Source organism: Castor canadensis, chromosome 10, assembly GCF_047511655.1.
Source record: "Castor canadensis chromosome 10, mCasCan1.hap1v2, whole genome shotgun sequence".
In the NCBI taxonomy this organism is placed as follows: Eukaryota; Metazoa; Chordata; class Mammalia; order Rodentia; family Castoridae; genus Castor; species Castor canadensis.
The window spans coordinates 84,052,865-84,197,043 of record NC_133395.1 but is presented as its reverse complement, the minus strand read 5'-3'; the positions used below and the strand labels follow the sequence as shown (position 1 = coordinate 84,197,043).

At 44.3% G+C, this 144,179-nt stretch overlaps 1 protein-coding gene and 2 non-coding genes across 5 annotated transcripts; all 3 read right to left on the bottom strand.

The window, feature by feature from the left end:
* Window positions 1-44,471: 44,471 nt before the first annotated feature.
* On the bottom strand, window positions 44,472-128,240 carry Tnfrsf19 (TNF receptor superfamily member 19). Of its 3 annotated transcripts, none has more exons than XM_074043728.1 (11): window positions 127,749-128,240; window positions 111,165-111,263; window positions 108,628-108,738; window positions 90,164-90,342; window positions 81,906-81,991; window positions 54,676-54,840; window positions 53,802-53,927; window positions 50,048-50,150; window positions 49,676-49,765; window positions 49,152-49,554; window positions 44,472-44,610 (listed from the first exon to the last, which is right to left on the bottom strand). In XM_074043728.1, the coding sequence occupies exons 2-11, from the start codon at window positions 111,240-111,242 to the stop codon at window positions 44,602-44,604; spliced, it is 1,350 nt and encodes a 449-aa protein (XP_073899829.1). In that variant the 5' UTR covers window positions 111,243-111,263; window positions 127,749-128,240; the 3' UTR covers window positions 44,472-44,601. The 3 variants fall into 3 exon arrangements, with proteins under 3 accessions (XP_073899829.1, XP_073899830.1, XP_073899831.1); XM_074043729.1 differs by lacking the exon at window positions 127,749-128,240 and adding an exon at window positions 120,162-120,239; XM_074043730.1 differs by lacking the exon at window positions 49,676-49,765 and having other exon boundaries at window positions 127,749-128,232.
* On the bottom strand, window positions 100,725-100,831 carry LOC141413119 (U6 spliceosomal RNA). The gene has a single exon (XR_012437943.1). It is a non-coding gene; the product is annotated as a U6 spliceosomal RNA (small nuclear RNA).
* Window positions 128,241-137,199: 8,959 nt separating the features above from the next.
* Trnad-guc (transfer RNA aspartic acid (anticodon GUC)) lies at window positions 137,200-137,269 on the bottom strand. Its single transcript has one exon. It is a non-coding gene; the product is annotated as a tRNA-Asp (tRNA).
* Window positions 137,270-144,179: the final 6,910 nt, after the last annotated feature.

Genomic DNA, 144,179 nt, shown 5'->3' with positions numbered 1-144,179 from the left:
CCGCTGTGCACGTCAGCAAACCTACAGTCACAAGGTTTGGGTCCTTCCATACCATTTGTGGATCACACAAATCTCGGGTCCTTGCATGCAGGACCCAAGATTTCCCAAATATATTTGATTATGGTACTCCCCCCTCTTCTGGAGTACCTATTGACAATTTTCAAAACACTGAGAAATAATTGCTAGTAACATTCACTAGAAATCATAGACTTGCCTATACAGAAAGAAAAATTAAGGTCATCCCAGAATGCAATCAGTAATCCCCATCAAAAGCCAAGGGATAGTGAAAAAAGGTTTGAAAGATAAAGACTAAGATACAAAATGACATTCTCAGATGACTAGGAGGGTAGAGGAAACATCTCTACTGTGAATTCTTTTAAAATTGCTAAAATGAGTCATTTTGACCAATAATAAGGGCAAAGGAAATCTCTAAGGAATTCCTAAGAAAGTGGAGGAGTCATTGGTTCTTCACAATAGCTGATGTCATAATAGCAAATAATTTTATTATGAGTGTTTTCCCTCATGATGAGAATAAAGATATAAGCACATAGCAATTCCTGTGGCAAAAATTCTGTCCCATGTTTCAGTTTACCAGTATCTTCCCAAAATCCAATTTAAACTTTGTATGAATATGTAAACACCAAAAATAACCTAGAAAAAGAAAATGATGACTAAACCTCAATATTGTGTTTCATGTTGGGATTTCAGTCTCTTGTTCTCCTGTCTTCTTTTTCAAAATTTTTTGAAGGTAGGTGATATGTTCATTTATATCATAATTTAAAACTTACAATGTGTTTAATAATTGTGACAGCTAAATTTAAAGCATTATTCCAATTCTGAATAATGTAAGCAAATTCACAAAATCCCTCTGGGTCATTCAGGAAGCAATTTTTACAATCAAAACTTTACTAATACCCAAAGTTTAGCATGATTTGGTGAAAGAAGTTGAGATAAAATATTGGTGCCCAGTGCTTGACAGCATTTTCAGTTCACAAAAAAACTTTCTCATCAGTTCTCTCCATGAGGCTTATCACCTGGTGAGAGGACAGAGTATCAACTACGTCCCTAGCGAGGCAGAGCCACCACCAGAACTAACTCTTGGCTCCTTGTCCCCTGTCCTTTTTACTTCACATGTGTCTGTCCGTGCTTTTGTGGGCTTGCAAAGCTCAGACAGGGTGCAGGGTACCCAGCGGCCACGTGGCCACATGCAGTGCACCATCTTTCTGCTTGAGGAGGTCAGTGCCCTTGGACAGACAGAAGATGAAATAAAATGCATGAGGGTCCCACATCAGACTAAGAGACAAACTTGAATCAGAGCAAGGATAGGGTGAGGGGGTGAATAGGAGAGGCAGAGACCTTCTGGAACGTTGGTTGTGAAGTTGGTATCAGACAGTAGGGTGGTGAAGTGTGAATGGATAATGTGGCAACTGCCTGTTATCTAAATCATGACTCAAACTTGATGTAGGGGATGTTTGGGCAAATGAAACCAGGCACAAGTCACGGTGGGCCTTCAGGTTGTGTATTTCTTGATCTGTGTCCTTGAGCGTACCATCTAGCAGTTATGATCTGTTCCCTAGGTATATTTCTCTACCTCATCTACAAAAAACTCACCAAGAACTCTGGTGCCTTGCTGAAATTTAGCTATGTTAGGCCCCAGCACTCCCTGAGCCTAGGTTAATTGGTATCAACAAGGCTTGTCAAATAGTGTATTTGTGTATTTTAGGCTTTCAAATGTTGCATCCTCAGGCAATCCTTCAGGTGTGTGAAGGAATCACCATTAGCATGACTGTTGGAGAGAGCCTGTGAAAGTGCCAGGTGTGCTGGCACTCATCTGTAGTCTCAGCTTCTTGGGTGGCTGAGGTGGGAGGATTGCTTGAGCCCAGGAAAAACAAAACACAGCTCTTGAGTGCATGCTGTCACCCCTGCAGGTTGCGGGTTAGGGGTAGAACTTGAAGTAAATGACAGGTGTGAGGTGAGAAACTTACTCAAAATAGAGCTCATGATGTTGGTGCAGTTAGTTCACCTTGACAACATATGAATCTCTAACTTGCGCGTATATGAAAGAAGAAGTCAGAGTCTTTATAATACAAACAAAGGGCTCAAGAACACAAACACATCATTGCATCAATTTAGAATGCACTTGACCTTGGCAAGCTCCAGAGTACCAAGCAGAACGCGATCTCATTTTCCCTGGCAGCAAACAGAAGTCATGCTCTTTTAAGGATGCCATGCAGAATATCAAATGGCGTGCTGTTTGTAGCACCGCTGTCCTGTGTGTCTTGAGGACACATCAGATTCAATATCCAGAATTGAACTCATCTTTTATCCCAGTTGCTCTTCCTAGGCCCTCTCTTGATTAATGGTGTCAGTCTTCCAGCTGCTCAAGTTGAGACCCGATAAAGGGGTGAGTTGCTCCTCATCCTTGTGCTTAATGTATTCATCTGTCAGAGAGGCAGAGTGCATATCTTCCTCATTGTAGTTTCCTTTTTGCCAAGCTCAGTTGCCAGAGACATATGTATCAGAAAATTAGAAAAGCCCTCCAGCGTAGGCTGGATGTCATAAGGGTACAGGGAATGAGAGGAGGGGCAGGCACAGGAAGTACTGTGTGGCAGGCTGGCCATAGAAGGAAGGAAGCACTGGGGCCCAGTTTTGGAAACTTAAAACTCCATTAGATGCCTGATACATGCAAGGCCCTAGGCTCAATCCCCAGCAGCACAGAGAGACTCCAATATACTTATCGTTAAAAGTAATTGAGAAGTGTGACTTTTTTTTTCCCTTTTGCTCCTATCCCTGTTTTCAGAAGAATTTACAAGAGCAGACCTATATGAGGATTAATTCTGTGTGTCAACTTGACTGAGTCATAGGGTGCCCAGATTAAACATTGTTTCTGGGTGTGTCCTGAGGATATTTCAGCGGAAAATTATTAGCATTGGAACCAGTGGACTCTGCAGGTGGAAGGCCCTTCCCAGGCTGGGTAGGCCTCATCTGATTCCTGAAACCTCACTAGAGCAAGAAGTAAAGTTTGCCTCCCTCCTGCACCTGCTGTGAACTGTGTTCAGCTCCATTGACTCCCCTGGGCCCAGGCCTTTGGACTCAGACCGGAATTCCATCAGCACTTCCCTGGTTCTGCAGCTTGAAGATGGCAGATGTAGGACATCTCGGTCCCCAGATCATGTGAGCTGACTCCCATAATAACCTCCTCCTAGTTATATAAACCCTGTTGGTCTAGAAAACCCTGACAGATACAAGCAACCCATGAAGAAATGTGGTGCTGTTTGAAATTGACAGAGAACAAATCAAACATCAAGGAAAGAGAACCAAACTGGCCTCAGCAAAAAATCCTCAGCCCAGCATATGCTTGCATCAGGATTTGCCGAGATGCTGCTTCTAGAGCTGTTTCTGTGGAGAAGAGACACTGCCCACCACACGGGAGCTCTGCCACACAGTGCAGCTCTCCAACTCAAGCACAGGTCCCCTGCTGATTTATGTGACACGGGAGCGAAGCCTCCTAGGGACAGACACTGTGGACAAATGTTGCGGGAAATGTTCCATAGCTCTTTACCTTGACTCTGCATCAAGTGCAAAGTTAATTTTGCTTTTACCTAAATCATGCTCCTCTTACAAAGGACCATGTACTGTCAAATCCTCAGCCTGTGCTTTCAGGCCAACCTGTTTTGAAGATCCCAGTTTGAGCTTTTCCAAGTTTTAAAAAACTGTTGCCAGGTGAATTAATTAAAATTCACTAAACTCAGCAGAAGTACCAAATTGTATTTCTATTTCTTCAGATGTTTCCAAATTCAGTCTTCAGAAAATGCTCTACATAGCTGGTAGAAGAATTTCCCATTTTTTGCAAAAAGAAAAACTAAGCTGTGAACTGGTGGGAAACCCTGAGGGGGTCAGGCACCACACATGTCACAGAAGAGTCACAGAGGCCACCATGGCAGGTTAAGCAGAGCCATTTTCCAGCAAGAGCATCCGGTTGAAGAAACAGACTTGAGCAGGAAGGAAGCTCAGGAGTTAGTGCTAGCTCAATCTAAAGGGCGCTGTCTGCCATGCTAGCTCTGCCCTGCGTGTTCCAGGCTTTCTCATGCTCACCCCTGCGGGGACCACCACGTTATCTGCAGTGCACCCCAGGAGAGGCAAGCCGACTTCCCAGTCTGCTGCACCTGTGCACAAAGCAAGGCCTGCTGAGGCCTGAGATCAGATGGACAGGGTCGTCACCTCAGCACAGCAAGCATACTTCTCAGAGTGCTAAGATGCCAGCTCCATGCCACAGGTGGCTCTCGAGGGCTCACCCTGTGTCCTTCAATCTCCTTTTGCTTATTAGTTTGGAAAGAAGAAAGAAAAAGAGCCAGAACATCAGGTGACAGATAACCCCCAGCTTCCAGAGCAATGCTCACACCATGCAAAGTCACCTAGAGCAGGCTCTGGAAAGGGGGGAATCCCCTGATCCCCACTGGCCAGCGAGGAATCCTTTGGCTTGATCCTCAAACATTGGGTTAGATACACAGGAGGCCTGTCACTCAGCACTATGGTGACCAGAGTGCCCATGTAAGCAGCCTCAGCCCACAGGGACAGCGGCCCTGCAGTCCTGAGAGGATGGTCAGGCACATGCTTGACACACCTGCAGCGTACTTGCTCACACCTCTCTATTGTGGACCCTCAGTGTTTCTTCAGAGACTGAATTACTGCTCCCTTCCTGACTATATAACTCCAAAACTGAAAGCAGGAACTCAAGTATTTATACATCAGTGTTCGATGCAGGTTTATTCAAAATACCCAAAAGGTAGAACCAACCCGTGTCCATCAACTGATGAATGGATAAACAAAATGTGCTACATCCATGCCGTGGAATATTACTCAACCATAAAAAGGAATGAAGTTCTGACATGTTTCAACATGGGTAAACCTTGAAAATATTATGCTAATGAAATAAACAAAACTCAAAGCAGTATTTTGTGATTTTGCTTATATGAAATATCCAGAATACACAAATTTGTAGGGATAATTAGAAGTTCCCAGGGACTGACAATGGAGCAATGTAATGAGGCAGTTATTGATGGTTGTTTCCTCTAGCACTCACTCATTCATGCCTGTTTATCTGTCACTATGCATTGGAGACTATATTGGCAGAATCAATGGTCACAGAGTTTCTGTCTCAGGTGATGAGTTTTTGGAAACAGTGGTGGCAGTTGTACAGCAGTGTAAACTCATTTAATGTCACTGAATCGAACACTTAAAATGGTTAAAGTGGCAAATCTTGTTACAATTTACTTACCACTATTTAAAAAATGTAATATACTAAAAGCCATTGAATTATGCCCTTTAAATAGGTGAATTTTATGATATGTGAACTATATCTCAATTTTCTGGTTTTTATAAAGGAACCTTGCAGTTACACATTATCAATGTTTACCTCCCCCTTCAGCGCGAACAGACGTGTCCTTTCATCTTTATTTACCCAGTAGCCTTTGGGTGGCTTGGCATATGGCAGCCCAGCTGGCCGAATCTCCGTGATAATTAGGTAGCTGGCTCTTGCTAAATGAGCTCTTGCCACAAGCTTCCTTCTTGACTCTGTGAGGTTCGTTTTCCTTCCTCACTAGGTGGGCTTCAAAAGGAAGGTTCTGTGGAGGTGCCCTGGTTTCTGTATGCATTTTCAACTGATGGAACCCTTGCATATTGGTTGCCTTTTCTCTTGTTATGCAAAGCAACTCCTTGAGTGTGTTGTCTTTCTCCAGGATTTTTAGACACGTGTTCAGTCTCTTCTTTGCAAATGACAGAACACAAACTAGAAACGGCTTGCACACAGCAGTGGTTTCCTTACAAGGATTCTCTTAGTGTGACTTTGAGCATCCAAGGACTGCCAACGGTGGTGAGGGTGCTTTGGGTGCAAAGAAGCTAAGTCTAGAGTCAAACTGTGTTAAATTACAAGAAAGAAGTTGTCATGTCACGTGGTATGGTCAACGAAGTGACAAGCAGCCCTGAAGAAAATGAGAAACTGGGCACTCTACAGCGGGGACTTTCAAAGCTACACCTACCTGCTGGGCTCATAAGGAGGATCCCGGGCTTCTAAGTCTTTACAAAAAGGACTAAAAATTGTCTACTAGTTGAAATTTCCCTTCCTTCATTGATTGATATATCACTAAGCCTATCAAAAGAGTTTGAGTGGGATTTAGAAAATTCAAGCTTAGGAAACTGAGTCAGTTCTTTGAGGAGTAACCATGGAGACATGATTAGATGTACAAGAGATCTACAGTGGGGGCAAGGCCTGTGAAGGATAAACAAGAGGAATCAGAAGTGGGCAGACAGGGCCTTGCTCCTAGTGAAAGGAGGGGATAAGAAGGAAAATCAGGCAAAAAGAGTCCTGGCCTCAGCACAGCACTGAGCAAGCATTGGGGAGGCCATGGGAGTGCCAAGTCAACACTGCTCGTCAGAGGACCCCATGTCCACAGGCACTGGCCAGCACTCACATGGAGTCCCAAAGAACTCTGGTCACCTGAACAGTCCTGACGACAGTGAATGACGTGGGAGGACTTATACTTCCCGGTTTCAAGATGTACTACACATCAAGAGAAAGACAACCCAACTTTCAAATGGGCAAAGGATCTGAGTAGATAGTTCTCCAAAGAAGATATGGAAACAGCTGCTGAGCACATGAAAAGATTTTCTACATGACTCACCATCCATAAAGAAAGCATCGAAATCACAGCAAGATGCTATTAACTCACTAGGGTGACGAATAAAAACGACAATAGCCAGTGCTGGCGAGAACGTGAGGAAATTAGAGTCCCATGTATTACTGGTGATGTGAAATGGTACGGTTCCTTCGAAAATCAGTTCAGTGATTATTCAAAAAATTAAACAGCATTATTGCATGACTCAGGAAAATGAAATATGCATGCATATGTATATAACTCGTTGTTTGTGTGTATATATGAAACGTGTAAGGGAAACCCCACACCCATTAGCGCGTTCTCCCCAGTTACCCTTACCCTTAGCCCTAGGCAACCACTAATCTCCCTGTCTCTATGGATTTGCCTCTTGTGGGTGTTTCATGTAATTACGGTCACGTGATTTGTGGTCTTTCACTTGGCAATGTTTTCTGAGGTACATCTACAAAGTAGATATCTCAACACTTCATTTCTTTTCATTGTGGAATAATTCCATTGTATGTATACCATATTTTGTTTATTCACTTATTAGTCGATGGACTATGCATTGTTTCTAGCTTTTGGCTATTAAAAATAAAGTTTCTACGAATATCCACGTGATCAGGTGAGGCCTGGATCACGTGCTCCACATGCTGGAGGCTCACGTAGTGTGAGCAGGACCCAGGCAGTTGCCCAAAGCCAAGGTTACAGTGTGCCCTCTATTGGCAAGAGGTGTGGGGGGGCAGATGGAAACCGTGGATGGCTGCCATCGGTGCAGCAGGTGTGGGGAGCAGGACTAGGCTGCCCAGTTGCCAGCGGGAGGCTGGAGCTGTGGAGTGAATGCTGCTGTAAGTGCTGGTGTGGTGCCCAGGAGCTGGAGCAAAGAGTCAGGCTGCAGGACTCCAGGGAGGCCTGAGCAGAGGCTTGTGCAGGCTAGGGCAAGGGGCCCACTTATGGAGCAGCAGCAAGGCCTTGCTTGTGTAACCTGGGCTGGCAAGGCCTCCCCCGGATTACCAAGGCCACCTCTTATCTTAAGACAGCGACACACCTATTTGCCCCTGGATGCTGGCTTCAGGCTTTCGGATCCTCTAGGCCTCTGAGAAGGGTTTATTTCACTCTTGAACTTCAGTCCACCTCCCCTTCTTTAGTGTGAAAGCAGAACTGCTCGCCATTGCCAATGTCACCAGCCTTAGGCTCTGGGAGCCTCAGGAAAGTGTGGTTTACCCTTGTGCTCACCTATAGACGGGACAAACACGAACTCAACACCAACCAGGTGCAGGTGGTTGTAGTCCCAGAGCGGATAAGACAGGTCCGTGCCCCAGGGCACTGGCAACTTAGTGGAAAAGACATTTAAACAGACAATTACGTGGGCAGAGAGAGGGTGCAGAGGAAGCCAAGGACTTCGGGGGACATTTCCTTTCGATAGACTAGTGTGCTAAAGAGAGATTTTTATTTTTAACAGTAGCACAAATTTATGTGAAGAATTTAGAGAATAAAGAATGCACAAGAAGATCATCCCATATACTGTTGTAGTAAGGATACTTACTACATATTGATTTGTAAATTGCTTCCCTCTCCCCTTAAAGATGCTACAAAGGGGGTGGGAGAGAGGCTCTATGCCTGTAATCCCAGCATTTGGGGGGGAAAAATCCTAATAAATAAATAAATAGATGATATAATGCTAGTAAGTATGCCACTCAATGTTTTTAAGAGTATGAGAGGATTCCATAACTAACACCCATCTTCCTTGCCAAACCAATTAAGAAACAGCAGGTAGACAGCCAAAATATCACTGTTATATCACATTTATTCCTACTTAAGGAAAACCTGGAAGGCATAACTCAGAACAGGAAACAACGAGAGCTTTCTGACTGTTCCCTGGAAGTTAGGGGAGACCTTGGAAGAAGTCACCCAGGACACTTAAGTCTGTGGAGTCCATGGCTCTTCACCTGCTCCATCTTGACCCTGGCTAGAAGGATGAAAGGAGCAATTTTTTCAAACAGAGAGGCTGTGATCACTTTCACCCAACGCCTGCAACCAGTAACCACTACAAAGCCTACCCCTGAAGAAGGGATGGGGAAAGAGACCAGGGGGACCATGGAAAAGCCCCTAGAACCCAGGCAAGAGGCATCTCCAGAGCAGGCGAAGGTCCAGTTACCCACCTGTGAACTCCTCTACTGTGCACATAGGCCGTTTCCAAACAACACTGGACTTAAACATCTTTGAGCACACTTATGGTAACTTCTGTAAGGTAAATCTCTAGAAGTGGATTCCTCGGCTGAAGAATATGCGCTTAAAGCTTTCGACACACGTGGCCACATTTCCAGCTACACCACTGCTGGCAGTATATGAGAACAACCTCCCACAACGCACACGCACTCAGGTCTAGTCCTGTCTCTGATCTTTGTGAACTTGGTGGGCAAAACATCTGTGAGCACTCTTAATGGAAGAGTTCTTCTAGAAGACAACAAAGTAGAACTGTTAGAGTCAACAGTAATGGCAGCCCCCTCACAGGTGGCTTGCTGGAAACTCCCCACCCGATCCCAGAGACTGACAAAGGGACAGTTGTTAACCTTTATCTTCAGGTGGGCACAAAGGACAGTCAAGCAGATGAGTGACCTAACCACAACTTACTTTCCTTGGTTACCCAGCAACAACGTTTCTTGGTGATGCACAATGAAATTTTCCCGCCCAGTGACCTTCCTGGTACTTTTCCACCAGCTCCCACTGTTGGAATTGATAACCCTCCGGTGCTGAAAACAGACACACAAGAGACAGAAAATCCTGACAAGGCAGTTTCTCTTGATCAAGAGCGTGCAAGCATGTGCCCATTCCAGCTAAGCAAGCATGCAAGCACAAAATGGCTGACAGTGGCTCCTCCTTACATCCCTGATGCAGTCGTACCTGCCCCTCACCTGGGATTTGTCCAGGTCAAAGGTTCACAGTCTTTCCTGCTTGGCTGAAAGGCTTGGGGGATGGGTTAGGACATGCAGTTTGGCGGGCAATGGAGTTGTACAGGAATCCAGAAGAAGCAAGGGCCCTTTAAACATGCAAGTCACCTAAGATGGCGACCTGAGGAATCTTTAAGTAATCTAAAAGGGTAACAAATACTTTGACAGAAAATATCATTTTTCTTATACCACTATATCTGCCCCAAACCTGTTTGTGGCAGTGGGCTCTAGCTGTCTTGCTGGAGACCCCCTCCGCAGTTTCTTTCTCAAATAGAGCCTGTACTGTGTCTATCCTTCCATGCTTCTCTTCCGTCTAAGAAGAACATGTAAGAGGAACTTGTTTTGGTTTTTTTTTTTGGCAGTACTGGGGTTTGAACTCAGGGCCTCGTGCTTGCTAGGCAGACACTCTACCACTTGAGCCACTCCACCAGCCTGAGAGAAACTCCTTGAAGAAGCTTAGCTGTGTTTTCCAAGGCTTAGAGGCCTGAAGTCATCTGTTTTCCTCCCACTTTTGTATATATATTTTCTTTGTTGTTGTTCTTGTTCGTCTGAGCCAGTGTCTCACTATGTAGCTCAAGCTAACCTTGAACTCAAGATCCTCTTGGTTCAGCCTTACAAGAGCTTGGATTACAGGCCTGTAACCCCATGCACAGAGCATAGATTTTATTTCCTGACCATGGAGGTATCATGGTGGATTTGGAAAAGATGATTCTGGAAAGATACATTAGTTAATAGTTCTGTGGCCTGAAGCAAGACGAATCTCAATGTCCACATCATAAAATGGGGCTAAATCACTCAATAAGAACGAGTCCCTAGGGCAGTGCTTGGCCACAGTGGGCAAGGAATACATTGCAACCATTCTGGAATCATTTTTAAGTCTCTGGAGCCACAGGTGAGGAAGTTTGGTCCTCTTTCTCCCTCCCATCTGTGTGTGTTTACTTGTCTCCCCAGACTGCACAGGGAAGAGGGGTGGCTGAAAGTAGTTTGGGCACTTCCTGATTTTCTGACATAGCACTGCTTAGTAACTCTCTGGGCCCCAAGATTTCTAAACCTGGTAATCAGATCAACCCACCCCTGTGCCCCTCATAGCTGAGAACAGATGGTGAGGTTCAGGATCTATTAGTCAGATCCATCCCACAACCATGTGGAGTCTTTGCCAAGTGTTCTCTTCCCATCCCCTCCACACTTGAATCAATAAAAGGCCAACTCAGGGAAAGGGCAGGCATGCCAGGTCTGGCTGCCTTTTTGTTTGACTCTGGTTCCCTCCTATGACTTGCCTTTGTCCTCAGACAAGGACCTAGGCAAGGACTTGGATCCCCTCCAGTGGTGTAGCATCCCGCAGCGGGAGGCAGCCCAGCCCCAGGCTCCAGCTCCTCACTCATTGTTCTCAACATACCTCTCCTAGGGAACTGCTGGACTCAGAGTTTTTAAATCCCTTTCGTTCCTTTCTGGAAGTCAGAGAGGAAAAGAAGGTAAGAAACCTCCCTACAACTGGCCCTCCTGAAGACCTGTAGTAACCTAAAGGGAGGCTGGATATCAAAGCAGCTCAGGGCACCCTCTGAACAGACAGGTACAGAAGGTGGAGGACTGGCCAGGTTGGTTGTGGGGTGTGGGCTCATTGACTGTTTTGATGTCCTTTGGTGTCATCAGTGCGCAGGCTGTGTGCTCATATGGACGTCACACGCGTGGCATGTGTGTGAGGGTGCAGGGGCTGGCCACAGGTGGGGTCTTCATGAGTGCCGTGGGCCACATTTTCATCTCCCACTGAAGGAAATTTCTGCCACAAAGAACACCAGCAGTTTATTTACTTACACGGTTCATTATTTACATGGTTAATAATTTGGCTTGTAAAATTCACCACCTGGCACAAGGGCGTGTTTCAAACATTTGTATACCACAACTGTAAAGAAACCACCTCCTCCACAGGTCCTCCAGGTGTCCCTGTCTTCCCGAGGCTGCCCTGGGGCTGGTCAGACACCAGTCCAACACCAACACAGCCGAGGGATGGCCCCCAAGGTCAAGGCTGCTTCCTTTCAACAGATATTTTCAGGGAGCTGAGCTTTGGCACGTCCCTGGAAACTTGCAGCTCTGGGACCCAGCCGCTGTCCTCCGGGAGAAAAAGTGTGGAAGAGAAAGGGCCACATCCAGGTAAAGTCAGCACAGGAGAACAAGGCTGCAGGGTGGGGCAGGGCCGGGGGTGGGGTGGGGAGCCGTAGATCGAGGAGGCACCGACCTTCCCCAGGTTGGCCGTGAACTTGTCACAGCTACACCCTGACACATACCTTCAGCCAGGACTAAGGCCCTCCCCCTTCCCCATCGACTCCACATTGGCTTTCTTCTCCTCCTCTTCATAAGCACTTTCCTCCTGCCCAGCCCATAGGGAGTCCTTCTCATCCTGAGGTCTCTGACCCCGTGCCATCAGCTCAGGGAGGTCTGTCCACCACGATAGCCCCCAGGGTCTCATTCATCAGGACTGCCAGGGATGGACCACTTTCTCCCTGCCTCATTTATTCCCTTCTGCACCCTGAGCATTGATGGAGTCTGCAGGCATCACAGGACTTCTTGCAATATGTATCTACCATCGGCTCCCCGCTAAAGGGTACACTCTAGCAGGCCTCGCCCACCTGTAGAGGAGAGCCTGACTCACCGTGCTACCTGAAAACCGTGATTCAGCAAGGGAACACTTCTGCTATGCCTTGCCTTGGTCTGAAATGAGCACTGCTCCATATTGGTGACCAGTTCAACTGCACAGAGGGCTTCAGGGCACATCTCCTTTTACATGCAAAACTTTGCCTGCTCGTGCATTTCCCCAGGATGGAGTCCACCTGATTCTCCAGCCTCTGATTCTCAGAGGGATCTGTGACCCCGTGCCTCCCCCAAGCCAGGGAGCCTCTGGTGGGCTCTGGTCATCCTGGAGCTATGGGATAAAAAACAGGTACCAGCCTGTGAATTTCCTGGGACCTTCTGGATTTCAGAATATCAGATGGAGCCCAAGATTCCTGCAAGTTGCAACAAGGCCCGGGGGTACTGTGTGTGTGAGTGTGTGTGTGTGTGTGTGTGTGTGTGTGTGTGTGTAGTGGGGTTCTTACAAGTACAGATACTCTCTGGACATTCCAACAAATCTTTGCAAGTTGAAAATGTATTTAATACTTAATTTTCTGAACACCATAGTTTAGCTGGTCTACCTCAGCATGCCCAGAACACTTCCATTCTACCCTTGGGCAAAATCATCAAACACAAAACCTGCTTTATAATAGAGTGTTGAGTATCTCTTATAATTCACTGAACATCTGTACCCAAAAAACACCGGCAACACCACACACTGTAGAGTGTCAGTAGTTTCCCCTCATGGTCCTGGGCTGACTGGGAGCCACACTTGCTGTCACTGCCTAGTCCCCAGAGGTGACTGGAGCTTCATAGCAAGCTCAGGAAAAACATCCAAACTTAAAATTCCAAGCGCAGGTTCTACCAAGCGTGAGTTGCTTTTGCACAGTTGTAAAGTTGAATTATCTTCAGTAGAACCATTGCAAGCCAGGGGCAATGCACTTAAAAATCTCAGCTCAGCTTATGGAGAGAAATTTTTTAAGAGTCTGTTTCCCTAAGTATGTCATCTCAGCTATTCCAGAGTCTGAGGGTGTCCCTGTGATGCAAAAACCAGTGTCTATCTGCTCATAAGGGGTGCTGGAAGACCGTCTGAGAAATGCTGTATCTCCAACAAAGTCTACCCAGGCCCCCTCCTCTCTGCCCCAAGGATGTGCTGTGACAGGAAGCCTTCCATGACCGACAGTCCTGGCTTCCCAAGCCCTGGCTCTGGATGGAGAGGGATGAACTCATGTGGAAGGGCCACCCTCAGTAGTCACAATCATCACACACAAACTCTCTCTCTCTCTCTCTCTCTCTCTCATGCTTAAATCCTTGCTGTCATTCACCTGAGCAGAGACTGGTGTTAAACAAGGGTGTCAGTGAAGAGCCAGACCCCACTGCTCTCTCTGTTTGCCACAGTCCCTGACAGGAGGTTAGCATCGTTTCACAGGGAGTCCCAAACCAGGGCCTTTACTGCCACTCTCCTGCTAACCCAAGGCAAGAAGACTGAGATCTGAGAAAATGAGCCAATCAAAATAGCTCATAAATGATATGAAAATGTTTTGAAAGCTTCCTCATGTTTTATATTTTACATTTAGTTTTCCCCAAACTATAAACAAAAGGTCATATTTAAAAAAAAAAAATCCTAGAAAGATGGCTTTGTATTCACTGTTATACTCTGTTTTTTGAGGTAGGGTCTCACCGTGTAGCCCAGGTTGACCTTGAACTCATGATCCTCCTGCCTCAGTCTCCTGAGTACTAGGATTACAGGTGAGAACCACCATGCCTGGCTCTGTTATACGCTTAGATCACACTATCCATCTTATAAAAATCATACAGACTCCTTCAGATACTGAAATTCATAGAAATGGACCAGTCTTAATTTGAAGCAGTGTTGTTTCCCAACACGTAACAAGCCCTCAGGCATGTTTTCCTTCCAAGAGAAGTAATCTTGTGTCAAAGAGAATTTGGAAACAACTCTTTTTTTCTAAAGTGATAACATTCTGACTGGATTATGACTTCACTGTTTTAGAAAGGAAGTTGCTGGTGGTCAGTAAAACTCAAGCACTCAGTATACACTAGAGTGAACTTTCCTACCTGAGAGTTGGTTGTCAAACACAACCAGTGCTTCAGAAGCTGACTTATGGCTGGGGATGTGTGATTGAAAAATTGCCACACATGGACATTTTCAGTACTTTCCAAGTTGTTACCTGGGTAGAAAGTTCTGTAAGACCCAGCATCCCTTCCTGGTTGCCCACTGTACCCTTGCATGAGTCCATGGTCTGAGCTGGAGGAGGTGGGCCGTCCCCCAGCTCAGAAGGAAGCCAGCCAGCCTCCTTCCTCTCCCCAGCAGAAGAGGTGAGACTCAGGGCAGGCTGTCATCCTGAATGGTGGAAGGAAGACTGGGAGACATGAATGGAGGGGCAGCTGATGGGTAAGAAGGCTAAGCAAGACTGTGCAGCACTATCACCATGGAAACATTGAGCTCTGAGCCACTGCTGCTCAGGGCGGAAGCTGCCTAATCACGGCTTGTGACTGGGCTTCGAGCCCACCACCCAGGTTGGAAGGACTGAGAAGCTGGTGGGGAAAGACAGCAGAGGCCATCCAGGGCCCAAGGCGGTGAGAGGCTGAGAAGGCCAAATCTAGGAGGACCAATGGGGTCGTTAGGTTCTTTAGTAGAGCCCAGATTCAAAGTTTTCTGAAGAGTATTAACTATTCTTCCAGCTCTGAACGTGGCTGCATCGTTTCAGGCCAGGATGTCTTTGTAAAGCATTATTTGAGTCATGCTGAGCCCTGCTCTGGTGCAGTTCTTCCTGGGTCCCTTCTAATTTTGCCACACTCGGCTTGCCCACATCAAGAACGTGCTTTTCACAATTAAGGCCTGTGGGGGGAGTGGCTCCTGTCCTGTTTAGCCCAGCTTGGCAGAAGTGTTGACAGTGCCTATTGGATATTCTGGTGGGAGGATGAGGGAAGAGGAAAGGGAAGGTCTGACCCCAAAGCCTTTCCTGCTTTGGTGTTTCAGTGATCACCCAGCCATGTGCCAGGGAGTCTTGAAATTCTTGGATTCTTGGAAACTTTGAGGTTATGTGATCTGCCTCTCTGTAGATGACTAGTTGGCATTAGATCCAGTTGTCTCCGATGGGGACTTAGGGATAAGTCTAAAAATGTAACCAGCAGTTATAATTTCCATGCAGGCCACAGTTTTCAATTAACTATCACATTATGTTATGCCAATATTTCAAAAACTTTCTGAAATGCACCATGGGTTGTGTTGGTCAGCCTTTCCCAGGCATTACAGGTGAGTTAAATGACTATGAATTAGTCATGGGCTGCGCACAGTGGCAGGTGCCATAAAGATTGCATGTGGGGACCCAGAGTGAGGTCAGAATCAAATCCAAACTCGTGACTTTGCTTCCATAGCACCCCAGGAGAGCCTCCTTCCAGCCACCACTGGGCACCATCTTTCCCTGGGATGTGGTACACCACGTCTTAGGGAGTTTAACTGTTTTCCCCTGTGCCTGAAAGCTTCCCCCAAGGTCTCCCTGGGGGTGTTTCCTTCTGCAAAGGGTCAACTCAAAGCCAAGGCCTCCTGCTCTCAGCCCCACTATTACTGTAAGATGCTCCTCGTCTTGCTGGGAAGACCTGTCCCCTCAAAACCACCATAAACTGAAAATAGCCTAAGTGGAAAAGTATTCACTCCACCTAACCTACCAAACATCCTAGCTTAGCCAGGTCTACCTTAAACATGCTCAGAACATTACCATTGAAGCCTACTTTATACTAAAGTGTGGAATGTCTCTTTCAGTATAGTTCATTGAATTCTCTACTGAAAGTGCAAAACAGAATTGACTGTATTGGTGCACTTTTGCACCACAAGTTGGGCCATTGTGAGTCAAACCATGGTAAGCTGGGCACTGTCTGTACACACATGGCCACTCGCTTTCCCAGGCACCCATTTCCTTCACAGCACTCATTGGCATCAGAAATCATTTAACGTATTCCTAGATGACAAAGCGCCACTATGCTCCATCACATCACATGGAAGCGTCAGGCAGGACTGATGGTCACACACTGAGTCCTCAGCACACACAGCCACACTGTGTGTGGGACACAAGGATCAGTCTCTGCACTTACTGGTGGGGCTGCTAGCCACAGGTACAGTGGACCTGTGTCAGGCTCTGTGGAAAAGAGTCCCGGGCCCTGCGCTGTATCCAGGCTGGAGGAGGGGGGAGGCGACATGTCTATCACGGTTATCAAAGGCTTTCATTGTACCGACTTGCAGTGCAAGAGTGTACCACTCTTTCAAGACGCATCTGGTGAGGCCTGAGCCCGTCCCTGGGTGATACTGGGGCTGTGTGGGCAGATGGAAGGCTGCTGCTGACCTCAGAGCAGCTTTTAACTCTCTACTTCCCAGCAGCTGCAGTGAGAAGAGGGAGGCCTCCTTCTTACTCGCCCACCTCCTTTGAGAGCATCAGGACAGGCAGCATTTGTCTCACCTGACAATTAGTCATTTCAAGGCTTCCTGTCCTTCTGAGGTCCCTTTCTCAGACCTCAGCCTTTCCAGGGGCTTCAAGCATTCCCAAAGACCCGTAGATAAAGTGACATGATTTATGAAGCCTGCACAGAGTGGGATAGAAGTAGGAAAGCCATGATGCTCCTGCAAGAGTCCACGTGGGCATCCGTGGGACCCAATTCCACCACTTCTCTATTGACCTCCTGGATCTCAGCCCTGGGCCTGCAGAGGGGCTCTTTCCCTAGTACTTGATGTCTGTTGTGTCCCTCTGTGTTCACAACCCCTTGTTCACCTTCCTCATAGTTGCTGCCCTGTGAAAAGTGCTTGCGCCTCACCTTCCAGGTGGCAAATCACCCAGTGGATGGAATGCCATCAAATAGCAGGACAGTTTTCTGGGTGGCTTGGGAGGTATTTGGTTTGCCGAGCCAAACCCAGTGAGAGTTGGAATGGGGCCTGGTCATGGTGGAGTTCATTCTCTGGGCAGTTGTGTGTCCTTCTGACACCCCCATTGCGGGCACCGTCCAGGGCTGTGATGATCAGCTGGGATCAAAGACCCATGTGCTTGATCCTCACTAGTTCTGATGGTGCAAGAGGCTACTGTGGCCATTGACATGGGCCTATCAGATCTTGACTTGATCCACAGAGATTGGGCAGGGACTCCAGGAAGGAGACCACCCTCTGCCCCCAAAACCACATCCATGTAGCCCAGAGTGGTGTCTTGCTATTCTCTGGGCTCAGTTAGAAGCGTGAGGCTGAGACCTGAGGCCTGATGGGGTTTCTTTCCCAACCCTAGCCCCAAATCTTCTGCCAGCTGCATGAACAGAGGGATGAGGCCCATGTGACAGAGTGGACTAGAGGGCCTGCCAGGCCCACCTAGGGTCACTGCCCAGAGCAGGACATTGGAGGAAATGAACAACAAGAGCGTTGCCCACCAGGAACCCAGTGGAACCCCAGGTGGTGCACTGCCCTTCAAGGAGGATCCCAGGAGAGAGCGACCGGCCCCATTCACAGAGTGCACAGCACTGCCCCCTTCAAGTGTGATTATAAACAGTGGAGACTTTAGGAAAGGATGTATGTATTTTTAAGAAGTGTGGGTGAGTGTGTTGTACACTGGTTTAAGCAGCAGTCACTTCTGCACGATTATTTAACAGGTATAGCATTCCCTTTCATAGAATGAAGAGTTCTGCACATGGGTAGTACTGCCAGTGACAGCACCAGGAAAGTGTTTGCTAGCCCTGAGCTGCACGCTTACCTGGCAAGGTGAACTTTCATGCTACATGTACTTGACCTCAATAAAAGAACAGGAAAAAGTCAGGAGCTTCTTCCTTATGGAAGAGATTTGCCCAGACTTTGTGGCCAGAGCGTGGGAATGGCGTCTTCCCGACCTCGGCCGCTACCACTGGGCCAAGAGCCTGAAAGAATGGCTGGGCTGCTGGGCACTTGGCTCATGCGCTTTCAATGTCAATGTCAGGGGGCTGGAGTGCAGCTAAGGGGGAGGGCTTGCCTGGCACGTAGGGGCCTGGGCTCCCCTAGCACTGCACACAAACAATAAAGCGGCAGCTGTTTTGCTTGGATTTCTGATTTTACTATTTAGGGTGACCTTTTTTTTTTTTTGTCCCTAAGCTGCCCTACCATTCTGCATTTTATGAACCAAATAATTAAACTGTGACATTTGTTTTTTGGTTGTTCTTTTGGTCACAAGTAAGCACAGGTTTAAGCAATAGCTTCCTACAGCCATTGAATTGTGCAGTCTCAAAAATACCAGTGTTTTAATTTTAGTTTTGTAGGTTATGTAATGGGAATATAATTTCACATATAATAAAAAAGTGTAATCTGTTCTAATGGTAAAATGACACGCAGAAAGTTTCTCCTTTCGCCCAGCAAAAACATGGCCCGAGGGCCTCTCAGGCACTCAGGTGGCTTCCATCCTGTGCTGCTGCCCCTGGTCCCTCCCAGTCTTTCTCAGTTCTCCCAGTTCCCCGGGAGCACATAACAAAATACAACACTCATATTAATGAGCACAACTACCCCAAGACATCCAGAGGGAGTGGTCCCAGGGCCCGGTGACACCAAAATCTGCGAAAGCTCTGTCCCTTTGTAATATGGCGTAGGCTTTGCATAGGGCCTATACACGTCTCCTTCATGCTGTATCGTCCCCAGCTGACGGCTGCAATGCCACTGCCATATGGTGCTGTACTGCACTGAGTGGGAACTGAGAAGGGTCAGTGTCCACGTATGCTCTGTACAGAAGTCACTGGGTTTGTTTTTTTTGGGAGGGGCATGTGTTTTTTCCTAATAAGTGTTTTTTATTTTTATTATATTATTATTGTACTGAGGGTACATTGTGTCCTTTACAAAAGTTCTTACAATGTATCATGGTTGAATTCACCCCCTCCATCACTCTCCTTTACCCCCCACCCTTTCCTGGAATAGTTTCAACAGGTCTCAATTTTCCATTTTCATACATGAGTACATAAGATTTCCAGCACATTCACCCTCCTGCACCCTTTCCTTATCTCCTCCATCCTCCCTCAGGACCTGATTTACCTTCCTGTTCTCCACTTTTGTTTAAGATCGCTATACAGGGTGACATCTGTGACATTTCCATGTATATATGTACTGTAACCAGAATTGGTTCATCCATTCTATTTTTCTCCTTTCTACCATAGTCCACTTCTTATGGTGATTTTAACAGGTTTATAAATTCTGTATTTGAGGAAGTGACTGCTTTCTGCCTGCAGTGGGTTGATTCTGCAGGTGTGGAATCTGTCGAGAGAGAGGGCTGGTTGTACTTTTTTTGTGCATACCGGTTCTAAGGGACTTGTGTGTGTTAACGTGTAACACACAGCCACAGGGGAGCCAGGTTCTAGTTCTGATCCTTGTTTTATGCAAGAGGAAGCTGACGCTTGCTGGGGCACAGTGTCAAATCCAGTGCTTTCCTGCGTCTGCGCATTTCATGCCAACGCTGTGCCCACATCTTGAAGGACTGCCCCCTTTGTCTCGGGGACCCTCATCCCATCCTCTGCCGGGATGGCGCCTACATCCCTCCTCCATTCACACCTGGGAGTTGACAGCTCTCGCTTCCAGGTTGGTCCCCTGCCACTTCTGCCTCCTACCCAGCCCAGGGTCCACACGAAGGAAGTCTCCTGCCCTTCGTTGTTTGCATCACGAGCGTCTGGCCTGCGCTGGGCATGGAGGGCTCAATCAAGATGTCCTGTCCCCACCGAGGGCTGGGCTTCTCTGCATGCCTCACGCAGCTGCTGAGTCCAAGCTGACATGGGCCCAGTCAGGTGATGGTCACCTGCCTTCAGACACCTTGGAGACCAGGAGGCCAGTGGCTTTTTTTGCCCCAGCCCTGGACCCAGTGCCCCATCAGGCCTGCCTGTGCTTGTCAACCTCTCTGCCCTCTGGGTCAGGTCAGGTTCTGCTTTCGGCTCCTCGGGACTTTTTGTGACATTGCAGGCAGCACGTGGCTGGGAGTTACAGGAAGGGCAGGCACAGGCAGGGAGGGTGACTGGGAGGATGGACCAGTAGGGATCACTGAGCACCTCTCAGGATTAGGATTCTGGTGAGCAGGGTTGCAAGAGACAGCTCGGCCCCTGAGAACTGGAACCTGTGCATTTGCAGATGGTCTCACGAGAGTGACAGATGGTGAAGACCTGTCTCCTTCCTGCCAAGCACGCCTGAGACTCCCAGGGGACCGACTACACCCTGCAGGTCTACAGAGGTTTGCCCTGCTGCAATACTGGCCTCCAGGTGTTTCCCCTCTGGGAAGGCCATCTGGAAAGGCCATCTCATGGCCCTGAGGCTTCCTAGTGTCCCCAGGGCCAGTCATTTCCTACATCCTGAGGCCACCTGGCTTAGCTGTCTTCCTGTCCAGTTCTGCAGGCCTCCTCATCAAGGTGGCCACTGGGGCCTTGCTTGCCTGAGCTCTACCCTCCTCTGTCACCACTTGCACAACCTCTGCTGGCTGTGTCCAGAGCCCGTCTGCCCACAGCCAGCCCTCTGCGGTCACCTTCTTTCCAACTCCTTCCATGTCATCTAAAACCCCCTGGAATGAGGACCCTGGCTATCGTCCCTGGGGACTCGTGGGGAGCTCTCTCACTTCCTCAGTCAGTGACTCGATCTCTCAACTACGCACCTCAGAATTATTTGTGTTTTGTGTGGCCACTTTGGCCGTATGGGGTTACAAGCTCTCATATAATTTGTTAGCTTTTCTCATTCCCCCGAGGCCTCTTGGTTGTTTGTGTTTTCCAATACTTTATCTCCTTGGTATTAACACTGGCTTGGGATTCTTGTCCTTCTTGGGACAGTAGCTTGCATTTTTCCCACATCGGACCTCCTTTTCTCTACTGCCCGTAGTCATTGTCTTTTACTCCTTGTGTCCTGCTCTCTTTGAGTGGGAGGCTGATTTGATTGTAATGGGCAGCTGCCCACCCCAGTCTTCTCAAGAGAGAGATGATGGCAAGGGAAGCTCACTTTCCAGGGCTAATGACCATCTCCCCTCTTCTGCCCCAGGTAGTGAGTGCTTGTTCAGTAGGTCCAGCCTGTGCCCACCAAGGCCTACAACTGAGGCTGGTGGAAGGACTCAGGAAAGTGCTCTGGATGGACACGTCACTGAGAAGCAGATGGAAAGGTCTCTGTGTTCTTTCTGTGGGTGAGATGTTCCTTGTCATCCGCTATGGATGGAGATGGGCTCTTTCCCCAGTTCTTTTGCAGGCTGTAGGTTGATTACTATTAGAACAAGAGACTGCCCTATGGCATTTTTTGTTGACGTAACAAAATACCCAAAGCTAGGAACTTGATGAAGTGGTTTATTAAGCTCAGAATTCTAGAGGTTTAAGGGCATGGTTCTGGTGTCCTGGCAAGAATCCCCTTTTAGCTGCACCACAACATGGCAGAGAAATAGAAATGGAAAGATAACCAGCCACATGCCCAAAGGATCATATGGTAGTCAGGAAGCTCGAGAGATTCAGTCTTGATCTTATAATAACCCACTCTCATGGGAACTAACCAGCGTCCTATGAGAACTACATTAATCTCCTCTGAAAGTGATGCCTCAGTGAGCTGATTACCTCCCCGCTCCTTAGAGGTCCCACCACCTCCAACTGGGGACCAAGCTTCCTATGTGAACCTTTGGGGAACAAACTAGAAAAATCTTCGCAACAGTTAACCCTGAGGCATGGGTAGGACACAGAGGAAGGCTTCCTGGGGGTGCAGAATGGGGAGGTCTCTTCCTCTAGAAATAAAGCAGAGATTGTTAGAGCCAGAGGTCTTAAATACCCGCCTTGAGAAACGGGCTCCTCAACACATTCCAACTCAACATCTCATGGCTCTCCTTCCAGCCCTGTGGAGTTTGCTCTCAGCACGGCTCTTTCCTTCTGTTCTGTTAGCCGTTTATCTCAGGATCTTCAGAGCTATTTTCGTGTAGAAGCAAATGAGCCTCAACAGGTTATAACAGGCTTTCCTCATGCAGGATCTGACTTTGATCTGCACACATCTCCTCCTGACGCTGCAGATGGCTTCCTGTGGCCCTATCCCAGGGCCAAATCTCCCACCCGAAACTCACGGCTTCAGAACCAAGAGTTCTGGAGTCAGGGACTCGGAGAGAGATCGTGGCTGTGGGACAATTGGAGCTGAATCCCTACACAGTTCCTAACTACTGCACCTCCAAATCCTGCCACCATGACGCTTATTGGGAAGATAGGGAATACGGTGCTCGAGACAAATCACAGGAATTGGTGTACGTGTGCATGGCTTGTGGTGATGGTAAGAACTCAGTTGGGCTGTGAGCCATTTCCCTTCTGCCATATTGAATTAGGACTTAATTACATGTAACGTCCTTTCCAGCTCCACTTACTAACAGGTGAGGCAGAAAACGCCACCCTAATTCCACCACGACGGTGGCTCACAGAATCAAGTGAGTTTTCATAGAATGCGATGGATCTTTAAAATTGGGTGGACTTTGAGAATCTCTAACCTGGAAATCCAAAATCTGAAATGTTCCAAAATCTGTCACTTGCAGAGCTCTGATGAACCTGCAAGTGGAAGGTTCCATTCACATCTGACCCCAGTGGCAGCTCAACCCAGGTGTTCTGAACTTGTAGAAAACCCTTCAGGCTGCATGTATGAGTACATATGAAGCAGAAACAAGTTTCCTGTTTAGACTTAGTCTCATTCCTGAGATTTCTCACGCTGTAGATGCAAGTATTCAAAAAACAAAACAAAACCCCAATGCAAAATGCTTCTGGTCCCGTATTTCCTGTGCTAGTCCCAAAGTTCCACTGCTGTGGCCTTGTTGCTTTTAAGGTGTGGAAGATTGGATTCTCATGTTCCTTTGCCACGAGGTTCCTCTGTGGCGGGTCCCCTGATTCCCATGCCTTTCTTCCAGTTTCTTTTACCACTGTTGCCTTATTAGCCCGTCTCCCCAGGCGGGTTCTGGGGACTGCTTTATTCGTAAGGCTCAGGAAGTGAGGACCCCAAAGCCAGGTAAGCGGAGAGCTACTGGATGTAAGTTAGGCTCTCCTGAGATGTCCCAGGCCTGGGAACTACCCATGGCCAGTGCCACCGGGTTCTTCACTCTCTAAGTACTCCACCTGTGAAAGCTGTTGCCCACTGCTTTTGCTGTACTTGAAAAACATTTGAGTTCCTTACATTAAGCAATGTCAGGAAATCAAAGGAGGGTTTCCTGCTCATTTTCACGTTACTTTGATTTGAGATACTTAAACTCACTGAAGTCAGAGGTGGGGTGTCTTTTCCTGTCCTCTGGGCAGCAAAGTGTGACAGCTGCTGCAGACAGGTTGTTCAATGCCCTTGCAGACCTGGGGTCTTAGTCACAGCCATGTTTATGCAGAGAAGACCAAGAGATGGTAGAGAAGTGGTGATAGGGATGCATGATAACAGAGCACCTGTTCTGGTTTTGTGTGAATAATCAAATGACACAGGAGACACCCCTGACCTCCTTGCACATGTCCCTTCAGTGCCCCCTTTCCTGGGCATTCTCCTAATCTTGCCACTCAAATGAAAATGTTGCTGTCTTCTGACCAACAGACAATACTCCCAACAATCCTTCCTACTGGGCAAGCCCCCATCCCGGGCAAGCAGGACCCACTGCATGGTTTGTGGCCCAATTAGGAATGAAAATAGGAAATCCCTTGTGTCAAAATGACTCCAAGTGTCAGGAGGTGACAGTGAGCTGAGCATGAACTCAGGCTCTGGGCCTAGACCATGAACCCTGAAGCCAGCTCTGACCTGGGGTCATCATTACAATAGCTGAGTGACCCTAGAGAGGCCACGGGAAGTCTGTCAATAAGCATTAAATACATGGCTGCCTGCCTGCCCAGTGCACCAATCAGGCTTCCTGAAGGGCCTCAGGCCCTTCCCTGCCCTCTCCTCCCTCCTCAGGCCCAGTGGCGGCCCAGCCTCCTCCGAGGGGCTCCTGTTAGATGAGACAGACACAGTGTCTGTGATGGAGTGAGATGTAGCGGAAATCTAGACTCAAGTGCAGAGGCAGAACAAGGGAGAGCCAGGCACTCACACGGCCTGCTACTTGGACAGACTTCACAGGAACACTAGCCAAAGGCCCTCAAAGAGGCCACAATGAGGAAGACATTCCTCCTCTCCCTACCTGCCTCATGCTAAGAGGCCCGTATCAGATTCATCACTCCTGCTCATTGCCATGATGAAAGCAAAAAGCACCATGCTAACTTTAACAGCTTGCACAGGGCTGGATGGATCTGGGCCTCCCTGGACACCACAGTGGGCTCTCTGCTGGACATCTGGAGGGAGAAGTCCTGGGAAAGACACCCTTGGGCAATTCTGGCCGTTCCTAAGGTACAGGCTGTAACTGGCTTGGTCACTGCTACCTCCTAGCTGGGTGCCTGCAGTCCAACCTCCTCCTCCAGGAGAGCTGGTCCCCGCAGGCTATGACAAGGGTGAGGAATTTTGGCCTAGCCCTCTTAATGGTGCATGAGGAAGCAAGCAGCTTTCTCTGGATGCCCTCTCTAAGTCGTCCTATCGCAAGCAAAATCAAATGAAGCCATAACAGCCAGGATGTATGGGCCAAACGCCCAGCTTTTAAATACAACCATTAGAACAGGTCTTGCAAGAAAGTGCCAGCTACTCCTGTGTGCAGAGTCCCAGGGATGAGGTCTCTGCAGAGGGTCTGGGGGCTGTAGGCTGTGGGACTCCTAGACCCTAACCTAACCTTGGCTTCAGGCCAGAGTCTTCTCCTTCTAGCTCGGCGACTTTCCAATGAGGCCACCATGTTGTCTTCCCCCACAAAGCACCTCCTGCCGCCTCTCTTACTGTCTATGAATGTCTGGAGAGAAGAGATTTCAAGAGATGTTAACATTTTCCATGTGCTTCTGAGAGTTTAAATGGACTTAGTTTCAGCTACTCAACATGTCCTTAAAGAGCGCTTTCCCTACCCAGGACCAAAAAAGATAGTCTGTTTTATTTTATTCTAAAAGTTTCAAGTTTTGCTTTAGACATTTAGATCTTTAATTCACATTGAATTTGCTTTTAGGCATGGAGTGAACTAGACCTCCAGCTTTATTTAAACGTTCATGGAGAAAACAGCGGTGTTAGCACCTCTGACGGGCAGTGCCACCTGTCACTCGTGTGTTTTCATACATTGACTGCTTGGTTCTCCTTGTACATTGTGCCTACTGTTACACTGCACTGTCACAATTATTTTCTCTTCAGAGCATCATCTGTGCACGTTCTACTGCGTGTGACTTCAAGAATGTCTGGCTATTGTTTGTGCTTCCACAAAAAAACCTTTTAGGAGTCAAGCTCAGTTTAAAAAGGATTAGGGTTTTTGATTGGACCTTTATTGACCACCTGCTCCATTCCACTGTGCAGGCTGCCCATATTTTATTGGAGCCTATGCCATTAGGTCATATATCTTACACTTTCCTACAGTCATTTCTGGCGTGTGGTTATATAATGACCTTCTATAACGACCTTAACGAAGATTTCTTGCCTTAAAATTCAACATTCTAGCTTTCTTTGGATTCTTCCTGACTTGGGTATTTTTTTCCTATTGATTTACTTTAAACTTTCTTTCATTCTTTGTTGTTAGGTTGCCTTTTGTAAACATACACAATCCATAACAAGATGCTGTTTTTTATTTAATCTGAAGTCTGCATTTAAATATTAACTTTGGATAATTTACTTTATTGTGGTGATTAAGATATAAGTAAATTTCTTTTGTGTTTTTGATTTAATACCTTTCTTTTTCTCCTTTTCTATCTATTTTTGGACTTTTCAAGTTTTATTTTCTTATAGTAGTTTGGAAGTTGTATAATCTATTTCTTGTGTGTTAGTAAATCAGAGTTAAGTTTGTAGATCCATAAATTCAACTTCACAGTGTGTAATGCTAGTGTCTTTAACTTTCTTCTGAATAATACAAAGAACCTGGAAGCTTTAACTCTCGTTTTATTTTCTACCTTTCATGATATTACTGTTGAGAATTTGAGTTTCACTTTTCTTTCTTTTTTTAAACCACTCTGTTGATGTGTAATTGTCAATAACAATATTTTGACCTATCTAAAGTATAAACCGTGATGTATTTTAACACATTGTGCACCTCACCACAATCAAGATCATGAATGTGTACTTTATTTCCAAACTGATTCAGTCAGAATTTTCCTTGTTATCATGTAGTGAGCTCATACTGATTTTCCCAGACATTTATTTATTGTATTTATTTATTTGCACCCCCAATTGCTTCTTCCACCTTATGTTTTCATCCAGATTAATTTCTTTTTTCTTGAGTAAGCATCTTGCTGTTCGGTGAGGCAACACACTGTAAACAATGTAAACATTGGTCTTTATCCTCATGGTTGATGAGGCTCTATCTGGATGCAGAATTCTGGGTTGACAGTTTCTGCAGCATTTTAAGAATGTTACTTGACATTGTCTGACCTCTGTAGCTCAGAAGACTTCACTGTCAGGCTGCTTTGGGGATTTTCTCTCTGTCTTTTTTAGTGATGGGCTATAAATTCACTCTGCTAGCTTTATTCCTGGATATTTATAATTGCTGATAAATAACAGGGTATGTGGGCGCCTGAGAAAATACTTTTGGGGGAACCTTGTCTAGATCAATCATTTGAGTCACCAAAATCAGTGCGTCAGCATCACTGTGGCAGCCCTGTCACACATAATCTTAAGAAGGGAATTCTCCTTTGGCCAAAGAAAGAGATCTGCCCACCAGGTCACTGTCTTGAAGCCAGGGTCTGGCCACAGAGCCCCAGCATCACCCATAGGTGCAAAACTTGAAGTCTGTCAGAATGTCTATTGTCCATTGCACCAGACAGAGAGGCAGAGAGTCTGCTGATGGGGAGAAATAGGTCTGTGCCCACATGAGTTTTGTTACAAACAAACAAATAAATAAACAAACACAAAACAAAACAAAAAGTCTCAAAATAGAAAACATCAAGACAGGCACTCCACAGTGTTGGAGCTCCCTGAGGCTCAGGACCCAGGGCAGGGACCTACTCCACTGAGTCTGCAAGTAGTTCCACAGACATGCGCACCTTGTCTTGGAAAATGTGCTTTGAAAATTTCCTTCATTTCCTCTGCTCTTTCTTTCTGGAACTCTTATTAGATTTATATTAGAATTCTCATTTCATTTTTTCTGCATTCTATTATACATCTTGTCCTTTCCTCAGACCTAATTTCCAATCTACTAATTTCCATTTCAACTGCATCTCTTCTGCTTTGTAATCATCTGTTGAGTTTTATTTTTTATTATTGTTGTGCTGGATGGGGGTACATTGTGGCATTTACAAAGGTTCTTACAATGAATTAAATGAATCATACTTGAATTCACCCCCTCCACTGCTCTCTTTCTTCCCCCCTCTCCCAATTCCTGAATCTGTTGAGTTTTAAATTTCAATTACAGTTGGCTCTCCATATCCACAGGTTCTGCATTCACCAATTTAATCAACTGTGGGTGGAAAATATTTGAAAAAGAAATTGCATCTGTACAGAATGTGTATAGATTTTTTTCTAGTCTCTATTACCTAAGCAATACAGCACATATCAGCCATAATATTTACATTGTGTTAGCTATTACAGGCAATCTAGAGACTATTTAAAGACTATGGGAGAATACACATAACTCAGATGTAATTACCACTTCATTTTATATGTTTTAAATAAGTTTCCCTGGGTTTTGGGTCCTTGGGGATCTGGAAGACAATTCCTTAAAGATAATGAGGGATAGTTATGTTGTAGTTTTCACTTTTAGAAATTCTGTTTGGTGTTTCCCAAATACATTTGTTTTTCTTTCCAATAATTTTTATTTTAAAATATCTATTTAACAAGATGTATTCTCTGTTCTCTTCTACACTGGCGCTCTATTCTCTCTGTAAAAGTGGTCCACTTTGCCCTCACTATGTCTGCTGGTTCTTGCTCATGGTGGCCAGTTTCCCCTTGTGAGATATTTTTCTGGAAGACAGGGAGGAGGGTTTTGTGTTTCTGTTTCTTGAATGACCCTGTTAGGTCCCTTCTCTCCACCCCCCCCCCGCTTTTTTTTTGCTCAAAGTCTCCTCTGTCCTTACAAATAGACTTCTATGGCAGGTTTGCATGGACAAAGCCTCAGCTTGAAGTGAGTCACCTGTCACTGCTATTCCTGGCTCTCTAAATGTATCCTAGTAATGAGTTTTTCCCAAACCAATTTTCACTCTCTGAGAGAGTATACACAATGAATGGTAGAATCCTAGCTCCTCACAGAGCATACCAGTCCTAGCAACACTTGGACCCAGGTTACGCTGGCTCACCTGCTGACACCTGCTTCCAGGCATTGCCTGTTTTGTGCCTCTTCTACAACTCCTCCTCCACACCTGCTGATTGGGAACCTGCAACACAGCCTTTGCCCCAATACACACACAAAGACAGGGCCATTTCATTGCTGCCCTCTGCTTCCTGGAGAGGTTCAGGTGCCTTCCCAATGGGTGCTGGGCCATTCCTTGGGAAACCTCACACACCTCTTCCTTCATCTCTGCCCTCCTGCATGATGGTGGAAAGCCCTGGCAATCATCTCTGGTGACCTTTTATCTCCAGGCCTAGAATGGTTCTTGCAACAATGTTGGGGCTATTTATTAACTTAGATACAGAAACTTACCATGGACCAAGAGACGACACCTCCCGAATCCTTACCACCCACTCCAACCCTGCACACACCGCCTTGAAGGGCCTGAGACCAGGTCCTAAAAGCATAGTCTGAACATCCTTTCCTTCACCTCCAATTGAACAGGCGCAACAGCTATAAACAGGTTGGCTAGGAACATAATAGAAAAGTAGGGTTAGGGTGAATTGAGCCAGAGGTGTGCGGAATAATGATGGGCACGGGGTGTGCAGGACACGTATTTTCCACAGTTCTGTGTTGGTGATCATTGCATACACTTGCTTCCATGCCCAGGTCTATGTTATTTCAGGAACCTGGATCCTTTGGAGGCTCCTTTGTGGCTCTTATACATTCTAAACTTGGCCTTGTGTGGGACAGATAGGGTCTTAAGGAATTCCAGGAGGTGCATGCCCGCCAGGTCCAGGGCACCCTAAATCTGGTCTCGGTAGTGTTCAGTCAATGCTGGCTATTCTGACTTCATCTTGGGACCTAATGTACTCACCTTAGGATGGGCCCCCAGAGCTGAGGGAACTCTGTGGGCCACCTGCCCTGTTCCCCACACCCTCAGTGGCCAGCACAAGTTGCCCTGAACAGCAGCAGTCATTCTGGGCTGGAGGGCAGGCCAGGCTGCAGACCCTGGGAACTGTGCCCATGCCATCTCCTACTGTTCTGTGTTCACCCCCAGTGTCCCCTGGCCTCTGAAGACTCAAACAGAGCCCCTAAAGGAGGAAGTGACTGCACTCCCAGCCCCTTCTCATGGCTAGGGTTTAATTTAAGGAAGCTTTCCTGTCAGCTCCCGGTGGCTGAGGTAACTTGAACTCTCTGCAGCAGCTGTCTTCACCGACTGCCGCCTGGCACCATTCAGCCTCCCTCTGGCTGCCTGAGTGGGCACCAATGTGCAACATGGAGGCAGGGCTCTTCTGTTCTCCAAGCCAGTGGAGCCAGGCTGGCTCTTCAGTGGAGCCAGGACCCCTGTTAAGATATCTTGGCAAGGTGCTGGGGACCTGGCATCCTCTGGAGGTGGCAGTGTGATCCCCAATGACAGTGCAGTGCTTTTCCCCAACTACCCATTGTGACCTCAAGGAAATAGCTCCAGAACTTCAGCCTTCGTCTTCCCATCTGTACAATGATAGGATGGGAGGGCAGCTCCCAAACCTCACTGGAGTCACTGGGGGTGGGGTGGGAGGACTTGCTCCACCTGCAGATGCAGGGCAGGGTGGTTCTGTCTGGCTGGACTGGTCCTTTGGGAGTCCTGATTTAATAATACATTACACTATAAAAATGTCACCTCACATCTCTTAGATTCTATAGCTTTTCATTGCTTTGATAAAGTACCTGACACAAGCAAGTTCATCTTGCCTCATGGCTCTAAAGATTTTAGTTTATGATCACTTGGCCCTGTTGTTTTGGGCCTGTGGTGGTTCAGTACATCATGGCAGGAGTGCATGGTGGAGAAGGCCTGTTTACCTCATGGTGGCCAGAAAGCTGACAGAGAGAGAGAGAGAGAGGGAGAGAGAGAGAGAGAGAGAGAGAGAGAGAAAGAGGCCAGTATCCCACAATCCCTTCAAAGACACATCCCCAGTGTCCTACCTTCTTCCCACTAGGCTCCACCTCCTAAAGGTGCCACCACCTTCCAGTAGTGCCACAGGGCTCAGCTGGAGATGAAGCCTTTAGGGGACACTCTGATTTGTAGCAGGGACTATTAAAAGTATAAAGGTAATGAGTGCTGTCAAAGATATGGTGAGAGGAGACTATTTGCACGTTGGTGGGAATGCCTTTGTGGAAAACAGGATAGAGATTCATCAAAAGATTAAAAATAGTCAGACGCTGGTGGCTCACATCTGTAATCCTAGCTTCTTGGGAGGCTGAGATCAGAAAGGTCACAGTTCCAAGTCAGCCCTGGAAAAAAGTTTGCAAGATCCCATCTTAGTGGAAAAAAAGCTGTGTGTGGTGGCTTACAGCTGCCATCCTAGCAAGGGCAGACGCTTTAAACAAGAGGACCATGGTCCAGGCTGATCAGGGCCAAAAGCAAGACCCTAGCTCCAAAATAGCTAGGGGGAGTGGCTGAAGTGGTAGAACTCTGCCTGGCAAATGTGAAGCCTTGAATTCAAACCCCAGTACTGCAAAAAACAAAAAACAAAACAAAACAAAAAAACCAAAAAAAACCCAATAAAACTTACAATGACCATATGATCCAGCAATCCTCCTGCTAGGTATATATCTAAAGGAAATGAAATTGGCATTTGGAAGGACATCTGCACTCCCATGTTCATTCAGCACTATTCACAATCACCAAGATGTGAAAATAACCTGTCAATTGACAGATGAATGGATAAAGAAAATGTGGTACACATAGGCAATAGAACACTACTCAGCCATAAAAAGAAGTGAACCTGTCATTTGTGAAACATGGATGAGCCTGGAGGATATTGTGCAAAGTGAAATAAGCCAAGCACAGAGACAAATACCAAATGATCTCATTCGTACATAGACTCTGAAGATGTTGATCTCATAAGAGTAGAGACTAGAAAGTGAAGAGTAGAATGGCTGGGAAGAGAGGGAGTGGATATAGCATTTTGGAAGATGGGAGGAATAAGTTCAAGTACAACTCGATGACTGTAGTTAGCAATAATATCGTGCTCTTCAAAACATGCTAAGAGTGCAGCAATGCACTCATCCCATAGTGTATCTGTGCTTAAAAGATGTTGTACGTGGTAAATATATACAATTTTATATATTGATTAAAGATAAAACTATGTAAATAAAAACATATATTGTGGTAAATTAGACATAACACAAAGTTTGACAATTTTCCTGCTAATTACCATCTATACCCAAAACCTTTTCATTTTCCCCAACAGGAAGTCTGTACACATCAAACAGTGGCTCCCCCTTCTTCCCTTTTTCCAGGCCCTGGAAACCACCATTTTACTTTCTGTCTATACAGAAAGTTCTAGGTTCCTCATAAAAGTGTATAATATGGTATCTGTCCTTTTTGTGTCTGGCTTATTTCATTCAACACAATGTCTTCAGGGTTCAACCAATGTAGTAACAGGTGTCAGAGCAACATTCTACTTAAGGCTGAATCACATTCCAGTATATGTATATTGCACATTTTTCTTATCCATGCATTTTTGAGAGAGAAAAAAGAACTGAATGACTTCCCAGGGCCCCCTACCTGAAAGTTTTTGAATTCTGTTGTCTGCAATGTTTTGATAGGAGTCTGGAGTTTCTGCTCTAACAGCAACCAGAAATGATGAAAGAGATCATAGCCAAGTCCTGCTGCTTTTCTGTGATAACTCTAACAGGAGGATGAGGCCCTGGGATAGTACAGGAAGTGCCTTGGTTAGCACAGGAAGTGCCTGGAATAGTACAGGAAGTACCTGGGATAGTACAGGAAGTACTGTGGGATAGCATAGGAAGTGCCTGGGATAGTACAGGAAGTGCCTGGATTAGCACAGGAAATTCCCACTGGAAGGCATGTGGTAGAGGAGGAGAGTGAGTGAGGCAGAAACAGTGAGGGGACTTCATGTGACCCTGCAGAGTCTCTGTAACCTGATGTTTCACATCACAAGGTCCAAGAGAGCTTGTGAAATATAACTCTTTCATTTCCTAGATCAGCAGACATGGAGAGTGTTCCCAGGCTCACTTAGCTGGTTGGTTGCAGAACTCAGACTAGAACTTAGTCTTTGGCTCTTTGTCTTATCATCATTTTCATCAAGCCATTGCCTCCACTGTTGAACTGTACTCACTGGGGACCAAAAAAAAAAAAAAATCCATGAGAATATAAAAGTCATTGAACATGAACTCCAGGCTTTTGTACATTAAGTTCTCATTTAATTCTCAAAGCTAAAAAATGAGGTAAGGTCTGTTAGTTTCCACTTGACAATGGAGGCACCAGGAATCCAGAGCCTCAGTAACATTGACAGTGTCCTACAGCTATTCTGTGTTGTGGTCAGAACTCATATTTATCCATCTGACCTTAAAACTGAAGCTTTCAACCACTCCATTAGGCTGCCTGTGAGTAAATCTATCCTCTGTTTGGAGGGGAAATGTCGTTTGTCTGATAGGTAATGTACTGTCCTCAAATACCAAAGAGATATGATGCTAGCTGATGTGAAAATTGTTTCCAGAAAACATCGATGAAGGTCAGAAGTAAATGCATCAGGAGTCAGGGGAGGCCATGTGAAGGCAGTGACTTGGTAAAACAGACTCCTCACTTTAATCATTTGTTCAACAAATGTTTGTAAGCATCCACTATGTGCCCTGAGAACCTCAGTCTTGGGATTTAATGAATAAGTAATAAGGTCTTCCCCTATTTCTAATTCCGGATTATGAACAATAAGTAGTCTGATCACTGTGAAGGAAATAATTACGTCAATAGGGCTGTAATGGGGTGATGTGCAAAATAAGATAAGGTGGGGCCGGGGAAAGGCTCTTGGAGGATGCACCTGAGCTACATCACAGTCCAAGGAAAGAGCAGGTGCAAATGCCTAAGGGTAGAAGAGAAGGGAGTCAACACAGCAGGTCAGAGTCAGAATAACGGGCTTGTAATTTGTTCTAGGAGACACTGGGCTTCATTTACTCAATGTAATAAACACCTACCATGTGCCAAAACACTATTCTAGGTTAGAAATGTGTCCTCAGCTGTTCTGTGTTACTATCACAAAATAATGAAGACTGAGTACTTTATAAAATAAAGAGGTTTACTTAGCTCACTCCTGTAGGTCCAGGAGTGTGGTCCCAGCATGAACTTCTTGAGAGGGCCTCGTGGTGGGTACCATCACCTTGCAGAAGCATGAGTGAGAAAGAGCAGGCCATGAATGCCAGCAATCTGCCCATGTGGCAACCAACCCAGTCTCCAAGACCCAACCCAGTCCCCAAGACCCAACCCAATCCCCAAGACCCAACCTGGTCCCCAAGACCCAACCTGGACCCCAAGACCCAACCCAATCCCCAAGACCTAACCTAATCTACCTGGTCCCCAAGACCCAATCCAGTCCCCAAGACCCAACCCAGTCTCTGGAGAAAAACACTAATCCATTCCTGAGGGTGGCTACTTCAGGCTTCAAATGCCTACTACAGACTCCACTACTTCAAAGCCATTACCATAGGGAAATCAGCCTTGGCCTGAGTTTTGGTGGGAGAAAAATCCACATAGCCAAATGTCAAAATGGAAATGCAAAACTGTGCTTGCAACTCAGGAGGGGGAAGACATGCACAAACAAGCATGAACCCGCCCAGACAGAAGCTTATGGGAGAAGAGTACTTTAGACTGTGAAGAGAGTTCAGAGACATCTTCACATAAGGATTGATGATTGAGGCTCCAAGTTTGAATTCTGATTGTTGATTGAGATGGGGTCTCACTAGTGTTTTTGCCCAGGCAGACCTCAAACCTTGATCCTCCCAATCTCTGCTTTACATGTAGCTGGGATTATAGCCATGAAACACTGTACCCACGCACATATAAATGTTAAAAGGGCCAGGATCAGGGGTAGTGTAGAAGGTACAGCAGGTCAGGCAGTGTCCAGGGGTACCCGACCTGTAGCCACAGGAATGGATCTTGGTGTTATGGAGAGCACAGAGTCTTTTTCAGCAAAGATATAGTGCTTGCTCCTGATCACACAGGTGCTGCTGCTTATGGCTCTGCCCCAGGCTGCACATGGCTGGGCCTGACCATCCCTAGCACCCAGGACACCATTCTTCTACTCACTGAGAGGACAGGAGATGGAGATGACATGAGAGTGGCCTGCAGATCTGTGGATTTGGAACCTGGAGGCCAAGGATGAACTTGGGACTCTCTTGGTCCAAGTATCTCCATGTGCACTGTGAAGAAGTTCATGTTCCTGTGTGTAGAACAAGGCCAAACACAGGGTCTTCTGAGTTCCCCCACCTCAGGAACAACTTTTCTCAGTCTTGGGATGTGAGGGGTCATTGTGCAGAAAGCCCTAGGCAGGTGATTACTAAGCTTCCTTCCAGCTCTTTCCAAGCACTGCCGGGGGAAGCAGGGGTCTTTTGCTTGTTATAACAGGCCATCAACTTCATTCTGCACACATCAGGCCATGGAAACCAGGGGCTCTGTCCCTGTCACTGTGGTGTGGAAAATTGTTTTCAACTGTGTGGCACAGCAGCTCAGGCCACTGGGGTTCAAATCCCAGCTCCTCAACTCTGGCTGGCAACACCCAAAGACATTGTCACTGTGATCTTTCCTCTTTCTACCTTTAGGGTCAGGTACTTCAGCTCTCCCAAGTTTTGTTCTATACAATGAAACTAACAACACTGCTTCCAGGACAGATGTGAAGATCAAATGAATGGTGCATGCCAAAGGACTCAGTAAGGGACATGCTGTCTTTAAAGCTTACACCTTGTTATTAGCAAAGCATCAGCCAAGAACCTGGTTTTGAAAAAACAAAATCACTTTGGACAGAAAAGTCAAGTATATAATGCTTAACTGTTAAGTATTCAAATTGTTTTTGTTTGTTGTGTATTTTAATAATTAAGTTTTGACCTGTGGAGAGTGGAGTACAAGAAGCCTATGAGGACATTAGCACAGTTGTACTCAATGTTTTGTAGGCTGAGTTCAGCACAGCCCCAGCTGCAGAATAAGGCTGGAGTAAGATGCAAAGCAGCATCTTCCTAAGAAATAATCTGTAGGCTGAGGTTTGGCACAGCCCCAGCCGCAGAAGAGAGCTAGAAGGCGAGATGCAGCTCAGCTGCTTTTCCTAAGTTGTTTACTTTCAGACAAGCAGGGACACAGCTTTCTCCTGTTACAATGTCACACCCCTCCCCGAGAACCACTGCTCCCCCTGTTTACCACTGGGTATAAAAGACTTGCTGAAGGAGGATGCAGGGCTTTTGGCTTTTGGCTTTTTTGGCTTTTGGCTTTTTGATGTGGGAGGCTTTTGGAAGGGAGGATTGTTGGAGGGAGATTGCTGAAGGGGGAAAATGAATTGCTGAAGGGAAAATAATTGCTAAAGGAGAATTGCTAAAGGGGAATTGCTAGCAAGTCTAAGGACTGAGACTTTAAGAAAGCTTAAGACTTTAAGAAAGCTAAAGAGAGAACATGGGACAGTGAAAGCAGTGAATTAAGAGAGATTATGCTAAAGAACAGCTAAGAGAAAACATGGGACAGAGCGAGTCCAAGGAAAGAGACTTTAAAGAACAGAAAAGAAGACTTTAGAAGGGAGATTTTAAAGAACTGTAAGGGAGTAAGGCTTTAAAGAATAAAGATAGAGAAAAGAAGCAGAGTAAATGAAGAGACTAATAGAGAAAAGAAGCAATGAGGCTGCTGTGCTTCTCCACCCCAGTGCTCAGCACACTTGATCCTACTCACTGTCTGTCTGTCTATCCTGTGTCCTTTCTGCATCTCCTGTTGCTGCCCAGTTAGGCCCAGTTGGGTTCAGTAGTAACCAGGGAGCAAGAAAAAGCTCGCTTCATTGTATTTTTTGTATTTTTTGGTTGGGAAACTCATTCTTACAATATTCTCACTTACAACTTCTTTGAAGCTGGACATAGTGGTGTATACCTGTAATCCCAGCACTCAGAAGGCAAGAGGCTCGTGAGTTCCAGGCCTGCTGGGGCTACGTATTGACAGTCTGTCTCAAAAAGCCCAGGGCTGAGGTGTAGCTGAGTGGCAGAGTCTTGCCGGGCACAGGCCTTGGTTCCATCCCCAGAACCTCAAACCTTCTTAGAAATGTGACTTTTGTTGTCTCTAGAGCTGAGAGACCCGTGGTGGTGCTAACTCTCCTCGTTAGATTAGATTGAGTTTGATGGAAAACCACTAATTTTAACCAAGCTATTGAGTATGAATCAAGCTAGATAACTCACGTGTATTTAAAAACAAAAAAGGGAAACCTTCTATGCTTGTTTCCTTGTGTTGTATGATTTTGCTAAAATCCAAGTTCCCCATCTACACTGAGAAATAGCACCATGCTTTAACTTCTGTCTTAAGCATCTCCCCAAAGGCCTGCATGTTAAAAGTGTGGTTCTCACTGGTGGGGCCATTGAAAGGCAGTGATTTAGGAGATGGGGCCTCTTGGGAGGAAGTTAGGCCATGGGGGTGTGCCCTTGAAGGGACATTGGCATCCTGGCCCTGCTCCCTTCCCCTTTCTCTTGTTTCCTGGTCATCGTGTGATAAAACAGGCCTCCTCCTCCATGTGCTCCTGCCATAATATAATGTGCCACCACAGGTCTCAAAGCAACTGGACAAGTGGCAATGGACTGCAACTCTGAAACTGTGAGTCAAAGCAAATCTCTCCTCCTTCTAGCTTATTATCACCTCAGGTATTTTGTCATAGTAGCAGAAAGCTGACTGACACACACCATTTGTGTAAGAATTGTGGAAATGCACAACTGAACGCTTTGCTCAAGAAATGGCATATTGGGCCTTTAGAACAATAAGGGAAATGTCTTGAAGGATGCAGTGACCAGAGTCCCCAACCCCAAAGGTAAAGAGCCATACAAAACTTGTGCTTAGCATGAAAACAGATTTCTGCCCTGGAGTGAGTTACACGATTAACTAGGTGGGGGTGGATTTTTGGGCTAGGAGATGTCATTTGCTGTGAGTGTCAGGGAACAAGTATGTACTGGACTCAAGAGATGGAGGTTCTTGGATTGGGCCTGAGTCACTGGAAGACTTCAGGCTATGGTGACATCACTCTCTTCACCGCTGAGGGAGCACATGTGCTGGACTGCTGAGAAGATGACCGATGCACAGACTGCAGCTCTCGGCTGATAGGACTCACGCTCACAAGGTGTACTGCGCGTCTCATGGCAGGCCACTCACTACAAAGCGAGGCCACTACAAAGGAGTCACTCGGGCCCTTCTTCCAGAGGATAACCTCGGCTTCCTTCCCTTATTCCCCCTAGGCATAGACAGAATGCCGACTTGAGCCAGGCCTTTCCCTTTCATCTTTGTGAGGGCAAAGTCTACACAGTAAGCAGGAATGGAGAGTTGGGAACTGAATCCGAATTGTCAAGAAGGGGAAAGGGAAAAGGACCATGTCCCCGAAGGAAACGGCAAGGCTTTCAGCCTGACAGCTTGCTGGGCTGCTTGTGGGTTGTGGGGCCTGAGCTTTTAAGAAATCCTTGATCCCCTCAGGATCCTGTCAGTCTGCCCTACAGAAAATGGTTCCCTTGTGTTGCCACATTGCTAGTTTGGGCCACTGACGTGTATGTAGCCCGTGGAGTTATTAAAGAGTTGACTGGTCCCTGCAGGCCAAGGGCTCTCCAGAGAAAGGGAGACAATAATGTATGTGTGTGTGTGTATGCAAACAGTTGTTTCTATCTTTCCTATCTACCATATCTATCATACCTACCTATCATATCTATCAATCAATCTATCATACCTATTTATCATACCTATCTACCATCTATCATACCTGTCTCTCCATGTATCTGTGTATGTATCGACCTATGTGAGGATGATTTGTGGAGTCAGCTCAGGCAATGGGGGGCTGCCAAGTCTGAAGCGTGCAGGTGGCTGGGGACCCAAGAAAGGGTTGGAGACTCAATCTAGGATATACAGGCCATCTGGCATGTGAGTCTCTGTTCCCGGAGAGCCCATGTCTTTACTCTTAAGGTCCTTCCACTGGTTGAACGAGACCCACCTGTGTTATGGAGGATCATCTGTGTTACTAAAAGTCTATGGATTTAAATGTCAGTTGCATCTAAAGAAAACGTTGATGATGACTAATGTTTGACCTTGTATCTGGGGGCCATGGTCCCACCAAGAATATACACAAGGCTAGCCCTTATGTCCCCCTTCACAATATCTAACTGGGATCCACTCAGAGAGGGACCTAGAATGTAGAGTCATGGGCAGTTATAACTGTGAGAAGGCGATAGTTTTTCGAGAGGTCTTAGTGGGGACCTGGCCTTCCATCCCCACCTGGCCAAGCTCCATCAGGGGAGGATGTGTGGGAATGAGTCTCTGCTATCAGGCCTGACAACCAGCTCAGGCTTCTTGTGAATTTATCCAGCATGAGATTCCTCAAGGGAAAACAGAGCCTACAGTAAGTCCCGGCCCAGCCTCCCTCTCCTTGTTCCATTTTGGGTGTTGCTGTAGGACTGGAGCCAATGGCCAACAGACCACTGTGTAGGCAGTGCCACATTTGCTGGGAGCTGTGTTACTGCAAAGCTGCAGACCAAGACACAGGGTGTTCTCAGAACTGTGAGAGGGACACACAGGGAAGAGGCAGTGAGTGAGAGGGTGCTGTCCCTCTGCACTACGCACTCCTGCCCTCCCCACGCTGGTCACATTCTTCCTGAATCTGTTTGAAAAGATGCCCATGTAGACCCTCCTTCTCTCTCGAGCTGGGACACTAGAATCAACACGTTCTTCTACAGAATACCATCTGCCTCAGTTGCTGCTGCTTAGTCCTAGGCCCTCTGAGAGCACGTGGGGGCTTTCAGGTCTAAAAACAGGATCTGGAAGGATTCTGGGTTCCCTCAAATTCATGCCTGGGCCCCTCCTCTATTTGGTCCACTTAGGAATGTAGTTGCCTCTTGGTGCATTTGTGTGGCTCAAGTATCAGGAAAGATCTGGCCAGAAGCTTCTCACGGTTTTGGTGACGCCCATGTGTTGGGTACCAGGCCTTGAGCCTTGGAACCCTGGGGAGAAGGGTTAGTGGAGGGCAGGCAGGAGGCACAGAAAGCTGTGAGCACAGGATGCACAGGCTGCTCCCTCTCAGGGCAGAGGCCGGTCCCCTGGCCCCTGGATTTACTGAGGATACTGCTCAAAGGCAAGGACCAAGCAGCAAAGGCAGTGGTTTCTGGGACAAGGGTGGGGGTTGAGAAAAATTACCAGGTAAGATGTTAGCTCTCAGGGGAGGCTGACTGGCCGAGATTTAGACATGGATGACAAGTAGGTTCCACCCCAAAGGCTGACTCACACCTGCTGGCAGGGTGGCCTGAAGTGCAGGTTGGCAGGAACCCAGGACCCAGGCTTAGGAGTGAAAGGCCACGACTGATGCTTGATGTTGTCTACAGGTGAAGGGGGGGAGGGGAGGATGGCAGTCACAGGGGAGATTTGTCATCCCTTTCTTGAGCCTTCTTGTCAAGGGCTCTGGTGGGATAGGTGGGATGTTTGGTTGATGATAGCAGGAGGTTCAGCCAAGTTCTAAACCTGATGCTCAGTACTGTCAACTGGAAGTTGGAACTAGACCGTGGTGCCACAGATGACAGCGGGCAAGCTCAGGCTCAGAATTTCCAACCAGGGGACTGACCATCCACCTCTAGCCTGGACAGGGGCTACTTCCTGTCACTAGTGGGGATGTCTGTTTCTGGAGGAGAGTGAACTCCCCCTGTTCTGTGCCTTCCAAGCTCCAGAAGAGATTTCAGAGTTCTCAAGTGTCATGTGCTAAGTGGTGAGGGTGTCCTCTGGAGGATATCGCTGAGCTCTGGACAGGGCACTCTGGACCTTTGTCAGGCCCCAGCCGCCTTGTGCTCTAGGCCTGATCAACTTGTCACCCTCCCATAGGAGCTGGGCCTTTCCACATGCAGTTTAGCTCCTTCCACCTCTGCCTGCCTGGTGAGACATCTCCCTCACCCACTGTGTCCTAGCTTCTCAGAGGCTGATTCAGCCCTGGCATTGTATTTGGAGCTAAGCAAACACTCTACCACTAGATAAAAGTGTGTTGAGTGATTAAATTCGGATTGACATAGGAGATGAACTCTAATCCAAGCGAGTCTTGGGAGAGAAATTAGACTTGTGTTCAGAACAACAAGGGGAACTCTGTGTCTGACACAGTGAGGTCGTAGTGTGGTACTTGGCCATAGCGGGGCATGGGGCAGCTGCCTCTCCTAACTTGCAATTAAGAGATTGCTGGTGGAGTGTTCTAGAGAAGTGTTTACTGTAAATAATCACCATAGGTAAGGAAAAATCCTTTGCATGGTTCTGCTGATAAATCCCACCCTAAACAAAATGGTACAATGGAGCCACTTCAATGTTAAGTAGGAATAGCTAATGCCATTGGAAATCAAGAAGAATCCTGTCTTTATCAACTAATAACTGAAACCCACTTCAGAAGCCCATCCACAGTTCTAGAGAAAGTGCTTTTGCTGCAAAGTTTAAAAAATTCAAGTTTTCTAAATTTGAAAGCAGCCGTAAGTCACATTGATTCAACTGCCACTGGGGTTATGAAGTGACTGGCCCCAGCCCCCTCAGTCTTTGGAACAGAAGCCTTGGGATCCTCCTGTGGCTGACATGTGACCTGATTCAACATGAGTATATCCATGCAATCACACACCAGATCTTGTTGGATTGTGTTAGGTAAGGAAACTCTCAGACCACAATTTAGTTGGAAGACCCATCTCTGTGGGTGCCAAATTGGTAAAAACAGACAAACAGACAAACAAAAAGCAGGTAATACCACCTCAAATTAAAATAAGACAGATGGACAAATTCAGAATAGCAAGTGGCCAGGTGCAGAGGCCTTAATAATGCCAGCAACAGTGAAAATATCCAGTTATTATTGCAGATAGTTCAGACCTCCTGTGAGAATCTCATAAACTTTGAGCTATTTTTCTGAGAGTTGATGGATTTATGGCTTACCCACAAGCTGCACCAATCTCCATGGATGCTGGGAAAGCCCACATGAACTGAGGGCTAGGGTGTGGGTGGGGTGGGGAATGGAAAGAAACCAGTATCATTTCCTCAGGGGATCAGTGCCACCGAACACCAGACTCACCAACTAAGAGTATGGTATCACTTTAAAGTAAAAAACTAAAAAAAGTTTCCCAAGAAACATAAACTCCCCTTTGGAACTCTAGTAATGGCCTTTTTGCTGAGGGGAAAGAAAAGTGAGGAAAAAAGGAGATGGAGAAGGAAAGAGAAACTTCTATAGGGACCACTGTTGCTCTGAGGACTCCCGTCCCCCCCTCCCTCCCTTCCTTCCTCCCTCCCTGTCCTTCCTCCAAAAGAAAGGACTGTGAAAGTTTTTTATTTTTAGTTCCTTCTTTTTGTGTCATGAAATGAAGGGGGAAAAATGAGATCATGATGAAGTTGTAATACCTAGGCTTCTCAAGGTAATTCACAGCACCTTTCAATAGTTTGATGTACTGGTGACAGATAAGTAGGCCACGTGTAAGGATTTCAAGTCACTGTCCTAACGTGGAGGAGGACAGGGAGGGTTCTCTCTGAAGGAGCAGGGCTCAGTGAGAGCCTCACATGGACTGCTGGTGAGAGAAACATACCCTATATCCACAAGATCATTTTCTTACAGGTAGATAAGAACAAGTCTCAATTTTATTCACAAATTTTTAAAAAACGTATTACAAAACTATTTGTATAGGATAATTTACAAATTTATAAATTCCAGTATGCAAAATGACAAAATCTAAATTCATTCAAACTATATTAAAGCAATGATTTTTTAATTTTCCTTTGTTAGCACAGACAACAGTGCTTAACCTAAGTAATAGCAACATTAACACTTTACCTAAAGTAGGAAAATTGGTATTTGAAAATATATTCTGTATACACAAAATTAGATGATGCGTGACTGCTTGGTTGGTTTCAAAATCCTAGTCCCCTTCTTGTTGCCTGGCCTCTGCAGTGTGAAAGGCAGCTGGAGGCCCCTGGGCCCGGGGTGCCTCTTGGTGTGGGTTTTCAGACAGTTGCTGAGCTCGGCAGGCCTTCCAGGGAGTTCCAACAAGGTGAACCGCTAATTGGATTTGTTCTTGAGTGTTTACAAAGAGTAAATCAGAACACAATATTGTACATCTCTAGAGTGGGTGGCAGTAATATGTCTCCATGTTGATAAAAATAACGCAGGAGTTTTCAAAAGCAGCATCGAGTGATGTCAATTTTCAATCCTAAGCATTTTCCTACGATCAAAAGTATGTTTCAGGCTTTGGGGTCAAATTCTCACACCCATCCGCCCGGCTTTCTTCAGCAAGTGTCTGTCTTTGAAGCTCACCAGGGCTCAACATGTGGGAAATGCGTTCAGGTTACATAAAGCCACCGAATCCACCGACTGATCACGCCTCTGTCATAGAAAGGCCGTCAGATTGCAAACGGAGGCAGCATATATAAGTTACAGTAAAGCCACTCAGAAACCTGACAGATGTCTTGTGTCACATCCTAAATATTTCACAAGTTCCCCAAAGGCAATTCTCCTAAGAGTTGGTTACTACCAAAGCTTAAGAACCATTGGATTATGCTAAAAAATGAAACAAAAAAGCAAAGGTCAGTCATTTATGACTGGGCACTAGGTAGACATAGATGTAGGTTACCATGGAACACTCTAGTTCTCTTTTTCAGGTAAAGGAATGGAAGTCATGAGAAGTAAATGACACAGACATGTCAGAGTCACAAGGAAGAGGGCTCACTAAATTCTACAAGTATCTTGCAAGGAGAGAAAAGCATGGGGATAAGTGAGAAGATGAAAATGTCCAACAAAAGACAGATTAAGTTCAATGCTCGGTATAAATGGCAGGCAAAAACCCTGATTTGGCAGGGCAATTTCAGAGCATGTCTAAGTTCATTCTAGCACATTGGTGTTCAAAGATCTCTTTATTTTTTAAGCATAAATGTGACAGAGCAATAGCAAGCAGTCAAAAGATAGCGGCCAGGTCTGATCATGCAGGTTCAACAGGAAAAAGAAAAAAAAAAAGTCCTGCTGCATGAAGTTCTCTCTGTGGCATGCATTTAAGAGCCAATAAGGTGTCCCCTGCTTTGCACTCAACTGGGTTAATTTCTTTCTTATCCCTAGATCCAATCCCAGTGCATGAACACCCAGGTGGTGTGAGATGGGGCACCTTAACAGAGCACAACTCTCACATCCAGTACAACCAGCTAAAACTGGCGATGAAGTGCGGCAATCTCTCAGGACTTGAGGGAACACCACCACACCGTTATGGACGGTCTCCAGCTCATGATTTTTCTTCTGTTCTCACACGCAGCACATTCTCACTGAAGATACTTCAATCGTAGGACAACCTGCTGTGCTGAAGTTTCTAAAGCCTTTAGTATAAGGTATAATGCAAAGAAAAAAAAATGCCTGATGTAACAAAAGCTTCCATGTGGACTAGCTTTAATGGTTTGTGTGCAGGCCTCTAGGAGGTGTGTGGAGTGAAGGGCCACCCTTCCCAGGCCACACTCCCACATCCTGTAGCTCAGGTGCCCTGCAGGTGCTCCAGCATGTGCTCAGAGGCTAAGTGTAGAAGTGAAAATTCTGGAAGAGAGCTGCTCTCTCCGTTCCTGGTGAGGCCAGGGAAGGTCATCTGATAAGCCCAAGGTTTAAGCAGGTGGTACGAAGCCACTTCTAACCACTGAGGCTAATCAGTTTTAGCTGATGAAAAGTGACTTCAACAGAAACCCTCACCTTTGAGCACATACTACAGAAACACTAAGGCATGGAACCCAACATGGACTTTGAGGAGGATGATGGGCTATTGGAGGTTATTTCTGGAAAGAAAATGTCAATGCAAATTTATACTCTGGGTTGCCACGAGAACCGAGAACGAGCAGGTCCCCTGGTCTGTGATCTTGTCAGTCTTTGAGGTCACTCTTGCAGCCAAAAGCTTCTGGTTCAGGGAAGACTTGCGAGTGTGGCTAGAGCCTGCTCTTGTTTTCAGTGAGGTCTCAGCTTACAGCAGGTCTAGTTCAGAAGCCACTGGTTGAAAGGCTTAAAATGCCATCAGTTTGGTTCAGACTTATTTTTTTCCTCGCAGTAGTCACACAGGGTCCAGACCGCTCAGTCCATAAGTCTAACACAGGGCTCCCTTTGTGTGCAGGCACACTTCCACAGCAGGAAGAAGATAGTCTTAGGCCTCCTAAAACAGCAACAGAGGAGAGCTTTAAAGATAATACCTTCCCAGTGAAAGCTGCTACTCCCTACCTATACAAAATGATCTTGCGTGCCTATTAGTAGTAATGTCCATGAATGTACTGCCCCGTGGACAAGAAGCCCGTTTGCAGGATTGGATCATCCCAGTACCGATGGCCACTAACAATCAAATAAAGGTTTCCTTAACAATGCAGTCACTCAGTATTTGCCAAGATTACTTAAAAGATGACTATGTAATCCATAGCAATCAAAATGATTTAATAAACAATTCTCTTGCTGATTTTCAACCTCATTCGAACATTTGAAGCTTGTTTCTTCTGTGTTGTGCTCCTTTAAAGTATCTGTGGGTAAAGCTTTTGGGACTCTATCTACTCTTCTTTTAAACAAAGTGTCATTTTTTTTGTTGTTTTGTGGTACTGGGGATTGAACTCAGGAGATCTTGTTAGTGCTCTATCACTTGAGCTGTGCTCCAGCTCTTTAGTTTGCATTTTGTTTTTGAGATTGGGTCTGCTACAGGCTGGCCTCAAACTCGTAATCCTCCTGTTTTTGCTTCCTGATTAGCTGGGATTGCAGGTCTGCATCACCACATCTTTGCAAGTGCAAAGCCCTGAGTTAAACCAGAGTAAAGAGGCTGGCTTCCTTCTCCTAAAAATCTCAGCAAATGATGTCTCACACACCTCTTAGTTCAGATCCCTTGCACAGAGACATGTGTAGCGAACATTTGAAGAAAATTGAGTCATATGGACAAAAGAAGGCTCTCACACCTCCTTGCTTTATTCTGAACCAGAACTATCAATCATCATCAAATTCTGGGTGGTCTTAAACCACCCAAAAAAAAAAACAAACTAGTGTATAAAAATATACTTTTCAGAAACAAATGCATCATGTGTTAGAAATCACAGCCTCACACCAAATCAAGACCAAAGTTTTGTTGTGGCTTTATCTGCCCCCTTAACAACCTCCAAGCAGGAACACAATGCCTTCCTGAATTCTGAATGAGCCCGTGTAACGGAGTCAAGCTAACTAACCATGAATTCCAGGAATGGACAGAGCTAGCCAGAAGCCTGTGCTTCGGTTTCTAATAGTAGTCTGCAGAAGTGAGAAGGAAATATGTTTTCTGCCTTGGAAGATGAGTCTGAAGAAAGAAATCTGAGTAACAACACTAGCTGAGTTAAACACTTGGCTGTCCCTTGAAGTAAAGAGGAGGGCCAAGCCCACAACAGCTTACCATGGCTGCCACCTCCCACTTTCCTTTGAAGATTAAGGTTTGCTCACTATATTTCACAGGTGGAGTACATGCAACTGGAGAGAAAGTGCTTTTTAGAATATGGAAAGATTATCTCTTAAAATGGTCTCAAAATATTATTTACTATTTTCAGTTGGGGGGGAATAGAAAAGATTTATATTTTAACAATTCCTTTTCTGAATTCAGAATGTCATACTTAGATTTACTTAAATTAGCTAATAATTATAAGATAACACATTTTGGAAAGTTAATAAAATCCTTGAATTGATAAAATATATTGTGTAATTTGAAAGTAACATTTTCTCCTCAGATTCGTTTTAGATGTAATTACAACTTTTCACAATGATTTGAGTTGAAAATTATCTTTCTGTAGATCGTAATTATCTAAACTGACTTTGAGAAGCAATGAATATGTCTTTACACGGCAATCTTCCATACTAAGATATGTTTCTAAAATCTTACTTTCATATGTAGCTGTGCTAATGAGACAGTAAAAGGATGGCCTCTTCCTGGGTCACGGGGTGGGATGCAAGCATTGTTAGAATACTAGTTAATACTGTTAAGCCACTGGTAATGTTAATGATAGGCCTTTATACTAAGCGTTCCCTTTAATGTTTATTTTCCCTTTAAATAAGCTCAGATGTAGGGGTTGGGGCCATGTGACTTCCTAATTAGCAGTTGTGAGAGTCTTCGCTGGGGCCCTGGCTGCCTTGAATAAAGGGCTGGCTGGCTTCATAGCAGGCTGCAGGGAGACACCCTCCTGTGCTACCCCAGGTATGGCAACATGAGGCCCAATAAAAGGTTTCTCTCCAGTGGCTTTTTCTTTGTCTAAACATCAGAAGATCGTTATTAGTAGTAGAGTCGGCTGAGTTGGCAACATGAAGACAGGCCAGTAGAAGCAGTGGCAACACGACAGCATCGACGATAGCAACAGTAATGAGTGGCAGCTGAAAAGATCCAGAGAGTGACTGGGGCAGAAATGATGGGGAGCAGAGGAGACGAAGACAATGGGAGCCATGAAGAGCTGAAGACAAGAAACTGTGGGCCCTGGTCCCTAGAGGAGTTTCCGAGCGCTGCCAAGCTTTAAGGCTGTCAGGGCCAAAGGTCCCAAACACCATAGGTCCAAAGCTATAATACTAGCAGCTGTCAGGGGCAGGGGGTCCTGACATCCCAGACCTGAGAACGTAAAACTTGTTGGTCCTAGCACCTGAGACCTGTAGCGCTGCCAGGCATGGCCTGCTGCTGCTGCTGCTGCTGTCTGCTGCTGCTGCTCACTGCTGCTTACTGCTGCTCACTGCCGCTGGAAGCTGAGGATTACCAGCTGCCAAATGCCGAAGTCACTGCTGGTTAAAGGCATAACAATGAGCCTCCACCTGAGTGTACAGCCCTAAGTCTCTGGCTTCTAAGGCTTGCAGTAACAGGCTCCCAGCTCTCTGGGTTTGCCTCTGGGTTGCCAGTCTGGCCCCTAGGCGTTGGGCACTCAGGGACCCGGGCTTGCCAGCGCTGAAAGAGCGTCTACCTATGATTCCTATCTGGGTAGAGCAAAAGGCCTGGTCAGCTGATTGGTAACATTAACAGTGGTTATGCCAGCAGCATAAACAGAAACAGGTGGACAATGAGTTGGTTCTGAGGTGACTTTGTGTCCAGATGTTTCATTCCTCAGGCTCAGCAATTTACATTGTGAACTTGGGGACAAGAAATTGAGGTAAATGGTAACTCTGTTCATTCACAGGACTCTGAAAGACTCATTCGTCAGCTTGTAGCAGTTATCCTTATTACTCAGTCTTTTCCCTGCTGAGGCGTTGCAGGATTCAGTGGGTCTGAATAACTCATTTGCGGGACGTCCACCCTGTTTTCTCCACCCTCCCATTTCCTAAGTGGAAGCCCAGCCTGGATGCAAGTTTGTTACCTGCTGGAGATGGCTGTCCCTTCTCAACCCTGGAAGTTTTGTGGTTTACAGTCCATTCTTGATTGAGCTTTATGCTCACTTAGGGGAATTCTTAAGTCTTATTTCTCATCATGAAAGTTACACAAGATCAGTAAACAACTTTCTTAGCTACAGAGCTCAGAAGTACGCAGATTATACGTTTTTAACTGCCTCATTCGTTTGCTTTTCCTTTCTTCATTGATATCTCCTCTATTTCCCCCATTGTGAGACCAAAACCAACATTTTCCTCCAAACACAATGAAGATTTTCTCTATAGAATTCTCTAGAAAATTTCTTTGTAGTTTAACAGAGAAAACAAGTGTGGCAGATTTAGAAAAACATGTAACCTATGCACTGATAATCAAAGCAGCACATCAGAACCAAGCTTTGACTTTAGCTAAGTGCCTGATACAATTCAGCAAGTATGCAAGGTCTCCTCAAAGTCCAGACTCCACCTGGGGCACAGGTGGTGTTTTTGGCACTTGCTCTGCTGGTACTCATGGAGCAGCAAGGGCCCAGCAGCCAGAGGAGGCAGGCTGTCTGTGTAGGGACAGGGCCTGTGGGCCCATAGCTCAGACTGCCCTTTTCTACTCAAGGCTGACCTCATTCTACAGCTTATATTAACAGTGCATGCTCTTCTACCTGGGGAAATGTTCACAGGCAGTAAGGCAAATTCAGCGAGACCACATCATCACCTGGAGAAGAAAGCAGAGAAAGTGCCTGGTCTCCCTGAATTTTGCTTGCCTACCTCTTTGTAGCCCCAACCTCTGTGCACTTGCCACCCCTTCCCTTCTTCCCTACCCCTGTATCTGATTTTAACCCCTTCTACCTAGGAGGGTCTTTTGATGTATTTGAGTCCAGATCACAACCACCAATCAATTTCTAACTAAATCAATCAATTAGTCAAAGCCCAGCAATCAGAAAACATTAGTAAAAGAGTGAGAAGGGAAGGGAGTCATTTTAGAACTAAATTAGAAACAACTTGTCAGTGTGAAGTGCACTGAAGTATTGAGCATACAAATGTCATACGACACAAATGAAGATCAGAAGCTGTTTGCAAAGTGCCCCCATACCCAGCTCATCCATCAGGGAAGGAGGCCATGCTACACGGGCAGAGCTAGGAAGAGAGAAGAAGGGCACTGCTACCCCTCACGGTCTTAGAGAACAGCTCTGTTCATTTTTAAAGACTCTTGAAATTTATTTTAAAACACATTCTTCTGCAATGGACAAGAAATTAAAAAAGATGGAAAAACCTTAATGGGTTCCCCCAAATTTCATGGTGGGAACAGAGTTTGAATGCCCCCGGTCTGCCCAAAGTCAATGCCATGCTCACTGAAACCCGTCGTCATCTTACCTGTAGGAAGGTGGGAGTGGTTAGGTGTGTGGTGTTGCTGGCCTCACAACCTAGCTGGCTTCGAGCAGCATCCTGGGCTGGTGTTGGTTCTGTCACTGAGTCATGGTATCTGGATGAACCGGTGGTTTCTGTGAAGGTTCCAGAATGAGCTTGAACTGGAACAGCTCCACCAACCACATCTTGACCACTGCCTGAATCCAAAGATGTCGATGTTGAGCTTTCATTTTCTGGATTCTCAGAACCATCTTCTTCAGTAATTTCATGATGAGTGTCACAAAAAGAGATGTCGTCACTACCCGTGGGATTTCTCATCAGTGGCCAGGCATCGGAAAACTCACCACACATGGACCGGGAAAGGGACCCAAAGAAAGTTGGCATTGTCTCCCCCACTGGAGCTGTGTGTCTGAAGATATTAAAGAGATCTTTCACTATCTTCAAAGCATCATTTCAGTGATAGTCTCAAGTCTTAGCAGGCCAGCATTCTAATGCTTCCTCCATACAGTGAGTCAAACTGCTCCACTTACTTCAAAGCTGACTTTCTACATCTCTTTCTACTTGACATAGGTATACCCGACTTCTGACACATGCAGTTTCTTAGTTCCTTGAATGCTGTTCTAAAATATTAAGATAGTAGTCACCAGTACATGATATGTTAAATGTTCTTACAGACAACAAAACTAAAACCAGTGGGAAGTGTGAAGAATGTTGACTTGGAAATTAGCAACCTTGAGAGGCCTACCCAACTCTTGCCGAGGGTCGCTCCTGCCCAGTTCCTGGAGTGTCATTAATAATATGTAAAAAGTGATGTCCCTATGGTTCACAAGAAAGCTGATATTTGGGGAGAAGGCCCATTTGCACACAGAATATGAAATGGCTCACGAGAAGTGCCCAGTTACCTCTCCTGATGGTTGACCGTAGAATGTGCCCCACAGCCAAGTGCCGCCCGAGTGGTGCCACAGGCCTCATCACAGCACAAGGATGGGATCAGGTGAACAGGCCCTGCGGAAGCCAGTGAAACACAGTGATCTTCTCTGGAACTTTCTTTTTAATACCAGTTCAATGTTGTTATTTTGGTGAATTTAATGCTCTCCCTCAGGTATTGTTTTAGGGTAAGGGAGACCTAACATTCATTTTTTCCTTATCTTAGAAAGCTAATGGGCCACATCTGTGAGGTCCCTGAGTATAAACTCTCAGAGACAGAGGTGGGATGGGGACTTCCAGGGCCATGGAGTGGGGAAGGGGACAGAATGTCAGTCTGGGATGAGGAAGAGTCCTGGAGAGGGAAGGTGGTGATGGGTTCCTTGAAACAAGACTGTGCTTCCTGCCAGTGAACTGGGCATTTGAAATGGGTAGGAATATGGGTGGTGTGTTGTGTGTGCTGTACCATGATAAAAAATGGTGAACGGTAATGATGCCATCTGTAAGAGGGCATGTGAGGGGCCTCTGGCACACTGAAGACAGGAAAAATAGCATGATTTTTCTGTCAATGGTCTGGTGATATGGAGAAGAGCATTAAAATGTCCCAGGCCTTTACTTTAACATACACACACACACACACACACACACACACACACACACACCACTGTTATATTGCTAGGAGTGTAACTTAGGGAGCAAGTGGATATATACACCCAGCTTTACAAATCACTGTGGTCACTGAAGCAGTATACATCTTTGGTTACAAAGGTAATAGAAACTTACTGAAGGGAAAAATATTAAAAAATTAAGAGAAAGAATAGAAGTAAGTCTTACCCAAACCTATGAACTGGAAACAAACATCCATAACACTTGATGAATGGTCTTCCAGATTTCTGTATACACATATTCTGATGTTTCATAAAATTATAAATACACAAAAGCACACAAACAAATACAAAGACATACATATGTGTATAGAGAAAAGTGAAGAAATGATGTATCTATATATGTGTGTGTGTCCAACTTTCTATGAGGAATAGCTCTTTACTTTTATAACCAGGAAAAATACTATGAAACAAATATCTCCTTTTCAAAAAATGAATGTCAAATACAGAGATGCAACTTCAAACAAGTGCCGAGGACAGCCACCCGGCAAGCCACCATCTCAATCTGCCAGAGCAAGCCTCCATCTTGTGCCATCTGAACACACCATGGGGTCCGGGAACTATGACCCTGGTGACTTTGTGTGGATCTACTGTCAATTAACTCAACAAATATGTCATGCTTGCTTAAAGACATTTCAAAATTATTTAAAAGCAAAAGGTGGTACCATTCCTTGGAAATGGCTGATTCTAGAGAAAATGCAAGATGAGCCAGAAGGTAAAAGGTGCTAACAGACTGAGGGAAGGAGATGTGTCAGTAATGGCACACAAGCCTGTCTGAGGGACTTCCACTGGCCACACCTAGGAGAATATGAGCATCAAAATAAAAGATGATGCCAAAGGATTATAATTCATCAAATAGGGACTGTGAATAAACACTAATTGAGAAAATTAAGAAGGGAAATTTCCATCTTGCTATAGGAAGCCAAGAAGTGACGGTGGAGAGAGTAACAGAATTAAAAACCAGCCTTTGTTAACCATCACAATAACACTGACTCAGGCAGGACTGTCAGAGTTGCTGAACCACTGAGCGAAAGTTTGGAGAGTAACTGGACATTTTAGAGTCCCAGAGTATCTCTCCACAAGGGAGTCATTAATTATGAAGAGAACAACGACTTCACAGTGCAGAGGCTACTAAGTGGCCTGGGAAGACACAGTGTACAGAGAAGGACACAGTACCCTCTCTGCAGTATTTCTGAATCTGACCCTCAGAAAGCTGATGGTTAACCTGCAAAGTTACTACCTGTGCTTTTCAAAAACATCAGTGTCACGAAACACCAAGAAATATTAAGGAAGAATCCCACAGTAATAGAGATCAACAAGACTTGCCAACTAAATGCAGCAGTGTTATCTGGGATTTTCTTTGCAATGAAAGGTATCTGAGGATAAATGATAAACTCTGAATATGGCCTGTAGGTTAGTGTGTGATTGTTCCATGAGAGAATGGTCTTGTTCTCAGGAAACAGGCCTGACATGTTAAGGGGTGAAGAAACACCATATCTGCCACCAAGTTTCAAGTGGCAAATGAAAGCAGTGTGTGTGTGTGTGAGAGAGAGAGAGAGAGAGAGAGAGAGAGAGAGAGAGAGAGAGAGAGAGAGAGAGAGAGAGAGAGAGAGAGAGAGAGAGAGAGAGAGAGAGAGAGAGAGAGAGAGAGAATGAAGCATGTGAGGTCAAATATTAATATTTTTGATTTTGGGTAAAGGATAAGTGGAAATTCTTTTTCCTACTCTTTCAACATTTTGGCAGTCTGAAGTTATACTAAGATAAAATGCTGAAAGAGAAAAGGCAACACAGTTCAGGAGGAAGTGCTTGAGAAGACAGGCTGTCCTGTACCTGGGCACTCATGGGGACCCCCTCCAACAGGGCATGTGCTCTTGAGGAGAACATATAGTATGGCCAGGTGGAGAACTAACCTGTCTTTTCAGAGTGAAGTTAAGATGAGGGAAATTATACAAGGCTGTGTTTTATTACATTTAAAACTAGAGTTCATCTCTCAAGAAATGATCTCCACTTCTTCTGCCTCTAGTGGCAGAGTGTGGGAAGAAACATGCTTAGGAGTGTTTGGGGGTCACAGTTACTGTCATGAGCTGTCAGCTCCGTCTGTCATCTTCAGGCAAAGGCAACCCTAGGTGCACACACACACCAGAAAGCCTTGTACTTTGCTCTTAACCCATTTCCAAAACAGAGATAATAGAGATCAGTAGGAAAAGAATCAGGTTGAAAGCTTTGAATACCTCGCATGCAATATGACATGGAAACACATCATCCTACAACTTTTTGAAAAGAAGGATTGGGTGGTTCCAACTTAATTGGGATGTGGTTAAGTTAAAGCAGATAAGGAATGTCTCTGAGGGATGACACAGGGCTGTCGGCCTCACCTGTGGTGTGAGAGAAACTGCAGAGTGATAGAGAGGTACTGGGCTGACTGTAGGCAGGCTGGGCTGTCAGCCATGCAGGGTTTAACTTTCAGAGAAGGTCATCTGGCAGGGAATGGAGTGGGACATGTGGTATGAACACTTCGTGTTGGTGAATGTGAGTGAAGTGGCAAAGAAAGTCCCATCACCTTTGCCCATATTTGCCCAAGTCAGAGACCAGTTTCCATTCAAATTAGTTTCCTAAATGGTCACTTCTGTCAAGAATCCAAAAAGCAATTAAGGTTTGTGGAAAACCCTGACAAGGATCTCTCTCCTTCTTCTTCTTCACAAAATCAAAGAAGATATTGAAACAGACACATTAATGTTCTGTTCGAATGGCCAGGCCACGCAGGGAGACACAGCCTACTGCCATGGGGTAACACGATTTTAAATCAAACTGACTCAACACAAGAAAGCAAACTTGCCTACAAAGTTGCTGAAGAATTCTAGAGTTTTCATGAGATGCATCTTTCTTTTTAAAACAGAGGAGCCTTGATGCAGCCAATCCCTCAGGAGACAGAGGAGAATGATTTTACGAGACTAGCTGTAAGTCAAAGTATGCCCACAACCCATGTGAGGTGAACTCTGGCAGTTCTTTGCAGCTTCCCTTCTGCCCTGCCTTGGTCCGTCTGGTGGCCTGGCAGGGCTGAACTCACCGTAGGTCTGGGCTGAGTCCTGGTGGCACTGACAACATGCTCTGTGCACATAGCCACTGAGCCGAGGTCTGTCAAAGCATGACAGTTCAGAGCCGTTGTACTGAATGTCCTGTGACCGCAGAGACCCTACCGGATGGAAGGAGAGAATTCTGTCGTGAACACAACTTCCCCTCTAAGAAGCCCATTCACATAAAAATGCAGATTGCTACCATTCTAGCTTTTGTGTTCTTAAAGAAAAAGTCAGCTTTCTTTACAATTTTTGTTCATAGGTGATGTTCCTTGACTTATGACAAGGTAACATCCTGATAACTCCTTGTAACTTGAAGATAATTCTAAGTTGAAAATGCATTTAATCCACCTAATCTACCAAACACCCTAGCATGGCCTGGCTAACCTCACATGTGCTCACAGCACTCCCCTCAGCCTACAGTCAGGAAAAGCACGGGGTACCAGGCATGTTTTATACTACTGCGTAATCGACTGAACGCTATACTAAACATGAGAAACTGAACGACAGTGCGGGGACACTGCCCATCATTTTAAGGCTGACAAACTGTTCAGTGGAATAGCGGTAAAAGGTGAGGACTGCCTGTATTTCCCACAAGGAGGCACAGATACAAAACAATTGTTCTTAGAATAATTAAGGAGCTCAGAATGTAGGGTAGTAAAGTTGCCAGGTCTCAGAACAATTTGCATTTCTGCCTCATGGCATGGGAGCATCACAGCCTTGCCAGCGTCCCCATGAAGCCGTGCCATGGGACTATGTTTGTGCCCTCTTGACAGTCTTAGCCTCATCTCTTGTGAACGCTTAAATGACAAGGTAACAAGCAGACATCATCAAAAATTAAGAAAACAGAAGGAGCTGGGAACTCACAGCTGGGCTTCTTTTCCATGAACTGTCTCTTACAGTAGATGACACACAAGATGAGGAGGGCCAGCAGTACGGTGGCCAGAGCACTGCAGATGACGGCAGCCAGGGCTGTGTCCCGAGGGCTGGAGGCAGTGGATGCGATCTTCACAAGGTTGACCTTGCTGGTACCTGAAAGGCACAGGAATGTGGTCACAATGCTCCTGGCACCCCCAAAGTTGCCATGCTTCCACTGAAGCTGGTAACACTGTCAGAAGCTGGTGGCACCATCAGCGACAGCCTTCATGCAACAAAAATAAAGCCAGAGAAAAGTAGCATGATGGGTTTTAAAATGTTCCAGTGCTCTCTTTCCAGAGGCTTTTTTTAAAACACCACATCTCTACCTTGTACCCCACAATGTGTTGTGTGTGCTCCCCCTCTGTTCCCACAGCCCTTAATGCATGTATGCCGGAACCCTGTCCACCAGAGTAAAAAGCTGAGGCCGCCTCATCTCTGTCTCCACACCATCTGACAGTGCTGGGTGAAGAGGACCTCCCCTCTGGGCTCTGAAGGTTCGCTGACAGGAGCTGACAATAGATAGATTTGCAGGGGAAAAGGGCAGACAAGCTCATCTACCCAGCCAGGAAAGTGAGATGGAAGGTAGGCTATTTTTGAGGGGTAGCAAATGATTCTTGGGGGAAATGAATGTGCCAAAAGCCCAGGCAGTGGTTTGTAAATGATTCCTGGAAACTGTATGGGACAAAGAGTAGATGTGCCTTGTGAAAAAGGCCTGCCACTTGTCCTGTGATGTCTCTGGTTAACAAAATCTCAGGACAGTGTCTAAGTAACTGTGCTCCCGTTAGGTGGATCCGATCTCCAGGTGGACAAAGGAACTCCAGAGAAAAGCTTTTTCCAGCATCTGCTGGCCCTCAGGGTCTTCCATTTAAAATAACCTGCAGAGCAGGCACCACAGTTTGGGGTGATGTTCTGAAGGAAACCGCACTCCTTCAGTAGGCAGTTTCTATTTCCTTTTTTTGTCTTTGATGCTGGGGATGGACCCCAGGGCCTCGCATGTGCAGGCAAGTGCTCTAACATTGAGCTACATCCCTGCCCAGTATTTCTTATTTAATTGGGATCAGACTGTCTGTATCTTTATGCAGACTGCACTACAGCATGCTATGGAAGGGCAACTTTAGGAGAAAATAAAGAGCTGGATGATTCACAGCCTTACAGTAGCAGGCCCTTGATTCTTGAGACAGAAACATTTGCTTTAGCTGCTGGTTTACGTAAGAGTGTCTATGTTAGGCTGAAGCACTGCTCTGGGTGGCACACAAGGCAGCACATAAAGAAAGTCAAGATGCAAGGCCCTTTCATCTTGTGGTGCTGCTCTGTGGTCAAGGGCAGATCCTAGGGGCCCAGAGCCTGGGCCAACATCAAATGTAGGACTTTGAGCCAGGGACATGGTGTCTCTGAGTCTCAGGCTGAAATCAGCTGAAGTGAATTGGCAACAGTACGGTCTCATCCAGCTGTTTAGAGGAGTGAATGAGTCAGCATGGAAAGTCTTCAGGATGGGCCTAAGTGCACTTAGTGCTGGAGGATCATGAGCTACTGTGATGATGGTGGTGGTGATGATGATGGTGGTGGTGGTGGTAGTGATGGGGATGATAGTCAGCACTGGAATCATCCGGATGAACAAACCTATGTAAATCAGAAACCTGATTTAAATCAGTGGAGCATAGTATATCCTATTCAACTTAGCCCAAATGAATCAGAAAAAAAAAAAAAAGAAAAAAAATGGAATTTGAGAGAGGAGTAAAGTCTAAATAGAGGGGCAATTAGGCTATTTCCTGAGTGAGCTGAGGTGGGTCTTGCTGTTTTCCCCTTCAGCCACCCCCAGGTCTTTGCTGCCACTCCAGGCCTCTCACAGAAGGAGACCCCAGACCAGCCAGCCCAGCGGAGGTTCACTGCGTGCTTCACACAAACTTGACATTGTCTAGAAACCACATTAAATAAGAAGAAATAGGTAATGTAAAATCAACTTTATCTATTTTACTTAACCAATACCTCCTAAAATAATGAATATTTATTTATTTATTTTTTATTATTCATATGTGCATACAAGGCTTGGGTCATTTCTCCCCCCTGCCCCCACCCCCTCCCTTACCACCCACTCCGTCCCCTCTCTCTCCCCCACACCTCCTCAATACCTGGCAGAAACTATTTTGCCCTTATCTCTAATTTTGTTGAAGAGAGAGTATAAGCAATAATAGGAAGGAACAAGTGTTTTTGCTAGTTGAGATAAGGATAGCTATTCAGGGAGTTGACTCACATTGATTTCCTGTGCATGTGTGTTACCTTCTAGGTTAATTCTTTTTGACCTAACCTTTCCTCTAGTTTCTGGTCCCCTTCTCCTATTGGCCTCAGTTGCTTTTAAGGTATCTGCTTTAGTTTCTCTGTGTTGAGGGCAACAAATGCTAGCTAATTTTTTAGGTGTCTTACCTATCCTTGTATCTCCCTTGTGTGTACTCGCTTTTATCTTGTGATCAAAGTTCAATCCCCTTGTTGTGTTTGCCCTTGATCTAATGTCCACATATGAGGGAGAACATACGATTTTTGGTCTTTTGGGCCAGGCTAACATCATTCAGAATGATGTTCTCCAATTCCATCCATTTACCAGCGAATGATAACATTTCGTTCTTCTTCATGGCTGCATAAAATTCCATTGTGTATAGATACCACATTTTCTTGATCCATTTGTCAGCAGTGGGGCATCTTGGCTGTTGTGAATAGTGCTGCAATAAACATGGGTGTGCAGGTGCCTCTGGAGTAACCTATGTCACAGTCTTTTGGGTATATCCCCAGGAGTGGTATTACTGGATCAAATGGTAGATCAATGTTTAAGTAGCCTCCAAATTTTTTTCCAGGGTGGTTGTACTAGTTTACATTCCCACCAACAGTGTAAGAGGGTTCCTTTTTCCCCGCATCCTGGCCAACACCTGTTGTTGTTGGTGTTGCTAATGATGGCTATTCTAACAGGGGTGAGGTGGAATCTTAGTGTGGTTTTAATTTGCATTTCCTTTATTACTAGAGATGGTGAGCATTTTTTTCACGTGGTTTTTGGCCATTTGAGTTTTTTCTTTTGAGAAAGTTCTGTTTAGTTTACTTGCCCATTTCTTTATTGGTTCATTAGTTTTGGGAGAATTTAGTTTTTTAAGTTCCCTATATATTCTGGTTATCAGTCCTTTGATGTATAGCTGGCAAGTATTTTCTCCCACTCTGTGGGTGTTCTCTTCAGTTTAGAGACCATTTCTTTTGATGAACAGAAGTTTTTTAGTTTTATGAGGTCCCATTTATCTATGCTGTCTCTTAGTTGCTGTGCTGCTGGGGTTTCATTGAGAAAGTTCTTACCTATACCTACTAACTCCAGAGTATTTCCTACTCTTTCCTGTATCAACTTTAGAGTTTGTGGTCTGATATTAAGATCCTTGATACATTTTGAGTTAATATTGGTATAGAGTGATATACATGGATCTAGTTTCAGTTTTTTTGCAGACGGCTAACCAGTTTCCCCAGCAGTTTTTGTTGAAGAGGCTGCTTTTTCTCCATCGTATATTTTTAGCTCCTTTGTCAAAGACAAGTTGGTTATAGTTGTGTGACTTCATATCTGGGTCCTCTGTTCTGTTCCACTGGTCTTCATGTCTGTTTTTGTGCCAGTACCATGCTGTTTTTATTGTTATTGCTTTGTAGTATAGTTTGAAGTCAGGTATCGTGATACCTCCAGCATTGTTCTTTTGACTGAGTATTGCCTTGGCTATTCGTAGCCTCTTGTGTTTCCATATAAATTTAACGGTAGATTTTTTAATCTCGTTAATGACTGTCATTGGAATTTTGATGGGAATTGCATTAAACATGTAGATTACTTTTGGGAGCATCGACATTTTTACTATGTTGATTCTACCAATCCATGAATACTGCATATTTAATATAAAAATTATGAATGATGCACTTTGCATTCTCTATTTTAGTTTCAAAATTTCAAAAGTCAGTATGATTTTATAGGGATAACCCATTTTGAGTTAAACCAGTCACAGTTCAACGGCTCAGTAATCACATGTGGCTAACGGCCGCTGTGATGGCTGTGAAGACTCTGCAGACTAGGGTTTCAGATCTGCATTTGTGCAACCTGGTGTCTCAATGCAAGACAGCTGGTCATCTGGTGCCTTTTTCCTTGTCCTTGGCTACACAGCCCTCCTCCCCTAATTAGCCCCATGTCTACAGCATGACATATGCAGCTAGAGGCAGACAGAAGTGTTCAGGTTCATGTTACTGAATTGAAGAACAGGACTGCTGTATCTATCACATTGGGGCATGAGTCGGTCCTGGTATTTCTGGTCTTGATGGGTACTGTGTGACACACACACACAAAAGCTTCTTCAATGAGTTGTATGCCCTGGGCTTAGATTAACAGGGGTCGCAGTTCAATTGTACATTTTATGGGACATTTATTGGTAGTACGTGTTTAGTATATATAAAATACTTTTATCACCCAGAGTTGTATGCAAATGGTATCAAAATCAAACAGGACATATAGATGTTCATCATGCAGCAAGTTAAACAAATGCCTTGACCTGACAGAGATTAAATCTAAGTCTGGAGCAGCCTCTATCAGTCACATAGGGCTGCTGGATCTCAGGCCAGCTGTGCAAACACTGACAGATGAGAGGCAAGCTGGAGCCGTGTCCCTGGCGGCCACACTGGAGGGGAAGTGACTTGGAAACGGAAGCATTATCTATTTGGGCCAAAAGGTGAGCTCGTGGAAACTGGCATCTCACTGACATTTTTTCATTTCAGAGTGAGGGAAGTTTCCTTGGCTTAAGCTGTTGGTCAGATAAGCTGTCACCAAAACCAAGCATCACAAGGGATATGAACTGAAGATTCTCCATTCCGAGGTTGTAACTGCTAAGATCAGAATTGATACAACCCTGAATGTCCAGAAAAACCCTCTGAAGAAGAGGATTGAAGAATCCTTTAAATTCTCATTGTTTAAAGTCTCTCCAAAATGTATTAGTCCACTAACAGCATTAGCATAAACCTGTAAATGGATTAAGATGTCCCCAAAATGAATAATTCATTTTGTATTTGTGATTTACAACTCAGGATTTATTTTCTCTAAATATTGAAGTCTCCATAATACATGTCTTTCCAAGGTGGGCACTAATGCTTTAATTTCAACGACATAAAGTAGTCATATTTAAGACATATGTAAACGTGTACATAAAACCATATGCCATTTATTTTACTTTGAATTCAATCAAAGCTAAAATAACTTCCTAATTTAGCTTAAGGTCAATTTGATATACATTTAACAATCACTATTACCATGTGTTCTGATAAGTTATGCCCTTATCAGTAAGAATTTTCTTGTCTTGAATACATATATGCATGGACATGTCACAAGGAAACTCCCTGTATAGCTATCTTAAACAAACAAAAATGTCATTTTTTTCTTTTACAAAATCAGAGAATGGGGGGGTGGGGGGAAGAATGGGTGCCATCTGGGGGGTTGGAACCAGTGGGAGGAGGGAAGATAGTGGAAATGGTGTAGGAGGCTGAATATGGTGCAGTTTTAAAGAAAGTGCATCGAGCATGCTCCTTCTCTATTTCAATGCAGACAGAAAGCTGGAGCTAGGGAGGTTGGCGGAGTATCACTTGATTTTTTTTTTTATAACAGTTCCAAAAACTCATTTGCAGAAAGTTCTTGGTTTAAGAAGTCTATTTTCTTTGAACTTAAGCAATGAAAACAAAAGGGCGGGGGAGTGGATAGGTTTGTATGAAATGGCTTCTGCTCTGTTAAGTTTTGGTTAACTGAGAAGCAGTGAGAATTCTTCAGAAAGGGAGAAGAAACTATCTGGAAAACAAACTAAACACAAAAGGACTGGGGGAGTGGCTCAAGTGGTAGAGTGCAAGCTGGAGGCCTTGAGTTCAAACCCTGGTACTGCTAAGAAAGATGCATTCTACCGCTTATCTGGACTGAATCTTCCCATTCAGTTCCCTAAGCACACTGAATGCCTGCAAGGGATTTTGCCCAAACTTATCAGGATTCTCACAGTACTTCTGAAAGACCAGAATAGAAATGCCAATTTCAGAAACTTTTACCTTTTCCTAATACAAAGGCATCTCTGATTTGAACCAATGAAGCTATTAAATTCTGAGCATGCCTTCTGACAATTCCCTTGGAGCAAACTGCTTCTTTAGCTTAAATTTTAAACTATGTGACAAACATTCCATAGGCTAGGTTTTCTATTATGCATCTATCTCTTCAGGAGTTCATCTCGACAGAACAATTGCTTGCGAAGTATCCAGGGTGTGTAAGACATTGTACAAGGCATTAAGGTAAACTGAAGGAGGATCGACTTCTACGGAACACAAGGACACCAAGATCACCAGCAAGAGTTTTTACGAAGTTTGACTGGACCCTCTTTGGAGTGTGACCAAGGTACAGAAATCCACACTCTGTCCTTACCCTTCACCCTTTAGAGAGCTATGGAACCGTAGCTGGAGAGACAGGAGACATGCTGGAGAGACTGTCCCTGGACAGCCCAGAAGCTGTAAATCAGGAGCCATTTGCATGGGGACACTAGCTGCCTTAGACACGTGTGCACTGCTGACACCATTCATGATGGCGTCCTCCTAACTAGGTAAACTGGCGAAGTCCACTGTTAGGTAAACAGACTAAAGGAAACAACTGAGCATTCATATCATTTTTATCAAATTAGGCAGGCTAGCTTTTCATGTCCACACAAGCCCGAGGGAGGGAGAACACAAGATCCCCCAGAGAGCCTGGCCCAGGTCACCCTCAACCCCACAGCACCCCATACCCAACACCCACAGAACCCCATGCCCAACACCACGCAGCACCCATGTCCGACATCGGGGCAGCCCATATGTCTGTCTGTCTTACCGGGCATCACAGGCATGCTGCCCTGTGATGGTTATGCATGAGGAAGCCCAACTGTGACCACAGATGGCATTTCATCTCAACCATTCGGCCATTAGGTGGGTGGATCTAGACTTAAGCCCAGGTTTACATGACTCTAAAACTTAGGCTTTCTTTTGTTTTACATTTTGCTATGTTCTTTCTAACCATTTAGAGTGATATACACATATATTTACAGACAATATAGATATATTTATCTATAATGCAGAGTGGAGGATTACTGACTCAAGTTTTATACAGGCAGAGTAAGCTTTACCTAATGGTCTTGCATACACAGTATGGCTTGATCAAGCCATAGATTCAACCTGCTTCATCCTTGAGCTTGACGAGGCGACCGTATTATATTGTACTGACAAACAACATGTAACTCTTACACCTTAATAAGGTGTTATGTTTAAAGTCTACATGATGTAACTAGATGAGTGCTGAGTGAATACTGGAGAGCAGAACAAGTTGCAAATGAATTTGTGATGCTTTCTGTCTAGGCTCCCATTTTTCAGGTCCCACTAAGGCCTGGCACATCACGGAGAGCTCAGCACATGAGAAGCTCACACCGGGATTCCTGCAGGATGGCACCGCACTATGAAAGCAACTTAACTGGAAATGTATGTGCGAACTGTTACCTGATGGTGACTGTTTTGGCACACATAATTCAATTAACAGCCAGTTCTGGAATATAAGCATACAATGTGGAACTTAACAACATTTCTCACTACAGTGGTTATCTCTTGACTTTTAAGTATGATTCAAGGAAACTGCCTTTCAATCCATCCCTTTTTCTGTGCTCATCCATCATCACCACCACAAACCCCAAACTGAATAGAGGTTTAACAAAATTAAATCCTGACAGTGAATCTATTTCTAGCTGGGCTCTTTAATTTAAAAAAAGCACTAACAAAGAGTTCTGTACAATCTTCGGTGAGGCAGGGCCACAGTCCTGGAGTGTAGACTTTATCCTGTTCATCTAAACTGGTTAAACAAAAATGTGGATGGTAACATTCAACATATGAATTCCAGATGCCACGAAAGTGGTGCCAGTAATCAACATGGTCACCTTTCTTATCCACTTGATTTCCAGGCACTCAGCCCGGATGAGGTGAAAGAGAAAGCCTTTCTTCATCATTTGCACTTTCTTCACTGTAGACCTTGGTCTTCATGGTTTTTCAGCAACTGACAGAAATGCTATTTCAAAAAGAGATTTTCTTGTTTCTTCTTCTACCTACAGCCTTATTTATATCTAAAATTTTTGACTGATTTCCTTATTGTGGCAAAATATACTTAATATTTACCATTAGAGACAATGTTGTTGCCAATCACCACTAATTCCAAAACATTTTCCTCACTCACAAAACCCCATGTTCTAAGCAGTAACTCCTCCCCTACCCCCGACCCTGACAAGCATTAATTTACTTTCTGTCTCTATGGATTTGCCTATTCTCATATTTCATATAAATAATGATCCAATATTATGTGGCCTTTGTGTCTGGCTTCAGTCACTTGACAATGTTTTAGGATTGATCCACAGTGTATTAGAACTCTCTTTCCTTTTATGGCTAAATAATATTTCATTGAATGGATATACCACATTTTGTTTACCTAAAACGGACCGACAGCTCCCTGGAACAAATGGAGTCCATCACATACTGCAAGGGCACTGATGGGCTCGAGACTGTGGTGATATGGGATGGAGGTTATTTAAGTTTGGTTTATTTACTTATTTATTCATTTATTTTTGGCAATACTGGGGTGTGAACTCAGAGACTTGTACTCTAGGCGAGGTGTGCTGTCATTTGAGCCATTCCTTCAGTTCTTTTTGCTTTAGTTATTTTTCAAATAGGCCCTCACATTTTGGTGCAGGGTCAGCCTCAGATCTCAATCCTCCTGTGTCTGCCTCTATTGTAGCTAGGATTACAGATGCACACCACTACACTCAGCTTGTTCTTATACATAGGGTCTTGCTAATCTTATGCCAGGGCTGGTCTCCAAAAGCAGTTTTCCTATCTCTACTGCCCAATTAGCTCAGCTTACAGGTGTGAGCCACCACGCCCAGCCTGAAGTTGTATTTTTAATTGACATATTTATGGGGGACAAGGTGATGTTTCGATACATGTGTACATTGTATAATGTTCAAATCTGTCATCTCAAACTCTTACCATTTCTTTATAATAAGAACATTAAAGTCCTCTTTCTAGGTATTTTGTAAACTAAAAATAAATTACCATGTGACCCAGAAATCCCACTACTGGGAATATTCCTAAGGAAGTGACGATATGTGGGAGACATCTGCACCCCCAGGTTCACTGTGGCCCTGTTCACAACCACCAAGACATGGCATGTCTTGGTGTCCATCAACACATGGATGGGTGAAGAAAATGTGGCATATAGACACAGTGGAATACTAGGCGGTTGTATAAAAGAAGGAAATCTTGTCATTTTTGGTAGCACCAATGAACTGAGAAGACATTACAGCGTGTGGAATAAGCCAGGTGTTGCATGGTCTCACTCTTAAGGAATCTAAAACAGTTGATCCCATGGAAGCAGAAAGTAGTATGGTGGTTAGTTACCAGAGCTGGGAGAGCACAAGGTCGCTCTCCCAGCGACAGGAAGAATGGGCGCCAGAGTTCTATTATAGGTAAGAATGACGCTGTGTAGGCATTGCAACCTACTCTTGTCACAAATAGCCCAATCTCAGCCAATCACAGTGGCCAACTGTTCAAAGCAAGTTCAAAAAAGACTGTAACGAGTACTCAACTGTTGGCCCCTTCCCCTACTTGGGGCCAGGAGTTCACTGTAAGCAGGAGAAAAGCTTGGCACCCTGCCTCCATGTTGCATCTGTCTCCTTCACTCAGTCTCTCTCCTGCAATCACCCTGGGTGTGAGGAAGGACAGGACTAACTGATAACATCTGTACCACAGAAACTGTCCCTGAGGACAGGAATGGAAAGCCTCCACAGGACAGGTCACCTGTCCTGAGACAATGAGCTACTAACCACCTATGACCGTTTGATAATTACACATTCTAGCTCGATTTCAATCTAAAGCAGGGAGATGGGCGAAATGCTACCTTGACTCTTCCCCCGGCATGCCTGTGTCCCGCTAATTAAACCTCCTGTCTGTGACCCCCACCATTACCTGTCTCTCCTGTGGCACAGCAGGGTAAGTGGCTGCACCTGACCTCTGGAGCTGAGGAATTTGGGCCTGTAACAAGACAGACAGACACAGCAGCCAATTGGGCTGTGTCTAGTCACTTTCACTTCCTGTGTGCCAGTTCCTTTTCTGTGCCTGTAAACATAACCTGCCATGTGATGGGGTGGGTTGTAGTGCTTTGGTTGGGACTGCTGCCCAATGGTAGAATCACAAAGCTAATTAAGATCTGCAAAGCTAGGTTGAGATGATTTTGTCTTTTAATAGTTTGGACTTATTAACTACAAGCAAATATAAACATTAAGTGAAATCACACTAAATATTTAACTCACATGCAAAACAGGGGCCTAGAAGGAAAAGGGATTGACAGAATCTAACCTGAAAGGGAGGGATATCTGTAATTTCTCCTACATGTCTGTCCAGTCCCCTACTGCAAAATTATGACAGTAAGAAGCATGAGTTACAAGGCACTCGGTGATTCTCTTTGTGGGTAAGTCGATGTGACTCACTAAGTCACAGGAGGGGACTGGTGACAGACAAACATCTCGGACATTCTGGAGGACTATCACAGGGACAGAAACTCTCCTACTTAAGAGGAAGGGATGTGAGGAGAAAGGAAACAGGAAGCCCACTAGCTCAGCACTGCATTTATGGGCCGTAAAGATGACAGCCAGGGTAGTGCTATTTACCCAATGCCCCGCGCCCCCTTACGCTGTGCCGTCCATTTTTACTTGGAGAGAATCAAGCTGTCACTCAAAGCTGGGTCCTTTGTAGTAGTCAAGGAGAGTGGTGACAGTGACACGGATGTGGGGCCCCAGCTCTCCCGAAGGGTCACCGGCTAGGCGTTGAGCTTGGTTGAGAGTGTCAGTTCCATGACTGCTCTTGGTAAGCGCCTTTCGATGATTCTCCCTTTTTAGATGATCAAGGCTGTCATGGCCAAGCCACATGGCCACCGACAGACAGACACCATCCTTCCCGTGTGCCCAGCTTCCTCAACTGGGAGCTGTCAATCAGAGACGATGGGCTCAATTGTCCTCGTGGCAGCCCAGCCATTCTGCACACTTCACAGATGCTCCAAGGAAACGCCACTCCAGCTGCAAAGACCACCACAAGCATGGCTACTGCTGAAGCCAGGACTTCTGAGTCAGAGGCCTGCTCCAGGCATGGCTGCTCCAGACCCGCTCGTGGCCATGGGAGACTTCGCCTTGGTCACTCCAGGCCTTAGTGACCTTCCAGTGACCCTGCCCATCTTGCGTCTATTCACTGGAGGTTGCGTGGTGGGCGGGAGGTGAGGAGCACTTCCGGTAATGACTCAGCAAAACGATGGCGATTGGTGCTCATTCTAGGCTCATGATTGGTGGACTCAGAAGCTGGGCACAAGCGAGGCTGTGATTGGAAGCTGTGTGTGTGTGTGTGTGTGTGTGTGTGTGTGTGTGTGTGTGTGTGTGTGGCATGCCACGCCACGCCCCCTTTCTAGCCCTATAAGAGGCTTATTTCTCCGTCTCTTTGGGTCGATCTGGAAGGCTTCCCTCCTGTGTGACCTCCCTCCAGTACCCCCAGCCCTGTGGCCTTCATCGTGGGTAGAGTGGGATGGGCTGGTTGCACAAAGAGCAGACCAAACCCCGGGGCTTCCAGCCTCAGCAGGGGCAGCGGCAGCAGTGGCTAAAAATCTCCAGAGAGGCTGGGAGCAGACAGCCGCGGAGCTGAGACTGGAGGATGAGAGGCTGTGAGGGGCCGGAGGCCGAGCCAAGCGTCCTGAGTCCGGGAGCGCGGGAGCTGCTGCTGGACCACTGGCCCCAAAGCCCAGACCAATAAGTCTCTGAACTGAGCTATAAGCCCCTGGCTTTGAAAGCCCAGAGCATGCTCTGATCTGAGCTGTAAGTGTCTGGTTTTCTTTTGTTGTGCTTTTTAAAAAAATTTCATGATGCTAGGGTTTGAAATCAGGGCCTTGCTATTGCTATGCAAGTGCTGTATCACACCCTTAGCCCTTTTTGCTTTAGATATTTTTCAGATAGGGTCTCACACTTTGCTTAGGTGAGCTTGGACCATGATCCTCCTACCTATGTATCCTTTATGGCTGGGATTACAGATGTGCACCACCACACCAGGCTTGTTTGTTGAGGTGTGGTCTTGCTAACTTTTTGCCAAGGCTGGCCTTGAATTGCTGTCTCCCCCATGTCCATCTCCGAGTAGGTAGGGCTGTAGGGGTAACTATCTGGCCTTTAAAGCGTGGAGCCATAGGCTCTAGTTCTCAGGACCTAGCACTGTAAGCCTCGGGGTCTGAAAGCCCAGCCTGGCAGCCTCTGGCACTCAGGGTGTAACAGTAAAGGAGCTGCTTTTGCTGTTCACAGTTTCCATCTGATGGAGCTAAAGCACCCCAAGCAGTGTTTGTGACAGTAGCATCTGTGCATCAGCAGCTAGCAGGATAGGGGCACATAGAAACGTCGCAGTTTCCAGTTACTCTCATCGACACGGCCAGCCCGACTGGTATCGCTAACCTGCCTGGTTACTAAAACCAATTTTACGAAAGCCAGAAGTCACTGGGACCCCGCTTGGTGTGTGCAGGCATGGTCTTGGTTCTCTGTCTGCCATGTGGCCTCCTCCAGCTGTATAAACGAGTCTCTCGGGCAGCCAAACTCCTTTCTTTTCTGAGACAGCACCCCAGAGCCCCCACTGTCCCACGTGTCGTCACCCACGTGGCATTGGGCGTAAACACCCTGAAGGCCACAAAGCAAGTCGATGTCACTTGCCAACCAAGCTTTATTTTGTACCCAAGCCGAAAACCACAGTGCCATCATTCATTTTGACTATAATAATAAGTATTTTGTATCTGTTTCTAGAAAAATAAAGAATATTTTAGCATATCCCTTCAAATCCAGCAGTGCATACTGTTTCTGAAACCATGCTCCCAAACCCTGGAGCACTTTCCTCCCCGTCTCCTCTCCTGCCTTCCCCTCCTCTTTGCCTTTCTTTAGTATAAAATGTGAATGTTTCTACCTAGGAAATAAAAATTAATTATCCTCATAAGGAGTTGAGCCGCAGGACAAAAGAAAATTAGCAACAAGACACAAAGTGTCCTTCTGTTTGAGCTGTCAATCATCCAGTGGCCTCGCAGCCCAGGGAGGGCAGGGCCACCATAGGCGCTGGGGATAAGCAGTGAGAAGGGCTGCTGGAAGGAGCTGGGGTGACCCATGCGGGACTGCACCTGGAAACATCCAGGAGGACGGGGAGGCAATAAGAGAACAATGGGGTCCTTGGGGAGACCCCAGGCTAGGGCCCCCTGCTCCCAGAAGTCTGGAGGACACGTGGTGAGGCTTGGTGCCAAGATTCGGCCTCCACAGTTGTGGATGGGTCTTCCACAGGCCTCGTTTAGGCCAAGTACTGTCATGCATGTCTGAGGAGAGAGGGAAGAAGAAAGGAAAACAGAAAAAGCAGCCATCACTGAGAGAGGCTGGTGAGGCAGGGAGGGAACCACAGGCCATCGGTGGCCACAGCCACGGCCACGTGACTGACTGGCCACCTTTACGCCAAGAGCCGCTCAAAGAGCCTGTCAGGAGCAAGCACGTTCCTTTACATCCCTCTTTGCCTCCTGATGGGTTGTAAGTAGAACTGTTCTATACGTTAATTGCCATAAATACCATAATTATCACTGAAAAATGATAAGTCACAAAATGGCAAGGGCCAGCCTACAGCATTGCTCTGCAAACACAATAAAGTTACAGGCATTTTTCCTGCTTTCGAGGATGTTTTTCTTTCCTTCTTTTTTTTTTTTTTTTTTAATCCCACCGGTTTATAAGGTCTTGCAGTGTTTATTTGACTGGTGAAACAATGGGAGCTTTAAAAATGCCTGCACCAAAAAGCAGCAAGGACACCATAAAAGAAACACAGGCCTTGGACATCTGGGCCGAGGGAGAGCAAGCTCAAAAATAGCTGTGCTTCACCAGGACTAGGGCGGCCTGCCATCTGGGAACTGAACAAAGGCCCTGCCCTCCCCACTGAGTCCCGCTCTCCTTAACCCCCTCGGGGCCACGCTCCAGCCAGGACAGCACAGCCACGTCCACCTTCCCCTACTCTGCCCACCACAGCCCACGACTCCACAGCTCTCAGATTTCCTGGCACTAGGAAGAGGACAATTCCCATTAACCTCACTGCCACATCTGAAGTCATCTGTGAGATTATTCCCAGGTGACAAAACTCAAACAATTATGTCTGCCCATTCACCCCAACTAAGGAAAAAACTGTGTATATGTGAACATTGAGTCTACTTGAAAAGACAAAAAATCTAGATTTTCATCAATGTTTCCTGCTACCTCTTCCTTTCAGCAGAATTGTTACTGTAATAATTTGTCAATAATTTTACAATGAGAGGATTTAGAGAAAAGAGCAAACAACTCAGGCTTAGGTTCCAAAAAGTACACTTTTCTTGAAGCTTGGAACATGAACCTGATTCAGGAATTCAGCCCAAGTTTTGTCGTCTGTATTATAATTATTAGAATTCTCATTTAGTACACGAAGAAATGGAGGAACAAAAATTACATTATTTGAGAGCTAGGTGTTAGGACTTGGACTCAAAATCAAGCCTTCTTGCCTGGTGTGGTGCACACCTGTAAACCCAGCACTTGGGAAGCTGAGGCAGGACTGAGTATGAGGCCAGCCTATGTTACATTGTGACACCCTGTCTCAAAAAAGAAAACAAAACCAGAAAACAAAAATGAACAAACAAAATGAAGCCTTCTTCACAGTGAAGATGAAACTCGTCAATCCATGAATGACCTCAAATAGTCCTGAGATGATCAAATGAGGTAGTTACAGGGAACTACTAGTTTCAGGAACTACTGGTATTCTAGATCAGGAGAATGTTCCCAATTTTACTCTCAGACCTCTCACTGTGTCCCCAGGGCATAGGTAACAGTGAGCATTTGTGATGATGGAAAATCTTGTGGTATGATATAAAATCCTATTAATCTCATCCAGTGTGTTTTGCCTGAGTTTAGAAAAAAATGAGCCAAACACTATAATTTTCACTGATGTTACAAGGAGTGAAAAAAGAAAAAAAAAAAGGTTGTCCCTTGGTATTCTGGGAGGATCAGGACACCTCCTGCTCCCCAGATTCCAAAATCCAAAGATGCTCTTGTGTAAAATGGTGTACCATTTGTGTAGGACCTACCAATTTCCTCCTCATTTTGCCATCTCTGGGTGAATTACCACACCTCATGCAACATAGATGCTGTGTAAACAGTTGTTATATTGTATTGTTTTAGGGAATGAGAAGGAAAAAAGCGGTCTATATGTGGACACATTTTTTTCCTGTATTTTTGACTCAGGGTTGGTTGAACCTGCAGACAATGGTTCCCACAGACATGGATGGCAAGCTGTATAACTAATATCATGTTCTTAAAATATAGTTAAATCAACCAAATGAAAAGTGTTTAAGTTAAACTAATCGAATTGTATTAATTAAATTAATTAAGTAATCAGGCCTTGAGAAAGGGGTAAAAAGTGCCTGGCTTCAGTGTGCTGCGAACACTCGCTTAGCTCCCATGTCAGGGTCCTACTTTCCTACCTGCTCCCCTGAAGCCACCTGTAGTTAACACCCTCACCCCACCACACACACACACTCACACACACCACACAAACATACTCACACACACCCACACACGCTGCACAGACACATACACACAGACACACCCACGTACCACACTCATACACACTCACACCCACACCACACACACTTACACACCACACACTCACACCCTCAACACACACCATACACTCACACCCACACCACACACACTCACATTCACACCCACACTCACACCACACACACTCTCTCTCTCTCTCTCTCTCTCTCACACACACACACACACACACACACACACACACACACACACACACAGCAAGGAGGCTCTCAGACCCAATCCCTCCACTGCAGCCATACACCCTTCGCTAGGTCCCTGTCCTATGTCACTGATAGGCCTTCCCTCAATACTTTATTGTAAAACAACCCTGCTCTGTGCTCCCACAGAGGTGGGAATTTGGGCCTGGTTTTCACTGCAGTCCCCAGTGCCCTCTTCAGGAACACTGTGCATTCCAGCATCCAAAGCAGCCTTTGACAGCTTCCTGGGGCACATGGCCAGCTACCACCTACCACAAATGTCCAGGAGCAAGTCCTCATTCTGAACAAAAGCGTGCCTACTGACAAAGTTTTCAGTATTACCCATCTCTAATGACATTTAAAAAGTTCAATACTGGAGATGTTACAGGAAATCATTTCTAGGTAAAATTTCACACCCAGATCCCCTGCTCTCTTGATGGAAAATGAGACATGGACAGAAAGACAATATTATATACACAAGTAAATTTTCAAATAGCAAAGAACAAAAACATTTCAAGACTGTTCATAAAGACAACCCCTCTGAGGCTGCTTGAGGAAAGCCACCTGTAAAAGGAATGGCTTCCCTTTGGGGGTAACAGACATGGTCTCTATTTTCACTGGGGAGACAGTGACAGTGTCTGAAACTCACTGAGTGACACACTTAAAACAGTGTGTCCTCTCTTATGTCAGTTATGTTTTAGTAAAACTAAAAATTCACATTAGAACAGGTGAGTCATTCTCCTTTTAAGTATCAGGGGAATTAAGAAAAGATGTTTCTTGACTATTTAGTTAAGAAAATGGCTATGTTTACCACAAAAAGGGTAAACCCCTCATGGATACTTAAAATATTTCTGAGATGCTAAAAATAAATGAAGCAGTTAAGATAATGTTTACATTAAAACAGGTGAGTCATTCTCCTTTTAAGTATTAGGGGAATTAAGAAAAGATGTTTCTTGACTATTTAGTTAAGAAAATGGCTATGTGAACCACACGAAGGGTAAACCCCTCATGGATACTTAAAATATTTCTGAGATGCTAAAAATAAATGAAGCAGTTAAGATAATGTTTTAAACACCCAAAGGGGAATATCATCCTTTTAAAAATGAATTCCTACTTGAAATTCAACTTTATGCTCCCATTTTTAACTTTCTAATAACTTTTTCAGCCTTAGAGTTAGTTAGCCTACTTTAAGTACAGCAACTCAGACATTTCATTTATAGTTTCAAATTTTTTTACTTTTTAAATTATAGAATTTGAAAAAAATGCTATAGTATTTGTAGTAAACACATGCAGACTTTTTTGTCATTATTTCCAGAACAGCACAGCGTAACGACTACTTCCATAACACTTTCACTACATTAGGTATTACACCCCATCCATCTAGAGATGACTTGAAATCTGCAGGAGGCCTGAAAGGACGCAGCAGATACTTCCTTGTTTTGTAGAAAAGGGTTGAGCATCTGGGGATTTTGGAACCAATTCCCTGTGGACCCAAAGATGACTGTATTTTTATTTTTATTTTTGCAGTGCTGGGGATGAACCCAGGGCCTCAGGCATACTAGGCAAGTGCTCAACCACTGAGCAACCCCAGGCCCAACTGTATTTCTCTGCTGGATTCTTAGTCTGGTCCCTCTTGGAGATGAGCTGTACAGGCTTCACTGCCAGGTGGGCTTGGGTTGGAATCCCACCTCCCCCTCTTCATGGGGCTGCAGAAACATAGGCCAGGCTGAGAAATGTAGCTGAGGACTACCATATCTCTCAGAATCCAAGATGAATTTGCTGTTTTATTTTCTCTCTTCCCTTCTCCAAATGGTGTTGCTCAAGTCAAACCACCTTCCTTAGGGAATTGACTTGGAGGTGGCCAGATGCCTGAGTTTAAAGGCTACTCAACCTGGTCCCCTCTAGCACATGAGTCAGCAGGGCTCCCCAGCACATCCCAGCTCATGCGAATAGGCCATGGCCTGGGCCCCCATGTCAGCGGGACACTGAGGATTTCAGCTGTTAGGCTGCTTTCTCTATCAGCTCACAGCTACATAGTCTTGGCTTCATTGGGAACACACATGAATCATCCCACCCATTGGTAAACGTCCACAACTTGGTAAAACAGGCAAATGGCTTTTATATATTTTTAAATAAACTGTACTCAATCTCAAATTCATTTCCTTTAGCGATGCCCTTTAGCCAACCACAGCCTGCATGAGTAAATATTTAAACTAGCTTGCTGGTCTTAAATGTCTAAGAGAGACTGAAGATAAAAGACAAAAGTAGTTAGATTTACTGGGGACTGGGTAACAGCCGACCACCCCGCTCTCAGAGGGCTGAGCCACCCGGTGGCAAAGGGGACCCTCTATGGCCACTCCGGTGTCAAGGCCTGGCAGGATTTAGTCACCTCACTTCCTGTCTCGACAAAGTTGACATCTCACCAATATTGAGCGATTTTATACTAGGAAAAAGGAAGGAAAGCAGAACATCTCAGTTTGAGACACTTTTAAAAGAACTTTGCTTCCTGTAACCCTAAAGAAACTAAGACAAAGGAAAGACATTTGGAGGACACAGGTTTGAAAGAGCAAAATACGCATCCAAAGCAGTCACACGCTCCATGTGCTTGCTTCCTGGAAGAGGCCAGAACATACACACACAGTCTAGCCACTAAGACAATGAGAAGTTTGGCATGGCAAATTTTCAACGTTTTCAGAAAACAATTTGTTTGTGTGTGTGTGTGTGGTAATAGGGCTTGAACTCAGGTCCTACATCTTGAGCCACCCCACCAGCCCTTTTTTGAGATGGGTTTTAACGAGATAGGGTCTCATGAACTATTTGCGTAGGCTGACTTCGAACTGTGATCCCCCTGATCTCCACCTCCTGAGTAGCAAGGATTACAGGTGTGAGCCACCACTGCCTGGCCAGAAAACAAGTGTTGACCATGATAATCAAATAAGCCTTAAAAATGATGATTTTTTTTTGGTGGGACTGTAGTTTGAACTCAGGGCTTTGTGCTAGCAAAGGAGGCAGTCTACCACTTGTGCCATACCTCCAGCCCATTTTGCTCTGGTTATTTTGGAGATGGGGGTCTTGTGAACTAGTTACCCAGGCTGGCCTCGAACCAGCATCCTCCCAATCTCAGCCTCCCAAGCAGCTAGGATACAGGCCTGAGCCACTGCCCCTGGCTATGAAATGTTACTGGTGGAAGTCATTTGGAATGAATTGCAGGAGTTCTCAGCTTTCTTAAAAAGGCTTTAGCTGAAGTATAACTCCATGGTATCACACTTGCCTCAGATCCCAGAACTTTACCAAAAAAAAGGAAAAAAAAACCTTTCACCACTGTCATTTGATCATTCTTCCCACACCCTTCTGGGGTCTGGAATAATAATGAGAACTATAATTATGGTCCTGAGCGGCATTAGAGAGAAAGCCTCCGGGTCAGTCATTAGGGTGAGTGGGACCGTTTGTTCTACACTAAGTGACACTTAGTGTGGGTTTCTGAGGCCACTCTGCGGGGGTCTGAGTCACTGTGTGGCTGCTCTGCCCTTTCGCTTCTTGCTGCCTTCAGCGCTCATACTCCATCCGGTCTTCTCTCATTCCCTCCACCACGGCTGCTTTAGTTGGCTTCAGCAACACTTCCAACAAAAGATAGGTGGAAAAGCTGGGTGTGGAGGCAAACACCTGCAATCCCAGCACTTGGGAGGCTGAGACAGGAAGATTATCAGACCCTGTCTCAAAAACCCAAAAATGAAATAAAATAAAACAGGTAAGTGGGCTCCAAGGGAGGACTTAAAGGTGTCCCTTCAACAGAGAGCCTTAGTTCTGCCTCCTTAGCAGGGAATCCTGGCTGGGTTTTGAGCATCAGCAAGGTCTTTTGGGCTTTCATATAAGCAACCTTTGATGGCTATACCAGTTTGGATTCTGTTTCAATAAAATAATGAAATCACTTAATATTGTCAGAATGAAAGGGACATACCAGAGAAAAGCAAGGAAACACAGACCACGGGAGGAAGGGGAGAAGGAGCAATCACACGTGAAACAAGTAACTCTTTCCTCGTTTCACTTGTAACTTGGAGAGGTCCCCGTGTGTCACCATGTCACCAGGGAGCCTGGCTCTGTGGCTGGATTCTCAGCTGCCCACTTGGTGTCTGCTGACCTTCCTTTGATCTGTCTTCATCCTCCCTCCCTTAAAAGTTCTGTTTAGCAGGAAAAGGCTCAGTTTTCAGGCTGCTCTATAAGAAGGTCCTTCCGGACAGAAGTAAGTGTTTGAAGTCTGCAGTCAACTCCTCTGTTCTGAGATAATCCCACAGTGCACAGTGTGGCTCCACACACAGTATCCACAGCAGCCATGCCTGGCTGAGGACCAGCGACTACTCCAAACCCTCAGTAACCTGAGCCCTTCATTACTACATGCTGGCTTTGTGGACTCTGATGCCAGGCTCCAGTGAGCATTCTGGAAAATCAGGCATTAAGTCTGAGCAAACTCATCAGAAAACCTCTGCTGCAGAAACAAACCCCATCTTGAGCATGGAAGACATGGGGCTCTGTGTCCCATTAAAGGGTCCTTTCCTGATCAGATCCAGCAAGGGTAGAAGCCCAAGGAAGACGAGGACTGGGTGCTGGGAGGAGTTGGGACTGAGCTGGCTGAAGCCCTCTGGGGAAAGCTGAGGCCAACTTGGCCTTCACCACAAGGACCTTGATGCTTCTCCTCCCACGCCACGCCTCCCTCCCCTCCCTCTCCTTTAAAGAAAGCCTGAAACCCACACTGGCATTGATTTCAAAAGGACAACCACTTTATTTCCTTCTAAGTGTGTTTTTGTTTTCCTCAAGAGATGGATTTAGCAGGCACTCACTATAAAATAAGTGAGCACTGCTTGTCAAGAGATAAAAGTCTTAGTATCTTTGGACAATAGACACTTGTGGGCATTGATTGGTCACTCTATCCATGACAGCGATGTACCCCTCTCCACCTGGCGAACAGAGATAGCCTTAATCCCAGTGCTTCTGCCATGCAGTACTCAATAAAGCCATAAGGCTTATGAGTAATGTGTGGGAAGTTATATCTGAAGTGAACAGGGATAAAACAGTACATACAGCGTAACTACCTCTCTTTCTCTCTCTTTCTGTCATGTTGGTGGTACTGGGATTTAAACTCAGGGCCTCCTGCTTGTTAGGCAAATGCTCTGCCACTTGAACCACACCCTCAACCCTTTTTGCTTTAGTGACTTTTCAGGTAGGATGTTCTGCTTTTCCTCTGGGGCTGGCCTCAGATCATGATCCTCATATCTCTGCCTCTGGAGTAGCTGAGATTACAGACATGCATCTACATGTCTGGCTTGTTTCTGAGATACAGTCTTGCTAACTTTTTGCCTGGGCTGGACTCGAGCTAAGATAGCCCTATGTCTTTCTCCAGAGAAGCTGGGGTTACAGGTCTCTCTCTCTGATGCTATGGATTGAATCCAGGACCTCACAAATGATTTACCACTGAGCTGCATCCCCAGTCCTCACATCTAGATTGTGAAAAATCAGTATATGCAGAAAAAAGACTAGAAAGAAAAACTTTGTTGTTTATCTGACTGGCAGGGGTTTTCTTGTATGCTTGTTTGTTTCGCTATGTTTTGTAACGCTCAAGTGCTGGAATAGTTCTGTTTGGAAGACTGTTGGTGTCCTACCAGTTTTTCCATAAACTTTAAAAGTTACTTTAATGAGCACATATTTCTTTTAAAGCTAATTTTGAAACTACCTGTATTTGTTAAACACAAAGACACTTTAAATTCCCTTTGGAAAAGAATTATTTTTTTTCATGATGCAATCCATCACTTACTGGGAGAAGGAGTGGTAACTGTTTGCTGAGTCCTGAACCATGGAAATTCCTAACTAGCTGCAGGTCAACTCAGCTCTTGCTTTTTCCCGCACACGCAGTGATTTATCTGATGGCTATCTCTTTAGAATCACATGGTTTGTTTTACAAAACCCCCAAGAACAAAGCAAATATGGAAGTTAAACACACTTTAAATATAGTTGCATTCTGTTGAAGACCACTTTGAATTTTTCCAAAACCATTCGTTCCAACTGCAGTATTTGTTCCAACTTAAGTAAACATTGCTCAAAGAAGTCACATAAAACTTCATTTCTTATCAGACCTGAGGCAGGATATAGTTCTAAAATGTCTTGGGTGTTTTTCTATTTCTTCTGAATGTTCCAAACAAACAGAAGCACGTTATTAGAATGGAAGGCCCAGAAAGAGCACAGCCTGCAGCCAGGATTTCTACAGAAGGTGTCTGTACTCATCTGAAATTTCCTGCAGGGGCACTAATGGTGGTGCCCACGCAGCCATTACAGCAATTAGTGCTATTAGGACCTGACCAAAGGGGCTGAAGGTGGCCAAGTGATCACTACCACAAGCCAGCATTGTTTGGGGGTGTGGGATAGCAAGGAAAGACCAGACTCCTTAGCCTGGCAATGTAGCCAGGGCAGCTGATTAAACACCAGGCTCCCGTGTCCCTTTCAGGGTCCCTCCTAGCTCATCCCCTGGCCAGACAGACCTCCTCAGAGCCAGGTGCATTGGCGCTACCCTTCCAGGAGGGGTCCACGTAGTCTGCTCTGAGCACACCCGGGGCAGGCAGGTGGAGCCAGGGGATGGAGTGCAGGGGAGGTGGCCACCCAAACAAGGCAGCCCAGCACAGACCGTGGTTCCTGATCGGGCCCTGGTCTCCTGAGTGGCTGGTCTCCTGACACAAGATACTGCAGTTAGTCCTATCCCAGGTGAGGGTATTAGTATTCCCATTTTCTAGACAGTAAACAGAGGTTCTGAGTGGTCACCTGCAGGAGATGACACCATAGGTACAAGGCAGGGCCAGGCTGTGAACTCAAAACCTCTGGGAGCAGATCCAAGCTGTGCTCTACACTGTTCTACTGCCCTCACCTCTTTCTGGACTTCTTAAGATTGTGCCATACAGAGAACCAATCGTGAGGGATAGGCAACTTCTTTCTTGTTTGTAAAATCACTTTATGGGGAGCATAGTTATACTCTATAAAGAGTGACTTCTATTTAGTCAGGCTTCCTCCTCCTCCTCCTGCTTGCCTATCTTCCTCCTCCTTCACTGCTGGGGTTCAAATCCAAGGTCTCCTTGTGCATGCCAGTCAAGCACTCTGCTACTGAGCTCCATCCCAAGCCCTCTTAAAATTTTTGTTTTTTTGAGTTGGAGTCACCCAGGCTGGTCTTCAACTCATTGTCTCAAGTGTTCCTCCTGTCTCAGCCTTGTGAGTAACTCGGAATGCAGGCACGTGGCACCACTTTTAGACATTCTTCATTATGTATGCATGCCACACTGCTCATCTCTGAACGACTCCCCCTGCGTTTAGCACCACACCACCTGGACCTGCTGCATCTAGAACCACAAGGAGAGATGAGCTTAGTGTCCAGGACAAAGTGTTCCCAGCCAGAGGAGAAGCCTGAGCCAGGAAGGAGGCAGCAGATTTGAGACCCTGCAGGTGGCCAGACACTGGGTGTGGCAGGTCACATAGCTGGTCTCATTTAGCACTTACAGCAACCTTCTCCATTCTACTGGGGGAGAAGTGTGCCCACAGGGGAGTTAGGCCACTTGCCAAACTCATACCAGCCAGAAACAGGTACGGAATCAGGGTGGCCCTGGATGGTTGCTAGAAATAGGATGTAAGTTTTCAACCTTGTATTTTCTGTTTTACTTTAGGTATTGCATAAATATAAGAAAATGGAGTTATATTTTAATTAGCTTATAATTAGAAGCATTATTACCATGTAGACTGCTCTCCTCTCTAAAGATTCGTTTGTAGCTCATACACAATTGGGATGTAACATATGTATGTCTTGGGGCAGCCCCAGAACTGGCCTGAGTCTTCCCCACAAGCAAGGTCCCAAGACAAGCAAACCAATACTGCACTTTGACCACAAGCTTCAGCTAGGCTCTCGTGCTATCAGGACACCCGCTATTTTCTTGACTCGACTTCCATTCCCCCTCTGAGTGATGAGGACCTGGAACACTTGTGCTCTTTGGGCTTCTGAGATCCTTGGCTTCTGTCTCACTCCATGGAGCGTGGTGCCTTCATGGCTCACTGATCCAGAAGCCCCTGCACTCCTGCCATTGAATGCAAAAGCCCACATCTGCTGGTCTGCCTGGCCCCTCGTCCCTTTGGTCATCAGGGAGTGCTTCTCCTTCCACACAGGTGGCCAAGAACATAAAAGACAGCGATGCACTGTATGGCCATGCTGTGGTCAACGACAGACCACATGTGTGATGGTGGCCCTGTAAGATTACACCGTCTAGTGACGGCACAGCACATTATTTGTGGCAGTGCACCTATGTTGTTGGATGCGGTTGTTGAATGACATAATTCTCAGAATGCATCCCCATTTTTAAATGATGTGTAATCGTGAGACAAAAAGCCCCTACAGTGAGACAGGTGTCTGTCACGTCACAAACATCCGAACCCAGTTGTCTACATGGCCGTCCCTACCCCATCCTGACATTAGCTTCCTGCTCCATCTAATCTGGCATCCTCCACCCGCCAGAATGGCTGTTGTTGCTGTCATCAAAGACTGCCAAGGTGCCAGTCCAAAGAACATGTCTCATATCAACTGACCTGACCCATGCAGCGCTTAAAGCTGCAGGGCACCATTCTACCCTTCTGGCTCTCCTCAGTTAGTTTCTGTTCAGGTTTATTTTTCTTCTCCAGTTCAAAGCCAACGTTTAGGAAAGACACTCCTGACTCTGACACTTCACTGCCGGTTGCACCTTCTCAGAGTGCTGGGGATCCTGCCAGGCCCAGGGCTGTCACTATGTGCACCTGTGTGTGGATTGGGAGTACTGTTCACACAGGACAAGTATCAACAGTTCCCGCACTATACCTCCTGAAGGATATTGTTTTCCATGGTGTCTGGGACTGGTGTGCTGTCACACGTGGTGATGGGGTTGTACTCTGAGAAATGCAGTTAAGGGAGTGTCACTGTGAAACATTCGAGCACACTCAGACTCACAGCATCCCCTCTGCACACCCAGGCGAGAGGGGTGCTGGAGTGTTACTCAGAGACTGCTCTGGAGACTGTAACACCATTGCTTCAGGGTTTATATCTCTAAACGACGATGGTGGGAGTGTTTCAGCTCACCCCTGGGATCTCTGTTGACTAGGGGTCTATCAATGACCAGAAAGGCTCTGGTGTCAGACTGTCCCCTGAAGGCATGTGACCAGGTGTGGTGGGACGATGAGCAGCACTGTCTGCAGAGCCACCTATAGCACTCAGAGCTCAGAGGAGCTCCCAAGGCCCAGGAAGCCCCAGCCTCCACCACTGCATGTGCAGCCATGGAGGAGAATGTTCTGCAAAGAACCGTGGTGAAGGCACCAACTTTCTGTGACAGAAATGAGTCTCAACACTCATGAGAGCTCTCAGTCACTCTGCCCTGTGCTGATGTGAAAAACTCTCAGCTGGGCACCCTGCACTTCTAACTCTGATGAATAACTTTACTTTCTAAAAAAGTCTCACAATGGGGAAATCTATCTCCATATATGTTAAACTAATCAATTTTCTCCTCAAAATGATGCTTATTAAGTGCTTAGTTAGCAAAGGTTGCATGTAGACCTCCATTTAAGGCTCGGCTATGGCGTCTAAGCTTAGCCACAGCCCTGAAGGCAAACATCTCAGAGCTTCAGACTTTTGACTACGTTAAGATAAACTTAAACCCAATACACAAAGGATGAACTTGCCTTCTAAACAAAACAACAGCTCAGCCACCCCAGCAAGGCCAGGTGGCTGTGCTGTAATTAGCGCGAGGACGGGTCCTTCCAGGGGCTGGATAGCTGCATAAAGAGGATCCCTCAGTATCTCTTATGTGATAGATTCAGAGTTCAGTCAACTGATGAAGTTTAAAGCCTACGACATAAGGAAAGGTGACCTTGTAGGACAGATTAGATGACTTGTTTTTCTGTATGAGACAGTAGAATACGGTGAGAGAGCACACAACAAAGTTAGGCAGACTTTGGCTGGGACACTGAGGTGTCTATCAACACCTCTGGACGAGTGTTCTTATATACAGAATGGAGCTGAGGACAGGATTCTTGAGAGAAGTAAGAAAAACAAACAAATCCAGCACCTTTACCATGGGTAGCTCATGAAGCAGGCATTCCACACTGCATTTGCTAATTGTAACGAGTTATTGGTGAATGTTTACATATCATAAAAATGAGAACCAACATACACTTTCCATAAAGGTTGGAGTCCTCTGATTATTATTTTTTTGCTTTTCTATCACTTCAAATGAAGAATAGAAAGTAATGTACTTTGATAAAGGACAATAATGTGCACTGGAAAATGTCATGGCATTCTTGGGAAGAGAAGAGCTGTGTGGCCTAATCAAATGATACTGCAACTTCCCATTTGTTTGGAGGGGACTTTTGTCACAGAAAGAAGTGAGCACAGATGTCCATGCATTGGAACTGATAGCAAAATGGGGCTCCCAGAAAGGCTGGAGCAACCCACACAAGGGAGAAGGCTCACTCCCCCACTGCCACCTGAACAGAGCTGTCTCCTCTTTGTGAAACCTCATCCCTCACTTAGCCAGGTTTGCACGTAGCACTGAGAAGGGAGAGCAGCCACTCTTCCTGTTCCAAGGGCATGCCGGTTGAGAACTCACAACACATACCTTTTATCTCTAAGGAAACATCTAGCCAAAAATATGAACTAATGGCAGCACAAGGAGGAAAGGCAAAATTGTCTCAGATAGGGTGGTATTCCCAGCATGCAATGAGTCCTTGCTCACTGATTTGTGAAGTGAGAAAAATGAAGGGACGTATGAACACGGGTTCCAGTCAAGGAAGGCAGGGGTTTCACACAGATAACTTTTGAACAGGCAGACACCACCATGTGATTGTAATCGGGGCATACAAAAGGGAAATCCAGCAACTCATGGGGCCATGGTGCAAAGATGTTATGCATGGGGACCTGGACCACCCAGTTAACTGGAGTCCCCCCAGTTTGGTATCTAGAACGAAGGACAAAAATTGAATGGCACACAACGGCAGCAACACGTCTGCATTCCACTCTGGGGTTCAAGTCAGTGGACACTGTTGACTGAGGCGCGTGACTAAGCTTGATGCAAGAGAGCGCCCTATGAGCCCATGGTAAAGAGAGGTTTTGGTCCATTTGCCAAGTGGAGAAAAGTCAAAGAATGAAACAAAATTTAAAGACCATTGCCCCTTGTGCTCCACTTGTAACGCGTTCACTCACAGTGTGGTTCGTAGGGAGGAGGAGGGTCCCCGCAAGGCACACATTCCATGTCTTGAAATCCAACAAGTTTTGTCTTCCTATAGAATCTAGAAAAGAGAGGAAAATGATCCTGGTTAGTTCCGTCTTTTAAGCTCATAGGCACAACAAACAAGATTTATATCACAAATCATCAGGGCCAGTCGCATGGAGCAGAAAGAGAATAGTGCCTGAGGTAGGCACATCCTGAGCTGGCAGTGAACACATCAGAAACATCAGTTCCACTACATGGACCCTCATGGATTCTCTTTGGTCCACTCTCTTTCCATATTGGGGTGGCAGAGCTGGTGAGAAAGCGTGAAGTCAGTTGTAATTTAAACTACCAAATACCTTATAAATAAAGTGCTATTTTTCAACACTTGAAATTGAGAGACCAAATACTCTATAATCTTGATATGGCGTCCCTTTCTAGGCATGACAAGAAACCTAGCAGCCAGAGTGGAAGAGGCTGACAGCTTCAATTAAAAAAAATAAACCATGGGACATTGTGGCACATGTCTGTAATTCTAGTACTTGGGAGGCTGAGGTAGGAGGATGTGGAGTTTGAGGATAGCCTGAGCTACAGGGAGAGCCCTTGTATTAAAAATTAAATAAGTATGAAGAGGATTGAAGTACACTACATATACAGGTATAAATACAGATACAGATATAGATAGATATAGATGAAGACAGAGTAATGAAACCCAGCAAACACTGTTTGAAAGAAGGGTGGGAAAAAAGTTAAGAAAATGTCATAGAGAGATGAACTCATTCAAAGTATACTACATACATCCATGGAAACAAGGAAACCTCCTTGTACGATTAATGTTTACTAAAAATATTAATTCTTTTATGAGAAAATAATTAATGAAAGTAAACAAGCCAAGCCAACAAATAAAAATTTAAAGAATCTGGAAAGCAAAAATGAAGATGACCATAGTTTATGGTCCACAAAAAACTAAGAATTATTCTAATTATATTACTGTTTGTAACTTAAGTCTCTGAAGGCAAATGTAAAACTCATCACAGTGAGAGGGAATGCCTCAACTGAAGAATGGGCAGAGCATCTGTTGTCTTTCCCAAAGAGCACTTCATAATGAAAACCAAAAACTGATGCTTAAAATTGATGTCAAAAGTCTTAATTTCTAAATGATTCAGCAGCTGAAAGCTGAAGTGAAAACAGGGAAGTGTTGGTGTAAGCACAGGCATGTGTATACATTCCCAATAGGACTGTGAACGACAGGTTTAGAAGGGAAATGTACCATGTGTCATCAGAACTCAATAAAATAGTTCACACTCTACCTAGTACTTTCATTTTTAGAAATTTATCCTAAAAAGATACTCACCTGGGTAATCATAGTGTTGTTTATAAAAGAGAAAAAGTGCCCACGAGGCACAATCCCAATGTCTAACAGTAGAAATAACCAACTCAAGCCAATGGAGTGCAGGTGACCTTGGGTAGTGGTGACATGGGTCTCCCACACACAACTTTTTGTTTTTATGGCTCCGGAGATCAAACCCAGGGTCTCATGCATGCTAGGCAAGCACTCTACCACTGAGCCACACCCCCAGACTTTTGTGTGTGTGTTCCTGTGCTGGGTTTAGAACCCAGGGTCTTATGAATGGTAGGCAAACACTCTACCACTAGAGTTACATCCCAGCCCCACACACAATTCTTAAATTAATGAAATGCCATTAAGTGGAAAAAGAAGTGTATATAATGTGATTCTATTTTGTACAGCGCACATTATTTCAGATTACTCACCAATGCATATGAAAATATTTGCATATATATTCACATTGAAAACACTTTGAAGGGAATTATGTACTAAATATTAATGATTACTAATAGTGGAGATTCAAGTGATTTTCGTTTTTTAGATATATAACTTTTCCAGGATAAAAATAGTAGTATGGAGACTAATGTATGGATCAAGTCTACAGAGGATAGGCAGACACCATTATTTTGTGAAACTGGATGATGTAGTAGGAAATCTGATTCTTTTAAATATTTTTTTGCAGTACTACGGTTTGAATTCAGGCCTCATGCTTGCTAGGCAGGTGCTCTACCACTTAAGCCACTCTGCCAGCCCATTTTTGTATTGGCCATTTTCGAGATAGGGTCTCTTGAACCATTTTCCTGGGTTGGCTCTGAACCTTGATCTTCCTGATCTCTGCCTCCTGAGTAGCTGAGATTACAGGTGTGAGCCACCAGTGCCCAGTGGAAATCTGATAATTTATAATTGAAGCAAAATATGTATTTGAAACTAGGTAAATTATCTCAAATGTCCAGATTCATTCAGTAATTTCTCAAACTTCTATTTTTATTTGACTATGAAAATATGTGCAAATGATATCTAGTACAGTGACTTTGTACCAGATTTTTAACAAAAATATTCATTTTGGAACTTATTAAGTAAAAATTAAAGAAAACAAAGTTGGAAGACTCACATTTCCTGCTTTTGAAGCCCATTACAAAGCTACAATAATCAAAACAGTGTGGTACTGGCATAAAGACAGATAAATAAACCAATGGAATAAAAAAGAGAACCGAGAAATAAATGCTTGTATATATGGTCAATGATTTTTGACAAGTTTGCCAAGACCAATTAATGAAGAAAGGACAATCTCATCAAGAAGTGGCACTGAGAAAATGAGATATCCATGTGGGAAAGAATGAATCTGGACTCATACCATATACAAAGTTCAACTCAAAATGAATAAAAGACCCCAGAATAAGACTGAAAAGTATAAAACTCTGAGAAGAAAACAAGGGAAAAGCTTCATGACCTTGGATTTGACAAAAAGGTTTTGCATATGACACCAAAAAGCATAGGCAACAAAGCAAAAATTGACAAATGACATTATATCCGACTTAAAAACTTCTGTGCACCAAAACTCACATTAACGAAGTGAAAAGACAACCTATGGATGCAAGAAAAGGTTTGCAAATTAGATATCTGATAAGGAGTTAATATCCAAAATATATACAGAACCCCCACAACCCAACCACAAAATCAAATAACCTGATTTAAATTTGGTGTGCACATGGCAGACTCGCTTATGGGAAGATGTTCCCAGGGAACTGCAAGTCACGGCAGTACTGAGATACTACTTCATCCTTATTAGGATGGTTACTATCAAAAACAAAGCAACAAGAAGAAATAAGAAAATAACAGATGTTGAGGAGGGTAGAGAAATTGGATTCTTGGTAGTGTTGGAGAGACTGTGAACTGGTGTGGCCACTGTGGAAAATAGTATTACAGTTTCTCAAAATACTAAAAATGTCCATGTCTGGATGTGTACCTAAAATACTTTGAGGTACGGTGTTGAAGAGCTATTTACGTATCCATGTTCATTACAGAACTATTCACAATAGTCCGGAAATAGAAGGAGCCCAAATGTCCACTGGCGAATAACTGGATAAACAATGCACACAATACATTCCACTATTCCATGTCATACAATGGAATATTCATAAGCCTTCAGAAGGAAGTTAATCCTACGGTTACCACTCCAGTGAACCTTGAGGACATTATATTATCAGAGATAAGCCAGTCACAAACAGATCCTGTAGGGTCCCATTTACATGAGGTATTTAGAATAGTCATGGTCACCTGGGCTGGTGGGAGACAAAGAGAGGAGATTGTTTGCTATGGATGTAGAGTGGAAATTTGGGAAACTGAGAAAACCTGCAGATTTGTTTTACAACAATTTAAATATACTTAACACTACTGAAATATGCACTTAAAATGTTAAATTTTATGTTATGCAATTTTGCCACAATAAAAAAATGTATATAAAGTTTTAAAATAGAGTATAAAAGATGGAACAATATAAGGGACTTTCTTTTCTAAGGTGTATGCCTTGCTAAACATTGTAACATATGTAGTGAATATTTTTTAATCCTTTCAGCCAATGGCTCGAAGGAAGAATCTAAGGACCTTGTCTAATACTGCACCAAGGGTGGCTCCTATGTCCTGTGAATCTGTATCAACCATGGTGGAACTTCCTGCAGTGCGTCAGCTTATGGATGTCTGGCTGACAGTGCTGTCTCCCTTGCTGCTCACAGCGCAGCTGTCCACAGCAATTTGAAATGGAATGAATGCTAGCTAATGACATGATGAAGTGTTAGGGTGGCCACGACCTCACCTACAGTGTCATGTCACTAGAAGGAAACCTGGGAATAGCAGAAGGACCTGGGCAAGACGAGGAAGAAGCAACCCGGGCAATAGGCAGCTCTCAGGAGCAAGGGGAGATGGGGATAGTCAGGGGGTGCAGGTATGAGGGTGGAGTAATCAGTCCTTGTGAGTCCCCCTTGCCTAGTAACCAGACACCTGCTTCAGCAGGGGACTTCACACTGAGGTTGAATCTCCACCCCTCTGTTTACAAGTTGGGTGACCTCAGGCCAGTCATTTATAGACCTAAGGATTAGTTTCCTCCTTCATAAGAGCGGATGACACTAATTTCTACTTTATAGAGTGGTTTTAATGATGAATGCTCATTAAATGTTAGCTGTAATGGGTACCAACAGAAGCAAAAATCGGGGCTGGGTTCCCCAGGAGCAGGGAAGGGAAGGGAAGGTCCCTTGGTCACACTGAAAAAAAGCCACAGAAGGTTTTTGCTGGCCCCAAAAGCACCAATGTGCAATCACGGCCAATATTTATTTAGTGCTTATTATGGGCCAGGCACTGTGCTGGGTACTTCACTTGCATTATATTTTTAATTCCCTGCAAGTTCTTATAATTCTCAGATAACAATTTTGTAAGTGGGAAGAATGGGTGTCATTGACCTACAGTCGTGAAAGTATCTGGGAACAGGAAGACTGGCTCACTCTCATCACTCAGACTGTAGGCATCAAGGACAGATGACTTCTACATCCTCCTAGCTCCTGGGAAGGAAGTAGTAGCTGGACCCTGCAGGGACTGAGCCTCTGGGCAGCAATAGGTCTTGATTAGAGTGAGGCTGTGGCTGCAGAGGCAGGGGTGGGACTCGAAATAACAATGTCCCCTGACCTTGGCATCAGTTTCCTGGAAGCAATAAGCATTTTGCTGATTTTCTTTCTGCCTCAGTTTCCTCTCTGCAAAATGGGTTTCAACTACTTGCCATCTTCACAGAAACACAGTCAAGATGGAAGCGTAATTTTAAAATGCTCTGAAAAGACCTGGGTACAAGTCACCATAAAATTATCACCTGCCTCACTCAATACTGCTGGCTTAGAACGGATGTAACTTTAAACTAATCACATAAATAAACTGAAACATCATTCAAGTGTCTATTCATTTCTAACTTTCCCATAGCTGAGCTAACCCTGAAGAAACTGGGCTCAGATGACAACAATGGATTAAGCATGAGGAACCACGGATGGAGAGAGACCTAGGAGCCCGGCTCTCTCACACTAGGTCCCTGGGTTCTCTTTGTAGACACCCAGGAGGTGGCTCTGAAAAGGCGAATCCTTGGGTCCTGCCTCCCCACCATTCTACCAGGGGACTGCCTACCTCAGCCATTCATCCACTGGGGACCTCCTTTTTCTCCATAAAGAGGCAGACTTGCACAGACATGCTTTTATCAGAGAATTGTAGACCATGAACAACTGAGATGTGTCAAATATATCCAGGTCATGTTCCTCGATTAGGTTTGCACAAGATCAAAACTTTAGTGATGATGTGAGGGATAATTTGTCTTTTCCTTCAAAGAAATAGAATTATAGACTCAACAGGTAAATCCACTTTAAAGCAGCTTCCCATTATCCTTGCTTAACTCGTGACTTCCTGAAATATTAAATGTTAACTTGCCCTTTACCTCATCTATAGCTAATCGAGAAAGATGTGAACCCTGACTCCTACCAATAGGAGAAGGGGGCAGTGTTGCGTCCGAATAAAAACCCGAGCTTGTTTGCCAGACCTTTGTCAGTTGCACATCCTTTTGCAGAAGTAAAAATGTTTGCCTTGCTGACCGACTCCTGAGTCTTATTTCTAACAATGACAACCAGGGATATCCAGCAATATAGGCCTGAGATGATAGGCCCTTACTTTTTTTTAAATGACAGGTTTATGGAGTTAGAATTCACATACCATACAATTTGCCCATTGAAAGCATGCACTCTAGCCATTTTTAATACATTCACAGAGTAGTGTATCTATCACCACAATCAATTTTGGAACATTTTTGTCACCCCCAAAGGAAATCTGTTACCAATAACCTCAGTTTTTCCCAATGCTTCCCAATCCTCTGTCCTAAGTGATGTAATTGACTTTCTATCTCTATTGATTGGCCTGTTTTGGACATTTCACACAAAAGGAATCGCATAGTGTATAGTCTTTTGTGACTGCCTTCTTTCGGCTAGCATAAGGTTGTTTGGGCTCATTCACTTTATACTGTGTCAGAATTTTTTTCTTATTATTGTTGAGTGACATTTAATTGCTCAAATGCAGCCCATTCTGTTCACTGATTCCCACTTGGTGGATGTTTGGGTTTGTCTTTGTCTGTGTTGCTCTAATGGAATGCTAGACAGGATAATTATAAAGAACAGAAAGTTCTTTCTCACAGTTGGACACTGCAAAGTCCAAGATCAAGGTGCTGGCATCCAAGTTCTGAAGGGGGGCCTGGCTGCATCTTCATGAGGGGAGAAACTGTCTTCATGTGGCAGGAGGCAGAAAGGCTCCAAGGGAATGAACCCCTCCATCAGTCCCTTTGGGATGAATCCCACTTGTGAGGATGGGAGCCCTTGTGGCCTAATGACCACTTCAAAGCCTCACATTGGTAATACCCAAATTTTGGAGGGGACACCATCTAAGATATGGCAAGATTGTCTCAGCTTTTGGTTATCATGCACAATGTTGCTGTGAACATGAGTACATGTTTTTTGTGGATGTGGACATAGACTGCTCTCTCGGTTATAACCTAAGAGTAGAATTGCTGGATTTTATGGTAACTGGAAATGGCAGACTGTTTCCAATGTGGCCATGCCATTTCACATCCTCAACAGTGCATGAGGTTTCAGTTTCTCCACATCCTTGCCAGTTCAGGACTTTGTCGGGTTAGTTTTGTCTATGGCCACTCTAGCAGGTATGGTTTTGATTTGTGCGTCCCTGATGTAAATGATGCTGGGTGTCTTTTCTTGTTCATATTGGCTATTTGTTTATATTTTTGGAGGATGTCTATTCACACCCTTTGTCCTGACTTTAAGTGGATCATTTGTATTTGTATTATTATTATTACTGACTTTTTAAGATTTCTTCACATATTTTTGACAAGAATATGGTGGGTCAGGTATGACCTTCTGCAGAGACTCAACCTTAAAAGCTGCAAATCTCAGGCGTCAAACACCAGATGCACACAACAGAGGAAAAAGTAGGTATGCTAGACTTTACCAAAATGACAAACTTTTGTGCTCTACAGGACACAAGGAAGCGAAAGGTGAGCCTGCAGATGGGAGAAACTACTGGCAAGTCATATATCAGCTAAGAGATGACTGTGTCTAGAATACGTGAAGAATTCTTATATAATAAGTTTTGACATGCCCTGGAAGGTTTTCACCATTCATACCTGCTCATCTCTCCTGTTCTACTCTTTCCTTCTCCTGTTGCTCCCTTGGCCTCTATACACCAGGTTCATGGCCACCGCAGGGCCTCTCCCTTGGTCCCTCATCAGCAGTTTCCCCCCCCCCCCCACATGCCCACCTGGCTGACAGCCTTGTCTCCTCCCAGTCTCTGCTCAGATCTCCTTTGCCTGTTGCTGTGGGCAGGCCTGATCTCCCTTCTCTCTCCGGCTTGACTTTCCTCATATTAATTATTACTTACTTACTACTTAGGCATATTTTCAAGTGCTATGAGGGTCTAGGCTCCACCTGGGCAGGGATTCTGGCTACTTTCTCCTCTGACTATCCCTAGGACTGAAAATAAGGCTGCTTGGTGACTCTGCTGAAAGGTTTAATGGAATGACTTGCATTTCTCCAGTGCTAGCAAGCATGAACACCTATGACTGCTGGAGCTTTCTTTTGCACTGGTTTGTAGGAACTCAGTAGGTTTTCATAACATTGCTCCATGGTTAACACAACTGTTCATTTGTCACTAGCATCTGTAACAACACATGGCACGGGAAAAGCAGAGACTCTAGAGGTGGATGTGGATCATTCTGCATATGTCTTCAGGTTAGTGTAAGTGTGCATTCAAGGGAACCAGAGAAATGCCTTTGAAAACATTTAACTAATAGTGCTGCAGGGAAGAAGTCGCCCAACTCACCCAGGCAAGCAATCCCCGCAGACAGCATCGCTGGTGACAGAGCAGTTGGCCTTCTGAAAGCGATTGAGCAGTGCACAGTCCAGACATGGCCTGCACTTCTGGAAGCCCCAGTCATCCTTGAACCTGTGCAGCCGGCATGGCACGCACTGCGCGTCCTCCCCGTAGCCGAAGCCACATTCCTGTGGGGATTAACAGGCAACAGTCGGCCATTCAGACTTCTCAGTAAACTCAAAGAGGGAAAGGGTGTGGGGATAAAGCGAAGACCTGGTCTAATAATTACCGAGTGTCGCCTTCTTGGACACAAAGGCGGCCCTTTCAGCAAGTTCAAATGTGTCTTCCCCAGCTAATAATCTCTCTTACTGCAACCGGCATACTTAGCCATCCACTTTATTCAAGAAGCCATGAGCCTGGGAATAAGAAAAGGTCTCCTGGACTCCCGCTGTGGCTCTATTGTTAACTCGGCCAGAACTCTGGCCGCCTCTTCTCTTCTAATTAAGCCAGTCATGTGAATGTGCCAGCCAAAGCTCAGCTGGTGACACATTCCGGCACTTATCCACTTATCAGGGCAGAAAATAAGCATATGGATATCAGGGGATAGGCTGAAAATGAGGGTAACTGAACGATTTCCCAGGCCTAGACATCTTCTTATCAGACATCTACCTATTCAGCAAGTGAATATCTTCTGAAAGTGGAAAGACTCTTACACATTTGTTAGAAGAAGGCTAATTCTTGTTCTATGGACCTAAAGGTCTAGAGCTTCCCCAGATGTGGACATCAGAACACAGCCCTGCTTTCTGGGAATGGGCAAAGCAAACAGTTCTTTGACTCACAGGTGACCGTTTCCATCAGTTCAAGAATGAATTCTATTATGCTGTATTGTGTGAGGTGGTTATGTTGCAGCCATAAAAGCAATGATGTAGTTGTGTGTTCATGATAATTTAAAAATTAAGCTCTGACACAAGATGAGCAGATAATGGTTACACACATTATCACTCCTGTGTCTGTGTGGCTGTTTCAGTCACGTTTCCCACAAAAAGCGCTGCTTGACTGTCGCTCTGTCAGAGCTGTGTGCACCTTGCAGTGGCCTTGGTTTGTGGAAGTCCAGTTTTTCTAATGATTTTGTCTACGTGCTGTGAAAAATTGAACATTTGAGGGTGTAGCATATGTCATATTACATTGGGAATCCGTGGGATTCGTGTCACAGTTTATAACTATTTGAAGATAAGTACTGGATAACCTCTTAAGAAAAATTTGCCTCCAAATTCAAGGCTTGAAAATCAGTGGAATAACTTTTAAAAAGGATCACAATTCATGTGGTTTTTTTTTTTTGAGAATTTTCAAGATGTACATTAATAATTGTGTGCAAACTGGAATATCTGTGTACTGATTCTTAGTGCAAGTAATAATATCTCAATTGTGAGAAAAAGAATAAGTCCAAACATTTATGGGAGCTTACTGTATGGTAAGAACTTTATGTACTTCATCTCAACAAGTCACACTCTTTCCCAACGAGGGAAGCACTTTCATTTTTCCCTTCACACTGGTGGGGGATAGAGCTTCAGATAAGTGACACAGCTTAAGCAAGGTGAATAGGAAGTGTTGGAACCCAGGTTTGAACCTGCACAGTTCAACTGCAGTCAAGCTTCATAGCTACTGCACAATTGGGTGTGCTGTGTACTTACACAGGTGCACCTCATGCACACAGGATGGTCTCTGACAGATCACATGCTCAGAACACTGCTTATTTGTTCTTTTTGATGGTCACTGAATAAAAACAGACTTCAGCTTAAGAGCTGCACGGACAGCACCTTTGCAGAGAGTACTGAGTGAGCCCAGCTGCAGTGGAGGCCTCAGGGCACAGATGCAAACTCTTAAAGCTTCATCTATAACCTGGATGTCTGAAGGCAGGTCCCAGCTAGCTAAAAATTCCCACTTCAATTTCTTCATTCATTTTTGTATACAAAATCAACTAAGCAGTACTTATTGGCCAAAAATTAAATCAAAACCATCACAAAGAGAAGTTCTGTCTGTGCTCAGTAAGTTGCTCAATAAAGGGCACAAGTCATCAATCTTGAGTTTTTACAATTAAGTCACTCACATTTTCAGTGAGCAATTCACTCTCTACTCTGATTATTCTGCTTGTCTTTCAAGCACACTTCTTGAACACTTGCACCACAAAGAGTGGAAAGAAAAAAGCCAACCTCTCTCATAATCCTGAGGACTGCAGCTACACAATGTTCCTAACAAATATACAGACAGGAGAGAGAAAGAGAGAGAGAGAGAGAGAGAGAGAGAGAGAGAGAGAGAGAGAGAGAGAGAGAGAGCACGAGAGACCCAAACCAAAAAAAACCATGTGATATGAAGAAGTAATTCATGAATTAGAATTCTTTAAAATTTTTCAACAGAGATGATCTCTTGGTCATTCAAGGAGTTAGGGGTGTTTTCAATTTGTAATAATTCTATAATAATTTAATGTTTGCAAAAAAGCATCCATTACTCTTGAAATCAGTCAAACAATAAGGATACACATTCAAAAGGAATTTCTTTGGACCTGTCTGGGTCTTTGTGGGAGGTCACTGGTGCTTTGTGCTTGCACTGGGGCTCTGCTCAGGAAGGATGTGGGTTTTAGCTGAGCACTTTTGTTGCTGTGAGAGCTGAGAGTGTGCAAAGGTTTTCTGTAAGCACAGAGAGAGCGTCCCACACAGTGTCAAGGCGGGATCAGAGCGCGGGCATGACACAGGGGGTGGACGCTGCACTGTTCACACACATCTTCCGTCGATGGTGCAGGCAAGAGCAGTGTGTTTCAAAATCATGCTTTGATCCAGGCAGCCCAGACTGTAAGAGCCTCATGTACAAGTTACAACACAACAAAGAAGGAAAAAAGAAAAGGAAGAGATGTAGAAGAAGGGAAAACAAAAGAAAGGGGGAAAGAGAACACAGAAAGTGTTTCTTCATTGGGAAGAAATGTGGTTTGAAATTGTTTTTCAAACCAGATCAACACAGGAGAAGAAAAGTGTCCATTTTCCCACTCAGGATGGAAAGCTTCGGGTCTCTGAGGTGACTGCCACAACGCTGCCTGAGTTCCTGGGGATCTCTCAGGCTCTACTTCATCTGTGAGATGGGGATGACACCCGCCCTATAGGGTGCTTTTGAGGACTAAATTGGAAAACACATCAACTCTAAATCAATTGCAGAGTGGGCATTCATTAAACTATTATTATTTTGGATTTGCTACAAACCAATGAGCCAACTTTCCTTAATAAAGTATAATAAAGCTCCAGTGGGTAACATGAGGGCTGTCTGACCCCAATTTTTTTTCTAGGTTACTTGAAACAAACACTTTCCATCTAATTTTTTTGTAACTGTTTTTTTTTTCTTAAGACAGGGTCTCACTATGTAGCAAAGGCTGGTTTTGAACTCTTGGTCCTTGTGCTTTAACCTCCCAAGTGTTGGGTGAAATATTTTTATCAAATTAAAAGCATTCTAAAACAAATTGCATGTTTTTAGTCAAAAAAAAAAAAACAAATTTTTAAATGACCTACAAAGTGTAACTGAACTTTGCCTCATCGAGTCACCTGCTGCACTGTGTGTCACACACCACTTCTGCCCTTTCTCCAACACCCACTTCCTCCCTCCATGGGGAAACCTGGTAAATAATCCAACTAGACAGGAACTTAAATACCCACAAGAGCTGTGAGGGCCTCACCTCCTTTGAAAGAATTCACGTTTTGGTGTGGGGGCCTCTGGGCTCACTTTTGGGTTACTGACTGTAAAGTAGGAGGCCATTTGTGCCATTACTTTCTGCCATGTAATTTTCAGTGCCGTTCACTTGTCATTGTAGTTTGTAGAATGAATTATCTCATGAAACTCTCTCCTTTTGCCCATTCTACACTGGACCAAATCATATTTAGAAAGAAAAGGCCAGGCTCCCAAAGCCTCATTTTTCGACTTCATTATCAGGATATCAACCTGCTGTGTCTAGGCTTACCTGATGTGATGGCAACAACAGTAATGTTAGCTGGGTGGGATTTAGGTGAGATAAAGCTTGCCCACAGACTATTCACAGCATAATGATATTTGTCAGGCATCTCCTCAGTTTTAATGGAGAATGCTTGTTATTGAGGGTTTTATTCTAAATATATTTTGTCTAAAGGATTCACCACTTTCAAAAACATAGTATTGGAAAGCCAGCAAATTATTATGTTTAAAGTTATAAAAACAGTCTAAGCAGTGAATGAAATGACCATACTCTGCATTGAATTAACTAGAAACCTTGGATTAACTGGAAATCCAGAGGTTGTTTCCCTGGAATCCAATTACAGTGTAGTGCTCATGGGCGCAATCACCTTTCGAGTTGATTATCATACTTCTGAAGCACTATAAACACCGAGACTCTGTAATTACTTGTAATCCAGGCTATAAAGCAAACAGCATATAAATATTAAATTACCCTCAATATAAATGTCTGCTTTGATGTTTTTATTTCATTCAGTAAAACCAGGTGGTTAAAATGCCTTGAAATCTTCTCCATTAAGTTGGATCAGTAACTACCAAACGAAAAGCAGCTGAATGGGGCAACAACCCCCGACCATCCAGCCACCACACTCCTCATTGCCTTTGAAAACCTGTGTTGCCTCTCTAGCTAGAAACCAGTTCTTTCTCTTTTTCTTTTATCACTTTGTATATTGAAAACTACTACACGTGTCAGGTTTTTAAAAATATCGAGCAATATACCTTTCTTCTCATCCCTGGTCCCTAACTTCCTACCCCCTCCACACAGACATTGGTGCCCTATTTTTGTGGTAGTGGGCAACAGACTCCCTCTGTGTGTGTATGCACATGCTTAACACACTCTTCCAGGGTGAGGTTTTCGTCTTCCCCACTAAATGCATGTTGGAGAGTGTTCCCCATCAGCCACTGGGGTGGAGCTGAACTGATCTCACTAGCAGGGCTTCCCATCACGGCACCCCTTCTCTGTGGGACAGACCAGGAATTCACATGTGCTGGCCCAATTGGTCACATGACCTAACTGTGAAAATCTTTTGGCACCCCCCTCATAACTTTCAGATAGAAAGGAGGCAATATTTCTCTAGCTCTATGACTTTCTGCAGCAGGCAGATAAGTACATGGGTAAACAAACAATGAAAGCAGTTATGTTTGGGTTTAATCTTTTGATAAAGATACTCCTTAACCAGACTTTGGACAGGCTTCCTGGGCACTTTTTTGTTGGGTGTTGTCCTCAAGAGCCCCGTTGTCCAAGAATTTTGTCAAGTGAGTTTAGCCAGAACACCCCCTCCTCTATATCTGATCGGGTCCCTCCTCCTTCACCACTTCCCAGGTGAGGCCTATCCACCCCGGCCTGCCTTAGGAAGGATCCTGTGAGGCTGGTTTTGACAGAGACCTCTCACTGCTGGTGATTCTTCTTAGTCCTTCTCCTCCACTGACCTCCTCGCTACAAACCACTCTTGCCCATGCTGTGCAGGGAGTCGACTCAGTCTATACGAAAGCCGTTCCCCTAGCACCATATTCCTGAGTGAAAGCTGCTTCCCACTGTTCTGTACAGCTCTGGGCTCTCTTTGACGGTCTCAGGTTGGGAAAGTTCTTCACCATTTCAAAGAAAGGCAGGCAAGAGAAGGGCAGGAAGTCCCTCGCTGGCCTGGCCTTCAGAGTTAGTGTGTCTCTGTGTGGAGGCCACCTACTGTTAACGGCAAGGACAGAAATGCATTGTGGCTTTTAGACACCCACCATCTTTATTTTTGAAATTAAGACCTGGTATCTTAAAAGCTTGAAGGAAATACCCAGCACTTCCTCAAATCTCTGAGAAGATCTTTTTTTTTTAATTAGTTTTTCTTTTGCGGTACTGGGGTTTGAACTCAGGCCTACACCTTGAACCAATCCACAAACCCTTTTTAGTGAAGGGTATTCTTAAGATAGGGTCTCACAAACTACTTGCCCAAGCTGGCTTTGAACCACAATCCTCCTGATCTCTGCCTCCTGAATAGTGAGGATTACAGGACTGACTCACTGGGAGCCCAGTGAGATCTTTTTATTAATAAACTTTTAGGTTAGAAAATATACACATAGATGAGATAATGATGCAAAGAAAAAAAGAAGTATTGTTAGAAGGCTTGTATGAGAAGAGAGCAGTCCTTGACACCTGGCTCCTTCCCCAAATCCTGGAACACAGCAGCCTCGTAAGAAGGAAATGAACACACGGATGAACAAATACTGTTTAAGGAACTATTTCCTAAAGACTTTTTTGTTTTTCTAAGTCCAGGGAGCAAAAATGTGCAAAGGCCACAGCAGTGGCTCCCACTCAGTCGGGCGGGAGAGTCCTCCTGGGCTGTGGATAGCTGAGTGGGTTGGGGGGGAGGCAGGTAAGTGGGGGGTGGGTCAAGCAGACTTCCTTACCAGGTTTCTCATCCAGCCTGGCTTGCTTTAACCCCAGCTGGCAGCAGCAGTAACTCTGTCACTCTGCCCAAGATTTTGAAGCCACATTTGGTGGCTGCCCAGTAGCAAAATGACTCAATGCAATTGGTCCTCAAACTCCCTTTAGGCTCTTCCTTTGGAAACCCAGCACTCAACCAAAACACAAGCTGGTCCCACCTCCACGGAGGGCGCCCAGCCCAGGCCCCAGCAAAGAGCCGCAGAGACCTTCCACGTCCAGGAATCACATTCCAGGGCCTCGGGTCGAACGCACTGTTTATTTGTACAGCCAACAAGTTATTAACTTTGGTTCTTTGAACTTTGAAAAGTTAAATGTTAAGTTCCAAACGTGGATGGGAAGGAGCTGTTTGTGGAGAAAATCAGGGCAAGCAAATGGAAATGACAAATGAGATATATGCAATTAACATTTGAATCTCATTTAATAAAACAACGCTGAAGAGCTTTTCCACCACCAAGTTTCAATGTATGAAAGTAGAGTTTTTTTAAAGAAAAATTACAAGTGAGAGCTTGTTAATATCTGTCAAATATCCCTGAGCTCCACCAGGTATAATTAAACATAAAATAAGCAACACTGTAATTAAATGGTAGAAATGAATCTTTTTTTTTAAATCCCTGCAAATTAAATTAATTTTTGGTGACTTTCTTCATACGGATGAAAACAATTTTCAGAAATTAGACACCTTTGAAAATATGAAGTTGGACACAGCCCCCGCCCCTGGAGGAAAGCGCATTGTTGTTTATGAGTTAATTTTTTCACATTAACTAAAGTCATCCCAATAATTGGTTAGAAAAGCTTACTTTGAAAACTGTGCCAGAGGCTTGAAGCCTGTTTCAAGTGGTTCATGCAAAAACTAGTCTCCTGATTTACTGCTGCGAGGCGATCCTGTTCAAAGCACACTGTTGGCATCGGTACTCTGTGAGGAGGAGGGGTGGTGGGGGCCCAAATTCTAGACAGTAGGAATTAAGAGTCTAACTTGGTTACTCTGGGAACACAGAAATGATCCCCTCCCATGTACCCCAAAGCTAGGTTTATCTTCATGCTCTGAACAGATGCCCTAAGACCAACTGATACTTGGTTATGGCTCAAAATGCCTAGCAGGTACTTCTTATGGAGCAACGTGAACCATATTTTGTAATTTTTGACTCTGAGATAGGAAAAAAATTCTCAATCATCTTTCTTAGAAACTTTGGAAAATGAAATTTTGCAGTGGAAGAGATAAGTAAGTATGGCCCCTGGGGAGAAAATCCTCCAAGCCGACTCCAAATGGCTCAGTGACCCATCATATATTTTTCCAAAACTACACGAAAGCTAATTCCTTATTAAACTGAATGACTAAATGAGGAGAGGGGACAGCTGGGGCTATGGGGAGGGAGGCTGGGAGCCAAAGAGCTAAGGCAGCAAGGCTGCTGGGAGTGTGGAGAGGAGGCTCCAGTCAAAGAAGGAGGCCAGGTCAAGGGCACCCAGGGACAGAAAGGACAGCAGAAGGGGGACTAGCGTGCAGCAACGTGTAGGTCAAAATGGTTTGAAGATCCCTCTGCCTCAAAAGTGGTCCTGTGCCAGAATTTCTGGAAGAACCTTTGTCATTCTAGAACTGTACAGTCCACTTCAGCAGCCAGAACCTCAGAGGTTCTGAAATGAAGTAAGATGAAATGTCCAGCTTCTCAGTGACACTAACTAAATGCATTCCAAGTGTTCAATAGCCACGACAGCTAGTGACTCCTCTACTGGGTGACAAACTCAGACCATGGTCACACACAGGTCTACTGGACAGCGAGTCATTAGAGCAAGATCAGAATGAGAATGTGGGGCTGGATGTAGCTCAGTGGCACGGTGTCTGCCCTGTGTGTGTGTAAGGTCCTGGGTTCCATCCCCAACTCCTCCCCTGCTTCCCCCCCACCGTTCAGCAGCAACAATGACCAAACCCTTTAACCTCTCAGCATCTGTTTCCCCATCTTATAGATGGGAGTAATCATAATTCCCATTTAAGATGCAGTGTGAGGATCGTATTATTTAATTTTCAAAGGTCACTAGATAATAGTTGGCTCATTATAATGACAGTTAGCCAGTATCACCCATTTTGGTTGCATGACATGTATTACAGTGAGTCGCTTGATAGCTATTAAGGAGTAATAATTAAAGACATATGTAAGAGATAATACATGTTGTTATAATAAGAGATGTCCTTTAGCTGGGCATGGTAGTCCATGCCTGTAATCCCAGCACTTGGCAGCCTGAGGCAGGAGAATTGAAAGTTCAAGTCTAGTCTGGGTTACATAGCAAATTTTAGGCCAAGCATTGTAAGACCTTTCTCAAAAAAAAAAAAAAAAGGAAAATAAAAGGCTGGGTGTGGTGGTACACATCTGTAATCCCAGCTTACACAGGAGGCAGAAATGTGAGGATCCAAGTTCAAGCCAGTCCAGAGCAAAAATCTGAGATCCTATCTGAAAAAACACTAACAAGCAAAAGGTTGCCTAGCAAGCTAGAGGCCCAGAGTCAAATCCCAGTTTAAAAAACCAAAACAACAACAACAAAAAAAAAGAGAGAGAGAGAAAGAGAAAGATGTTCTCTAAATGAATATCTATCCAAGTATCATAAAAGATTCAAATAAGTAATCCTTGAAAAGTGGCCCCACAAGGGAAGAGTGACAATCTCAACAGCCAATGGTACTATGGGAGGTGGACCTACTAGGCAGAAAGGAGGCCGGAGGCCCAGACCACGGCGCCAGGTGCCAGAGCACACAGTCTGCAAGAGCACGCACATTCCAGCGCCCTCCAGCACCAACGGCAGGTTTTAGATGCGGAAACCTGCAGAAAACGGAACTGAAAGCCTTCCAAAGAAAATAATAATTAGCAGCAATAAGGCCACAGGTGGGAAGTGCAAGTGTGCCTGCCTACCCAAGTTGCCTACCCAGGCAAAGAACCGCATGACCCCCGTCAGTCTTTCCCCTCTCCTGAAGGCACTCTACCACTTGAGCCACACCCCCAGCACTTTTTGCTTTTTTATTTTTTGGATAGGGTCTTGAAGGTTTTTTGTTTTGTTTTGTTTTGGGGTTTTTTCATTTGTTGGTTTTGCTGTGGACCAGCTTCAGACTGCAATCCTCTTATCTATGCTTCCATGTAGCTGGAATGACAGGCTTGTACCACCTTCCCAGATTATTTGTTGAGATAGGTCTTGCTAATGTTTTGCCCAGGCTAGCTTTGAACTACAATCCTCCTCATCTCTACCTCTCAAGTAGCTGGGATTATAGATGGGAGCTGCCATGCTGGACCTGGAGCATGCTTTTTAAAGAGACAATCTGATATTAGACAATGGAGGGCTGGGGAGGTAGCTCAGCACCTGCTGCCCAAGTGCACGTGCAAAGAAGTTATGTTTAACATAGTGAGACAACAAAATAACGAGAGAATAAAAGGCTGTCTGAGAGTGCTTATGTCTGATGAAAAAGCCCCTTGTTTTGGTAGAACTGGGGTTTGAACCCATGGCTTCACACTTGCCAAACAGGTACTCTACCGCTTAAGCCAGACCTCCAGTATACTTGCTCTGGTTATTTTTTATTATTATTATAAATTTTTATGAGGATACATTTATTATATGGGGAGGATTCACAGTGACAAAATTCCAATTAGATTTATATTGTACATTATTTACATCGCCCCATTGTCTCTCCCCTTCAACCCCTCCCCACCCCACTTAAAGCAATTGCAAGAGGTTTCTTAGTTGTTTCATATAGGCATATGAAGTCCTTTTACCATATACTGTCACCTTGATCTCCTTCCTTCACCCTACCCTCTCCCACTAGTACCTGCTCCTGTACCAATTACACAGTCCTGGTTTTGTTATTAATATTCAAGTTGATGTTCAAAGGGCTTTCTCAATGTGTGCCCACTGTGGGTGTGCTTTACTTTGCTTCATTCAACCCCTTCCATTACTCTCCCTTACCCCTTACCTCCTGTCCCCCATCTTCAACAGCTTTCAGTACACATCCTTACATTGTCTACTTTCATGTTATGCAATATTACAGATGCCCTGTCAGTTGCTTTTCCTTTCCCTCTTTCCCCGAGTTACATAGAGTAGTTCCACTGTTACAAGCATGTTCTATGTCTGAGTTTGTATATGAAAAATATGGAACGCTTCATGAATTTGCATGTCATCCTTGCCCAGGGGCCACGCTAATCTCCTCTGTATCCTTCCAACTTCAGTATATGTGCTGCCGAAGTGAGTGCTACTCTGATTATTTTGGAGACGGGGTCTCAAGAACTGTTTGCCAGGGCTGGCTTGAACTCTGATTCTCCTGATCTCAGCCTTCCAAGCAGATAGGACATTAGCCACCACCATCTGGCATACAATCCTAAATTTACAAAAAGTTCAAGCTCTTTGCCTTGATTAGCTGAGAAATTAACGAATATTTTTATTGATTTGCTGTAATCCTTTGTCTGTTGTTTTGCATCTTAGAACATATAAGCAAGGCTCAGTCACCAATTTCATTCACTATGTGCTAACAGCAAGATTAAAAGATAAAGGACTTTGTAAAATATATTACTTGTAATTTACAAAAATTCATTAATTTTTATATTAAATGTCATTGTTGTCCAAAAAGTGCCTAGGTTGATTGTCTGGTTCCCATGGGCAGATGTGTTGTGTGTCTCTCAGGGCAGCGGGGTGGCAAAGTGGGATGGGATGGGTGGCTGGCCCTCCAGGGGATGCCAAGGCCATGCGCTAACCCCACCCCATCGGCATCTGTGTGCACTAGCAGCAGGGTGAGGGTTACTGCCAGTGAAAGGAAACACTTTGGGACAACTGCTACCCAGGGAAGCATGCTCTTCTGGGTTCCATGGGGACACAAAACACAGAAGCTGTTACCAGATGGTTTCTCAGAAGATGGATTTGCTTTCATTTTACAAAGACTTCATTTAACAAAAAAATAATCTGGCTATGTAGCCCAGCCTGTCTTCCAACTTTTGATCTTCCTGACTCAGCCTCCCTAGTAGCTGGGATTACAGGTGTGTGCCACCAAGTCCACCTAAGACTCCGTTTAGAGAAGTTTTAGGTGCACAGCAAAGTTGAGAGGAAGGTACAGAACATCCCATGTATCCCCTGCCCCTCCCTGCCCCTCCACACACGGCCGCATTCATTATCAACATCTGCCCCAAAATGGTATCTTTGTTTCCATCCACAAATGCATCACTATCCCCTAAAGTCCACGTTGACCTTAGGGGGTTCAGTCTTGGTGTGCACATCTTGTGGGTTTGACAAATGTATAATGACACATATCTGTCATTACAGTGTCACACAGAGAGTTTTTCACTGCCCTAAAAAATCCTGTATTCTGTCTACTCATCCCTTCCTTCCCCTAACATTGACCAGCACTGAGGTTTTTCCTGTGTCCATGGATTTGCCTGTTACAGAATGTCATGCAGTTCATATCCTGCAGTCTGGGTGTTTTCAGATCTCACTACTTTTCCTGGCTTGCTGGTCCATTTCTTTTTTGAGTGCAGAATAATATTCCATTGCCTGGATGCCTAGGCTAGCTAATGCAGTCACCCACTAAAGGCCACCTGCAGTGCTTACAAGTGTTGGTAATTATGAATTATGAATAAAGCTGCTACGAACACCCATTGCAGATTTTGTGTAGACACGTTTTCAACTCCTTTGGGTAAATGCTATGCAGCACAATTGCTGGATTGAATGGTAGGAGCATGTTTGGTTTTGTAAGAAACCACTGAACGGTCTTGCACAGTAGCTGGGACCCTTTTCATTCCTCCCAGCAGTGCAGGAGTTCCGGTGGCTCCACATCCCTGCCGCATTTGGTGCTGTTGTGCTCTGGAGCTTGGCCATTCTGATGGTGTGGCCAATAGGATCTGACTGTTGCTTTGATTAGCATTTCCCTGGTGGCATATAGTGAGGACCATCTTTTCATATGATTACTTGCCATTCTTATATATTCTTTGGTGAGGCATCTGTTAAGGTCTTTGACCCATTTTTAAACCAGGGTCCTTATTTTCTTATTGCTGAGTTGTAAGAGTTCTCTGCATATTTTGGATAATAATCTTTGTCAATATGATTTTTAAAAAAATTTTTTTGACTTGTCTTCTCTCTCTCTCGTTCTCTCTCTGGGTTTGAACTCTGGGCCTCGAGCTTGCTAGGTGGGCACTCTAGTGCTTGAGCCACAGTCCCAGTTTTTGCATTCTCTTGACAGTGTCTTTTCTCAGTGTCAAAAAATTTAATTTTAGTGATGTCCGGGTCATCAGTTATGATTTTCATGGTCTGTGTCTTTGGTAACACATCTAAGAAGCCATCACTAAGAGTAAGGACATCTAGATTTTCTCCTCTGTTATCTTCTGGAAATTTTATAGCTTTTCTTTATATGTCTAGGTTTGTGATCTGTGAGTTAACTTTTGTGAAGTGTGTGAAGGGTGAGTTAATTTTTGTGAAGGGTGTGATCTGTGAGTTAATTTTTTTCTGGAATCATGTTTTTTGTTTTTTTTCTTTTTTTGCATGTGGGTGTCTAGTTGTTTCAGCATTATTTGCTGGAAAGACCATCCTTTCCCATTAAACTGTGGCTGCTCCTTTGTCAAAGATCACTTGACTATATTTATGGGGATCTACTTCCCTGTTCTGTCCCAGGGTCTATTTGACTATTCTTTTGTGAATACTGCATTGTCTTGATTACTGTAGCTTTACATAAGTCTCAACATAAGCTGATGCTAATCATCCAATTTTTCTGCTCCTTCAAGATGATTTTGGCTATTCTGAGGGGTTTTTTCACCTCTCAATATAAATTTTATATTGATTTGCCAATATCTACAGAAGAACATGTTGGATTTAACAAATTTCACAGATCAGGGTTAAAAACATGCCAAAAACTTCTAGTTGTTAACACCTTGATGAAAGAAGCTACTCCTTCTGGAAGAAATACAAAAACTTTTTATTGGCCTGTGTTTCACTGAAACTCCATTAATATACAAGGTGAATTCCAAAGCATAATAAATTTTCTAGTTTAAGACAAAAATAACTTGCTGAGGTTTTAACTGGGACTGACTGAATCTGTAGATCAAGTTAAGAAGAACTGACCTCGTGCCAGTATTGAGTCTTCCTGTCCACAGACATGGACTACCTCTCCATTTACTTACTTCTGCTTTCATTTTTTTTTTAAATCAGGGCTTTGTAGCTTTCCTCATAAAGATCTTGTACATATTTTGCTACATTTATATCCAAGCATTTCGTTTTTAGAGGTGTTAATGTACATGTTATTGTGTTTTAATTTTAAATTTTACTTGTTCATTGCTAGGATGGGAAAGTGATTGACATTTGCATATTAATCCTGCAATGTTACTGCAATTGTTTATTATTTCCTGGAGGATTTTTTTTTGTCATTTCCTCTGAATTTCCTACATAGACTATCATTTGAAAAAAATGAACTTTACTTCTTCCTTCCTATCCAGTATGACTTATTTCCTTTTCTTGCCTTATTGCATTAGCTAGGATGTCTAGTATGATGAAGAGTGGTGAGAGTGGACATTCTTGCTTTATTCTTGACCTTGGTGGGAAAACTTCTAGTTTTTCAACATTAAGCATGATTTTAACTTTAGGAAATTCTTTTCCATTCATAGTTTACTGAGAGCTTTATCAGGAATGAGTGTTGGATTTTTTTTTTGGTACGCTTTTTCTGCAGCTATTGATGTGTTCTCGTAATTTTTTTTCCTACAGTCTGTTGATGTAATGGAATACATTAATTGAGTTTCAAATGCTCTACTGCCTTGTATGTCTGGGATAAATCCTGCTTGGCCATGATATATTTTATATATTTATGTTATATGCATAATACATTGTCACATTAATATTTTGTTGAAGATTTCATATCTATGTTCATGAGAGATATTGCTCTGTAGTTTTTTTTCTTGTAATGTTTTTGGTCTGATTTTGCTATTAGGGTAATGTCAGCCTAATAATCACTGAATGCGTTAGGAAGTATTCCCTCTGCTTCTACATTCCAGAAGACATTGTGGAGAATTGGTATAAAGTCTTCATAACTGTTTGGTAGAATTCACCAGTAAACTCATCTTGGCCTGGTGCTGTTTGGAAGCTACAAATTATTGAGCTAATTTCCTTAGTAGATATAGGACTCTATGGATTGCATATTTCTTTTTGTGACAGTTTTGGCAGAGTATATCTTTCATGAAATTAATCAATTTCATCTAGGTTATCAAATTTGTGTGCATCAAATTATTCACAGTATGCCCTCATTAGCCTTTTAGCATCCATGATGTCTTGTCTTTCATTTGTGATATCTGTAATATGTATTTTATCTCTTATTTTCTTAGTCTGATTAGGGAGTTACCAATTTTACTCATCTTTTTGAAGAACCACCTTCCGGTTCTTTCCCTATTAATTCCTGTTTTCAAGTTCTTTATTTCTTTTCTTCTCTTACTTTGGGTTTAATTTGCTCTTCTTTTTCTGATTTCCTATTGTGGAAGCTTAGATTGGCGATTTTAGATCTTTATTCTATTCTAATACATGCATTCAATGCTATAAACTTATTCTAAGCACTGCTTCAAATTTTGATAAGTTATGTTTTCATTTCTTAAAAAATAATTGAGGCATGGCTCAAGTGGTTGAGCACTTGCCCAGCAAGTGCAAGGCCCTGAGTTCAAACCCCAATACTGCCAAAAACAATTTAAATTTTGCTTGTGATGTCTTCTTTAACTTGTGTGTTATTTAGCAGTATGTTGTTTCATTTCCAGGTAGGTATTTGGGAATTGATTTTTTTCTTCATTCCACTGTGTCCGAGATCTGTATGATTTCTATTTTTTTAATAAAAAATCGTTAAGGGTTTCATGGCCTAACAAGTGGTAAATTTTCCATGTCAGCTTGAGAAGAATGTGTACTTTGCAGGTGTTGGATGAAGTTGTCTGTTGATGTGAACTGTATCCACTTGACAGATGATGGGAGTTGACTTCAGCTATGTCCTTACTGGTAACCTTCCTGCTGGATTGGCCTATGTCTCATAAGAGGGCTGAAATCTCCCTGTATAACAGTGCATTCATCTGGTTCTTCTTCCACTTCTATTGTTCTTTATTTGTCCTTCACTTTTCACATTTTCTTTTCTCCTCCTCCTCTTCTTCATCTGGATATGAAGCCTGGGCTGGCCTTGAAATTGTTTGTAGACCAGGCTGGCCTCCAGCTCACAATCCTCCTGCCTTGGCTTCTGTGTGCTGGGATTACAGGTATGTATCGCTACAGCCAGCTTCTCCTTTACTTTAGAAAGATAATTTCATAGGTATCAGAATTCTGGGTTGGTGGATTTTTTTTCCTCTCTGCTCGCTTCTTGCTTGCATGTTCTCTGAGAAGTCAGATGCCGTTCTTATCTCTGCTGCTCTGTAGGTAAAGTGTTTTTTCTTCTTGCTTGTCTCTGGGCATCTTCATCTTTGGTCTTTAGTTTCCTTAGTTGGAATGGTATGTGGAGGAGCAGTTTGGAATGGCGTGTGGAGAACAGCTCTTGGCACTTGTTGTGGGTGGTGTTCCCTAAGCTTCCTGAACCTTTGGAGTTTGGTGTCTGGAGAGAGTCTAGGTTATTATTGTTTCAAGTATCTCTTCTGTTGCCTTCCTTTTTCTCCTTTGGTATTCCCATTCTGCATGTTTCTGCCTTTTGGAGTTGTCCCACAACTCTTGGATATTTTGTTCTGGTTTCTTTTTTTCAACCTTTGTTCCCTTTGATTTTGAAGGTTTCTACTGATATCTTTTCAAAACCAGATAGTCTTTCCAGAGTCCAGTCTATTGGCAAACCCATCAAAGATGCTTTTCGTTTCTCTTAGTGTTTTGATCCCTAGTGGTTCTTTCTTATTTTTTTCTAAGGATCTCCATCTCTGCCCAGCTACTTTTTCATAGTGTCCATTTTATCTAGTACAACCCCTAGTGTGTTAATCATAGCTATTTTAAATTCCATCTGATAAGACTAACACTTTCACCAGGCTTTTTCTACTGTTTGCTCTGTTTCTTTAAACTGTGCTTTTTGCCTTTTAGTATGCTGTATGGTTTTTTGTTAAAAGCCATACATAGTGTATAGAAAAGGGAACTATGTAACCAGGCCCTCAGTGATAGAGGTAAGGTATGAGGGAAGGGAAGCATTCTATGGTCTATGATTAGGTCTTCTATCTTTTGGTGAGCCTGTGCCCTGTCCTGTGAGCTTCACAAGTATTTCCCAGCCCCCTGGACCCCCACTAAGTCCACCTACTGGTGGGACAGGAGGGCTACAGTGGGCTGCAGTTAGGCTCTGGTAGCACTGCAGCACGTAGCCCTCAGGTGTATGAGTGTCCTCCAAGGGCTGCTCTTAACAGCATGGTTCTGGCCTTTTTTCCTGCCCATATTGGAAGAATAGGGAATTTTTCTCTGATATTTACTTTGCACTATCAGACTTGTCCATCAGCAGGCCTGCAATTCACCAGCTCCAGTTCAGGGTTTCCAGCCCCAGAGCTAGTGCAGGTGCCCAGGAAGTTTCTGTCTGCTGCCTGCCTGGGCACTGCTTTGTCCTGTGACCTCCCTCCTCTTCCAGATCAAAGAAGAGCTGCTATGGTTTCACTTTGCTCAGTTTTTTGCAAGCTCCTGACATGTGAACAGGAAACTGGGAAAACAGGGTTTTTTTTTTTTTTTTCATTAGAAAAATAATAGAGCCAATTGGACCTGCATCCTTTGGTCCAATTCTCCTGAACTTAGTTTAAGGCTATATTCTCTGGACTCAAAGGAACAATCAAAGAGAGCAATCTCTTAAAGTGATCCACTCATCTCAGAACCTGCAAACTTTCACTCACATTTTCACAGAGATTGAGGAAAAGAAGGGCTTTCAAGAGGTAGAAGCTCCATCATGTCCCCCTGGGGCGCATGGCATTTGTAACTGCTTTGTTCACTGATCCTAGGTAAGCAGACTTGCCATCAGTGAATCTTTTCCCACCCAACATGGCAAAACCTGTGTCTGAAAATGAATGTCACTACAGTCAACAGGATTGGAAAGTATCTTGTTGAGGCACAATAATTAAGTCACACAGAGCTTGAAGGTCCATCCCTTTCAATGCAGGACCCTGGAAGCCACCACTCATTCAACACAATAGCCTGAGAGAAAAGCCACCCACGTGGTCCACTTGTGGGATGCATAATTCGTTGTTTCCTGCTGTTTGTGGATCCTTGCTCAAAAATCTATGAATGGCAAGAGTCAACTTTAAATAATGGCAGCCTGTGAGGAAAAGGACTTGTCCTTTAAAGTCACCTTAAATGAAAAGAAAACCCCATTGTCCTCTTCTAACAGAAGACTTTGATGCTTTGTTCAGAACAAAACATGATGTCACTTCTCCACAACTAGTAACATCTTCAAAAGATCAGAAAACAAAGCAAATGGATGTATAGCTCTGAATAGGCAAGACTGCAGATATGCCCTGCTGTAACTCACAATTTCTTAATTAACAGGAGTTCAAATAATGTGTTAAAAGTATGCCTGGGGGTGACGCATGCTCAATGCAGTGAGATTAATAATACTTGTTTTGGCAAAGCAATGTGTAAAATCCTGGCTTGAAACAGAACATCTACCTGGGAGCATCTTCATGTAGGACACTACTGGGCTGTATTTTTTGACTAGCAACAGTAGCATTCATTTTCAGAAAAAGTAGGTTGCATTACCATTTTCTGTTACCAATGCTTTATTTTTAAGTTTTCAGTAGAATACTGATTGTTTTTAATTAACCCAAATAAACCTTAAACTCTTAAATTCTTTCAGTGAAATACTAGAAGCACTAAATTATGCAAATCAATGACATCAGCTGAGTAATGGTTGTTAGAACCTGTTTGCTTCAACAAGGTGCACGAATCAGAAGTACTGAAAAGGGGAGCGTGTAGCATTCGGCTAAACTGACATCATGAAAAAGAATTCTGTCTTAGTATCCAAGGCTTTGCTAACAGTTAACTGAAGAATTCAGTTTAAAAGAATGCACTTAGAGACACAGAAACCCAACTTTCCCATGTCCCCAGCATGTACCTTGGACAACTCCGTGCCTGGCCCACACTGAGGGCAGAGAAGGCAGTTACCAGTGCGGTCCCTGAATTCCTGCTGTCTGCAGTCCCCCGTCTCACAGGTCACTCTACACGACTGGAAACAAAAGGGGTCACAATGTTATCTTCAAGTACTTTCCTCATACAGTTTGCAAGAAAAGAGGATCTTCAGTGCTTGGGGATATAATCACCCAGTTTAAACATCAGCTCAGCAAGGTCAATTGCATTTTCACTTTAAGAAGAAAAAACAGTGGAACGAGTTAATCAGCAAGCCTAATTTTTTCCTGTATTCCAGAGACTACTCATTCCTTCTGAAAAGGATCTCCTTTTTTGTAGGAATGAGCTACTTCCTTTCTCCGATACTCAACATGTTGAGTTCTCAGGGGAAGAATGACATAGGTGCTGTTGTCTTTTCTAAGGTGACGTAAATCAGCCTTGCAGAACCAGGTCTTTTTGCAACCTGAAAAATTCTGAATTAAAAAACAAAACTTATTTGATCTTGAAGCAATATAAACATTTTCAAGTATAATAAACTGAGTAAAAGAACAGAGGGAAGAGATTTGTGTAGCCACAAGAGAGCTGGCTGCCACCTGTTAGGTATCTGTGTGCCACCTGGTTTTGATGGAGCAGTCTTGGCTGTTGGCAGTCACACTACAGTAACTTCACCTTTCAAAACTGATTGGACAGCCTTGAGATCTGCAGACTTCTTCATGGGGATGCTGCAGGGAGACAACAAGTGGCCAAACTCTCTGAACTCCTCAAAGCAACAGTGCTACAAAGATGTGAACCTGCATCCTCGCTGACAACCTCTTGGCCATTTTCTGGGATCAAACAGCAGACCTTAGCTCACAGCATAGGCCTTAAGGTAGAAAAATCATACTGCAGCAAAAACAAAGGTTGTAATTGTTTGCTTTCCAGAATAAGCTTTTTTCCTCTTACTTTATTTAAAAGCAGTAAGTTCACCTTATTACTATCATCCTACAAAAGTGTGTTTAGTTGCTTTTATTGGGTAACATTTTACTGAAAATGTTGGTATTAATGACATGTCAGAAATTTAACATTTAACCAGAAATGACCTGATTAATGCTGACGATAATTCTGTTTTCTTAAATGGATGCTGGAAATCTTCAGAAGTCCTGTGGGGACAGACACATTATGCCTAATGTCTGCCACACACAGGTGCACAGGAAATTGCTTTTGATCCTTGTAATGAACAATCATTCCCAACAAACTCCTCTCTCTCTCCCTCTCCATCCCACCCCTTTTTGGCAGTACTGGGGTTTGAATTCAGGGCTTTGCACTTGCTAGGCAGGCAGTCTATCACTTGAGCCACACCCCCAGCCCTGACCAACTCCTTTTAAATAAAGTCAAAGCCTGAACCTCTAGGGCAAGTGGGAAGGACAATTCAAGCTGGGGCTTGGGGCTAGAAAATTCTGAAGGTGGAGATAGTTAGGTTGGGGTTCAAGACGAGCCCAAGGAAAAAGTTAGGGACAATCTATCTCAACCAACAAGCCAGGCATGGGAGTACATGCCTGTAATCCAAGCTACATGGGAGGCACAGGCAGGAGGATCATTGTCTGAGGCTGGTCCTGGACAAAAATGTGAGACCTTATTGGAAAAATAACTAAAACAAAACAGGGCTGGGCTGGAGGGTGTAGCTTGAGTGGTAGAGCACCGGCTAGCTAGTACAATGCGCCCAGAGTTGAAATCCCAGAGGTGAAAAAAAAAATCCTTTGGGGCTAAGGACTAATAATCTCTTCCTGTCTCTCTTCACTACCCTCCACTGACCACCAAGTTAGAGGAGTCTGATCTTACTTCAGAGAGGCAGGATTTCCCTTCTGCCACAAACAGACTGCATCCTCCTTGAGAAAGAAAATTGTACAACCTCTGTCTTGGACGACTTGTTCAATGTCTAGAAATGTCAGTGAATAGAAGGAAGCTTTTCTTATATGAGTCTGAACGCCAGGCTCCAAGCTGCCCCATTTCCTCATACTTTATCTTCCAGGGCTGAAGCACTGACTTCTGTGTATTTGTGGGTCCGTGTTGTATCTCCAGATTAAATACATTCCAGTTCTGCTGGACATCTTCACAGAGATTTGGTCATGTCTGCAAACAGTAAAATTTTCTATCTGACTTTAATGCTTTTGAAACCAAGATGGGTACAAATAACTAGATCAAAATAATAACTTTTAAAAATCTGTCCTGAATTCTTCATAACTGTGTGAGTCCTGGGCTCCAATAGAACTGGTGGTCTCTTTAGGGTCTGTCTCATGGGTCTCCTGCGTGGGAGTCTAGGATAACACCATTACCCTAATGCTAAAAGCAACACGGCAATTTTAGACTTCACCTAAACTTAAATAATTTCAACACTTGTTACGAATCCCACGCCTTAGCTTAGCTCTTTCACTTATTAATTAACCGCAAAAGTGATCAAGTGCAATTTGAAAGAAATAAAAAATCATGTGGGATTCATAAACAGAAAATAGTCTTGTTACTCTTAAGGACAGAAAAGAGTTTGCTTACCAGACAGCCCAGTAAGAGCACGGCAGCAAGGAGCGCTCGCCCTTGTGCACGTCGAACTCCTAACGCCATGGCTCTCATCGATTGTTTATCCCTGGAGCTCTGAATCAAAGACGAGATGGGAGACAGTTAGTGACTGTGCTCTGTATTGACTACACAATGTCTGCCGCTAGGTACTAAATACTATTTATGTTTTAAAAGGAACCGTTTTTCAAAAACATACAATAGATAATACATAATTCTTTAAGAATTTAGGTAATGAGAATTGATGTCTTCCTCACCTACACATCACGTCCCCTCATGGTTCTGAATTCCCAGGCTTTGGTTGCCTTTATTTCCTACCCTTGTCTTTACAGTGTTCAGCAATGCCTTATAAACCTCCCCTTAGATGAGTTTCCACAGTGGTGAAATAGCACTTGCTGAGTGCTCGGAGCCAGGTACTGTGTTGAGCACAGTCATGCAATCCTTGAAGCTTTTCTACAAGATTAATACATCATTCTCTCCATTTTAGAGATGGGGAAACTGAGGCACTGAGAGGCAGAGCACCCTGCCTCAGGTCCTTCTGTTAAGAGGCAGAGCTGGATGCCAGCCCAGGTTGGGTGGCTCCAGGGTCCCTGTGGGACCCTGCAGCCCAATGCTTCTGATTGGGTCTTGGTAGCTTTGTCTCTACCAGGGAGCAGACAGCCAAGGTTTGGGACTGGTGAATTTGTTCTTAAAGCAGCACAGTGCAAATTATGGGTTGGCAGAAATAAGCATATATTTAAAAACATCTAAAAGTCACTTACAAGTGACCCGGAAGGCACTGATCTGACATTTTAAAACAAGATAAACCCAGCCTCTTGATTTTCATCTGAAATGATCTAAATGTAGAAACAAAGTTGATTGTTTTATGGTTGGTTTGTTTGTTTTCACAGATACACATGAGGTCCAGAGAAGAGTTTGTTTTTTTAAAATCTGCTGGGGCCAGCTAACAGGTAGAAAAACAATGGTTTGGTTTTTTTTTAAAGTAAAGTCTCCCAAAATTAACAGGGGCCCGGAGTGGATTATCTGACTGCTAAGAAAGGAACCAAAGTAGGGAACTGGAACAGAGGGCCAAGGAGCTCAAGAAAAACAATATAGACAACAAAGGAAGCCCAACTGGCCAGACAGACAGGCTGCTGTCCCCTGTTGCCCCTGCCCCAGTGGCTCCCCAAGCCTGAGCCAGGACAGCCCCCAGGCCGCTGAGCCCAGTGGTGATTTAGCCGTCTCTTCCAGCAGGCCACAGTCAGGGCAAGGGCCCTCATTCATTCATGCGTGTTGCATGAATGGCCCGTTCTGACTGAATTCCAACTTTTCTGCTTTTCCTCACCTGGCAAATCTCAACCTCATCCAGTAACTAACTGCCCAACCATGCAACTCGTTCCTTGTACAGACAAAGGCTCAGGGTGCATAAAAAAATGCCATTCCCGGAGATGTGTGCTTCAGAATCTCCTTTTGACATGGTCTTAAATTGCAGAAAATGTGTGACCTTCTAAACGTTAAAAATGTCTGACTCGTATGGAATTAACACTACATGGAGAAAGCGTATTCAGGTTGCCTCCCTTATCTGAAACGCTTGGGACCAGAAGTGTTTCCGATTCAGATCGTCTCAGATTTGGAAGTACTTGCATATTAATTATGAGCTGTTTCGGCCACAGGCCCCAAATCTAAATACTAAAGTCACTTTTTAATATACCCTATATACATAGGCTGTAGGTCATTTTACACAAAGCTTCTAATAATTTTGTGCATGAAAGAAAGTTGCCCAGTGTAGGGAGGTCACATTGTCATTCAAAAGGTTCAGATTTTGGATTCTGGATTACAGATTTTCAACCTGTAATAACAAAGCATTTACATTAAATAAGTGAAAAAGAGACAGACAGCTCAAGTGAGTATATCTCATTACTGAGCAGCTAGTTTAGACAGTACGCTCTGGGACCCTACACTGAGGACAGAGGAAGACAGACAAAAGAGTGAGGAACTTCTTAGCAATGTTGCTTGAGACTATGATTCACATAAAATAAACAGAGCTAAAAATAGAATGCACCTCATATGATGTAGGGAGGATTGACTGGGCAAGGACATATAAGGTGCCCACCCAGTTCCTAGAACAGAATAAGGCTTTCTTTTACCTTTTCTTTTTTTGTGGTGCTCGGGACTGAATTCAGGGCCTCAGGAAAGCTAAGCCAGTGCTATGTCACTGAGCCATGCCCCAGCCTAGGAGAGAATAAACCTTCCAAACCTGCTGTTGTTCATGTTTCTGTCTACTGAACATGTCACATAGCAGCTGTGCGGACGTGAACAAGTGACTCAGCCCTGAATGCAGTCTCCTCACCTTCTCATGGGGCAGAGTGACCGTCCCTCCCCCAGATTGCAGTGAGGACTGCGGGAGTCTATGGAGTAAAGCTGCATGGGGGGGTTCATTGATGCAGACTGTTTCGGTCCTTACTGAGTGCTATGTGAGTGCTAGCAACTACTGTCCATCATGCTATGTTGTCACTGTCAGGGATTAAACAATCTAGTATGTATATGACAGTGCCTGAAGACAGTGATCTGTCAGGTCAGCGTGAGACTTAGAGATGGCCACAGTTAGGCAGAGGCCACCTCTTAGACCTCTAGACCTACAGACTGGCAGATGGCACTGGAAGACCAAGAACTGATCTAAGATGTGCTCCAAACACCTCCATGGTCAAGTACTGCATTAACGCCTTATAGAAAGCATGACTTTCCCCTTCCTAGCATGCTTGAAGGTAGACAGGACACAATTACCAGACTGGTGGAATCCAAATCCAATTCAGGCCTGGTGGCCTCCAAACTGCTCCTGGCCATGCTGCCACATTGATTTTGGGTTGTTTCCTACTATATGGCAGTGTCCAGTGACCCCTTCCATGAGGAGGATAGAACTACATCAACAAAGTGGATGACAGGTATATAACAAAGATAGCACACGTAGTAATGTATCTATCTATTCCATCAACTTTTAATGGACAGTTACCAGGTGCCTTGATGGGAGGCAGCACTCTGCTGGAAGTGATGTTACAATTGTGTACTTTGGTTTAGCAGAGGGTGGGAGGACAGGGTGGGAGGGTGGCCTCCTAAATGCTTTTTAATGGACTCTAGCCTAGGAGTCTTTTACAAATAAACAAATTAGTTGGTGGAGTGTTCTGAGTGTGACTGTGAGTTTCCTGGAATAAAATGAAATTCCTTATAACATTCTTTGGCATTTGTAAAAAGAAGGAAAATTTAATAAAATAACTTGTGTTGAAATAATATTTAAAATAAAAATAAGGCAATATAAAGGTTATTTGTGAAATTACTGTTAAATTCTGGGTGTTCAGGGTCTGACCCGAAGATAGAAAAATGTGTTCATGTGTTGCAGAGTTCTATTTACTTGGGGATGGCTTATCAAACATGAGACTTACAAATTCTTGCGACTATGTACAATGGGCCTGTCCCTGGGGACTGAACAATGAGTACTAACAACAAGGCACCCACTTCTGCAGAACATGTGCAGAGGAGCATACAGAGGGAGGCACCACAGAGAAGGCAGAAGAGGCCAGGCTCGCTGGTAGCTAGAAGCATGGCACTTTGGCCCCACCACCAGCCATTTGGTGACAGCAAGCAGGCTGGCAGTATCAGGAGGATGAGCCAGTGTAGACAAAGAACCTGATGCCCAGAGCTGGCCAACATCCCTCCAGTTGCCCGAAAGCGGCTCTTACAACCAAAGCTGCTTAGGATGGGAAGCAAAGCGGGTGTGTCCTAACTGGCCTCCCTTCCCTGAAAAGACTCAAGGCATAGTCCTCACACTTCTTTGTCTGGACTCACAAAACCCTGTGCTGGCATGGGCACGGGTCAAGGGGCAAGACCTCAGAGGTCCTGGGGAGGAGCAGCTCCAAGCTCCATCTCTTACTGGCCAGGCAGGCCACTACAGCTCCACTAACCATAGCTGTCTGCAGTGCCCGCCCCCAGCCTGTCTGTCAAAGGACTCCTGGGGTCTCCTTGCTCTAGCCTGGCTCCTGGCTTTGGTGCTTCCACAGCATGCTGCACTTCCTCTCCTGGCATTACTATCTGGTTACTTCTCTTTCTCTCTAGCCTTGGGGTCACATCTAGCCAGCACAGATTTTCTTTAGCCACAGCAACTCTTGATTTTTTTGTTTTAATCAGTACTGGAGTTTGAACTCAGGGCCTTGGGCTTGCGAGGCAGGCACTCTACCACTTGAGCCACACCCCAGCACTTTTTTGCTTTTAGTTATTTTTCAGATAGGGCCTCACACTTTTGCCTACCTTGATCATCCTACCTCTGCCTTCTGCAGGGCTGGGTTACAGACATGTGCCACCATGCCTGACTTGTCCTTTGAGATAGGATCTAACTTTTTACTAGGGCTGATTTCCCTAGTAGATGGGATTACAGGCATGAGTCACTATGGTCAGCAGGCAACACTTGATTTTTAAAACTAATTTCAATATTAAAAATGAAAAACTTTCTTGAAACCTTAGACAATTTGAGAACCATGTGTCCACATCAAGGCAGCATGAGCAGGAGCTAAGCGCCACTGTCCCTTTTGTGACATGCTTCTAGAGTGCCAGTCTCCACCACTCCCGGTTTCCCACCTGGCTCCCCATCATCCTGCTATCACTAACACAGTCATTTATGTCTGCCACCAGTCAGGGTTTGGGGAATTAATGACAAGGACATTGAGTTTACTCTAGGACTATCACTCATCCATGTATATGCTCAGTACATGTCAAGTGAATGAAGAAATTCATTAATAATGTTTTATCTTGAGTTGTAAAGGATGAAACAAATATATGAAAACATATGCAAATATAAGATTGAAATAAAATTTACTGTGAGAACAAGACCTAGGCTGGGATCCCATTTCTTAAGTCGGGGATCCTCTATACTGGCTGAGTATCCTTTATCCTGAAGTGTTTTGGATTTGGAATTTTTCAGATTTGGAGTAGGTACACATCCATAGTGAGACAGCTCGTGGTAGGAACCAGGGCTAGCCCTGAAGTTTGGCTTCATGGCCAGCCACTAGCTTGTGCACCATTTTCAATAGTTTTGTGCATGAAAAGAAGCTTCACGCTCTGGAACTTTCCACCTGTGGCACCATGCCAGGTTTGGGAGATTTTGGATTTGGGGATATGCAACCTCATTGACAAATAGCAGGAAGGAGGAAGATCTGGTATCTATTGCTCTAATCATAACCATCAGTCACCTTTCTGATATCACCTTACATTTGGTCTGAGAAGCTACTCTTGGAGTAATTAAAATAATCTGGATGATCTTTCATGGAATAAGTGATTTGAGCTTCTCTACTATTCGATCTCTTAAGAGTTGCTTATTATTGCAAGATACAGAGCAGGAGATAGTGACGTTTTCATCTACTACCCCAACATCATGCAGTAAGGACGTGTTCAACCCATAAAACATTTTTCTAACGTATAATATGCTAAAACCTTAGAGAAATACATCCACATTAAACTGGCAGGTTTATGATTTATAAAACCAGCACTGAAAGAATGCCAAAGGTATAAATACATAGCCAGAAGTGGCTCAAAAATATTGTCACCCGACATGCTAAGAAAATGAAAAAGTAATTATTTTTCATTTAATATCATCCTATTTCCAAACAGGATGATAACGAGTAGCCTGGAGCTACTCTGCACCTTACCTTTAATTTCACCATGTTCTAAAAAACATTCTTCCTACATGGTAGAGTTGGCAGCCTTCTTGTAGCTAGAAAGCCCTCCATGGTGTGCTATAACAAGAATGTACATTCTGCCTGGGAAATGAGACTAGCTTCCCCTTTTACATGAAATATCTTCTGCGTAACACTCTAAACCTTAATTTTTTCTGCTGCCAAATACAATATCTCTAATCCTTACCCTCCACCAAATTCAAGAACATTACGGACCAACATCAAGCCCTTTTTTTTTTTTTTTAAAGAGAAATTACCCAAGATAGGGTACTCTGAGACTAATTCTTTTCATTTTTCTGACTTGCAGACTCTAACATGTTTCCCCTAGGGAAACACTGTCAGGCTTCTAGAAATGTTCGATGAACAAGCATATTGTAAGTAAATAAGGTGCCTTCTGCAAGATTTATGAGCCGTTTGTCTATCCTAAAATACAAATAGAACAACTGTAGAACAACAACCACAGAGACTGTAAATGTCTACACAGTGGATCTTAAGAAAACTGGCAAGATTATCTCTAAAACACAGTAATTGAAGTTTTTATTTTAGACTCCAAAATGACTCCTTGCACCATTCGAAGAGTTCTTCCCCAGTGCAAGTCAGCCCTGTTCTTTCAGAATTTCACATATTTGATCCATCTGATCTGACCAGAGTGGCTAAACAGTCCTCAGATCCACGAGCTCCTTTGTCTCAGAGAATTGATGAGGATGGCGGTTCCCTTTCTACACCCGAGGTTTTAAGACCTCAGTTTAAAAGGTACACACTTTGGGATGTGTGGTCTAGAAGATAACCCGATTCTGTCTAAACACATTACTTCTCAATGCAAACGTTTTCCACAGATTAAATATAATGAATGAACTCAGCGCTCAGATGGTAAACCATGAAAAGGAACTGTTCATCCTGGAAGCTTTCTTTACAAGCTCTATGAATGGTCGACAGTCAGCAGGACTGGGACAAGCATACTGAACTGGTCCTCAGCCCTCCTCTCACACAAGCGGTTCGCGTCCACTCACTGATCTGCAGTGTACACTTACTCAAGGTGGGCATTCTTATTCAAACTGTAGTCAACACAGACAGAACAGGTTGGCCTTTTCTGGCATTTTCAATGCTTGACTTTAGATTTGGATTCACCAGATTTAAAAGGATGTGGCTTCTTCTTCTTCTTCTTCTTTTTTTTTTGCCATTAAAGATACATGGAGGTTTTTTATTTTATCCTGTTAAGTTCTAAGGGTGCAACTGGTTCAAGGGGGATTGAGGTAAGCTAAGCATGGGTTCAGAGGTTTAAGTAGGTGAAAAAGAAGAAGAAAATTCTCTTCATGAGTATTAGCAGAATTCCTCACTATAATGTCCCCAAAATGCTCCTCATTCTTGTAATAGAGCTATAGCCAGCAAATTAAATTAATAAATTAAGTACAGTACACACTACTTGCCTTGATTCATTTTCCATTCTAATATGTATATAAATTAAACCTCAGAAGCATCTAATTAAATTAATTATCTGAATTAAACTTCTGTTCTTTCAAAAAACCTCCTTCATTACTACTTAAATATTAGCAATGTCCCTTTGTCAGATCTTTTCATAGGTAAGGCAATTTATCCTGCAATTTCTAGTGAAAAGGTGACTTAACACATCCTTAACGCTTCAGGTTTAAACTGAAGTCCAGCCTGGACTCAGTTATAAGAAGCTCAAAGAAACAAAGAACTTCCACAACTGTCCCGGAAAATACTAACTCAACGTCTCAGAGTTAACACCTACTGGGGAAAAAAAAAATTTCAAGTCAATAAAGCCACAATGGCCTTGGTAATAAAGTAGATGCCCGAAAACATTTTCATTGATTAAAAAGTAAAGGACTTGCAGAGCTCATGCTAACACTTCATGCACTGACGCCAAGCCAGTTTTTCCACAGTGTGTTCCTATTATTTTCAGGACAACTTGATAAACATGTAAAACATTCTTTGTACATTACTCCTTCCACACTAGGACTCGATTCTCAGCACTTCAGGTACATAGCTTTAAATGAGATAATATGCTTGAAATAAAGGTATATTTTAAAATTATGTGAAACAGCATTGGCAAAAAAGAAAAAAAACGCCTACGGTGGAATTCCTCCACAGAAAACACACTGAGTCAATCCTGGACTAATGCAATATAATCCTCCCTTTTGCATCTCAGTACTTGATCGTGAAATAGCAACATGAAAATAAATTCTTCTGTTTACATAAGTCATGTTTAACAATATCTGCTTCCTGTTTACATAAAGAAACTGTCTTGTAGTCAAAGGGCCTGTCATTAGAATAAGAAGTATACCTTCATAAATGTATTGAGTGAAATTGTTTCATTTAAAGAAATACTGAAAACACTCATTTTGTTTGTCGACTGAATGCTGGTATTAAAATGCAAAACAAAAGCGACGTGAGTTTTTACAATGGTGTGTGTAGGCTTGATGGATTGGTTTATTACCATTAAAACAAATCATAGATTTTGATCCGGCCAAAGATGGTCTCTAGGTACCCTGACAAGGGCTGAGAGAGCTGCCCTGTGAGAGCTGCCTTCCTTTTTCTAGATCTGTCACATGCTCCACTTATCAATGCACTAGCAAATCCTGCTGTATTTAAGGATCTTTTTGCATGGAAGGATTATGATTCCAGGCTACAGACAGATATTTTTCCTTCCTGGCTGCAATCCTGGAGAGGGGCCTGGGACGCACACGTGCTGCACAGGTGGCATTCCCGGGGTGTCAGTGTCCCCGGGGTGTCGGTGTCCCCTGGGGTGTAGGTGTCCCATGGGGTGTCAGTGTCCCCGGGGTGTCAGTGTCCCCTGGGGTATCGGTGTCCCCTGGGGTGTCCGTGTCTCGCGGGGCGTCGGTGTCCCCTGGGGTGTCGGTGTCCTGGGGTGTCGGCGTGGGGCACTCCAGGATGCCTTGCAGCAGTGCAGGCCCGGGTTATACGTGATGCAGGTTCAGTTACAGACTCACACAGGCTTGCCTTGCAAGCACATTTTCTATTTACAAGGTCCCCAGATGGGAGTCTACGCCTCCGCCAGCGATACCAGAAGGCGCGCAGTGCCTGTGGCCAAAGCTCTGCATCCCAGGGCCCCCTCCTGCTGGCCCTGGCTGTCTGTCACCCGTCCCGGAGGCCCTGGCGCGGCTCTCCCGCACACGAGCAGCCGCCGTGTGCGCTCCCCCTCCGTCAGACAGGGGCCTCTTTTCGGGGCTCCTGTCCCACTGGGGTCTCCCGAGGGCAGGGCAGGGCTGGAGCCCGGAAGGAGCGGAGAACCTACCTTCCCAGGCACCCGGGAGGCTCCGCCGGCCGGTGCTGCCCTGCGGGTCCGGCTGGAGCGGAGGCGCGGGGCGCGGGGCGCGGGACGCGGGGCGTGGGGCGGGATGCTGGTCCTCTCTGGGCGCGCACGCCTAGCACCTCCCCGCGCCCCCACTCCGCGCTCTCTCGTAACCGGGCAACCGCCGCCCCGCCCACCTCGGATGCCCCGCCCCTCAAAGAGCCCCGCCCCCCAGCAGGAGCCCCGCCCCCTCCGCTCCTCCTCACCCCCTTGCCCCGCCGGCCCCGCCCCTCGCTTAGACGCTGCAGGGTCCCGCGGTCCCAGCCACCGTCACCTGCACTGGTGATCTGACCCTTGCGGCTGCTGGGCGGGTGAATGCGGGGCAGAGAAAGGAGGGTTAGGTTGGGGGAGCCAAGGCCACCAAGACCTTGGTTGTGTTAGGGGAACTTGCGTCGAAGAAAGCGAGTCTCCACCCTGGGCCTTTGCACCTTTCCCGCGCCAGGTTGCATCCTAACCCTAGCCGGCTTCTGCATGGGAGGAAAATCCCGAGAAGACGGGCCAGATCTTTGCCTGTGGCCAGTTAGCTCGGGTCGGTCAAGATCGTGGCGTGGCCGCCTCGCGATTGCTTGATGCGTTTCTTCAGCACGTGCTCCCCCAGCTAGTCACTGCACAGTAACTGCGGGGCAGGCCTGCGTCCTACCGCCGGCAAGTGTCTACCTCCTCCCTGCGAGGCCCAGCAGCTCAGCTGCGAGGGTCGAGTCCCATGGCTTCACAGGGTGAAGGTTAATTTGCATTTCAGAGCTTTAGTTTGCGCATTTGTGCAGCAGAGCTAACAGTGCTATTTTACCGTTTTGTTTTAAAAGTTGAAGGAATCATGTCTGTAAAAAAGGAAACTCAGCAGTGGAACCGTTCTGTCTATTCAGTGAGTGGTAAGTGGATATGATTCCTTCAAACCCAAGATACGGTGCATGACTAAGAGGTATGGCATTTCTTCCAGCACTACTGGGGACTCTCGGTAAAAGCCGGTTGAGTGAATAAATGGATGTTGTGCGCATTAATTACCCCAAATCCCATCTTGTGATCCCACAAGAAGAGCTGCACTGGAACTTGTGAAGAATATCGACAAGTGAGGTTGTGCATTTCAAATTTGTCACAGTTAGAGTACAATCGCAAGGAGGACTTCCTTGTAGGCAATTTACAAACAGTGCACATGTTCTCACTTGCACCTTTCCCGCGCCAGGTCGCATCCTAACCCTATTCTGCTTCTGCATGGGAGGAAAGGCCCGAGCAGAGCGCCCAGATCTTTGCCTGTGGTCATTTAGCTTGGGTCGGTCAAGATGGCGATCACCCAGCTCACTAAGGCCGCCTTGCCTCAGAGCAAGTGTGGATTTGTTTCCCGGCCGTCTGCCTGTTGCCTGGTTCTAGAGTCGTGGTCGCATCATGAACTTACTCACTCCCACATTAGCTGAAGTGATCCATTCACCGGATCATTTCCCAGCTAGACCTGGACCTCCTGAACACATGAGGGAACACATGTTGAACTGGGGTTTGAACTCGGGGCCTCAGACTTGCTAGACAGGCGCACTATCACTTGGGCCACAGCCCCAATCCTTTTTGCTTTAGTTATCAGATTCTCCTGTTTTTGCCCATGGTGGGCCTCAGACCCCAATTCTTACCTATTTCTCCCTTTGTAGCTCAGATTATAGTCTTGTACCACCATGCCTATTTTTTGTTGTTATTGAGATGGGGGTCTCACTAACTTTTTGCCCAGACTGGCCTGGAATTGTCACCCTCTGTATGTATCTCTGCCTCCCAAATAGCTGGGATTATAGGTGTGAGCTATGACTCCCTGCCACATCTTTATTTTCTTGAAATCCTAAAGCCTACCACATAGAGGGTACTCAGTTCATCTTTAATAAATGGAATTATTGTTTATTCCTTTGCCAGTCTCAGGCACTCACCTTTCTTCCTCTTTCTCTCTTGGTGCCCACCACCTCCACCATAGTACAGCTCCTTCCCACTGGCCCCAGCCCTCCATCCAGTGCCTGCTATTCATGGCTGCCACAGATTGCTGAAGAGATAGACAGGACGTTCCTCCCTGTGAGGAACACCTCTGCACTCTTTGGACTGGTGTTCAAAGATGTACACATTTGGGTTCCACCCACAGTTCCAGCCTTATCTTCCTCTGCTGGACCCACACTTTCTTTTCTGACCAAACTGGTCTGCTTGCCTTGCCTCAAATGTGCCCTGAATTTGCCCTTCCTGGGCTCCAGAAACTTCATCTAAGCCCACACATCTTCCTTGACTCTCTCTTCCTTCTATTTCAGGACCAGCTAGTTCGAAAGCCACAACTCCCATGAATTCCCCCTAAATATGTGTGACAATTCCTCTCTTCCACAGTCTGTGCTTCCTTAGCACTTGCTGCAGTCTACCTCCATCAAGGGCATCTGTGGCCTTAGCTTTCTTCCTTGAGGACCTAAAACAGTACGGGAGACAGGGCATATTTTGTTCCAATTTGTATCTCTGTTTGGATCCTTCAAACAAATGTTCAATATACATTTTCTGGTGGAATTTAATCTGCCCACCCTGGAACTTCCTTCTCTGACTTGGCGCACTTTTGTCCTGGCTGACCTCTTCTGTACTTTGTCTATAGAGACAGCAGCAGTATTCAGTTCATTAGGGACCCAACCATCTCGTGTGTACTTGACTGGCTTTGCCAGCTAGCCTGTCAGCTCCCTCTAGAGAGAGAGAGATCCTATGCTGAACACACACGGGTTTTGGCATCAGACAATCTGGTCTTGATGCCAGCTTGGCATTCCCTAGTTGTACAACCTTGGAAAAATTAATCTCCCTAAGTTTCCTGCAGTTCATCTGTACCACCAGTTGCTTCAGTGGTGGTTGTTTGATAACAACAGGTGTTTAAAGCCGTTAGGCTAACATAGTAAGTGCTTGCTAAAGGGTTCAGTTCTGGATAGAACTGTATCGCTTTTCTGGGACCTTCCATGCTCACCATCACAATGAAAGGCAACTGAAATGCCAGTTGACAGGGAGGAAAAGAGCTGTTAGATGTGTCTTAAGAGGCCAAGTTCAGTCAATATTTTCCACTTGACCTTACTTTGAGTGCTTATGTGATCTGAGTGAGGAAAACTCAGGCCCACAGCTGAGCCCCAATGGCAGTTCAGAAAGAATTGCATGACACGAGCCCTAGGCCCACTCAGAATGAAATGGGTGCTCGGAGTCAGGGCCATCCCCTTTGTAGCACTGGGTATCATTAATGGCTTAGAATTTTGAGTAGAAAAGCCAAAAGCTCTGAGAATCTTGATAAAGGTGTTTGTTTTGAAGGTTATGTTTCAGGTTGGTTTTCTGAAGCTAGTTTTAGTAATATCATAAAGCTGATACACATAGTTTTGCCCAAAATTTGATCTAATGAAGTAATATATTTCTTGGAAAAAATAGTTTCAGTGATAAAATTAAAGTGACTGAAGTTACTAACAGGAAATTGTCTGACCTCTAGAAATTCTACTGTAAATCACTGGTCCTTGGGAAATGGAATAGAATGCAAGTTACATGAAAAAAATGAAATTGTGTCACATGAGTTCTCAGTGCTTGACACACAGGAGGTACTCATGACAAATTTGTTGAGTGAATTAATTTGAGAGTGAGACTCTCAAAAGGTAATAAAATTTGCCAAAATAAGGGGGGAAAAAACCCCCACAAGACCCAACTATTTAACTCCCAACACCCAGTGCTGCCAGTTACAGACTGTCAGTTCAGGGCTGGGGAGAATCATGAGAACTGAGGCTTAGTGACAGGTACAAGCCACACAACATGTTAACAATACAGCTGGGACCAAAATCTGGGCTCCCCGAGTCCTGACATCATCACCACCTACCACTAGTGCATAAGCCAGCACACACTGAAGGCCAAAGAAACTGCTTAGTCTCTGGAAGGTCAGACATTTGCAGAGTAGAGTTGTTACACTTAGCCCTCACTCTGGTCTTGTGAGTCCCTGCCGTCTTGGCCCAGGGTGTCCCTGTGGACCACTCTTCATGGGTTTAAACAGAGAGATGGGTTGGCTCTCCTCTCCCTCTCCATAACCGTGGTGGGCTTCTCCACCCAGTGCTAACTGCAGTACAGGTTGGCTGGGCAGAAGCCCATGGTGTGAGGCTACAGGGCTGCCAAAGAACAAGGACGTTTAATAGGATGTTTAACTTGTCAACATGCACAAAGGATGGGTTGAGGTCCTTTTTGGTTTAAGATTCTGGGCCAGCTGATAGAACTCTATCAAAATGCCTAATACAAAGAAAAAAAACAGCCTTTTTTTTTTTTTTTGGCTAAAGTTTTTGCTGTCGTGGCTTCTGACAGTCAGCTCTATGTAATTCTTATAATAGAATTAACTGTCTAGCCCCAGAATGAAGGAATCTACATTTTGAGATGATATTGATAGTAGTGCTGCCCCTGAATCAGCCCTGTGATCATGTACACTTGCTCAACTCCTGCAAGACTCATCTTTCTCATCCATATAATGGGTGACAAGCTATTAGCTGTACATTTAAATGAGATAGCATTTAAAAATACATCGTTTGTGGGCCCGACACACAAATATTCAACACATATCATTTCATCAGTTAATAATTGGTGAACTAAATAATTAATGAGTTAATAACTCCTGGTGAATGCCAGTAATAACCTGTAAAGATTTATAGGAAATCTTACAATGCATAGTATAAAGGAGTGCTAATTGGCCTTGAATATAGTAGATAGATGTCAAATTTAATCAGTAGTCAAATTAAATTTGTCACAACAAATATTTTTCCAAGAAAGAAAAAACCAGAAATATTTAATGAAAATGCACTAAAAAATTATTAACATAATCAAACATGGCAGGAATCATATCATGTATGAAACTATACTAAATTTGCAAACTGAAATTTCACAAAATCCCACTGAAAATCTCTCTTGAGGAATAATAACTTTTAATAATTAACTCTTCAACTTTCCCTGGATCCTACTGATATCTCCTAAGAAAATATCAATTTTTTTGAAAACACACAAAGATGTGCTTATATAATGTTGACTCCCACAAACTCACAATCAACCCCCACAACATAATTTCATTGATATATTCAACTTTTTTTTGTGAGATTACTTTAAATGTTGTAGTAAACTATATGCAGCAGTAATTCTGTTTAGACAGCTTAGAAATACAGAAGTGGAGGAACCGTTGGGAAGTAAGGGGCAATTCTAGCTAAGTGACTGGTTAAGTCTAAAGTAGGACTGAAAGCAACAGGAAGGGACTATTTTTACTTCGGCTTCCCAGTGCATTTATTTTAGCAATGGTTGGAAAATAGACCTCACACAAGCCAGCATCGGAAGGCCATAGGACCTTGTTAAGATCTCCAAGTTACTTTTCTATTGTCTCAGTTTCTCATCTGTACAATGGTTCTAAAAATTACAGGTGTGCTTATTTCATGAAAATGTGCTGGCCAACCCCCTTTCCCCCACCTGCTTCTCACAGGAGGAAACTGAGCATGAAGTGACTCTCTTAAGGTCTCATAGCTCATCAGTGACAGAATCAAGACTAGAAATCAAAGTCTTTGAAGATGTGCCCTTGCTGCAGTGACAGAGCTGCCATTGAAGCCATGGACAGGAGAGTCTTTGAAGAATGTAACATGAGTGGCTTTGTGCTCTGAGAACTATTATGGCTGAATCTACAGACTCTGGATGGGGTCATCTCCACACAGCTAATTAAGAAGGGCCTCATGACATGGTACCTGTACCTTCAGCAATAGCCAGCCTGCTTTTAAAACCAAATGCACTTGGCTTCCTTTCTCAACAAAGGCACACAAGTAAACAATTCACTGAATTAATTCAGACACTGAAGTGGATTTTCAAGGACTTGACTTGTCCAAGCTAGTTTTCTACAAAGCCCAAATTAATCAGATAATTACTAATTCTCTCCTTTGTTTTGTGCTAAGGAAGGTCTGTGTTTGTTAAAATGAACCTAGCAGCAGAATAAACAGTCATTTAAAAAAATCTCCAACCCCAAATCTAAACTAAGTGAGCAAGTCCGCAAGTGTGCTAATTCTCCTGGCATCATCTCGAGATTTTACTTTAAAAGCTAATTTTTCTCCTCTGAATGTGAGCATTAACACTGTTTTTTTTTTGTTGTTGTTTTGTTTTTTTAATGATTTAAAGAGGGCTTTGGGGGCAAACAAAAATTTTTAAAAGTCAGGATATTATAAACATGACTGGTTGAATTATTAGTAGAAAAAAGTGCTCTTCATTTTTTAATGTAACGTTTATCAGGAAAGGAGTACACTTTCAATAGATTGAAGGAGGGTTATCTCTAGAGAGAACAAGAATGACCAAAAATATTCTTCTTGAAGAGCACTTAAATAATAGTTAAGTCTTTTAGATTACGTTCTTACTGACACACTTAAAAATATAGTTAGTAATTTGGCATGGGTCTAAACAATCACCACTCTAAAAAAAAATCAAAGGTTTAAAATTAAGCAGACAATGTTAATTATCTTCTTAATATCAAAAGGAAAGTTGAGAAAGTTATTTCAGTAATTGGTTAAGAAAAATTAATTGCGTCTGAAATGAGATTTTAGACCTTTCCTGTTTCATCAGAGTTTCGCAGTCAAGGATAACTGGCCTTATGCTTAATGATTTCTTTGTGGTTCGTGCGTGCGTGTGCGTGTGTGTGTGTGTGTGTGTGTGTGTAGGGGAGTGTCATTCAATTCACAAAGAAGTAACAGTTAAATTTCAAATTCACTGCAGCAATATCATTTGTTTTTTTAAAACCAAATGGGAAAATGTGACTAAAATATTTTATGTAACATAATAACTGTTCATTACTCAGCTAGTTTTCATAAACACTTGGCAAATTGTAATTTACAACAGCTGTCACTATAAATGAAAGTAAATGTTAATTTTGGAATATTAACCTCGTGAACGTTTCTCTAAACAAGGCTATTTACAAAGGTTACAGAAAATGGCTAGAATATTTTTAGCCAAACCTAGTGCAACTTTACCCTGACTGTTTTGAAACTCTTCAGTTTCACACATAAAAGGCTTTCTTGCACTCACACACCTGTTCACCCACTGAGTGAGACACCGACTGCATTCGGAAATGGAAGTGATAGGTTTACATCTCGGAGGTGACAGAATAAATAAACTGAAGAGACAGCTTTGCCAGCCATGCATTCTGTGTTTTTATGTAAGAAAGCAAGTACAGTGTTTTTCGAAAGCACAGTCCCACTGACTTCTTACTAACCAGGGTAGTCTGCAAGTACCGGACCTGGGTGGCCAGCTTGAGCTAGCTCGGTTCTGTGCCACTCTGTTTTGTCCTGTCTGAACAACTTGTTTCCTAGTAACGTTTGCAGGACATTGCAGACTCTCAAACGTTGCACCCAGTATCAAATTGGATCAGACACACAAATAGCGCCAGCATTCAGCTGCAAACAGGGCTTCCCTTAACTGATCAAAATCATCTTTTCCTTAGAACCACCCCAAAGTGCAGAAAACGCCACACAAAACAGCAACCCCAGTACCTGCGACGGCTCAGATCTCTCCAGTACTCACCCTTTTGGTAGCTTAGTTTCAGCTTGGCAGTGCTTCAATGCCAAATGCTTCTACCTTCCCAAAAATGTGTGTCAGCACAAGCCCAGACGAAACTTCCAATCCAGGAAAATGAAATTAGCCATGCAGATCAAAGGCAGACGAGCAGGGAGATGAAATGCCTGTAATTTGATCACCGATCAGTCCCAGAACATCAAAGGCGGGGCTGAGCTCCCAGGCCTGCAGGGCGATGCAGAAAGTTCACTTGCAGCAGGTAGTCAGCGCCCCCGGCCTGCAGGGCCACGCATTCCTTTGTTAAACATGGACCACGTTGTCTTCCAGCTCTCCTCTGCAAAGCAGCGACGCTGGTGGCTCCTGGGCCCGGGCTGAGTGGCTGGATCCGTTGCTTTCTCTGGGCTCTCAGCTGGGCTGTGCACAGTGTGTTGGGAACGTTTCTAGTGCCAGCGGGCTCTGCTGTATCCCTTTCATCTCGCAGAGCTGCAGAGCCCATGACATCATCCAGTGCCATGGGACTGGCAGAGCGCTTTGCAGCCTGTGGGGGAGTTGGGCTTGGCTCTGAGAAGCCAGTTCTCCTGATTTCTAATCAGTGTGGTCTACTGTGCCTCACACAGGACAGTCTTCTCTGTCTCCCCACTGCGGGGGACAGCCACGGGTGTGGACATTTCTTGAGTGGAAAGATCCCAGATGGATGAGAGTTCCAGATAACAGCATTTAATTGACATTTGGTTGATAAAAATCACAATTTCCCACAAAGACCAGGTGTCAGATATGCAGAACAGTTGAAGGGCATATTTAATTAGTAGACCATTTTGCAAACACCCAGGTTACACTGCCAGAACAAAGGATGGCATTTTAACACTGAGTATTTTTTTTTTCCTCTTTCAATGTGACAAGTCTTTAAGGATTTTAAGTAAACTCTTCTCAGTGAGAGGTAAGTTATTATACTCTGACTGCCAACAACAGCCGTTAAGCAGGTAGGCTTGGACACAAGCTTGATCTCCGCCCCCGCGCCCCCACCTCCAGCAGTGAGGGATTTGAACTCAGAGTTTTATGCTTGCTAGGCAGGTGCTCTATGGCTTGAGCCACACGCTCAGTCTTTAATCTTTTCTTTTTCGTTCCCCTAGTCTTTGATCTTTCTCTTTTGGCAATACTGGAGTTTGAACTCAGGGCCTCCCACTTGCTAGGCAGGCACTCTACCACTTAAGCCACACCGGCTACCCTTTTTTGGCTTTAGTTATTTTTCAGGTAGGATCTTGCGTTTCTGCTCAGGGTCAGCACCAGACATCAAGATCCTCTTACCTCTGGCTCCCACATTAGTTTGGATTACAGGCACAAGCCACCTCGTTAAGCATTTTAAACTTCACAAAAGAAAACTTACATGGAGGAAAGTCTTTGCCTGTGATTACTCATAGCTGGGTTCCTTATCTTCCACAGCTTTTCCCAAACTCAGTGTGTGGATGCTTTAAGCCATCATCACCACCTTCATCTAATCAATCATATTTAAAAATTAAATCTATTGCCTATTATTTAGGATTTTCTTAATATTTTTCCTTAATCATGGATTTGATACAGAAGATTATTTTATTATCAGTATTTAATAAAACAGAAAAGAAGAAATTTCAACCTCATCACAATGTGGAATCAGTGCATTTCTGAATTTCAGTCAGTTCTTTCATGATATGAAGGAAAAATGTCTATTTAATAATGGAAATTTACCAACTTTTAGAAGGTCAGTGAAACTCTTTTTGTAAACCTTAGAGGAGATTAGAACGTAGTCTTTTTGTCACCTCCTTCTTGAATTGGTTTCATCTAATTTTTCCTGGTGTGGTATTTGAAAATGTAGTGTATAATGTGTTTATCTCCAAACTTCTATGATCCTTGAACACATTTTAATAGCAAAATACTGTGCTCAAACAGTGCATGAGTTCAGTATAACCGTGAAACTGTCTTGCTTACTCTCAATGCTTCCTTTCATTTCTTTTTCTTTGTAGGGGTGTGTGCTGGGGATGGAACTCAGGGCAAGCGTTCTCTACTGGGCTCCACCCCAGCTCCAGTGTTGCTTTCATAACCTTTGTACCTGATACATTATTTCCTAAAGATACACCAACCTTAGGTCGTAGTTGAGCCAGCAGGTGCGCTGCCTGAAGGCTTCTTGTGACACTTGGAAGCCCACAACTTTTCCTGGGCTCCTTGAACTCATGAATACAAAGAAAATATTGACAAGGACAAAATATTTTCAAGAAGGTGTGTGTCCATTTCTTCTCTGAGGTAGTCTAGCTCTTCCATCAGCATGGAATTCATACTCCATTGACCTCACTCAGGAATAAAGTTTCCTGACACACTGATAAAGCAAATGATAATAACTAGACACTGTATGAGGTTCTTTGGATAAGCAAGTGGGGTCCATGCCTTTAAAGAAAGCAATAGCAGCAGACACAGATGTGGGCATGGATGAGGTCGCTCACAGTTCTACTGGACGCTTACAGGAGGCACTTGACAGCTAGGATTCAATTGCACACGTCAAACAAGGTAGCTTCCACTTCCTCAGATCTCACCAAGCACTACTGCTTGTTCAAGTTTTGTTTAGCAATGCAATGTCATCATCCATTGAAGAGTTTATTCACCAAGTCACTGAAAATGATTTTGAATTGATCCTTTTGTGACCAAGAACCTCCCACATGTGAGATGAAAGAGGACTAAGGTTAGGACCCCATTATCCCCAGATGTGGAATGTGGCTAAAGGCTGGCCTCCAGTGACGAGTGACCTCCTGACCCATAGCTTATTTGTGCTCCCTCAGTGCAATGATCTCTCTTCCTTGTGAGATGTGGCCTGTGCCCTTGTTTCCTCTGAACATCTCGAGAAGGGAGCTTTTCAGAAAAAGCCACAAGGCTTTTCTCTTTCACCTACAAGAAGTACAGATGAGTGAGATTAAATCTGGTGCTCCAGCATTAAAAAATATGTTACTATTCTCTCATGCTGTCAGGTGTTATTTAATGATAGGGACTTATTCTGAGAAATGCATTGCATAAACGCCACATGGCATGCTTACATGATCCTAGATGGTATAATTACTGCATACCTAAGCTATCTGGTGTCTGTATATGATATATACAGATGTATATGTACATGTACACACACATATGGTACAGTCTGCTGCTTCTAAGGCCATGACAAACAAAACAACACAAGATTAGATCAAGCACAAGAGAAAACAATGCAGCAAGAGCTGAGGTCAACACCAGTTGACTGAAACTGTTGGGAGCACAATATGGCCGCCTGTTTTATAGTAGTCTTTTTTTATAAGTAGAAGGAGTATACTCTAACAGCAGGGAGCAGTGGCTCATGTCTGTAATCCTGTAATCCCAGCTATGTGGGGGTGGACATGGGAGGGTCAAGGTTTAAGACCAACCCTGGGCAAAGAGTTACCAAGACCTCCATCTCAACCACAGCCAGGAGTGGTGGCCTGTGATCCCAGCTATGCGGGAAGTGGAAGGAAGAGGACCATAGTCTGAGGACAGCCCCAGGCAAAAAGCAGGAGAACCTAGCTGAAAAATAACTAAAGGAATAAATGTCTGGGGGCACGGCTAAAGTGGTAAAGTGTCTGCCTAGCTAGTACTCTGAATTCAAACCCTAGTTACCACCACAAAAAAGGGAAAAACAGAAAGTGTGACATGATGAATATGTAAATCAGTAACTTCATTTATTCTCGTGTGCTGTGCTTGTGTGTGACTGACAGTGTGCAGCATAGGTGTGTTCACACCAGAATCATCACGGTTGTAAAGAATGCATTGTACATGGTCGCTAGGCTTTGGAAAATTTCCAGCTCCATTGTAGTCTTACAGGACCATCCTCACATATGGGGACCGTCACTGACCGAGCAGTCATTAAGCGATACGTGACTAATTATGTTTTAGTAACCTAGACTTACAACATCTTATCAATGACTTCCGGTATGATGTCACAGTATAAACAGCACATCTTACTCTCTTGGCCAAGTTGCTTTTGAGCCACTTGGCTGTGTGATAGGGCTGAGCACAGTGGGGAGCACAGTGCTGTCTTTCAGGACCCTGTGACTGAGAAGAGTTGGATGGACACACTAAAGGATGAAGGGGCTCCCTGAGATCTCGGAGAGAACTATCTTGCATTGTCCTTCAATTACCATGGTGTACAATTTTTTTCCTGTCACCTGGACCAAACTTCCTTTGTTTCTTCACCTTGAAGATGGGTAGATCATGTATTTCCTACAATGTGGGATACAGATTCAGGTAACACACATGGTTTTTACATACCTGCAAAATTTTGGAAGTTATCTAAAACTCTTTCTCCAATGCTGTCTTTTCTAAACTATCTGTTCAGAGAATTCACCCTGGAATATATCATAAACACAGGTTCATTGTATAAATTGAGACAAATTAGACTGAAATAGGGCTCATTATACATACATATACACACACATATACACATCTATATACATTTTATTTTTTAGAACAGTTTTAGATTGGTGGAAACATTGAGGGAGTAGAAGAGAGACTTCTTATATACTCCTTGTTCCCCCCCCCCATTTCTCCTATTATTAGCATCTGGCATTACTGCGTGTATTTGTAACAATTAATGAATCAGTATCAATACATAATTAACTAAGTTTTCCCCTTTGTGTGTATAGTTCTGTGGAAGTTTTTGGTTTGGTTGGTTTTTGTTTGTTTGGGTTTTGGCAGTACTGGGGTTTGAATTCGGGACCTTGTGCTTGCTAGGCAGGTGCTCTACCACTTGAGCCACTCCCCCAGCCCTAGTTCTATGGATTTTGGAAAAATGTTTAATGTCATATGTCCTCATTATAGTGTAACTTAGAAGAAGTTCGTTGCTTAAATACCCCTGTGTTTCCCCTATTCCTCCCATGCCCTCTCTGTCCCCCAACCCTGGGAAGCCACTGTACCATCTCCAGAATGTGTGCACAACATGTAGCCTTTTCCAGTGGCTTCGCTTTTTTCTTTTTTCCTTCTTTCTAACTTTTTGTGATGATGGTGATTGAATTCATGGCCTCAAACTCATGGCCTGAAATATGATAGGCAAGCATTCTACCACAGAGCTAAATCCTCAGTTCCCCTTCTTTTCTTCCTTCCTTCCTTCTCTCCCTTCCTTCCTTTTTGATTTTTTTCCCTTCTTTCCTTTCTTTCTTCCAAGATCAGACACAATTGGGCAGGTTCAGAGTGGTATGGCTGTTCCATGGCTGTTCCTCTCTTTCTCTTTCTTTCCCCCTTCTTTCCTTCTTTCTTTCCCTCCTTCCCTCTTTCCTTCCTTCCTGGGGTTTGAACTCAAGGCTTCATGTTCACTAGGCAGGTGCTCTACCACTGAAGCCATTCTACAAGCTCTTTTGCTCTGGTTATTTGAGAGGCAGGGTCTCACTCTTTGCCCAGACTGGCCTGGACCTCAATCTTACTATTTTACACTTCTTCCTATAGCTGGAATGACAGTAATATGCCACCATGCCCAGATTTTTCCATTGAGATGGGGGTCTCACACATTTTTTGCATAGGTTGGCCTCAAACTGTAATCCTCCCCTATCTCTTCCTCCCAAGTAGTTAGGATTTCAGACATCAACCACCAGTGCCCAACTATGTGTCTTTATAATCATCATCATCTAGATGCTGAATACTTTTCATCTTGATTTTTTTCTTTGATGCATGTGTGATTCAAGAAAGGATTTCATCATTTCAAAGTAGTCAGTGCTCATTTGAGTCTATGTGTGTTAAAATGTGTGACTAGTCACGATGACATTATTTCAACTTTTGCTGATTTATTATGACCCTAATGATGAATCATTGCACCATGCGGGTCTTATGAAAGATTGTGCGTTCTTTGTCATCAAGGCAATGCAGTTCATTTCACTGATGCTTGCTGCTTGTGTACAATTTTTTATTGATACCAATCTCACTATGTTGCCCATGAGTAGCTGGAACTGCAGATGGGCTCTACTGTACTTGGCTTAAGTTTTTAAAACTTACATTTATTTTACATTGGGTGCTACAGCACTATTAGCTTCAATTCTTAAATGTCTCTGTGTAAACTTGGAAATTACAAAAAACTAACCATAACCACACAATAGTAGAGCAGCTAGTAGTTTAAATAATCTGCCGGTTTCAGAAGGTTCTAAGGTACCAGCTTGTTGAAAGTGAATCAAGGTAAATTATCTGTAATGTAGTGGTTCTGATATGGACAAAACAATAAGAAAAATAAAGAGTCAATTCAGCAGGTAAACACAGCCCATTTTTTGTTGTTATGACAAAATAGCAGAGGCTGAGTACTTTATAAAGAAAAGAGGTTTATTTGGAACACAGTTCCATTTAAGAGCATGGCACTGGCTTCTGTTCAGCTCTCTGGAGGCCCACAAGGCAGATGGCATCATGACAGTGGGAGAATGTGCAGAAGAGATCACGTGGCCAGACAACGAGCCAGAGGGATGCAGGGGCCATGCTTGTTCTTTTATAGCAACTCACTCTCATGGGAGGCAACTGGGGTCCCTGGGGAGCTCCATTAGTCTCTTCTGAGGGCAGTACCCCAGTGACCTGACTACTTTCCACTAGACACCACACTAGGGATGATGGTTTGAGTACTAGATCCTTTGGGGGACCATATCACATCCAAACCATAGCCCTTGCACCCACCCTCCCACAACCAGTGATCACAAGGAAGTTGCCTCAGTCTGTCCATCTGCAGCTCTGCCACCCTGTCCTCCAGCGCACACAGGAGACTTTGAAAACCTGATGACCTGCCACGTGACCCTCTAAATACTGCTTTGAGCCAGGGCTGACTTTCACCTGGCATCAAACTTATGTTTTATAATCAATGAATGCTTTCCTTTTCCTTTTCTGACTGTGCAAATAAGACAAATGTGTCTTATTAACACACCACACTAATTATGCATCTTCACAGACTTGCACAGTGGAATAGCAAGAAAATACAGAAGGAGGCACTAAGGAATATTTACAGAATAATATCAACAACTTCTCCCCCCAAAAAGATTTAGCTTCTTCAGGAAGTATAATGGGAAATAAATATGGGCCTGCCCGTAAAAGTCTACTTTAAGAAACACTAATCTAAAGTCAAAATATTTACTAATGCAACCACATATGCTATTGACACAGTACCGAGCACTTACTTGGGAACAGGAAACCCAGAAGAGTTGCAATTCCTGATTAAAACTGGGAAAATAGAAAATATATCTTAGGGGAAACGTATACTAAAATAGCCTGCTAAATGGAACTGAACGGCAAAGGGAGGTGTGAGAGTAGATAGAGAGTGCTTTGCTTTCAGAGATGAGAAACAAAATTTCTAAGGCCAGATCAAATTCCTTCCTCTTCTAAGATCCACAATAGAAAATAGACAGTTTAAATGTGTGTGTGAGAAACCCTGGTTACCACAGCTATAGTCAGCTTTTCATAAAATTACCTTTGAAAAAACAAAATTTTTGTTCTGCTATAATTTTCGGTTTACAGAATTATGAAACCAGTACAGAAAGTTCTCATATAACCTATGTCAACTTCTTCATAGTGAATGTCCCAGAAATCCATAGAACAATTGTGAAAATTAAAGTATTCATCTTGGTTCTGTACTACTATAGAATTACTCCGGAAGCTCGCTCCTTCTTCAGAGTACAGTTGTGAGGGGTTTGATAGATGCAGATTCCTGCACCCACCTCCACGGCTCCGTGCAAAGCAGCCCCCACCTGCCCTCCTCCCTCATTGTGCCTTCCTCTGCCACCCACCCCTGCAGCCCCCCACCCACCTGCTTCCTCTGTGTGGAGGATGTGCCAGTTTTATGAGAACCTTCCAAAATGTTTTCCAAGTGGCTGTGCCATTTTGCATGCCTTCCAGCCATGTAAGAAGATATGATTTCTGGCTTGGATATAAAATTGCCTTTGCTCAAAGTATAAACGTGGCATAGTCACAATATTTCTCACTCATACACATCGACTCCTTTGTGGATCATTTCACTTTATCAGGGTTGCAGCCTGCCTGCTGTGTTTCCCGTCTAATGTCCCATGTCCCCGTCAGAGTCTCAGTGCATAAGTGGATGGCCTCATGCTTCAGGCTGGGATCCCAGGGCTTTCACATGAACTTCTGAGTGTAAATAAACCATTTTAAGCTTTGCCTTCCTTATTTCTGAAATGAAGATAATAAGAGCTGTTAGTCAGCTTTCTGTTGCTATAACAAATGCCTGAGATGAGTCAACTTAAAAGGAGGAAATGTTTATTTTGACTTACGGTGTCAGAGATGTGAATCCATGGTCACTTGGCCAAGCTGCTGTGGGCCTGTGGTGAGGCAGAACATCATGGTGGGAGTGCATGGTAGAAGAGGATTGTTTTTTACCTCATGGTGGCCAGGAAGCAGAGAAAGACAGGGAGCAAGTTCTGATACCTCTCAAAGGGCACGCCTTCAATGGCCTTACTTCCTCCCACCTCTTAAAGTTGCTACCACCTCCCAGTAGTGCCATGAGCTAGGGACCAAGCCTTTATGGGCCTTTGGGGGACATTTAAAATCCAAACCATAACAAATACTGTCAACCTCACAGGGTTTTTGTGAGAGTTCACCTAGTATGGGAAGGCCCTGGGTCCAACCTCTAGCACCACACGCAAGAAAAACCATTGCTTAGAAAAAATTATCACTTTATTTTTGATTCTTCCATTGTCCAGACAGCCCACTTCAGTGAGAAAAAATTATTTCCTTTTGCAAGAAAAAGTTGTTCTATATTTTGCCTTTCCTAAGCATTTCTCACTTTGAAGCCAAAAGATAGTTTGCATTTTGACAAATGACATACTTTTATAGCAGTTTGAAAGTGGAATCAGAAACTTGATTGTTTTTAAGAAATGAAAGTGGAAACTTTGATTTTTAAAAATTGCTGCTGTAAGTATGCTGTGCCATTTCCAGAAGGGACATCTCACTCACATTAGAGCTCAAGATTAAGTTTTATACCATTCTTTAGATGAACATATGAGGTTATAGACGAGAGTCTTTCAAAATAAGAAATGAAGTGTGTGTGTGAAGTTCACAGACCCAGATTGATAAGACTTTCATATGCAGGTTCAGGTAGAAAGTGAGTGAGTGTCCACTATCAGAGGGACAGAGAGTCCCCAAAGAGACATGTTTGGTCCTTCAGAAGTTCCCAAGCTAAAGTCTCCAATGGGACCTGGAGGCACACTGGAAGAGCCATAGAGGGGGTCTATGCCTGTGGGGAGGGAAAGAGTTGGGGACTCTTTTAATAGTTTTGTGACTATTTTATCCTAGACTTGGTGTGGGCTTGCTAAAAAGAACACAGAGGACTTGGGACACTGGAAAGGATCCAAGACAGAGCCTAGTGGAGCTTTTGCTGGCTGCCACATGCTCAGCCTCTCTTCCATTGTCCAGGCAACTCATTTTAGGGTAGTGTAGAACTTTTCTTTCCCACCTTCATGGCTCATGTTGCACTGCTGGGGATTGAACCCAGGGCCTCATGCATGACAGGCAAGTGCTCTACCTCTGAGCTATACCCCCAGCCCTTTAGCCCTGTTCTGCTAGGCTCCTAATCAACTTCCCCAGGTGACATCTGGTTGGAAGGTTAAGTCATTTTCTAAGGTCACATGGCTAAACTCCCCCCAAGACCATGATTGTGGTCTTTTGTGAATTAAATCTTTGTAGTTTTCATGAGGGGGGAACCTTGCCTTAGGTGTTGGTAGCTTCTGTAAATTAACCCAGGCCTCTTGGATCATAGGGACCCAAGTTTTACCTATGGATATCAGAATGTATTTCTATACTGTGTTATTTGCCATGTAAGTCGTTTACCCCAGTGCTATCAAATGTCCTTTTACCACATTATTTTTAATATCTGTAAGCCTGTCCCTTATTCCATACGGCGTAAAGCTTATCCTTTCTTTTCAGTATTTATAGTTTCCTGTTTCTCCTCTATAAGTAATGCCTTAATAAATATTTATATTGTCATAAAATTTCAAGTTTATTACTGAAAAAAATGGATAATTATAGAAAAATGAAGAAGTTTAAAAGATCACCTATATCATCTGTAACGCTATTTGTTCTTATCATTACAAATTATTAAAGCAAGAGCCAAAGCTGTGCCCACCCCTGCACACAGGTGTCCTTGTGATTGGAGCACTGGCTTGTGCCCCTCTCTTTCCTTCTGGCAAGTTCTGAATGAGGAGGTGGCTCCATGCATGGCTGCTGCCTTGCCTTCTTCCTCCTCTCTGTGCCTAAGGGTTCCTTCCCTGTGATAGTTAATATGTGGCCACTGCTTTATCTCCATGGCGTCTCCAGCAGGGTTTTAACACCAATGCCTCCATAGTTGTGCCCTTCACCAGGCCATCCTGACATTGTGGGGAGTTTGAGGCCCTGTCCTCAGTCTGGGTTCCTGGGGAAAGGACTCTCGTGTGAGAATTAGGATGGAAGTCATATTTCTGAAGAACTAGTGGGAAGAGGAGATACCTGGCCCCAGGTAGCACCCGTATAGGATGCCTGCTGAATGGGGGGCACACCCCACTTACCGCTTCATGCGCAGCTGTGTGCACCTGCCAGGGAGGCCTGCACCCTTGGCCTGGCCTACACACCTCACACTCACACACAGCTCTGACGCAGACACATGTCCTATACCATGACAGCCTCACACAGATGCACACCTCACCCAGACACACCGAGCACATGTTACCCCCACGGATATAGCAATTAGGCCAAGGGATTGGTGTGCTTTTGACACAGTTCAGCCAGATTATTTTGTAAGGAACAGGCTCCAAGTCAAGGTGTTAGAGGACCTGGCTTGATCCCAAGTTTGTCATGTAGATTACAGGTAAAATTGTATTTTCCTCAAGTACTGTCAGAGATGAGTCAGCCTCAGATTCCTAGTAGAGAGATACTAAAGAGCTGCCCCTTCCTGTCCACCCTCCCTCCAGGTCCCAAGGGCATTTCACAGAGGGATTGCCTGGAAGCTTGGGGGACCTTCTGTGTCCTATAGGGCTGGCTCTCCTGAAGGTGGTGAGGACAGGACACAAGAGGGTTGAGAGATGAGAGGAGCTGAGGGAGTCCTACTGAATGTCCTCCCAAGGATGAAATGGAGAGGCCCTGCCCCTCTTGTGTGGAACTAGAGGTGATTAAGTGAACAATGGATAACACCTGACCACTCATTCCCTCAACTTCCTTGCCCATGTTTGAGACACCCCAGGATACTCTGGATGCCTCATCAATATTTCAGAAGTGTTATTCACAGACCCTTGGAAGCCAGTGGATAGTTAATCTGAAGAAAGGAGAAGAACATGGGCCCTCATCCATGATCTTCCAAAAAGCACCAGCTGTCTTACTATGGACCATGGGGTGAGAGGGTGACAGCCAGCAGAGGACCCCCAACTCCAGTGGTTGTAGGGACTGCCTCACTGATCCATCTCTGTTCCCTACTGGGGTCAGACAGACATTTCCTTTCTTAGTCTGTTTTCTGTTGCTATGACAAAATACCTGAGACTGGATGACTTATTAAGAACAGAAGTTGATTTGATTCACATTTCTGGAGGTTGAGAAATACAGGGACATGGTTGCAGCATTTGCTCAGCCTCTGGTGAGGGTTTCATGCTGCATCAGAACATGACAGAGGCCTCACATGGCGAGGCAGGGCAAGCAAGCATGATAGCTGGGGTTCCTTCCTCATGACCTTGTCTAACTCAATCTCTCCTAAGAGCGCCAACTCCAAATACCATTCACAGGAATGTGGGGATTAAGTTACCAAGGCATGAACTTCAAATCTTAATACTCCCTGTGGAGCCAAAAGGAGGGGCAAACTGCTTCCAGATGATGTTAACAATAAATAAAGATTAGAAACAATAGGAGTGTCAAAAACAGAGCTACAGTTAGATTATAGAAATACACACTCTAGCTATTTGAGAAAACTAGGTAGATAGTATGGGAAGGTGTGTGATAAATTTTGGAGTCCTTAAAAAAGTCAGTTGCTTAACAAAATGTATGATATAAATCCGTAAAAACTCTCCAAATGACTATTTGTTGTATATTTGTGTATACATACACATATATTGAGAGAGAGAGAGAGAGAGAGAGAGAGAGAGAGGGAGAGAGAGAGAGAGGGAGAGGTTGAGAGAACACTTGACAACAGAAACCACTACTCTTTCAGGAAGGCTTCCTTCACCTCGCCAGGGCTCATCCTCCTTTCTCTGCCTCGGACGCCCCGTCACAGCTCTGAATTAGCTCTATCACTGCACCTTTGACACAGTCTGTAGTTGGCTTCTGTTTCCACTTTGCACATGGGGGCCTCGGCTCTCTGAAGGCAGAAACCACATCATATTCATCCCTGTGTCCCTGGTTCTAGGTCAGTGGCTAGGATCACATGGGAAAACAGTAAGTTTAGGTTCCAGGGCAAAACAGTAGTATCATATTCACAATTATCTTTCACTGAGAAATTCTTAGGGCAGAGGAATCCACCCGAACCCCAGCTTTCTGTGAGATACTTCATTTGGTAAGAATGTCGTCAGAATGGCGTTAGAATGCTATCGTGGTTCTTGTCTATTCAAGGGCTTCTATTTCAGACTCAGGTGTGCCCATGTGGGAGCACTCCAAGTGGAGACATCGGGCTGAGCAGAGCTGTTCAAGGTGTGTGGGGGACTGACTCTCTCTCCGTCCCAGGGTATCACTTTGTGGAAGACCACAGATGGGGTGACCTTCACCCAGACCTTCCTCCAAGGTCACGTCCCATGAGGACAAGTGCTGTGCCAGCCAACAACCTTGTTGGCAATTTTAAGTAAATTTGCCCTAAACAATGAGAAAAATGTGGGAATTTGGAAATCTGATGAAGAAAAACAAGAGCCCTAAATGTGTTAGTTATAGTTTTTAAGAAAAAATAAGATAAAACTCTTGCAGTTTTGTAAAAAGACAAAGGCAACACGGCCTGATAATAATCAGAATTCCTGTGGAGTTTGGAGAAGTCTCTAAGCCTCTCTGCGAGGGGGCTACCTCTAGCTTGTTTGTTTCTTAAACCTCTGAGATTAAATTGTGCATCTCTGGATTAGCCAAGTGCAAAATGTGGGTCCATCCGATGATGGGGACTGACTGTTCAAATGTTTTCCTGCTTATGTATGTCTACACAAACCACATTCTGCCAAAACGCAGTGTGTTAGTCGACTTCGTGTACTACAGTGAAGTACCTGAGGCAGCTAACTTACAAAGAAAAAGGTTTATTTAGCTCATGGTTTGGGAGGTTCGAAGTTCAAGATCAGTCAACCCTACTAGTTCAATGTTAGGTGAGGGCAGATAGCGGCACATCATGGCAAGGGCAAGTTGGAGCATCTCCAACCAGGAAGCAAAAAGAGCTAGTGGGTTGAGCTTGCTTCTTTTATATCAACTCAGAGTCCCAACAAAATAGCTTAATTCCTTTGGAGGATACTCCTGGTGACCTCTCACTAGGCCCCACTTCTACAGCACCTTCTGATACCACCATATTGGGAACCACTCTTGCCTCAACACATGGACCCAGTGGAAGACCCTCAAACCAGATCCAAACCACAGCAAGCAGGTTCAGTGCCATTGATGGGAACCACAGAGATGTGAAAATATTGGGGTATCAGGTAGGAGGAGGTGGGTTAGTAAATAACAACACAGCAAGAAAGACAGTAACACACAGGGGTTCACCAAAGAGGGAAGTTATTCTGGGTTAGTTTCTACCACAGGCAGAGTGGATCTAATGGCTCACATTGTGTACTTTTGCAAAATCCTCCATTGTTCTTTGTTAGAATTATTTCCTGATCCTCTGGACACTTGTTCTGTCTTTAATTTTACCTTTACTGCTTCACTATGTCACCTTCAAGCAAGCAAAGCAAGGAGTTGCTTACTGCAGTGTTAACACTTTTAAATATTTGTAGACTCTAATCAAGTAGCGGGCATCTCTCCTCTGTCACCTGGCCTTCACAGCCAGGTCTTTTGATCTTAATGTACAAATCACTCCTTTGATCATTTTGGCATCTTACTCAGGACTCTCTCAACAATGTCAACTTCTCTTAGCAAATACTTCTCAAAGTATTTCAACTGGAGTCTTTGGAGAAGCAGATCATAGACAGAGTCTTCCTTTAGTTACATGGTGTAAATCCCTGGGGTATCTGACTCCACTGAGACTTTCTTGTTGACTGAAACTGAAGTTCTCTTGAGATTAAGAGCTAGGCACATGGCTATAGTCCCAGCTACTTAGGAGGTTGAGGAAGGAGGACTGCTTGAGCCCTGGATTTCCAAGCCAACCTGGGCAACATAGAGAAACCCTGTTTCAAAGAAAAGGAAGGAAGGAAGGAAGGGAGGAAGGAAGGAAAGAAGGAAGGAAGGAAAGAAAAGGGGGGAAGGGAGGGAGGGGGAAAGAAAGATTATAGCCCTTTGAGTTCCTAAGAATAATAAAATGTGGGGTAGCTTTACTCGTGGGATAATAGGAGTCATTTTCTGCTGATGAATTTGATTTGACTCTACTTTCTTCTGATTTGCTCAACTGGAGAGAGTCAAATATTTGAATTGGAATGGGTAATAAAATATGAGCACAATTTAGAGAGTGTTTGAGGCTGAATTTTGCATTCCTCCAATGCACATGTTGAAGCCTTAACCCCATATGATGATGTTTGGAGACGGGCCCTGTGGGAGTAATTAGGTTTAGATGAGGACAAAAGGGGGGGACAGGGATCTTATGATGGGAAGAATAGTATTGTAGGAACTTGCTTCTGTTTTCTCCCTGGGAGAGCACAAATGGCTGTGTGAGCACAGCAGTAGGGTGGCTGCTTATAGCCTAGAGGTGGGCCTCACTGGGATCTGAATATGTGGGCACCTTGTTCTTGGACTTCTCATCCTCCAATTTATATTACATAAACTGCCTCATCTATGGTATTTCATAACACCAGAAGCTGGCCATCCCAGCAAAGATACATTAATCGAAATTCTCATGAAGATACAGTTATGCAAACTATGGATAGAATTCCTAAGACAAGTTTTTAAGTTTTGGTACCTAGAATTAGAAAATGAACCACAGAGAAGAAGGGATGGGAGGAGGTTGCAAACCAGGATTACTAAAGTTGAAGACAATTAGTGTGCATCTCTCAGTGTGGGGCAGAGCAAGCCTTGCTCTTGGGGTAGGTTCACTAACTGAATCAATGCTAGGTGCAATTTAGCAGCCATTCTTGGCATCTCATATGAGGCGCCCTGCAGCACGGGGCCAGAAGGGTGGTGGAATAAATAAATGACCAATTTTTGTTAGGAATGATGTGCTTCTCATATTTTATTCCCTTGATTTTGTTTGATTAACATGTATTTTGCTTTTTGAATAGGCTTTGTTTTGAAATATGTCACTGTTATTTTTCTTCTCTATAAATTATTTGGTATTATTCTTCCATCTCTTTGTTTTTTTAATGGTGTTTCTCAATTTTCTAGTCTGCTCAGTCTTGGTTTCCATCATTCAAAAAGGACAGATTGGGTATTAGTCAGTCGGAAGAGAGCTCACTAACTCCAGTTATGCGTTGTTAGTACTTAAGGTATCATCTTCCTCAAGACCAAATTGCATATTCCCTGGAGCTCAGGTGTTTGCTCCATGAGCATTTAAAGGCAAGGATCTGATTGCTGTAAAAGTGTTGAAGGAGAGAAGAGATCTCTAGGGAAATTCTAGACCACTTACAAAAGAGCTTTGTAGATTAAATCAACCCCTTTGAGTTACCTTCAGAAGTAAAACTGAAACCTTCTATTAGACGTTAGACAGCAGAGAATCTAGAATTCTGTCTGAATTCTAGCTGTCTGAATCAGACATTGCTACTTAAGGCTGCTGTTGAAATCTGTGCGTGATTTGCAGAGAAATTCCCAAAGGAATTTGAAAACCAGACATGGCAAAGGAACTGAAATGGTGAGTTCTAAAAGGCTCACTTTGTTATAAAATGTATTGAAGTTAGAGATCGACTTTTCTCTCATATAACATTTATTCTATAATGTCAAATGCTGTACCTGGGAAAGCGTCACTTTTTCAATGGGAATTGGTCTTTGTTGTTCAAGTGGTGAGAATCATTCTTCACACGTAAAATGTTTAGGAAAAGACTTTCATCTTAGTCTCCTAGGTAATCAGAGTTTAGTTAATTAAAAATATTTATTAAGCAGTTCTTAGCAAAATATTCAGAAAGCATAAAGCCTGCCCCTGACTGTGAAGCAGTTTAAAGCTGATGAGAGACAGCTGTGCGCATGGCTGGCCTAGACCTCTCTGTGTACAATTGATGCAAAGTATGTAAAGAAGGCTCAAAGTTACCGCATCTTGAACCCTACAGGTTCACCTTAGAAGTCATTTCCCCTGTACTCACAAGTACACTGCAATTCCCATCTCCTCTTTCTGTCATCCAGGCAATAATTTGGACTGTAAATCTGGCTGAATGTGAAGCCGTTAAGCTCATTCCT

Coding starts and splice junctions, on each gene's coding strand:
- Tnfrsf19 (XM_074043728.1), bottom strand. CDS start 111,242: ATGAGAGCCATGGCGTTAGGAGTTCGACGTGCACAAGGGCGAGCGCTC. Junction 50,151..53,801: donor GGACTCAGCCCAGACCTACG/GTGAGTTCAGCC, acceptor TGGCTTCCGCAG/GGCCTGTTCACCTGATCCCA. Junction 49,555..49,675: donor TGTAGAAAGTCAGCTTTGAA/GTAAGTGGAGCA, acceptor TAATATCTTCAG/ACACACAGCTCCAGTGGGGG.